The following is a 144179-nucleotide window of genomic DNA, read 5'->3' as shown; positions in this document are numbered from 1 at the left end:
TCTATGTTGCTTGCCTTAGCTTGTCACTCAAAATTGTCCCCAACCTAGTACTAACCGACATTTCCAAATTTATACCATTTTTCTTCATATACCAAGATTCAAAAATTCTAGTCAAACTGGACTACTCTTTAATCTTTCTCAGATAAGAGCTGACAATGCAGTTGACATTAATAATAATGCCTTTGTTTTCTGGCACGGTCTCTTCCTACCTGTTTCTGGAACATGCGGCATGTGACTGTTTCTGTGTTTCTGTCTTTCTCTGTGTATCTGTTATTGTCTGTCTCTTTTTCTATCTCTCTTTGTCTGTCTCTGTCCATATATCTGTCTTTCTCTGCCTGTGTCTCTCTGTTTCTCTATCTCTATCTCTTTCTGTCTCTGTCTCTCTGTCTCTGTTGCTCTGTCTCTTTCTCTGTCAATCTCTCTCCATTAGTTATGGTTGCTTCAAATAAATGCTGCCCAGATTATCCTAAGCCTCTTCTCCTTTCCATTTCTTTCCTTGATAGGTACCTAAACAGTGATCCTGAGAGGTAGACTGTTCAGGAACAATTCCTGGGTTCCTCGGTTGCTGTCCACTGTACTTTGGGAGGAACTGCTTTACATTTTCTATAATGCTTCTTGGAAAGACTACTTTCAAAAGGAGGAGAGATCTAACCCCTAGCCTGGCTTGTCAGAAGACACCTACCTTGAGGGAATTTAATGTGCATTGTGATGCTAAGGGGAAGGTGAAATGCTTATTAAGCAGCCTCACAAAATGTTTCATGTTTTAGTGTTTCATGTTTTGGGTATCAGCCTTCTGGGAAAGTATAATGCGAGTTATAAGTTGTTGCTTCATGTTTAAATCTTCCCCATTGTGCACCTTGATCCTTTTGTGTTCAAATATGTCTTTTGTGTGGAAGAAATAAATGTCTCTCCTATACCTGCTTTATGCTGCACATTTAGTAACTTTCTATTCTCTTGTAGGGAAAAATTAGGAATGAGCTCTATCTAAGCCACAAATGATTTCTCTCAGGATTACAGTGTAGGAGTCAAATGGGCCATCGTGCCAGCAAAAGAGCCTTTACCTCTCTTCAGAAGACATGGTCTCTAAGACATGAACTCTCCTGCTGTGCCCAACAGTCTGGGGGTACTCTTCCTACCTTCCTAAAGACTTTCCTTTCTCTACAACCGTACAGAGACCCAGGTTCATGCATAAGAGAGCCTCTCCTCTGAAGGAGATAGTTGTTTCCATTCTGTTGAAGGACTGAAAATTCTGTCAATGCTCCCTCTAAAGGTTGACTCCGTAGCACAGAGCCCTGTTTGCCCCACACTAGACATAACTCTGGCCGCTAGGAAAGTGTTAGCCTCTTGTAATCATTTGCTTTCTCTAATAGATTCTTTGAAATGAATCATCAACTAGGATTGAATATTTCAGAGGAAATAGGCCAATACTTAGCATAGTACCTGAAACCTAGTAGCACTTAATGAGTGCTAATGACTGACTGACTTTATTCTTGGATGCTGCACCCAGAATCCAGGTTTAAGAGTTTCAAGGCCTTGGTCTGATTGTTCTCTTACTCTTAAACTAAGCTACAAGGAAATCTAGCTTTCTTGCCTCCCTGATAGGTAAAGACCCAAAACACCAAGGCGAAGGAGGTGGAACAGTGAGGTGGATACTTATTAATCACCTCTTTTTAAATGTTAAGGTTAAATGTAGAGTTAGAGAAAATAAAATGTATTTACTCATAAAAATAAAGGCAGTTTTTACTCTGGATTCTGTCTCCCAACTACCTTATTTTAGGGGGGATCACATTTTAGTAAATTCATGCAGTGGCTATTTCTCTATAGGTTGTTATTGTTTGATTGTGTCCAACTCTATATGACCCTGTTTGGGGTTTTCTTGGCAAAGACACTGGAGTATCTCTAGTGTGTCCCCATTTTACAGGTGAAGAACTGAGGCAAATAAGGGTTAATTGGCTTGCCCAGGTCACATAGCTAGCAAGTGTCTGAAGCCAAATTTGAACTCAGATCTTTCAGACTCCAGGCCTGGTGCTCTATCTATTCCACCACCTAGATGCTTCTTCTTGTAAGGGTACCTTTATAGGGATGAGATGGGACCCAAGGAAATCTTCATAATAAACCTTCACTGGGGCTCTCTGCTTGCCATTTGGGTGAGTGGCAGTAGGCATTAGGACTCAGACGTTTGGGTTGACAGTGGCAACAACCTATACCTCTGTCTATGGTGATTGGGAAGTATGATGAATCCAGTGCACAAGGGAGATCTGGCTCTGAAGAGTGAGATCATTGGAACCGCTGCTTAGCTACTCCACAGAAAGACCTGAGTCACATGTGGCCTCAGAAACTTACTAGCTCTATGACCCTGGGCAAGTCACTTAATTCTTGTTTGCCTCAATTTCCTCATCTATAAAGTGGGGATAATAACAGCACCTACCTCCCAAGGTTGTTGTGAGGATCAGATGAGATAATAATTGTAGAGCACTTAGCACAGTGCCTGGCACAGAGTTAGCACTATATGCATGTTAGTTATTCATCGTCATCATCACCTTTGACCAAGGTCTACATTTACATTAGAGGATGAACACAAATTATTTTCAGAGTTATGAAGAAAGCCAAAAAATATGTTTCACTTCCACCCCACCTCTAGATGTTCTTTTCTCTGTTGAAACAATAATAACAGCATTCATAGAATACAGTCATTCAATTTATTGTGTCCCCACAGTTTATTGAATGTTGAAGAAAATGGTTAAAAAAAATAGACCAAGTACTCTTGATTGGAGCATCTGCCTACCTGTCTTTCACAAATCCTGGAAAGGGGACAAGGAAAGAGCACTTTAAGATTTTAAAAATACTTTCTTCACAACAATTTGAGCTACATAATACATGTAATTAATAGGTGTCCATTTTTGCAGATCAATCCATCAATATGCATTTGTGAAGTGTCTACTGTGTGCCAGGAGCTATCCCAAGCACTGTGCTAGGCATTGGGGACATAAGTATAAAGAAACACAAGCACAAAGAAAAATAGTCCTTCTCTGTGAGCTTGTATCCTATCAGGGGAAAGCCCAGATATACAAGACTATAATAAATACAAGATAATTAGATACAAGATATTTAGGAAGGGAGAGTGCTAGCAGTGGGAGAGTTTGGGGAATTGGGGAAAATGAAGTAAAAGATAGTGATTAGGCTCCCTCTTGAAGAAAGAGGGATTGTATGAGGTAGACATGAGGATAAAATGCTGGAGATATAGAAAAGGGGAAGTGCCCATAGTTATTTAAAGAGGGATTAGAAACCAGGAGTTCAGCCACTTTCCTAAATGGCCATGTGCCTCTTGGGTATTTGTTTCTCACAAAACAAGGATCAGACCCAAGAGGAATCTCTGAGACTCAGCACTAGAGTCACCCCAATCACTTGCTGATGACTTCTCCACATTTTTAACCCCCATTGTCCCATATGCTTCTGCCTCCTGCCCCACAGAGAGGGTGCACGTTTTTCCCTTGAGATTGGGAAAATGCCTAGATTCAAGGCTCAACCTTAGCTTCTCCTTTTCTCCTTTTGTGTTAGAACACAGATTAAAGGGTGATATTTCCCAGGGTTTCTGTATTTAAATGTTAGACCAAGGCAGATAAGGAGTTTCAGGGAGGCTGTTCACAAAAGAGTTAAGGCATCATGTGGCTAGGGCAAGAAAATCCAAGGAAGGGGTCCTGGGTCTAATTCAAGGCCAGCTTGTATTTGTCATATTTATCTGGTTCAGATAATTTCATGTGTTCAATAAAGTAGGAAATCAATTTGGTCAGCACAATAAACTTCTTCCAATACGTGGAAGCAGAGAAAGATGAAATAATGAGGTACAGAAAAGGGACAGAGATTGGGGGGGAACAGAGACAAAGAGGAGAGATGAGAAAAGAGAAATGAAGGAAAAGAAAGGGAAGAGAAGAAAAGAAAAAAGAAGAGAGGTAGAGAGAGAGAGGTAGAGACAATGATAGAAATGCAGAAAAGAAACAGAGTGGGGGTGGAGTCTATCCTAGGCCCTTTCTTCTACCCCCTACTTCAAGCTATAACAGCAAACACTTGAAGATGGGACAACTTTTAATATGGGGAGCAATCAATAACCCTAAGGGATTTCTTTTTCTTTTAAAAATAAATACCAATGATTACTTCCAACAAATGAAAAGCTGATAATGGGGTCTTCTACCTATGCAGAAGATTTTAGATTCTTCTTTATATTGTACATAAACACTTGCTAAATTAGTGCAACTGGATGCTATTTTAGTGAACTGGTGTAGCCTTAGATATTAGTGAATTCAGCTAGCAGCAGCTTCTGCTGCATACTTAAAGCAATGGTGAAGTCATTGCAGCTGCTTCAATATTCAAGTCCTGTGGAGCCAAGAAGAACTGGCAGTGAAATGATCTTTTAGTGCCTGGTGCATTTTAATACGTGTATGTTCTCGCCAAGTGTGCCAACATAAAGTGGATAGGCTGTCCATTTGATTTACTTTTCTTGTAGAAGGTATGTGGGAGGTTGCCCTTTGGTAAAGGCAGAACATTCTTTGAAGTAGATGTTAGGATTCTGAAGTAAGACCTCTAATATATTTTAGAGTAAATTTTAGAATTTCTAAATAAGATTTTTATTGTATGATTGACCCTTCCTACTCACTGCCCTTCCTCTCCTCCCCACCCCCAGCCATGGTACTATATCTCTGAAATGCTAACGAATATCCAAAGGAAAATAGGATTCAATATGCAGCTTTTCACTTGATACACTCTTGTGGAATAATAAAAACCTTTGGACGGCCCATTAATAATAATGACAGTTAACATTTACATAGTGCCTACTATATGCCAGGCTTTTAAGGACTTTACAAATATTACCTCATTTGATCCTCATAATAACCCTGGGAGGCAGATATCTTTATGATCTCCATTTTCCAGTGGAGGAAGCTGAGGTAGATAGACACTAAGGTAATGTGCCCAGGGTTGCACAGCTAAGTTTGTGAGGCAGGATTTGAACTTGGGTATGCCTGACTCCAGGTTCAATGCTCTATCCACTCTGTCACCTACATTACTTCAACATTCAACATATTAACTTATTTCATCCTCAAAAAAATTCATCGGATCACAGATTTAGTGCCAGAAGAAAATGTAGTGGCCAGTAGTCCAACTTCTTCATTTTATAAACAAGTAATCTTAGGGTCAGTGAAATTAAGTGACTTGGCCAAGAAGAAAGTGTGTGAGGTGGGATTTGAATCCAGGTTTTCCTGACTCCAAGTACAGCATCCTATTCACTATATAATGCCTCCTCAGCATTGGGTAGACAAAGCACTTATTATTATTTTCTGGTATATTAGCCACAGGATGCATCTGATACATAAAACGAATCCAGACTATTTTGAATTATCCAACTGAAAGGGAATAGGCCCTTAATTGTCATATGAATTACATTCTGAGGATACTATACCATGTGGTATTACAATGATAAAGAAATTGGAAATTATGACATAAGAATGTTTTTCCTGATGATACTAGTGGTACTGGTGATATTTGTCTTCAAATATTTGAAGGGCTGTCGTGCAGTAGAGAGATTAGATTTAAAAAAAGAAGAAGAAAAAAACTTCCCTAAGAACTAGAGATATACAAAAATGGAAGGATGATTTGCTTGGAGAAGTAGTGATTGCTACATCTCTAGAGGTCTTTAAGCAGACAGGATGACTTGTGATTGTTGGGCAGCACTATGGCTAGGGGGATAGGAGGCTAAGCTTTATTGCAGCTCCATGTGCTAATCTGTAGGGCTATTATAATAATAAAATTAGCTCACATTTACCTAGTCCTGTAGGACTGGCAAAGCCTCCCCTTAGTATGTAACTGGGACTTTTAAGGAGGAGGAGGAGGAGGAATAGTGATTGTTGCTGGTGAATAATTAGACTGGTCACAATTGTAACAGCTTCCATTGTTTGTCAAATATAATTCAGACAAAGATAAGCCTCCTGGGCTCAGAAAAAGGATGGCTTAATTATCTGGGTTCCCTGGAAATATTTTATGAGGAAGACAAATTTCCTTTTTTTTTTTTTTAATACTGATCCATGGTAAGGAAACCAGAGGAGCACTGGGTTAAGTCCACATTCTGTGGTATCTTGAATGTTGTGGTTAGAATGTATTTTCCTTAGTGGGTGGGGCTGTGGGTGGAGGGGAAAGTAGTTTTCTGTTTCATAGGAGTCTGTGATGATAAGGCCACTTTGAGATGGTCCAGGCTGACTGCATCTTTGATAATGAGATTGTCCAAGAGTTAGACACATTATCACTAAGGTATGTTTGAGAGACCCCATATATATGAAGTCATAGAGAAGATCCCCATATGGTTTGGAGTGGGTGGCCTCCAAGCTCCTATCCATTCCACTCTTTTCTTTTTTGGCAGTTGGGGTTAAGTGACTTGCCCAAGGTCACACAGCTAGTAAGTGTGAAGAGTTTGGTCTGAGGCCAGATTTGAACTCCGATCCTCCTGACTTCAGGGCTGGTGCTCTATCCACTAGCTACCCCACCATCTCATTCTTAAACCTTGATTCTATGACTCCACTTTGGTCTTTCCTAGATCTTCCTCCCCTATTCATACATTAGTGTCCAATGAGTTGGCCCATGGTAGAATCTAATCAGGCAGCTAGGTGGTGCAGTGGGATAGAGAGCCAAACCTAGAGTCAGGAGGACCTGAGTTCAAATACAGGCTCTGAAACTTACTAGCTGTGGGACCCTGGACATGTCACTTAACCCTATTTCACTCAGTTCCTTATATGTAAAATGAGCTGGAGAAGGAAATGGCAAATTACTCCATTATCTTTGCCAAGAAAACCCCAAATGGGGTTACAGTGGATCAGATGCAACTGAAAATGACAAGAATCTAAGGACATCGTGACTGAATCTGATGTTCAGACTATTCCTGGCAGACAGAAAATGGATAGTGGTTTTTCCGGGAAGGGTTCTGGGAGGGAGCTGGTTCAGGCATCTAAAAAATTCTGAACAGAGGTTCTCTTCCAGCTTTACATCAGATAATCTTATGTTTAGGAGACTGCCCCATATCCTCCATGAAAATCCCATTTTTTTCTCTCTACTTTCTACAAATTCTTCTCCTATCACTTTTTGTCTCTTGTCATTATCTGTTCCTCACCTCTTAGAGTTCTAAATTCATAATGCTCCAAGGACCTGCTCAGAAGAGAGGACCCTAAGATGTGGGGAAACCTTTTAAATTGCACTTTGAAATTTTTTCCCCTAATTAGTCTTATGGGAAGGAAATGTTTTTTCTCCAAATTCCTAGTTATTTTGGGAGAAAACCCCAGGAGAAAATTTTTGGTTACCCTTATTTTCACAGAAGCCTCTGGTATCTTCTATATGAATTCATCTTCCTGAGGAAAGGGAGATTAGAGAATCCCACTGGTTTCAGGAAGAGGTGAGTATGTGGCTAGATTTGTTTCTGGAATAGTACCAGGGACTTAAGAGGGCAAAGGGGAAGTCTTGGATTAAGGTTTTCTCTCCATGTGACTCAAACATCTAGCTACCAACCAGTAAATCCAGCAACTATTTATTGAGGTCCAATTAAGCATCCAGCATTGTGTTAGGCACGATGAAAAAAGCAGATATGTGTTTCAATGAACTTACAATGTGTCTTGAGAGACAAAGCACCTGATGGCTAATTCTTATGGTTTAAATTCAAATACTGAGTGGGCTCAAGGAAGGGAGAAATAAATGAGCTTGTCAGTGCTGAGTCTAAGTGGATAGCAGAAGGGAACAGACTGGGAATAAATGGGACTCAGAATAAACAGATGCACAACTATGGGGCAAACATTCCCACAAGGTGCCACAAGTGCATGCGTACTAAGATGTCTGTGCAGAACGATGGAGCATTGGGAGAATAATTTGCTACAGGAAATAAGTGGAGGTCAACAAAATGTTCTTTAATGTGTCAAGGACCATGTCCTGGCAAACTGGGAGAATATACCATAAGGCTAGCCTGGTGACAAGGAGAGGGAAAAGGAACTGGCAAGCTACCTAGTGTCAAGGAAATCTAGACTCAGATATCAGAGCCCCAGTTATAGGGACTGAGGTTTAAGGCAGAGGTCAAGTCCTTACGAGGAATGGGGAAAAAAATAATACAGGTCTCCGTTCCTCAGAGATCCAGGGTAAATGGTGGCAATAATAGGATAGGCACAAAGGCTCTGGGAAACAAGACAAAGATATGGATAAATGAAAAAGGCTTCCAAGATTGGATAAAAACAGTGGGGGCAGCAAGAGTAACTTAAAATAGAACCTTGTCTAGGGACCAAATTGTTCACAGGTCTGGAGTAAGGCTAAATCTACTGATGGGAGAGAGAGATGATTTCATCTTGAGGGGCAAGGGTTAAGAAATTAAGCCATGTAAGTTGTGCTACGGAATTATCAGCACAGCAGAGGACAGGGAGCCCCATGGCATGGGGATAGAAGGTTTCCTTGCAATGGTGACATATTCACTGTGTACATCAGATTGGGATTCTTATTTTTCCTTACCCTTCACTCCATCCAAAGCAGTATGAAACTGTTCTGCAAGGCAGATGGTATTCACCATTCCAGTGCCCAGTGACAGTGTCAGGAATGCCTTGGGATGGAGTCTCTGAGAAAAGATGTTGACTTGGAGCAGCTAGGTGGTGCAGTAGATAGAGCACCGGCCCTGGATTCAGGAGGACCTGAGTTCAAATCCGGCCTCAGATACATAACACTTATTAGCTGTGTGACCCTGGGCAAGTCACTTAACCCCATTGCCTAGGCCCCCCCCCCAAAAAACAAAGATGTTGTCTTTTGTAGCTTCTACTATGAGTTAGTCCCTTATTCACCTTTGTCAAATTGCTCACAGACTTGATGCATCCTATGGATCTGGGATTTCTGAGGAAAGGCATAGGGACAACACTGTCTCTCAAGTAAGGAAATGGCTCTGGTTGAACAAATTGAGGTGGAGAATTGATGGGCAAACATTTCCCCTGCTTGGCTTTGTAAGCACTGTAATTTATAACACCTGGCTTCTGTACAAATGGATATGATGGCTCAGGGCTAGGGTTACTGACTGTACTGATAATAAGGACTTTCAAATAAATAGGTCTTTATTCCCCCTGCAATGCAGAATCCTAGGTCCCTGAATATGTACTTCTATTGAGGGAGAAAAATGAGGGAGCAGCTAAGATCTGCTTGTCTTTTGCTGACACCTACTTGCTGTCCCCCATCACACACAGAGAGAGCGAGAGAGAGAAGAGAGAGAGAGAGAAGAGAGAGAGAGAGAGAGAGAGAGCAGAAGAGAGAGAGAGAGAGAGAAGAGAGAGCGAGAGAGAGAGAGAGAGAGAGAGAGAGAGAGAGAGAGAGAGAGTGAAAGAGAAAGAGAGAGAGAGAGAGACTGGGTTTTCCTGAAATAAGGAGAGTGGTTATTACTTGTTGTACATAGTTTGAGGAACCCTAAAACAAGAAAACAAGCACATTGTCATTCAGGAAGGTTATCAGAGCTCTCTAAGACTTGCTAAGAGGCAATGGATTATAGTGGAACACATGGGGGAAATGTAGTTCAAATACTTCTGGAATCGTGGGCAACAGCTTTTAACTCTCTCTAGACTTCAGTTTTATTATCTGTAAAGTAGGGAGTTGGGCTATAATCTAGCCCCTTGGTGATCTCTAAACTTCCTTCCAGCTCTAAATTCTAGGATTTATAAACATATACATTTCAGCAGTCCAAGCAGACTTAAGTAACATTATGTGGAGATGGTGGATTTCCATTCAGTCAACTGAGAGATTAGATTTAATAATAATAGTGACCATTTATTTAATATTTTAATGTTCACAAAGCACTTTACACATATTATCTCATTTGATAAATTTAGCTTCCCCTAATCCCCTCAAAACAGCCCACAATGTAGCAAAGAAATTTTTAAAACAGAAAATAAGAGAAACAAAGAAATCTTCACAGAACCAGCAAAGAACTAAAGAAATAAACAAATAAAAGTTTTTAATTAAAAAAGATTACTAAAAGGTAAGAGAATGTTGTGCAAAATGATTAAAAAGGAATAATTCTGCCAAATCTCTACATAATGTCCCACCCTGAACGGGTAGAGGGTGAGGTGAGGAAGAATGGAATTGCCACAACAACGTTGGGAGTGGTAGGAAGGTTTAATAAAGAATTGAAGAGATAAGGAAAGCAATTAGAGTCCTTAATGAAAAATCCAAAGGATAATTGATGAATTAGAATAGAAGTTGGAAAATCTTAGTCAAGTACTGGACATCTTGAAAAAGAATTTGAGGAACAACTTTTTTTTTTTAAATTAATAACACAGTAAGTTTTTTTTTTGTAAAATAAAAACTAGTAATTTCATTAGTGAAGGGAGTTCCCATGAGGAAACTCCATGCACCAATGAAGACCTGTAGTTTATTGCTTCTTGGGGGTACTGAGAGATTAAACTAGTGGTCCCATACGGTCAATATGTCAGTAATAGAGTCTTGATATTCCTGACTGACTATCCCATTAAGCCATGCTGCCTTTTGAAAGCAATAATTGCCAGAGCAAAATCAGAAGACAACAAAATTGGAAGAACATTAGAGGCAGCTGGTGGTACAGTGGGCAGGGCACTGGACTTGATAGTCAGGAGGACCAAAATTCAAATCTAGCTTCAGATGCTTAGTAGCTGTGTGACCCTGGGCAAATTATTTAATCTCTTTTTGCTTCATTTCCCTCAACTGTAATATGGACAATAGCAACAGTTATCTCACAGTGTTGTTATGAGGATCAAATGTGTTTTTTTCCTTAATAGTATTTTTTTCCAATTATATATAATTTTCAACTTCATTTCTGTAAAATTTTGAGTTCCAAATTTTTCTCCCTTTCCTCCTCCTAGAGATGGCAATCAATCTGATATAGGTTATACATATACAATCATGTTAAACATTGTTTCATATTACTCATGTTATGAAAGAAAAAATAAAACAAAAGGGAAAAACCATGAGAAAGAATAAAAAAAGGGAAAACAGTATGCTTTGATCTGCATTCAGACTCCACAGGTCTTTTTCTGGAGGTGGATAGAATTTGCCATCACAAGTGTTTTGGAATTGTCTTAGCTAGCTGTATTGCTGAGAAGAGCTAAGTCTATCATAGTTAATTATCATACAATGTCGCTGTTACTGTGTATAGTGTTCTCCTGGTTCTGCTCACTTCACTCAACATCAGTTCATGTAAGTTTTTCCAGGTTTATCTGAAATCTGCCTACTCATCATTTCTTATGGAACAATAATATTCCATTACATTCATATACCACAACCTGTTCAGTCATTCCCCAATTGATGGGCATCCCCTCAATTTCCAATTCTTTGCCACCACAAAAAGAGCTGCTATAAATATTTTTGTTCATGTGGTGTCCTCTCCTCTTTTTTATGATCTTTTTGGGATGCAGACCTAGTAGCAGTATTGCTAGATCGAAGGATATGCACGGTTTTATAGCCCTTTGGACATAGTTCTGAATTGCTTGCCAGAATGGTTGGATCATTTCACAACTCCACCAAAAATGCATCATTGTTCCAATTTTCCCACATCTTCTCCAACATTTATTGTGTTCCTTTTCTGTCATATTAGCCAATCTGATTGGTATGATGTGGTACCTCAGAATTATTTTGATTTACATTTCTCTAATAAATAGTGATTTAGAGCATAACTTTAATTCCTTCCTTTGAAAACTGCCTTTTCATATCCTTTGACCATTTATCAATTGGGGAATGACTTGTGTTCTTATAAATTTGACTCTATTTTTTGTATATTTTAGAAATGAGGCCTTTATCAGAAACATTGGCTCTAAAAATTGTTTCCAGCTTTCTGTTTTCCTTCTAATCTTTGTTGCATTGGTTTTGTTTGTACAAAACCTTTTTTTAAATTTAATGTAATTAAAATTACTCGTTTTGCATTTCACAATGTTCTCTATCTTTTGTTTGATCACAAATTCTTCTCTTTTCCATAGATCTGACAGATAAACTGTCCCTTGCTCTCCTAATTTGCTTATGGTATCATCCTTTATGTCTAACTCATGTACCCATTTTACCTTATCTTGGTATAGGGTGTGCAATGTTGGTCTATGCCTAATTTCTGCCATACTATTTTCCAGTTTTCTTAGCAGTTTTTGTCAAATAGTGAGATCTTATCACAGAAGCTGGAATCTTTGGGTTTATCAAACAGTAGATTACTAACCATAGTCATTTACTACATTTACTAGTGCCTTGTGTACTTAACCTATTCCACTGATCCACCACTGTATCATTTAGCTAGTACCAAATAGTTGTGATGATTGCCATTTTATAATATAGTTTTAGATCTGGTACAGTTAGGTCACCTTCCTTGGTATTTTTTTTTTCATTAACTCTCTAGATATTCTTGATCTTATTGTTCTTCAAGATGAATTTTATTTTTTTTCTAGCTCTATAAAATAATTTTTGGTAGTTTGATTGGTATGGCACTGAATAAGTAAATTATTTTAGGTAGAATTGTCATCTTTATGCTCAGCCTACCCATGAGCAATTGACATTTTTCTAATTGTTTAGATCTGACTTTATTTGTGTGATAAGCGTTTTGTAATTGTGTTCATATGGTTCCTGAGTTTGTCTTGGCAAGCAGACTGACAAATATATTATATTGTCTACAGTTATTTTAAATGGAATTTCTCTTTCTATCTCTTCTTGCTAAGATTTGCTGGTAATATATAAAAATGCTGATGATTTATATGGATTTATCCTGCAACTTTTCTAAAGTTGTTAGTGGTTTCAAGCAGTTTTTTAGTTGATTCTCTAGGATTCTCTAAGTATACCATCATAGGATCTGCAAAGAGTGATAGTTTTCTTTCCTCATTGTCTATTCTAATTCCTTCAATTTCTTTTTCTTCTCTTATTGCTAATGCTATAATATTGAATAATAGTGGTGATAATGGGCATCCTTGTTTGACTCCAGATCTTATTGGGAATGCTGCTAACTTATCCCCATTACATTTCATGCTTACTGATGGTTTTAGATAGATACTGCTTATAATTTTAAGGAAAACTCCATTTATTCTTATGCTCTCCTGTGTGTGTGTGTGTGTGTGTGTGTGTGTGTGTGTGTGTGTGTGTGTTTAAATAGGAATGGGTGCTGTATTTTATCAAAAGCCTTTTCTGTATCTATTGAGATAATCATATGAGTTCTGTTAGTTTTGTTATTGATATGGTCAATTATGCTGATAATTTTCTTCAAATTGAACCAGCCCTGCATTTCTGGTATAAATCTCACTGGCCATAGTGTATTATCTTAATGATAAATTGCTTTAATCTCTTTGCTAATATTTTATTTAAAATGTTTGCATTGATATTCATTAGGGAAATTCACCTATAATTTTCTTTCTCTGTTTTGACTCTTTCTGGTTTAGGTATCAGTACCTTGTCATAAAAGGTGTCATAAAAGGAATTTGGCAGGACTCTGACTGTTTTCCAAATAGTTTACATAGTATTGGAATTAATTGTTCTATAAATGTTTGGTAGAATTCACTTGTAAATCCATCTGGCCCTATGACATAACACTTGCAAAAATTATTTGCACAATGTCTGGCCCATAGTGAGTGCTATGTAAATGTTATTCCTTTCCCCTTTCCTTTTCAATATGTGAGGGCACACAACCATGGTGGTGGTTGTGTTCAGTAGAGACTTTTTTTCCAATTAGCTTTACACCAGCAGTTTAATTCCTCCGCTATTCATAGGGGATTTGTTTATATTTAGTATCATCAGTCATACTTTTTTTTTTCTCTCGGTAGTATTGTTTTGAAGAAGGGGATTAGGTTCCTAGGTTTAGCCTACCAGGTAAATGAATTTTGACTCTTATGAGTGGTCCCAGTAAGGCTGTTCTTTAGAAAATCCTGGCTGAGACAATGCAGAATAAAGGCCTATACAAACTATGGTGGAGCAATAAGAGGTGGGGGAAATGGGCATTCATTCCTCTTTCTACATGGTCAGGACATTCATTAACTGCCAAGAATCTTTCCTTTTCCCTGAATGAGTCAGCTAGTAAATGTAAGGGAGTGCCAGCCCAGAAGTACCAGATGCCAGATTCATCTTCCTAATGTACTGCTCAAATCACATCATTCCTCTGCTCAAAACTTTTTAATTTCTCCCCATTGCTAATGGAATGAAGTTCAAATACCTTACTTGGGCATTCATTAAATCTGATTCTTTTTCATTTTTTTTAAACTTTTAACTTAATCTGTAAGAAATAGGACATTATAATATACAACATTTGTTATTTTTAAAAGGATTATACAAGAAATTATGAACTTATGTTATATACAGTTTGGGTTTTTATTGTCATTTTAAAGTTTAAACATATCAAAGTAATAAACATTTCCTGTTTACGTCCCCTTCTAGATTATCTTATTTTTTGGTTTTCCTCTGTATATACTATTATATTCTATTAAATTTTTTTGTTTCTTTTCTGTGTCTCTGTCACTTCCCATTGTCATCTTCCTTTCCACTCCTGAATCCTCCCCTTCCAGCAAATAACTATAGTTAATCAAAACAAATCAGCAAACTAGCTGAGTATGAAAACATATGCTTCATTTTGCACCTCAAGTCCAGGAGTCAGCAAACTATGGTCCATTGGACATATCAGGTTCTGCTCTAATCTATCATCTTCCTTCTAGGAGACGAGAAGCATTATTGATTCATCATCGGTCTTCTGAAATTATAACTGGTTGCCATATTCAACGGAATTCTGAAGTCTTTCAACATTGTTTTCCTCTACATTGTTAGGGGTCATCATCTAAATTTTTCTCCTGATTCTGATCATTTCACTTTGTATTGGTTCATGCAAGTATTCCCAAATTTTCTGAATTCTCTATACTATAATTTGTTCAGTCATATCTTTGTCAATATGATGTGTATAAAGTGAAACCTCAGAGTTTTAATTTGAGTCTCTCTCATTAACAATTTGGAATATTCTTTCACATGATTCTTGACAGTTTGTATTCCTCCTTCGGAAAACTGCTTATTCACATCCTTATAGCTTTTGACAACTTATCTACTGAGGGAACAACTCTTTTTCCTATGTATTGGTTTCAATTTCCTACATTACATTGATATTAGACCTTTATCTGAAGCATTTGCTACACAGTTGTTCTGCAATTAATTGCTTCATTTTTAATTTTAGCTGCATTGATTTTGTTCATACAAAACAATTTCAATTTTATGTAGTTAAAATGGTCTATTTTAGCTTCAATTCTCTTACTTGTTTAGTTAAAAATTATTCTCATAGTCACAGTTAGGGAGAAGCTAGGTGGTACAGTGGATAGAACATTGGGGCTGGAGTCAGGAAGATCTGAGTTTAAATCTAGCCTTAGACACTAACTACCTATTCAAACCTGGGCAAGTCATTTATCCTTTGTTTGCTCCAGTTTTCTTATTTGTAAAATGGGTATAATAATAACTGCTTACTTCCCAGAGTTGTTGTAAATGTTAAGTGAGATAATAATTGTAAAGAACTTAGCATAGTACCTGGCATGTAATAAGTACTATACAAATGTTAGCTATTGCTGTTGTCGTTGCTGTTATGAAAGGTATCTCCTTCCATTCTCCTCTAAATTTATTTATAATAAGACTTTTCTACTTAGGTAATGAACCCATTCGGAATTTGCTTTTGTATATGGTGTACAGTACTCGCTTAAACCTAGTTTCTTTGAGACTTACTTTTTTTTAGTTCTGCCAGAAGTTTTTGTTGATTCACAATCTGATTCTAATCTATCTTTCAAGCTTTACAGCACTCCTTCTCATATAATAATAACAGTTCTTAGTGATTCATTATGAGTGCTTTAAAATTTTCAAATTACTGTCTTTACAAAAGTCTTATAAGGTAGGTATTGCAAGTATAATTACCCTCATTTTACAGATAAGGAAACTGAGACTTCAGGTGGTTGTGATTGATTGCTGGAATAAAATTAGAAATTGTTGAAGATAGGACTCAATTCCAGGTTTTCTTGACTCTATTCAGCACTTCAGGCTACTGACAAACTGGGCTACTTCCTCTTCCTGAACATATTCGTTCTTTGTACCCTTGTGTCTTTGCTCCTGCTGTTCCTTGCATATGGAGTACTCTCCCCTTCTTCATAGAAAGCTGAGCTCAAATGATATCCTCTCTGTAGAGCCTTTCCTGTTGTCTCTGGCCAGACATCATCTCTACTTTCTCTGGGCCTTCAGGGGACTTTGTTTTTAATTCTCTTTTTTCCCCCTTTATCATATTGCATTTTGCGTTATTGATATTTGCAACATTTCTTATCTCCTTTCAGCAGACTGTAATTATCTTCCTTGAGGTCAGGGATTATATTTAATTTATATGTGTACTTCCCCTTTCACCTATTTCAGTGCCTCACATATAGATGTCTTAATGACAGTTTGTTGAATGAAGGAAAGGAAGAAAGGAAGGAAAGAATGAAGAATGGTCACACTGGCTTCTAGCATTTTTCATTAGCTCTCAATAGTCAGCTCTGAGCTTCCAAAGCCATTGAGCCAGGAAGGTAAGTTACCAGGATAATATACCTGTCCTATGAATAACGTGAATAACACTTCCTCTTTTCATATATGTATGTGTGTATAAATATACACATATATGTATATATATGTGTTTATATGTGTATACACATACATACATATATGTGTATACATATACACACTTTTTTTCTCTTATTTTAAATTAAAAAAGGGCCAATATAGAAGATAGAAGTCAATGAGTAAAAGAAAAGGCAAGCAAGTCAGGAAGCCTGAATATTTTGTGTCACCCTGATAAATACAGCTGTTATTATGTACATTTATTTCAATGCTTGTTACCATTAGGGGAAGGTAATGGGTTATTGGGAAGTAGAGGAATGCTATATTTGGGGGCCTAATATAATAGAGAACATGAAACAATTGAACAATTATCTTATCAGAGAGTAAAAACTAGCAAGTATCTTATTCTCTAGATTGGAGTTCCAGAAATCTCCATGTCTCTTATTTTGCCTTCAAAGGTCATGTCACTAAGGCGATGGAGAATGAGAACCAAACGGTGGTTATTGAATTTCTCTTCACTGCATTCCCCCATTTCCAGGAGGGTGGTTTTCTTTTCTTCATCCTCCTGCTCTTCATTTACCTATTCATCATCATAGGTAACTCCATGGTCTTCATTGCTGTCTTTCTAGACTCTCGTCTTCACACACCCATGTACTTCTTCATTGGTGTCCTTGCTTTCTGGAGATTTGGTACACCACGACCACCATCCCAAAGATGCTCACCAACTTGATAAGTGAGCAGAAGACCATCTCCATTGCTGGTTGCCTCCTGCAGATGTATTTCTTCCATTCCATTGGTATCACTGAAGTTTACCTCTTGACCACCATGGCCATGGATAGATATCTGGCCATCTGCTATCCTCTCCGCTATCCAACCATCATGACTTCACAGCTTTACATTCGACTGACCTTGGGCTGCTGCTTCTTTGGCTTCTTTACTCCACTTCCTGAAATTGCTTGGATTTCCACACTGCCATTTTGTGGTCCAACTCAAATTAACAACATCTTCTGTGACTTTGACCCCGTACTGAACCTATCTTGTGTAGACACAGGCTCTATTGTGTTGATTAAGGTCGTGGATATTGTCCATGCCATAGAGATCATCTCAGCCATTTCACTGGTGACTTTGGCCTATATCCAGATCATTGGGGTGATTCTAAGAATCCGATCATCTGAGGGGCATCACAAGGCCTTCTCCACCTGTGCCTCCCATCTTGCTATTTTCTTGACCTTTTTTGGGAGTGTAGCCCTCATGTACCTGTGCTTCAATGCCAAGTATTCTTTTTTTTGGGACACTACCATTACTCTTATGTTTGCTGTGTTATCTCCTTTCTTCAACCCCATTATTTACAGTCTGAGAAACAAGGAGATTAAGGGGGCCATCAAAAAATTTCTGTGTCAGTCAAAGGTTTTCACATGCTCTTCCAGTTAACTGAAATGGGGTAGCTGCTAAAAAGTAGAAACTGGAAAGCTTTAAGTACTAAAAATGTGTGATTCCACTGTGTATATATATCCCCCTCCTGGCTTCCACGGCTTCCTTCAAGTCCCAATTAAAATCCCACCTTCTACAGGAAGCCTATCTGAATCCTTCTTAATTCTAGTGCTTTCCCTCTCTTGGTTGTTTCCTATTTATCCAGTATATAGCTGTGCATATTTGTTTGCTTGTCTCTCTTATCAGATTATGAGCTCCTTGAGGGCAGGGACTGCCTTTTGACTTTCTCTGTATCCCCAGTGCTTAGCACAGTGCCTGACACATAATAAGTCCTTAACAAAATTTTAATGAACGACTCATTACATATATATGATAAAGAATACTGCTTCTGTGTTTATTTTCTCTATTAATATATAGTAAATGGTGAGGTCAAGCTCTTTGTTTTTTTGTCAGTCTTTTAAATATGGCCAGAAATGAAGTAGAGGAATCAATAATCAGCATGACCAAAGCTGGATAGAAAGAATTGATAGTTTCTTGAATGTGTGCTCTTTTGAAGTCAGATTGAGATCTCTTCTTCTCTAAATATTTTCCTGAGGCTAGGGATCAGAAAGGTAAATGCCACATCCCTCAGATCCAGACAAGGCTTTGCAAAGCTCTATGCAATTTCTATCAGTAAATCTAGTTAGCTCTTATTTGTAGAGAATAGTGATATAGATAATTCAAAGTGGTAGATAATTTGATAAATATGTTTCTGTACTTATATTTGGAAAGAAATGCAAAATGCAGTTAATGTTCTGGGAATTTTATTTGTAAAAGTACCAGATGGATATCATCTTTTTATAATCAGGAAACATTTATTAAGCTTGTCATATGAGCCAGGTAGTATGTTTATGAGGCAGCCAAGATATAATGTAAAGAACACAGACCTAAGAATAAGAAAAACTGAGTTTTAATATAAACTTCACCATTTACTAGCTATATTGCCTTGGCAAGTCACTTAACCATTCTAGGACTCAGTTTCCTCATTTGTAACCTGGCAGAAGTAATAACTATACTACCTACCTCGCAAGGTTGTTTTTGAGAAAAGTACTTAGTAAATTATAAAGAACTAGAGAAATATGAGCTCTAATCAATACTGTTGCTATTTCATATTGAGATATTCATATTTTCATGTCAGCCAGAAAGTTTCTCTGGAAACCTGTAAAAATGGGGACAGCATCTGGGCAGATGCAGGATCAACCCCAAAGGTAATTGGGCGTTTTTTGTTTTTTTGTTTTTTTGGTGATTTTCCTAGTAATCGATACTTTTTGGATTTTTTGATGGAGTTGGGGTGCAGGAGTCAAAATAGCAAAGGACTACCACCCTGGAATGGCTATCTAATCCTTTGGCATGGGAATTTGCCTGCTTGTTCTGTGGCCCCAGAAGAAAGAATGCAATTATTGCTGATTTTGATAGGAAGACTAGACTGAATGAGATTTAGTCATTAACTAATACCTTCATCAGACAGGTTTTTAGAATCTTTTGAAAATGAGAATACTGAAGAAAGGAAGAATAAGATGTCACCAGAAAAGTAGCTGATAAAATGGTTGCTAAAATGGCAAAATCCGACAAAAGGCATAAAACTCTCACCATGAGCAAAGGTATGGCTGTTAAGGTTCCAGGTTAGGCAGATTTTTAGACTCTAATTTAAGAATATTTGCAGGAAAAGGAAGTCCAGGACCTCCTGTCAATTGATGAAGTATTTAAAAAGAGTACCATTTGCCAAGTATTGTTTCAGGGTCTGGAGATACAATCAAAAATGAAACAGTCCTTGCTCTCGATGGGTTTATATCTCTTAGGGAAGCAACATACATGTATGTATGTACATACAAATATACAGATGTACATAGCTGTAGTTATAGCTATATAATATATGATGTCCTGGTTTTTTTTTTTCAACTGGATTTTAGCAGTGTAGAGAAATTTCTCTCAGTAAGGAATTTCCTCTACCAATGTATATATTCCACTTTTCTTTCTTTCTTCCTTTCTTTCTTTCTTTTTCTTTCTTTCTTTCTTTCTTTCTTTCTTTCTTTCTTTCTTTCTTTCTTTCTTTCTTTCTTTCTTTCTTTCTTTCTTTCTTTCTTTCTTTCTTTCTTTCTTTTTTTGGAGGCAATATGGGTTAAGTGACTTGCCCAGGGTCACATAGCTAGTAAAGTCTGAGGCTGCATTTGAACTCAGGTCCTCCTGACTCCAGGGCCCATGGTCTATTACTGAGCCACCCAGATGTTCTTATAAACCATTTTTCTTAAAGTGTTGCCTAGAGCATTGAGTGGCTCAGATGTTTCCCCCAGGGTCACACAGTCAGTATGTGTTAGGGACAAGACTTGAACCCAGGCCACCACATTACCTTCAATGCAAAATATAAATTATAGGATAACTTTTTGTGGTAGAAGAATGCAGAAAATGCTGTCAGCTGGGGTAATCAGGAAAAACTTGATATAGAAGGTGGAAATTGAGCTGAGTTTTGAAGGAAACTAGAGATTTTCAGTGGTGGAAGTAAGGGGGGAGTATATTCCAGGCAGAAGGCAAAGTCAGTGCAAAGGCAAGAAACTGGGAGATGGAACATCCTGTAAGAGGAACAGAAAGAAATTTACTTGGATTGTAGAGTGTTAAGGGACTTATGCATTAAACCAGAAAAGTAGGTTGATGCCAGATTGCAAAAGGCTTTAAATGCCAAATAGAAAAGTTTGCATTTGACCCTAAGTCACTGAAGCATATTGATCAAAGGAGTGACATGGTCAGACTTGTGCTTTAAGAAAATTACTTTGAAGTCTGAGTCAAGGGTATATTTGAGAAGAGAAAGAGTTGAAGAGGCTGATGTCATGCCCAGGACTTGGCTCTGGTGCTGATGAGGTAGGGTGGAGAGGAGCTGGCTGGGAAGGCCTGATTAGCTTGCTGTGGGAAGCCCAGATCTGCTCAGAGCTGATAATGATACAAGACTATCCCTCCTGTTAAACTTTTCTCTTGGCCATGGGATGCTCTATACCCTCCACATTAATAGATAGGAAAATGTCAAAGGGGTAAGGAATTACATGGGGAACATGGACACTTTTCTTCTTTCTTCCCCCAAGCACACAAAAAGCTTGTATCTTCCTGGGTTCCAGATAAGAAACAGTGTCTTTCTTAGCATAGAATTTGACATAGGGAGTCCCTGTCATCTTAACTGGGTTGGGAGAAAGGACATGCCTTACGGCCCTGAGTTCTCTCCTGACTTTGCATGTGGCCATGGAGTCAAGTCAACAAGCATGTATTAAGTTCTTATTATGTGCCTAGCATTCCAGGCTTCAGTTTTATTTTGTTTTGTTTTCTTTTGTTTTATAATCCACAAGCATAGGAATTATTCTGCCTGCTTCAAGATCACTTCGAACATATATGAAAAAAAACCCTCATAAGTATTATGAGTTTGAGAAGAAGGGCAAAATAATATAGAACTTAATATCATTATAGACTCTCTGGCAACATTTATTTCACTAGTTTTCACTTCTAACAGGCAGGTCACTCCTCCAAATTGAGATGCCTTCCATTCCTTTTGCTGCCAAATTATGTGTCTCCTCTTCCCTTTTCAAAGCTCTAATTAAGGCAATCTATCTTCTGGAATGCCTTCCCTGACATACTTTACATAGCCTTGATTACTCCACTCTTCCTCCACCTGTCTTCTCCTGTATCTTCCAAATTCTTAGTAAATATTGTGCTTCAAACACCTTGATGGTCCATATGTGCTTCTCTGTGTCTGTTATATGTGTCATATTTTTAGTATGCATTTCTTTAGTCATCCCTGTTAGACTGGCAGCAACTCCACAGCTTGAAGGGGACTCTGTCTCTTCTTCAATCTATCTCTAGCCATACTGCCAGCACTGCATTGGACATTCATCCACTCCTTCCCTATCTGAGAATAGAAATCCATTCTCAGAACCACTTTGGACTTTGATGGGACAGCTTTAGTTTTATCTTGTTCAGTTGTAGGCCTCTACCTACACTCCCTAATCTCATTACAATTTCCAGACATCTTCAGCCACTTCAGCAAATGTCTGCCTCTGTCCTCCTTGCCTTATTTTCCAGTACATTCATTAATGAGGTTTTACCTCATTAAAATGTAAGTTCCTGGAGGGTAGGGACTATCTTGCTTGCGCTTAGCAGAGTGCCTGGCACATAAGAAGTAGTTAACAAATGTTTAGTCTCTCTGTCTGTCTGTCTATCTATCTATCTATCTATCTATCTATCTCTATATCTCTATATCTATCTCTTGTCTGTCTGTCTCTCAGTCTGTCTGCTCCTCTTGGACACTTATAATGCCTAATTATTACCTGTCTTTTGGAAAATGAAAATATTGGTGAAAAGGAAGTTGGGACCCTGAGTTCCTTAGTTTTCTTAAGTTTTTCTTTAAGGCTTTCTCAAAAAGGTACTCCTGGCTGATAATACTGACAATGAATGATTCTCCTTAGGGATCAAATAGGCTCTTTAACCAAAAAAGGCCTGGATAGTCAGGATGGAGCTGACAGATAGAACTGACTTCTCTAATATGAAATGCCACTTGGATCTGGTTGAGCCAGTTACAGCCCTGAACCTCCCCTGACTTTTTAGCCAATTCCTGATACTGCCCTATAGATTTCTGGGCATGATCTTAGGCTTTTTAAACTGATGAATTTTACTTCTTCTCCTTTACTCATCTTCAGTGTTTATTAAAGATATGAATCTGCTTTATGAACTCTCCCTAAAATGGCAAACAATAGTTTGGATGATAAGCATTCTTTATTCACTCTTTATTTTGAGTATCTTTAGAACTCAGCTTACCTATCTTATCTATCTCTCCATGCTACTCATGACCTAGTCTATAATGTTCATTTCTCATGACCTGCACTGGTAGCCATAAGACAATGTCACTTTAAATTAGAATCATTGCTTGGCATAAGAATGCAAATACAATTAACTAAAATGGCTGATAGATGGGAATAATAGAGAGGTTGTTATTGGCAGAAACAAATATGGATTTGGGCAAAAACAAAATTCATTTTATTCAACCAACATTATAAAATATATCTATTTCTACATATATATCCATATCCATATCTATTCATGCAATAGATTATAGAGTAAAAGAGAACCTTGAAAACTGTATTTCAACAAGGCATTTGCTATTAATATGTTAAAGTCATAGAAGATTCCTTAAAACATGTAACTATACAGATAACCTCAAGAACAAAACATGTAGTCAAGTATGTTTACCAAGAGTGTTTGCCCCTGCCATCAGAGAATGACCAACACTGAATCCAAATGGATAAGGGATTTCCTATAGATGATGAGATGCTATGGATGATCCTGTGACTGTTATTGTATTAATTGCATCAGTCTTTGTAACACTGTAGAGCCTTCCAAATAAGATCGCTTAAAATCATTCTGCATAACAATCCACACAGGAAACTCCAAGTGTATTAAACATGCTTGTCATTCTGGCTACTATATACATATACACATCATTGTATGGCTAGCCAATAGCGCTGGTTCATTGGTATGCATATCTTTGACAGACATTGCAGATGAATAATGACCTGGGTTCATGCTTGAGGAAGAATATGAGAATTAGATGGATTACATTTGGAAAATGGCACAATATATACAATGAAAGCAAGGCATTCCCTGAAAAAAAAATTAACATATTTTTAACACTGGTATTCTTCTGGAAGTGCTATAAGTAATGAAACTCCATAATCTCAGATGAATCAAAATTTTAGATGGTAAGCCTAATAAGGATACAGCACATGATCAATGAAATTAGTGATCCAAATAATAATATTGAAAAGCTATATAACAGAGAAGAAGTAGGCTGGTTAGGGAGCAAGGAAAAGGGATAATGAATGAATACAGCAAATGCTACCTTCATAACTGTATAATGTTAAGAAACTTTCAAGAAATTATCCAGTGCATTGGGTAGACCCTTTGTGGAATAATTAGGGGAGGACAGAGACTAGGGTCACATAAGATGGAAAGACATGATGTATTCCAATCTATACCACACTGACGACCCACAGATCCATTGACATTTCCACATATAAACATTCATGTGGTTATAGTTAGTGCAAAATGGTATCTACCTCTTGGAAAAAGATTCCTGGGTTTCTGTGAATGCTTTCTCTGTCCTCCCTTGGTAGGGTCTCCATAACTTCTTTCTATTTGCTTGTCTACAAGTACTAAATATTGTTTGGTGTTTAGCTGTTTATAGCATAAAAGGACCAGAAGGAGAAAGCTCAAAAGTCTTGGGTCTCTTCCATATTAAAGATACACTTTGAATCAAAGAAGAGGGGAAAGGGGAAAAAGTATCTACATAGATCCTACTATGTACCAGGCACTGTGGTAAGTACTTTTCACAAATATTATCTCATTGGATTCTCATAACAATCCTGTGAAGTAGTTACTACTGTTATTCCCATTTTATACACACCCACACACACACATACATCCTATTTCATATTCAGCCTACTATAGAGGAGGCTGCCTTTCCCAGCTATGCTTAGAATGCAATTAAAATGTAATCTCCTTGAGGGTAGGAAGTGTTTCACTTTTACCTTTTTATTCCCAGTACCAAGCACAGTATCAGACACACAGTGGGCACTCATTGATTTATTGGATCATCTCATATATATCCAGCAAGCCTAATTCACTAACAGCTTATATCTCTTCCCTTATTTTCTAGTGGCAGGGGCAGGGGGGGATGAGGGAGGAGGGGGGAAGAAAATTGTCTGATTAAAAGCAGTTCTCTAACCCTCTTTTTTTCATTTACCTTCCCTGGGTAAGGTCTCCTTCCAAATAGTCATCATTAGTAGACCTATCCATAATAGACTGTCAGCTGTCCGTAGCTTTATCACCTTCCCCACTCCCCAATCCCACCTTCCATGGCTGAGTACATAGGAGAAAAGGAAAGCACAAGACATTTCTAAGACCAGGACTTTACTTGGAAATTCAGACACTTTTCAGCTGTGTACAAATTGTGTACAAGCCTCAACTGTGTGGCAAAGATACTAGAGTGGTTCGCCATGTCCTTCTCCAGTTCATTTTACAAATGAAGAAACTGAGGCAAACATGATTAAGTGACTTACTCAGGATGACTTAGTTTAGTGAGTGTCTGAGGCTAGATTTGAACTCACAAAAGTAAGTCTTCCTGACTCCAGGCCCAGCACTCAATTCACTGAGCCACCTAGCTGCCCCCTTGGAAATTATCTGGAGAAATGAGAATCTTCATCAAGAAAAATAATTTTGGAAACTGAATACATCCAAACGAAGTTTCTAACACACAGGTCATCTGTTTCTCCTCCTTTCCCTTTTCCTCTTCCTGTTCCTCCTCCTCTTACCAGTTGTGATCTGAATCAGTAAAATGAGCATTGACTTTCAAATTAGGAGTCCTGGGTTCAATTTCCTTCCGGGATGGGCTTACTACTTGTGTGACCTTAGGCAAGTCACTTAACATCCTTAGGCCTTAGTTTCCTCACTCATAAAATCAGATGGCATGTGAGGTCCCTTCCAACTCTAGATCTATGATCCTGAATTGTACTCATATATGAAAGCACAAAGGGTAGACACCCTGCAATGATTCAGGACAGGACAATCAAGATGGTGAAGGGTACTGAGGTCATACTACATAGGGATCATTTGAAGGAACCCAGTATGTTTAGAAAAACTTATAGGGACATGATGCTGCCTTCAAATATCAAAGGACTATGACATTGATTGGTCCCAAAGGACAGAGGTAGGAGCAATGAGGAGGTTAAGAGGAAGAATCAGAAAAAGGTAAAGATAAGTTCAAAGTTAGGACAAGTTTACTGACATTTAAAAGTATTTCAAAGTAGACTGGGCTCTCTATCTCATAATCCTGAATCTATATTACTGGAAATCTTCAAGAAAAAGCATGTCTCTCAGTTGTATCCAACTCTTCATGACCCCCATTTGGGGTTTTCTTGCCAAAGATACAGGAGTGCCATTTCCTTCTCCAGCTCATTTACATATGAGGAAACTAAGGCAAACAGGTTAAGTGACTTGCCCAGAGTCACACAGCTATTAAGTGTCTGAGGCCAGATTTGAACTCGGGAAGATAAGTTTCCATGACTCCAGGCCTGGCACTTTATCTACTGTGCCACCTAGCAAAAACTAGGAAACCACTTGTCAGGGATATTGTAGAGAGAATTCCTGTTCTAGTAGGAGTGGACTAGATGAAAGGTTCTTAATCTGAGGTCCATGAACATTAAAAAAAATTTTATGTTGTGATTATTTCAATATAATTGGTTTCCTTTGCAGTCCTATGTATTTTATTCATGAATTTAAAAACATTTGTCTAAGAAAGGATCTGTAGTCTTCACCAGACTTCCAAAAGGAGCCACAGAACAAAATAATAAAAAATTTAAGAACCCCTACCCGAGATGAACTCTGAGCTCCCTTCCAACTCTGAGATTCTGTGTGTCTGTGAGCTTAGACAAAGAAACTGGAGGGATCTCCTTGTGATTCAGTGGTATGGTTCTCACCTTTCATTGTATCCCTTAGTTCTTAGCACAGTCCCTGGCACATAGTAGGCACTTACTAAGCACTTATTGACATATTGACTTTGTTCTTCTTTAAAAATAGAACAAAACAAAATCAGAAATATGCTCCTCAACTTATACCCAAGCCAATGTTTTCCAAACTGACTAATAGTCTGTTTTACCCTCTTCTGAAGACTGGGAGACACCTCAGGAACCTGCTGAGTCATGTAGCAACTGGAAAGAAGACTGAGCTGTTTCTGCCTGGTGCAGATAATGTGGATTTTTCATGGCAGGAGTAGGGCGGGCCGCAGCTCTCCATTTCCCGCCCACACCTCCAATAGCTAGTTGTATTAGATAGTCCCCAGCAAATCTTCCTTTCCTCTTGGAAGAGAATAGTTGGGGTTTGGTCTCCATTGGAACTAGTTGTTCAGGCAAAGAGAGAACTCTTACCAAGGGAGATCGTGAGTACAGAACTTCCCTTAGTACAAAATGCTATTAATGCAGCTTGTTCTTTCTATCTTATCCCTAACAAGGGCTTTCAGTGAAGGACATTGTGCTTTTTGTTGTTGTTGTTGTTGTTTTTCAGAAAACAGGAGAATTTTTATTTTTAATTTTTCCATATGGAACAATAGTTTTCATGAGGTGTTGTGTCTTTGAGTTCTGAGTAAAGTGGGAATTCAGAATAACCCTTGGTTCATTGTGTTGTTTGGGGACATATTACAATTTTTATCTGGGGTTTGAACTTTCAAGCAATAGATTCAAAGAATGAGCCCATTCTATGTATATACCAGCAGTAATCAGCAATACATTATAGGCAAAGGCATTAAGGGAAGGTTCAAAGACTTGGCTAAATAAGAACTCATTGCACCTGATTCCAAATGAATTGGGTGGGACTGATAGAGATGCTACTCTACACAGGAATGGCCTTCCCATAATACATAATATTTTCAAATGGGAGGTTTTGGTCATTATGTAGGGGAAAGAGATTGTCAGGACAAACTTCTTTGTACAGAGAGGAGATGGAATTTATAGTGCTGAAGATAACATAAAAGTTTATGAATTCACTTCTCAAATATTCAGTATTCATGAGAAACATATGATGGCTAGGCTGAAATTTACCTTGGTGTATTATCTATGAAAACAGAGATTATTAAACAAATTAATAGTGTGAACAAGTTACTCTATTCAATTCACCATTTCTTAAGAGTCAACTACCTGTATATGCTAGGCACTGCTGATACAAAGATGAAACATGGAATAATCTCTGATCTCAGAGAGCTTATAATTAAATAATTTTTGTATATCTCTATAATCAGAGACCATTTTGAAAAACTTTGAGTATATGTTTGTGCAATGTCAAACTCTTCTTAGCCATTAAAGCAAATCTAGAAGAAAACACTCTTCATAAATCAATTCCCATTTCTCCAAGTCTTTGAAAACAAGAGAATTATATTCCTTTAAAATATTCTGTAATTCAGACTTCTCACTAATCCAAAATAATTTAACAAAATTAGCAGACATTTACTTTAGTTATTAGTTAGCAGAACCAAGACTTCAAGAAAGTTGGTGGAGCAGATTTGGACTTTTCCCAAAGACCATTCCCCTGAGAAGCTCAATAGATCATGAGATCATAGGCTTCAGACCTGAAATGGATCTGAGAGATAATATAATCCAATTCTTTATTTTACATGGGAGGAGACTGAGGGCCACAGAGACTGTGACTTGTCCAAAGTTACACAGGGAACAAACAACAGAGCCAATAAAACTCTGGTTCCTTGACTCAAATCCAATGCTACTAGCTCATGTGGTAGCCAAAGTAGGGAGAAAGGGAGGCTTGTTTTAGTGGTGATGGTTGTGGATATGCTGTGGTTAGTTAAGGGCTATAATGATGTTACAAGCTAAAAAAAATTGTGGGGTATATAGAATGAGACATACATGGCCAATGAGTGAATTTATTTTGCTTGACTATACTTATCAACCATGGGGAGAAGGACAAGATGGGTGGTAATAGTGGTAGTAATGCAAAAAGAAAAAAAAGAGCATATTGAAATATTAAAAAATACACAGAAGAGAGAAAAGGGAAGTCCAGAAGGAGATATAGACATGCAAAGCAGTGTTGATAACTCTCATTTTAAGTTTAATATATGCTTTTTAAAAAGTGATATGTGATAAAGATGTATATCTTCTTATTTCCTCTATCTGTTCTTTTTTGTGTATTGCTCACATCTATTGATGTTTGTTTAGTTTATAATTTAAAAAAAAAAGAAACTAAAAAATATATATCTTGGCAGAGCATCGAGTAATGCAGACATTATGGGAAAGAGAGTAAAAATTTCTCAGCAAGCCATTGACAGAAGTTTTTAACCTTATAGATAATGGAGAGTGCTGGAATAAAAGTGCTGGAAACAGCTGAAGAGATCCAGGAAAGGCGACGAGAAGTGTTGAGTCGGTACCAACGTTTCAAAGAGCTTGTTGCTGAACGTGGTCAGAAACTTGAAGATTCCTACCACTATCAGGTTTTCCGGCGAGATGCAGATGACCTGGAGAAATGGATCTTGGAGAAAATTAAGATTGCTTCTGATGAGAACTACAGAGACCCAACTAATATACAGGTCACTTAGTAGACTCTATATAAATGTTTTTCCCCAGCACAGGCTTTGAATCTTAGGAAAGACAAAAATATATTTCTGTGGGATGGAATCAGGATCAGGGTCATAAAGAAAAAGGAAAGAGCCAGTGAAGTAGGAGCCTCAAGGAAATTGGGCTAGAAGGAAAGATGATATCTTGCTATGTTTACCAAGTTTTCAGATAAAATCCTAGAGAATTGAGACTGGAAGGAGGGAGTGATGTAAAAAGAGATAGGTTCATTTGGTCTAAATGATATGCAAAACTTTATGTGCCCACCCATTCAAAGTCCCTGTAATGTTAGGCTAGAGAGTTGAGTTTCTAAAGATTGAGTTTTCATGACAGCCCACATGATGTCACTGGGAGATGAGGTCTGAAGTAAAATACTGTGGAGGCAAAACTTAATGTCTCATTACTGCATCTATTGCAGGAAATCTTTGGTTACTCTCAGTATCCAATTTCCCAAAGAGCTAGTCTTGTACCATATGTAACCCAATAAGAGAATAGAGGAGAAAAGGCAGCTCAATAGAGAGATTAAAGTCAATGTAACAGTTGACCCAGGCATCATCATGGGGAAAGTAATAGGGAGAAGGTGGTCACTCTTCTGAAAGGAATGATAAATGTACTATGGAGGAATTGTGATAGGGGACAGAGAGCTAAGTGTGGTGGCCCCATTTTCAGCAACACTTAGTTATTCCTTTCCACTGCAGAGAAGAAACATTTAATTTATTTTATTCACTATTGTAGAAAGCAGTTGAGATCGTGGAGGTGTGGTGGTGGTGGTGGTGGAATTCCTTATTGGGGACGGTGCTTAGGTCTATGTAGGTAAGGGCAGGACCACTTATGCAAAATGATGCAGAGTAAAGAAAGAATTGATAATACACACTGACTATGACCATGTTTAAAAAAAATTCTGCATAGATGATGAAGAGACCAAAAAGGTATGCATGAATTATAATTATTTTGTTCTTCCATTGATGTTCTCATGCTCATTGGGGACAAGAGATGTTTCCTTTTTGGCAAACTATAAAAGGCTGGATGTCATGTCATCATATATTTAGAGCTTGGAGGGACCATAAGTCTATAGTTTTCTGTTAAAATTTAGTCCTTTTTTTATTTTATTTTTTTGATGGTGTTATCTTTATAATCAACATACACAGCCCCTTACCTTTGGTATCTGATTTTCTTAAAAATTTTGCCATAAACATTCTTCTCCTTCCTTTCATACTCTCCTACCTCTGGAGAACAATTAATTCTAAAATGTGGGTACCGTAGCCATATTCATTGGTTGTCAACTTACCTCAGAATGAAAGAAGGGACAAGGTGAACTCTGATGATTTCTAGAGGATCTTGGGAAGTGGGAGTGGGGTATGGAATTCCCTAACCATCTTCTCTGGCTTGTAAACTACAGGGGAAATACCAGAAACATCAATCCTTTGAAGCTGAGGTGCAAGCAAAATCTAGGGTGATTCCTGAGCTGGAAGAAATTAGGAGAGTTCGATTTGCTGAAGGACATTTCGCTCATGAGGACACCAAAGTGAGTGGAGTTCTAGAATCAATCAATTGGTCAACCAATTAAATGCCCCTTATGTTGCCAGACACTGTACCAGGTCTTGATAGAAAGTTAAACTACTCATTCTCAAGGAGCTTACATTCACTCTATTAGGGGAGACAACATGTGCATATAGTATTACATACAAATGAATGCAAGACAAATGCAAGATTGTTAAATATAAAAGTGTTAGGGTAGAGTGAGGGCATTAGAAGTTGGAGGGGGAACCTTTATGTAGAAAGTACTTGAATCTTATCTTGTTTAGCGAGGACCCTCCTGACCACTGCTTCACTGAATGGTGTCATCTATCTACCTATCTCTCTATCTATCTCTCTATCTATCTATCTATTTGCTAGTGAGCTATTTATTTAAGTACTCTATTATCATTATCTATATGTAGACATTCAAATGTAGAATGACAGCATGTAGAAGATTCTTGAATCTTTAAGTGCTTCTCTCTACATATGTAAATATATTTTACATATATTATGTGACTATATTATATATTGATATATTAATATTATATCATATATTCATAATATGTTCATATGATATGTTGATTATTATATCAATATATAACATGTTCATATCATATATACACACATACACATATATTGAATCACTCCCTTTAAGATTCAAGTACCTTTTACATGATATCATTTTATATACACACACATATATATATACATACACACATATACATATATTCAATATGCATGTATGTGTATACACACCTATACACATGTATATATAATCACTTCCTTCAAGATTCAATATATATGTATACACATATGCATATGCAAACATACACACATATGTGTATATACATATATATACATGTATATATATATATATATATATATATATATATATGTATGTATGTATATGCAAATACATATATATTTTTTCATGAAGCCATTCCAAAAGACATTATGTTCCACTGGAGATCATTGTATCCATCTCTTTCTTTTCCCAATCTCTGAATCTATGCAACCATTTATCATTCAGTGGTAACCCAATAGGGGATTCCATTTATGTGTAGGCAGGAAGTGAAGGTCCTTTAGATTTAAAAACATCGTCAATCCCTGCCCCCCCATCCCACCTCTCACTCCACTCCAAGGACGTTCTGATGAAGTGCAAGCTAAGGTAGGGCATAGGTTCCTGGTCTGCCATCTTCTTCCCTATAGCCTTTTCTGCTCTTCTGAGGCATGTCTAACAAAGGGCAGCTGGATGATGAGAGGACTAGAGACTATGCCATAGGATAATTGATTGAAGGAACTGATTATGTATAATCTAGAGAGAGGAAGACATGAGGCACATGAGCTTTAATCAAGGGCTTCATGGACTATACTTGGAAGAGAACCTTATGCTGCTTAATCCTAGAGGGTAGAACTAGGAGTAATGAGTAAAAATTTCCAAGAAGCCTATTTCCAGTCCCAAAAACAAGGAACATTTTTCCAGTAGAATATAAGCTTCTTGAGTGTAAGCATTTTTTTGTTTGTTTTGGAATTCTCAGCACTTGGTAAAGTTAAGTGCACATATCCTGTGCTTCATAAATGTTTGTTACGTTGACTATAAATACAATAGCTATACTAAGGAAGAAAAGGTTCCCTGTGAAGTAAATCCTTCTCTGGAGGTCTTCCAATGGAGGGTAGATAAACACTTGTTGGAAATGCTCTAGAGGATGGCCCTTCTTAGATGTGAGTTAGGTACAATGACCTCTGAGCTCCCTTCTAATTTTGAGCTCTTGGTTCTGTGATTGCTCTTTCTAGGCACATCTGGAAGAGTTGAAGAGACTGTGGGATTTGCTTTTGGAGCTGACGGGGGAGAAGGGTGCCCGGCTGTTGCAAGTCCTGAAGCTGCAGCAGTACTTGCAGGAGTGTGCTGATATCCTAGAGTGGATCAATGACAAGGTAAGAAACAGAGTGGCCTGTAGCTGGCCTATCACCTCAGTCTAGTAACAATTTAATGAAAGAGAATGGGGATAAGGGTAGAGTTAAAGTAGGGATGTTTTACTCCCTGTTAGTGATGAAGGAAGGAGAGGCCCAATCGAGAATGGGGATGGATGAGTCCTGTGGCAATTGGGATGGGGGAGGAGAAAAGGTTACCTCTGGATATATTGTATTCCAGAATAAAGCATGACATACACAAGATGAACTGAAAACAAGTGATATTGAATGATTTATCCCAAAGCATGAAGGAATAAATGAGAATCTATACAATTAATTATATTCATAGTGACATTGAAGTTAAAAAATACTTCAGAGATAATCTAATCTACCCCTTTCCCCACTCCCATTATATATATGCACAAAGTTAAGTACTAGAGAATCTAAGTGACTGTTTTCTCCCTTCCTATCACAATACTGGATGCCTCTCAAGAAACTTTATAATTATTCTAGAATATGTCCGATAAACATTTTCAGCTCCAATTTCATCCTTTCAGGACTCAGTGACTCATCTATCCTTTTAATGGATGCCTTTGCTGCTATGGTATTAGTGATACCTTGGAAATATGTGTGCCTTCTGGACACTTGAAGAATAGTCCTTCCTGGGTTGAATGAGCTCCCTCAAAACAGGCTATGCGAATTGTGATAGTTTTAGGTCACCAGGCAGTGTTTTCAAGGGTTCCTATGACTATTTTTCTCATTGGAAGCTGAGAGCAGGTGACTTCGTGGGCCATGAGGCAAATGCCATATGTGCCAAGAGGAATCCTATCCTACCATTTAATCTCGCCTGAGTGGATTTCCCTTGGCACTTCTTTTAATATTCTCTTTATTTAGTTTCTGCCCATGAGATATTTCTGGTGTCCAGACCCTGCTAGAGAATTTCTTGAATTGCTCTGTACCCCCACAGGAAGCCATTGTAACCTCAGCAGAACTGGGTGAAGACTGGGAGAGGGCCGAGATACTGCACAAGAAATTTGAGGAGTTCCAGGCTGATTTGACAGCCCGTGAAGGACGAGTGGCTTCAGTGAATGAGTTTGCTAACCAGTGTGCTCAGGTAACATGGGAACAGGAGATACAGTCCCAGGGGAAAGCACAGTGGCCATAGTGGGTAACAGGTGCTTGACAAACCATGATAGATGCAGCAGAGGGGTGAGTGTAACACATATAGGGAGAAAGAGGAGTGGTTTGTCTCCTGAGAAAAAAGCCCTAAGCACAGATGTTGACTGTCCTTTCTAGTCCCAGTGCTGTCCTCTGGAAGGATAGGGAGGGGTACCAATAGGTAAGAACAATCAATTTTTGCTTTTCCACACTCACAGAATCACATAGTACTGTGATGAAACAAGAAAGTCAGAGGAGACATTTCTGTTTGACTTTGGAATGAATTACAGATTTTTCTTTTCCCAAAGGAAAGAGATTTTCCTTCTATTTTTAAGGCTAATAGTAAAATGAGCATTCATATTAATGCTAAACACAGGCTGACTTTGGGAGAAACATCATATGGGTATTCTGGGTAACAGGAGGAAGGCAGACTAAACTATTAGTATGTAGCATAAGTGAATAAGTAACTCATCATTGATTATCCCCATAGAGATAACTAAGAGGCGACTATCTGGTGCTGTTCCATTACCTCATCTTATTTAGAGGATAATCCTGGACCATGAGGATCAGTCTGTCCATGTTGCTGATGGTCAGCGACTTTCCTGTAGTACTTGCTCTGTGGTATGGGGCCCAGGACAGGAGCCTATATGTCCTGATAACCCATTAAAACTTTTTTCTGTTCAGACGTAGTCATTGACCTTTCCCAATTTTCATCCTCCACTCCTTGAATTTTTCAAGTAGTATTTCCTAGTGGATAGAGAGCTGGACTTGGATTCACGTACCTCTGACAAACATTGGCTTTATAATCCTGGGAAGCCATTTAATGTCTCAGTGCTATGTGCAATTCTCTGAATGCAAGTCCTAGGTGCTGACCTGCATTGTTAAGGGGGTTTTCCTCACCTGGGAGATTCCTATGCCAATGAAATCACAGGTTTAGTTTCTATCCCTAACAAGAACAAAAACAAATCCCCTTTGTGTTAGACTTCATCTGCCTCCAGTAACCCCTAACTTCTATATTGTTTTGGTCCCCAAAGGAAGGTCACCCCCAACTGGACCTAATCAAGTCAAAGCGGGATGAAGTAAATACCAACTGGCAACGTCTTCAGGGGTTAGCTCTCCAGAGACGTGGCACTCTATCTGATGCTGCCGACTTGCAGCGTTTCAACAGGTACTGATATATTAACTCTGGGGCCTTTTAAGGCCACTGATGAAGTGTGACCTCTGGGGCTAGGAAATTTTATAATATATAGTTTATTCTTTCATATCAATTGTTTAATTGAGAGCATCTTGGTATGGTGGTGGCAAGTATAGTTGGAGGATGCAGGTGCTAAAGTGTTGGTGGTAGAAAGATTATTGAGGATGGGGAGGGATTTAGAGCTGAAGTCCTTATAGCCTCAAGAAGACACAGGGATGTCCTTAAGTGCGTGGCCCAAATAATGGCCCCTTAGCACTCCCTCTCTTTCTGTAAGGGAAGCATTTTCCACTTAGAAAGGATGAATTCCCATGTCAGAAAGTGTGTTCAGGGATGAGCCTCCAGGGGGTTAGTTATAACTGAAGTGATAGCATAAAAAAATGAACCTGAAAAGATTGCTTGCTGTATCATTCCTCTCCCTCCTCCCTTTTGAAAAAGAGCCGAGTGGTGAATCTCTCCTCCCTTCCTCCCTCCCCCCTGCAAAAATCCTAATGCTTGTTGGTGATCCAGAGTCAATGAACAGGACCCAGGGAAAGGAAGCCCTGAGGAAAGAGTAGGATACAAGTTTTGAACAGAGTAAATGGAGTGCTTCACATAACCCAGCCAGTGTTCATGGGGCTACCATATCCAAATCACTAAAACAGGAACCAGAAAAGGAGTTTAAGGCAATAGTCCAAAGACAGACCACCAAATCAGGAAGAACACTCTCTGAAGCAGTGCAGTTGATATTGGTGAAATGGTGCTTTAACTCATACAAACTTTGATTCACACAAATATTCATTTATACTCACCTTGGAGCTGGTTTATTGGTCATGAACACTGCACAGATGATCTGACCAACGCCCCGAAGTCTACTGCTCAGCATGGAGGCTAATGCCAGGGAGGGAAAGATCTTATCTTGGCAATCATGCCCTCTGCTGGTTGCCCTGTGGCTGTGATGCTGTTCCCCTAGTTCCCCAGAGTCCCTCCAAATTTGAAACTTATCTATGTGTCTGGTAGGGATGTTGCTGAAGCCATTCAGTGGATCAAGGAGAAGGAGCCTCTTCTTACCTCAGAAGACTTTGGCAAAGACCTGGTTAGCTCCGAAGCCCTGTTCCACAGCCACAAGGGCCTGGAAAGGAGCCTAGCTGTCATGGACGACAAGGTAAGCACCAGGAATAGCTGGCTTCTTAAATTGAGATGTTATCTTAATCATCCACCTTTCTCCAGAACCGACTGCAACTAAATCACCATGGATGGATGAAAAATTATCCTGTATATAAAAATGACAAACAAAAAATTCTCATCAGTTTGTGGTCCAGAAGCCCTTGCTTCTATCTAACAAAGACTCTTGCTGGTACAACTTTTCTGTTTCTTTTGGGCCTACCTATGACTTCCTTCTCCCCCAAAACACTGGAAATCCATTATTCAATCCCCTTCTAAGCTTTTCTTCAGGCTAAATGATGCTACCTTTCTCTTTCAGCTAGGTGAAGCAGAGGTGTTCTACAGCCCAGCCAAAAATTGCTTAATTTCTTAATAACTCCCCAATCGCAGCAATCACCAATGTCATCTCATGCTTAGCTCCTTAATCAGCAAAACAAAGCCACACATGTCATTCCCCTTTCATGTCTTTGTTCCTGAGTTTAGGTCCTTGGCCTTCTCCTTACAGTTTTCCCTCTCCACGTCTATGTCCAATTGGGGAATCCAAAATAAATCCCTAGACTACATGCAGGTGATTGCTATTGGGTCTTATGGAGTATGTGTTTACAGCCCCTCCACAGTAAATAAAAAGAAAACTGTCAATGACTGGGAAGTTGTCATTGCCCTGAGGCTTTGATTTGGAATACCCTCCCTCAGAAATTTCGTCTGGCAGAATCATTTAGTGGGAAGAGCACTGGATCTGCAGCCTGGGAAGCTGGGTTCAAATCCTAGCTTTGCCACTCACTATCTGTGTAGATTTGGGTAAGACACTTCTCTCTGGGCCTCAATTTCATGTCTGCAAAATAAGGGAGGTGGTATAAGATAAAAAGTTCTCAAAGGTCCCTTCTACTGTGCCTCTAAATCTTTGATAGCACATATTTGTTTTGTCGATTGAAGGGAAATAATCATCCATATCAATGAGTTCTAGGTAAGTACTGAAATTGGTTTTTCATCTTATAGGTGAAAGAGCTGTGTGCTAAGGCAGATAAACTACAGGTTTCCCATCCCTCAGATGCATCTCAGATCCAGGAGAAGAAAGAAGATCTATCCTCTAACTGGGAACGTATTCAGGCTCTAGCCACCAAAAGACATGCCAAGCTTCAGGCTTCATACTGGTAGGAAAAAATCCATCCCAGGGCCTCTTCACTTCCAGATCTGGGGAGGGGGTAGGGGTGGAGAGAGGCAAAGTGGTAAAAATTATAACAAGGATCTCTGATTTGCTATTTGAATGGAGGATGAGAGTATAAATCTCTGTAGGTTAACCCTCTGTAGATTTACAGAAGGTTAGGAAGATTAGTTTCTTTTGTCCTCAGTGGTTCTCTTCACTGAGCAGCATGTGTGTATGTGTGTGCATATATGTATGTGTGTGTGTGTATATATGTATATTGTATATATATATTTATGTATATGTATACTTACATATACACAACACACACATATATTGATTGTATATACACACATATATACACATGGATATGCAACATAGATATATAGATATAAAATATGAGATTGGGCTCTCCTAGTTGTAAGAATGCAAATTATAAATGTAGTACCTATGTATCTATATGAATGGATAGATCAATAGATATGTATAGGGATATATGTATATACATATGTACATGTGTTTTATACACACACACAACACACATACGCATACCCATAGATAATTAGATGCTTCTATAGATATAGCTACATATATAGGTCAGTTTTCATCCTTATAACTAGGATAGCATATGTTTTCTCATTTATAAAATGAGGGTATTGTACTCATTGACTTCTAAGCTTCCTTCCAGCCCTAAACCTATAAGCCAAGAGTCCATGAGGCCTCTTCTAGTTCTAGCTTTAAGATCCTATGGTTTATTCCATGCAGTTAAACAGTTTGCAAGTGTTCTGATTTACAACAGTGGCAATAATTCTGAAAGGTGGTACTTCTAATTATTTGTATCAACAGAAGATGACCAGTAAAGTTTATTTTGTTGCACAAAATTAATCTGAATGATTGTAATCCCTCATATTAATAAAGTACTTTTAATTTTGTAAAATGCTTTCAAAACGGGGTTTGCATTTTATCATCACAATAACCCTTATATTTGATAAGGCATACAGTTATATACTATCTACATTTAGATGTGGAAAGTGAGGCAGGTCAGTTTAAATGACTTTCATGGAGTCATAAAGCTAGTTAGAGGTAGAATGGGGACTAGAAGTCAGTTCTCCAATACTCTAAACTAATATAGAGAACACATATATAAAGTGAATAAATACAAAGTCAAGGGTTCCACAAGCAATTTGAGATCAACAGATAATTTGAAACAGATAAAATATAATTTATCTTTAGTTCTGGAAGGAATTTTGTATAGATTCACCTTCCTATATGTTTTCCTTAGGCTACAGTTCAAATGAGCCTCCATTACCTGAACAAAGGTCAAGCAAAGAATAAACACTTTTGAGCATTTTTGAGCAAGGGACTGTGTTCATTTCCGAGAAGTGAGGAGCAACTCAAGAGAGAGAAAGGACAAGAGGAAAAAACATACCTGAGTTAAAATATGTGTTGTCGACAAGTCACAAAGTACATAATCTACATATAGATTAAGATAAAGCTAATCAGATTTTTGCTTTTGACTTTTATATAACCTTGAGTAAGTCATTTTAACTTCCTAATTTTTTTTCCCGTATGAAAAATGCAATGAATCTTCACTGAGGAAATGTTTACTTTGAATTGAAGAAAGATCCAGTTCCTTGAGCTGTGATCCTCAGAGATAGAGAATATACTACATCATCTTTTAACCATTCATTTTAGTATTCGAAAACCCTCCAATCAGGAAGTCTGTACAGTTGCATTCCTTTTGTGGAAATTTAAACACATTGGGTATTTTTCCTTTTCCCAGGTGCCCTAATTAGCTGGGTAGATTGACTGTCTCTCTCCTCCCCTGCTCCTTTGCCCTTTCCTTATCTTAGGTACCAGCGCTTCTTGTCTGACTTTGATGAACTTACAGGCTGGATGGTAGAGAAAACGGCCCTTATTAATGCAGATGAGCTGCCAACAGATGTGGCAGGTGGGGAAGCCCTGTTAGACAGGCACCAGCAGCATAAGGTATGGCATCTGTTCCCCAGGACCTGTTCCTCTTCACATTTCATTTCTCAGAGGGACTTATGAGGGCCCCATGTCCAGCAAACTGCCTTAGCCCAAAACTAAATCAAAATCCTACATTTGAAGCCTTCTTCAACTGAAGCTGTATCTTATAGGCTGTAGGTATATGACATGTATGACATATGACATATAAGAAGAGGTCACAGTAGTAGACATTGGGGAAATACACACACACACACACACACACACACACACACACACACACACACACACATGGACAAAGGAGAAGTGCAGGCAAAGTATTTGAGGAACATCCAAGGAGGGAGGTATCACTCATCTAGAGGGACCAAGAAAGTTATCATGGAGAAGGACAATCAGTCAATAAACATTTATTAAAGCAAGTACAAAGTACAAGGCATTATGCTAAGCACTGGGACTACAAATGTAAAAAAAATGAAAATAAAATTAAAAAAAAACAGGAGGTAGTACCTGGATTGGGCCTTAAAATCAGAGATGAGGAGCAAGTGTATTCAAGGTATGGAGGGCAGTTTCCTGGATATATGGAGGTAGGAACCTGCAAAAGGACATCAAAGAATACCCAATGACAATCTGACTGGAATGTAGAGTGAAAGAAGGGATAGAAAGGGAAGCAAAATTAGAGCTAGATTGGGAGGAGGGTGAGGAGGATATAAATACTTGCTAAGGAGTCTATCCATGAGGAGGCCACTGAAGGCTTTTGAACAGGAAGATGATATTGTCAGACCTGCATAGAACTTGTAAGAGATCTCCACATTTGTAAGGCCCACAGCTACAGCTTTGTCCACTCCTATCTTACACTTAGTTTATGGCCAGGGACACACTGTCCACAACCTCAGCACTGCCTTTATGGAGAGAATGATGATTCAGACCTTTACTGTGAGTCATTTTCCTCCAGGAGACAATAAATTGAAGATGAGAACAATCTTTATTATTAGTTTCTGGATAACGTCAGATGTTGTGGTCAGCATCTATTATGACAAAACTTTATATGTGACCTCATAACAGCACAAATAGTGATTTTTTTAAAATTATAATAATGAGCTGCCCTAGGAGTCTGTGGTCACCCTGACCCTGGACTGGCCCTGAAAGCATTAGGGAATAGGGGTTTGTAATCACTGACTCTCCTCCTCTGGCATTCAAATTACTTCGTATAATGTCTCTGCCTCAGTTTGGGCAGACTGTTTAGAACTAATGTTTTGATAGGACAAGATCAGAGGTCAGCAAATGATGGCTCAAGGTCCAAATCCAACTCACCCTTTGCCTTCCTATGGCCTGTGAGCTTTAAAAATCAAAAAGCCATTCTTAACTAGCATGCCACACACAATCAAGATTTGGCCCATGGGCCATAGTTTGCCATCCTCTGGACTAGGAAAAAAAAAACAAAACAAGAGAGTGGGTCATGCAGTGAGGTCACATCTATTTAAAGATCTCTATCAACAAGATTCTATAGCTTCCTTTGACCACCAAAGTGAGTATTCCCCAATTTTCTATGGCAGAAAATCTGAATTCTTCTGACTTCAACTTAAGCACATTTTGTCTTGTAATCACAGCATGAAATTGATTCCTATGAAGATCGGTTTCAGTCAGCGGCAGAGACTGGCCAGTATCTGTTGGATGCTGACCACGAGGCCTCTGAAGAAGTTCATGAAAAGGTAATTTGGACATATTAATGACTAGTAATTTGCTTCCTTTTTACCCCCAGTAAAGTTCCAGAATATACTAAAAGCCTGTAGTGAGAGAGACTCCAGGAAAGCATTTAGATAAATCGTTCTTGGTGAGATTAAATTATTTCTAAGGTCTCCTTAAGCTTCAAAATTCTCTGATGTACCAGACTTAACCCAACCTATAGCAGATATGATTATGCCTGTTACCAAATACCTCCAGCAACAGATTTTCCACATTCATTCTCTATCTTACTTGTCAGTTTAGTGTTCTAGAATCATCTTTAATAAGCAGTGCTTAGATCTTCTGTATGAAACTTGAAAGAGCTTAGAGAGCCCAGCACCCTCCTTCTTTAGATGAGGACCCTAAGAGGTAAATTACCAAAGGTCTTTTAAGTGGCACTAGGTAGAACTGGGGCAAGAATACAAGTGCTAACAAACACATTGTAAGATGACTGATTTTGATAGACTTAGTTCTTCTCAGCAATGTAAGGATCTAAGACACTCCAAAAGATTCACGATGGAAAATGCTATCCACATCCAGAGAAAGAACTATGGAGTCTGAATACAGATGGAAGCATATGATTTGGTCGCCTTTTCTTTTATTGTTTTCTTTTGTGTTTCTTGTGGTTCCTCCCATTTGTTCTAATTCTTCTTTACATCATGATTAATGTGAAAATATGCTTAATATGAATGTGTAATTAGAGCCTACACCAGATTGCATGCTGTCTTGGAGAGGGGTGAGGAGATTGAGGGAGAGAAAATTTAAAACTCAAAATCTTATGGAAGTGAATGTTGAAAACTAAAAATAAATAATTAATGTTAAAAAGAGAATCCAAGTGCTTTGATTCCAAATGTTCTGATTTCCATTATCTCATGCTGTGCCTGGCTTTCTGATCTTGTCACTCAGTCTGGGGATCCATCTTATTTTGAAGCTTATAGCCCAATACCAACTACTGCAGAAATGTGATTCCTACTGGGACTGCAAACTAGGGGAACTCATTTGGTTTACTCAGTGAGAGAAAGTTGCTGAGTGAATTAGCTTGGACAGAGCAGTAATAATAATATCCAGCATTTACATAGTGCTTTAAGGTTTATGAAGCACCTACATATGTTATTTCTTTTGATCCTCACAACAGCTCTGTGAGGTAGGTGCCATTATTATCCCCATTTCACAGATGGGGTAGCTGAATCTGAGGGAAGTAAAGTGGAGCGAAGATCATAGAGCTTGTGATGTGGTCCTTCCAATTCCTAGACTTCAGGCTCTTTTCATGACACCAGGCTGCTCTCACCACCAAGAAACAGTTGAGGAATCCTAGATCTAACTCAACAAGCCCCTTCCCCCAATTAACCTGACCTGTTCTCCCTCTTCCCCAAAGATGACTTCTCTTGACAATGATCATGCTGCACTCTTGGAGTTATGGGAGAAACGTCATCACCAGTATGAGCAGTGCCTGGACCTGCACCTTTTCTACCGAGACAGCGAGCAAGTAGACAGTTGGATGAGCAGACAAGAGGTAAGGAGGAAGCACAGTCAGACTATCCCACCCTAGACAGTAGTGGGGAGAAGGTCCAAAGCTGTCCACTTGGGGGCCACAGTCCATTGTGGTGTCAGAATAGAGACAATGAAAAAGGCACAAAACATAAAGATAGTAAGCAGGCACAAATGAATACAATGCTGAAATAGACAGGGATGGACAGGGCATTAAAAGAGCAAACAGAGTCAAGGAGAGAAGACTTCACAGAGCAGGGGGTGTCCTGTGGTAGACATGAAAGGGAGGGAAGTATGTAGATTAGTCAAGGGGATTGAGGTAGAAGGGCCTTATAAACTTTGGAAATGCCACCTGCTTTAAAGGTAGGAAGGCCCTTCTGATTTGTTTCTGTTTATTCACTTGGGAGCCTGACTCCAATCTGGATATCACAGGCTTCTATTGGTATCCTCTCCACAGGCGTTCTTGGAGAATGAGGACTTGGGGAATTCCCTGGGTAGTGTGGAAGCCCTTCTTCAGAAGCATGATGACTTTGAGGAAGCCTTTGATGCCCAGGAGGAAAAGATTACGGTAAGTCCTGGGCCTTGGGTTTAGACAATGAGCTTGATGTGGGTGGAGGCCTTCTCTTCCATCTTGCTGTTTCCAGTCAGGATTACTCTTATACTGTCACAAAACTGTTACAGATATTTTTCTTTTTTGTGGGGGGGGAGTGGGGATGTTCTGGAAGAGATGATCTCATGCTGTCTGTTTTTAACCCTTTCTAGTTTCTAACAGCCCTCACTAACAAGAAGGTTTTCCTGACATCTAGTCTAAATCCTTTCTGCTGTAATGCACCAATTCTCCTTTTCTTGACTTCAGTAAAGACAGAAAGCAATGCTCCCCAATCTTCTATTTAACCATTCCCCGTGTATTTGAATCATGAAACAATCAGCCTTGCACTTTCTCTTTTCTAGTCTAAATAATTCTTTAAAAGAATCTTCAGAATCGTATCTGGATTCCCAAGTTGTGTCTATTTATTTACTCATCTGTGCATATTTTTCTCTAGTAGAATGTAAGCTCTTTGAAGGCAAGACTGTGCTTGTATCCCCAGTGTTTAGCACAACTTCCAGCACATACTAGACACAAAAAAAGTTTATTGAATTACATTGAATTGAATTATTTTATAGTATTTTACCCCTGTTTCTCCTCTGCCCCCTACCCAAGTTTTCCCTATTCCACTTAAGCTGTGGAACCCAGCCCTGGCATTAAGATTCCAATCAAAGTTTATCCAGATCATAACAAGAGATTCATGGTTTTAGCTTACTGTTTATCTTTTGGTTCTTACTCAAACACAAGTTTAGGTTTCTGTTTCATGAGCAGTCCTCTTCAATTCTTATCTGCCATACTTGCTTCTCAGTTACCCTCATAAGACCATACATAGTCTGTTCCCCACTAACAATAATGTGATAATACATTAATACTGCAAAAACAATAGGTAACATTTATATAGTACTTACTATGCTCCATGGACTATGCTAAGTGCCTTACAATTCTTTCCATATTTGGATTTCGCAACTCTAGGAGGTAGATGCTATTATTATCCCTATTTTACAGATGAAGAAACTGAGGTAAAAGGGTTAAATGACTTGTCCAGGGTCACACAGCTACAAAGTGTCTGATGCCAAATTTGATCTCAGGTCTTCATTACTCCAGACCTGGTGTTCTATTTACTGTGCCAGAGGGTCTCATCCATTCCTACTCCTGGTAAAAAGAAGAAATAGGATTGTCAAGTTTTCTCTGCCTAATTTCTAACCATTCCTCTCAAGGACATTATGGATAATGTCACCTACTTCTAGAATGTCCAATCCTTGAAAAGTTTCTTTGCAAAGCAAGTTGATTGTTTTTAATAACTGCACAAACTGTGTCCACTGTCCTCATGGTAACCAAAGAGAAATCACACTCTCTCTCTCTCTCTCTCTCTCTCTCTCTCTCTCTCTCTCTCTCTCTCTCTCTCTCTCTCTCTCTCTCTCTCTTTACTAGACACTGGATAAGACAGCAACCAAACTGATTGACAACGACCATTATGATTCGGAGAACATCGCTAAGATCAGGGATGGGGTATGTCTGTGTATTCCATAGCCATGAGTGGGGTATCTATCAATTTGGTTTCAGGGACTTGGATATGTGGTGAGTTCTGGGTTGGTGGGTGCTGCTGGTGTTTTTGCATAGCCCTTGTGGTTTTACTTATGGCAACGTTGTCTGTGGTTCTTTTGTAGCTTCTGGCACGGCGAGATGCCCTGCGTGACCGGGCTGCTGCCCGACGGAGGCAGCTGAAAGATGCCCTACTTCTGCAGCAACTCTACCAAGACTCTGATGACCTGAAGAACTGGATCAATAAGAAGAAAAAGTTGGCGGATGATGAGGATTACAAGGTGGGCAGACAGTCAAATTTCAGATATCTTCAATAAGTTAGTGTTTTTCCTGACCCTCCCATCGCTCATCCATAGTAGAGTTTGGAAAATCATATTTCTGTCTGTTTCCTGGATGTGTTCTTAGATCTGTGTCTTCTGTCATGTCTTTTTGGTCACTTTGAGCCTCCCATGTTAGGAGAATGATGTATGTATTGCTAACATGAGAGGCTGGAAGCTGGGACCCACAAACAGGCCAGCTCTCGTCTACAGTTACATATTTGGAGTTGCAAGAGCCCATCTTGTCAACCCATACATTTTACAGATCAGAAAACTGAAGTCTATGGGGGAGAAATGATTTATCTCTCTTGATTTCTTCTCATCCTTTGATCTCTTTGATGCTGTACTCTAATTATCTTACTCCTACCTCTAACATCTCATTCTTGGTCTCTTCACAGATTCCTCATTCTCTTGCCTCTTAAAATGCAGACATTTCCCAAGGCTCCATCCTTGGCTTTCTTTTTTCTCTTGAACATGCCCTCAGTTACCACTTCTAAATGGATGACTCTGAAATCTGTCCCTCCAGATTAACTCTCTCCCCAAAGCTCCTGTCCTTCATCTTTAATTGCATGCATGGAGATGTTTACATCTCTGCCTGGAGTTTCTATTGATATCTCAAACTTCACATGTCCAAAACTAAATTTCTCTGTTTCTGCTTTCTTTTCATTTTAATTTTTATTGACATATTTTGTTTCTATGTAATTTTCATTTCTACGCATACTCTACACCAGGGCTTCTTAAAATTTTTCCATTGGCAACCTCTTTTCACACTTTGGCAGCATTTGTTGGTGTCACATGGCCTGAGGGCATTCACAGTACAAAGTGTATGCTCTTTCTGTTCAGAACCAAGGTTGCAGTGAAGTTGTGCAGTGCAACATGGGTAAGCACTGCCAGAAACACCTCCGATTCATTACGTGTTTGATTTTTAATTAATTTTTGGTCATTGTGCTTTCACAAACCTTTTACCGTTGCCAAATTTTTCATGATCCCATATGAGGTCATGACCCGCAGTTTAAGAAGAGTTTACATCAGTACCCCATCCCCACCCTGAATGCCCATACATAACAAGGAAAGGGGAAAAGATAAGTTAACAAAATGAACCAACATATATTCAAGTTTGACAGTCTATACTACAACATCCCACACTTAGAGTTCACAGTTTTGCCAAGAATGAAGAGAAGTCGATTTTCACATATCTTCTTTGGTACCAAGAGTGGTCGTTATAGTTGCACCATGCTCAGCTATTTCCTAGCTTTCTGGTATTATTTTCATTTATATCTGTAGTTATTATGCATATTGCTTTCCTGATGGTGCTGACTTTACTTTGCATCCATTCGTAAAAGTCTTTCCATGGTTCTCTGTATTCTTCACATTCATAATTTCTTATGGTGTAGAGATATTTCATTACATTCACGTATCACAATTTGTTTAGCCATTCAATCAATGAGCACAACCCCTTTACTTTTGTTGGTGGCACCGTCATCCTCCTGGCCACTGAGACTGAATAACTCAGTTGTCTTTGACTCATGTCTCACTCACATCCCCCAACCAATCATCTGCCAAGTCCTGTTGACTCTCATCTACCCATCCTGATAAAACTGCTCTGTTTCAGGCTGTCATCAACCAGCTCCTTGTTTATTGTGACAACCACACTAACTAGTCTTCCTGCCTCTTCTCCTATGATCTTTCCAGTGTATTCCTCTGTTGGTGGGATACTACCTCTATATTTGTGTGTTCATAAATATTTTAAGTGTAGAGGGAAGAGAAAATATTGTGCAGTTCAGGTGGAGAACCTGTGGCCTTGAGGCCACATGTGGCCCTCTAGTTCCTCAAGTTGCACTTTGACTGAATCCAAAATTCACAGAACAAATCCCTTGAATAAAAGGATCTGTTCTATAAAACTTGGACTCAGTCAAAAGGCCATACCCAAGGACCTATAAGGCCACATGTGGCCTCAAGACCTCAGGTTTCCCACCTCTACATGAACAAATAGTCAGTTACAATAACCCTCCATTTCTTTGTTAATATGGCTAGGCTTTTCAAGAGTGATATCCTCCAAATTCTAAATTCTCTGTTTTGCCTCCAGAACCCTCACTTCCTCCTCTTACACAGCATTTCATTTCTATCTCCCTCCTTCCCCCAGGATTCGCAGAACCTAAAGAGCAGAGTTCAAAAGCAGCAAGTGTTTGCAGAGGAGCTGATGGCTAATGAGATGCGCCTCAACAGTCTGAAGAAAACTGGCCAGGAGATGATTGATGATAACCACTATGCCTCTGACAATGTGGCTGCCCGCATTAGTGAGGTCACTGCCCTCTGGAAGGAGCTCCTGGAAATCACAGAACAAAAAGGTCAGAAAAAAGGACTTCTTAAGACAGGCTAATTTTGTTTTTGACCATGGTCCTGACCAGGGCCTTTCTACCTCCATTATTGCAAATATGAATGTCCCTCTTATTACCTGATGAAGTCTAGTCTAAAGAAGATTTCCCATTCTCCTTTAGTTCTTCTTTCCAGTGGCTACCTTGCAGTCAGCAAGTCCTTGTTACAGCTTGAATTTTCTGAGCCTTCTTGAGATGACCAGGTCCCATTGCTCAAAAGGCTAGCATAGGGAGCATATATGTACTGTGATAATTCATTGTCAACTCCACCAGAGAAACCCTAAGTAGAACTGTCTTCATAACAAGAAGACTAAGAGAATAACCCTTACTTCTGGGGTCACATTTCTTTCATATAGCCAACTTATCTAAGGACATTACAAAATGACCAGCACCCTCCATACCCCAGCCCCCATGCTATTCACTACTCTATGGAGCAAAATGATTCAATTCTCATATCTAGGACTTGATTTTTTTTTTTTGGTGAGGCAATTGGTGTTAAGTAACTTGCCCAGAGTCACATAGCAAATGAGTATTATGTGTCTGAGGTCATATTTGAACTTAGGTCTTCCTGACTCCAAGGCCAGTGCTCTATCCACTGCACCACCTAGCTGCCCCTAGGACTTGATTTTTTAAGGAAGCTAGGTCATGTAATGGATGGAATTTGTGCCTGAGAATTAGGGAGATATAAGTTCAAATTCTGCGTCAGACATTGAGTAGCTCTATGACTCTGGACAAATCACTTAGTTTCTCTCAACCTCAGTTCCTTCATTTTTAAAATGGGGATAATAATCACGCTTTTATCATAGAACTGTTGTGGTAATCAAATGGGATAACATATTGAAGTGCTTTACAAACCTTAAAGCTCAATGTAAATGCTAATTTATTATTAAATATCAGTATTTTTTTTCTTTTTACTTAAATATTTCCACTTATGAATCTTGTGGAAAAATACAATGCCACCGCTCCCCAACTCTACTCTCATCCCCCCTGGAATAATAATGGAGTCATACAAACCTAGGAAAAGAAAAATCTGGCCAAGGGCCGGCACAAGTCCTGATACTATAAACTCCAGTCATCTTTGCTGTCTAATATGCATCCACCCTTCTGCTATGCCAGCCCATTTTCTCTTATTTGTGCCTCTCTGGAGTTTTCCTATTCTTCAAGAGACTATTCAGCTCTCCACCTTTTCTCTTAACTTTTTTTTCCGGTTTAAATGATCAATAAATCAATCCACAAGAATTTTAGTGCTGGCTAAGTGCCTAATATGGTACTATCTACTTTCTCATGATGAGGTATGTACTTCTTCTGTTCATTAGACTGGGCAAATTTCCATAATGCTAAGCTATTAAGTGGACTTTTAAAGATTGGCATTATCCCAAGTGACGTCACACAAGGCAAGGTTAGGGGTAGGACTTGAAGGTTGATTGTTGCTTCTTCCCTCCTGTAACCTAGGCAAGGACAGTCCTCTAGGAAAATATACTAATGTACACTGAGCATAGTCTCACACTATCATCCGCCTCCCTTCATTGGTGTCTTTTCATTCACTCAGCTGTCCAGTTGTTAACAATCAACAACATTCAACAAATGTGCTTTTACTAGCAGTCAGTCCATCTCCTATGCTGAATGCCTTCTAGGTATGGGCAGACACTGGTTTGGGACATTGAAATGAAGTCAGGATAAGTGAGAGAGATAGGGGAAGGGCATCATTTTGGCCAGTATGTGTCAGTCAAGTTTTAATGAACCCAAGTCTTTGTGTAACTGTCTTTGATGTGTTTCTCTGGTGTCATCAGTACCTAGGTGTCCACACGTTAGCTGTTTCTACAACTCTAGAAACAAATAACTAATGTCACATCTGCTATGCTGCTTCCTCAACGTCCCACAGATGCAAGCAGACTATGACCTCTGGGTATCCTTTCTAGCAGAAAGAACTTTCCAGAGCACTACAGAGACATTCACACCATTGTTAGGAAATCAGAACTTCTTCAAAGCCAAAATCTGGATGGTGTAGTCAGTCAGTCAACCAACATTTATTAAACACTTATTATGTGCTTGTGTTAGCGCACTATGCTAAGCACTGAGGATTCAAAGAAAGGAAAACACTATTCCATGTTCTCAAGGAGCTCACAATAGGGGTACATGGCAGAGATGTTCAAATAAACACTATGTTGTTTCAGAATAGTAGTGGGCTCATTTCAAAATCACCAGCAACATCCTAATGTTGACTCCTCTGTAAAATAACCCTGCAACCATCATTACTTCCACAGAGTAGGATGACATTATTGGCTGTCACGTTTAGCATACTTGTGTGTTACTTCCTATGCTAACCTGGACAGCTGTCACCAGTCTCTGCCTGCTTCACTGCTAACAAACAATTGAGAAAGACACAGAAGAATGAGTTCCATAGCTGAAGCTAGTTTGGTTGCAATAGGAGCTATAAATGTTGTTAAGAATACAGCTGGAGGAGAGAATGGCATCCTAAGGATCTTGTCATAAGTCATGGGATATAGACCTTAGAGGTCACTTGGTCCAACTCCCTTCTTCTGTAGGTGAGAAACCTGGGAGAAGACTTCCAGGAAGGCAGTGGTGTGGGACAGACTTTAGAAGAAAGGGTGGGACAAATGCAAAAGAGGAGAAATTATTACTTTCAGGGTTAAGACTAGGAGACCAAAGGCTATTGGCCAAAGACAAAACAGGGAGAAAAATGGGAATGCTACAGGTCCTGATATCAAGTTAGGGTGTGAGTACATTTAACAGCCAGTTGGTGATACTGTAGCCTTTGGGAGGAGACTGAGGACACTTGCTAGCCAGGCTTCCAAGCCTGGGAGTGAAGCCAGCACTATCAGTTACAACTCCTGCAGGACACAAAAGGACTTACCTACTATCATCAGAGCCCTCTCCAACTTCCCTGTGTCCCTTGGGCTTTGAGGGAATGGAGTTCAAGCTTGGCATAATGAAGACTCACCATGAAAGGAAGTGAACAAGCATTTATGAAGCACCTATTTTTTGCCAGTTACTGTGAGAAGCACTTTATAAACATTATCTTCTGTGATCCTCACAACAACTCTAGGAGGTGGGTGCCATTGTGATCCACATTTTATCATTGAGAAAACTGAGGCAGAGGTTGAGTGACTTGCCCAGGGTCACATAACTGGTGAGTGTGTGAGGTGGGATTTAAATTCAGGTCTTCCTGACTCCAGGCGCAGCAATCTATCCTTTCCGCTACAATAAGGTGAGTCTTTTCCTGGGCCTGAGCCTCATGTCTCCCCACAGGAGCCCAGCTGCATGAAGCCAACAAGCAGCTACAGTTTGAACAGAATGTGGAAGACTTGGCACGCTGGCTGGAGGAAGTGGATGGCCAGGTTGCCTCTGAGGATTATGGGAAAGGCCTGGCTGATGTCCAGAATCTCCTTAGGAAACATGGACTCTTAGAGAACGACGTGGATGCTCATCAGGTACCTAAACTCTTTAGCTATTGGGGTCTATTGAGGGCGGAGGCTACAGGCCATTTTTGGCTCTTTTTTATCTCCAGCACTTAGCACAGTGCCCAACACTTAGTAGGTGCTTAAATAATGTTTATTGACTGAATGCTGGGCGCTCAATAAAAAGTAAGGACATTAATGCAAAGGGTAGAAGTCAAAAGTCAATAGTTCTCCTTTTGATCTGAACAACATCTAGAAACAGAATATTTATCCTAGGATATCTCAGGGTAAGAAAAAGAGTATGTATGAGGGGCACCCAAATGTATTGGCAAGAGCACACACAAGACTCCCTCCAGAAAACTTGGTTTCTGTTCCTGTTTTTGCCACTTAACTGGCTGTGTCGCCTTGGGCAAATGAATGAACCTCTCTGAACCTCATTTTCTTTACCATTATGCAAATAACATAATCCACAGGACTGTTGTGAGTAAAGTTCTCTATAATCCTTAAAGTGTTATAGAAATATGAGCTATATTTATTATGTGATAGACAGGACATAGGTATAGGCTACAGACCTAAAGATAGAGGGATGAGGACCTATAAATAATAGGTGGAAAAACTTCTAGATATCACAGCAGGACAGTACAGGGAGAGATCCAGGATGGAATAGCCATATAAGGTAATTCTGAGTAGGCTTCCAGTAGGTACAGAAAGAAATCTTTGGATAATGGAAGGGTTTTGGGTGGTGGGAGGGGGAAGGTAGTGAAGGAGGCCATCAAGAACCTATAAATAGCCCAGGTGAAGACTCTGAGATGGAAAGACTGAAACTAGGTGCAGAATTTCCTGACTTGGGAGTAGAATACAAGCCAAAGTGTCCCATTTTAAAATCATCAGAATGGGAGGCATTTGGTGGAGAACCTTTAAAATAGACATTGAGAAGTATATATTCATTAATAGTAACTGGGATGGACAATTACATATTATAAAATTTGCAAAGTGCTTTCCGTACACTCTCTCCTTTGAGCCATACAACAACCCTGTGAAGAAGAAACTTTTTAAGTGAGGTGACTGAGGTGTAGAGAGGTAATACAGTTACTGTTACAGGCAGGATTTGACCCCAGGTTTTCCTGACTCCAAGTTGAGTTTTCTATCAATGACACCATGTTGCCTCCAATAAATGATTAATTGGGAGTCACTATTAAACTCCGAGCAGAGAAGAGGGTTGAAATCAACATGTCAGCAGTGCCTTGCCCTCAAGAGAAGGATAGATGGGAGAACAGGTTGAACTATACAGCTATATAAGGAGTTTGGATAATGACCTGCTGGACACATATGTCCATTAATTGCTTATGTTTAACACCCTCTAGACAACTCTCTAAGACTATAAGTGGTAGAGAAAGTTAAGTTGTTGCTGTTCAATCGTTTTTCAGTCCTGTCGGACTCTTCATGACCCCATTTGGGGTTTTCTTGACAAAGTTACTGCAGTGATTTGCCATTTTGTTCTCCAGCTCATCTTGCAATTGCTGGAGGGAGTTCCCTCACCTGGGAGCTCCCCATACTGATAAAATCTAGGGCAGTGGTGTTAAATCCAGATGGAAATGGATCTTTGGTGCTATTGACTTAGAAAACCACAAATTGGCATTATCTTCGTTGTATAGTATTTAATTTGTTTTGTTAAAATTTCTCAGTTACATTTTAATCTCATTTATACCAATCAACATGATATCCTTGATAGAGTACTCAACTTGGAGTCTGGAAAACTTGTGGTCAAATACTGCATGTGACACTAACTGTATTACCTCTCAATTTGGGGCAATACTCTGGAGTTTTGGGGAATGCTTGTACCTATGCCTTAGGGGTAAACAAAGCATTTTGGAGTTTAGAAGGCTTAAAATGTTCATTACCTCCTTTGCTCCTCTGGATTGAGGTAGATAAAATTTTAGTAGGGGGGTTATTATGTGCATTTTATAGATGAGAAGTTGGACGCAAAGAGTTTAAGCATAGTCATATAGCTACATATACTAATAAGTGTCAGAGATTGGACTTGAACCCAAGTTTCTTCTGATACCAAGTTCATCTTTCTTTCCACTGTATGATGATAACTTTGTTTTTATTTCCATGTACCCATACCCTGTGGTTTTCCATTCTTCCTTTGCGTTTGTGTTTAGAAGGCCACTAGAATTAATTGGATTTCTAATTCTTACCAACTTAGCTGTTGAACAAGCCAGTTTACATTAGTTTCCTCCTTTGTAAAATTCCCAGGTGAGAGAATATGATTTCTAGGTTTGTTTTCACCCTAGCTTTCCATAAATTTTTGAATTTGGGGTGGAACAGAGAGAAAAACCTTAGTAGGATTCCCTAGAACTAATTGACAGAAACACTGCCTTGTTTAACGTAGAAGTGCTGATCCTCCTTGGGTCCATCTCCACCGACTGTGGTGAAGAAGTAATTGCATATTCTTTTTTCACTACTAGGACCAAGTAGATACAATCACAGACCTGGCTACCTATTTTGAAGAGGTGGGGCATCCTAATGCTGGAGAAATGAAATCAAGGCAGGAGTCACTGGTGTCACATTATGAGACTCTGAAGGAACCACTGGCCAGAAGGAAGAAGAAGCTCATTGACCTTCTGCTACTGCAACAGATCTGCCGGGACACAGAGGATGAGGAGGCTTGGATCCAAGAGACAGAGCCTTCTGCAGCCTCCACTTACCTTGGTTAGTACACACTGAGCTGGAGGCTCTTAGGATTTCCTCACTACAGGAGGAAGCTAATGATATCTTTGTCATTCATTAGCTATGAGGTGGGTATTTGGCAGTAGGGGAAAAGGCTAGAAGGAAGGGCTTCTCAAGTTTGGGAATGCCACATGCAAAGGAATAAAAGCAGATATGAACAAATTGGACATAAGAAATGACAAAGAACGTCTTAGCTCCTACCTATCAACTTTATGGGAATTTGTTTATTTCTCTTGAGAAATGTTGTCTAGTCTAAATGAGGGCTACTTCCAGGGTTTGGCAGCTTCCACAACCTGGCCAATTTCTTGTGTTCTCAGGACACTGGGACAAATTTGCATGGTCTCAGGACACTACTGCTGTTCCCTTTTCGTATATATGTCTAGATAAAGATAGAGATAAAGATATATAGATAGATATGGACGTTGATAGATTGTAGATAGACAGCTATATATACAAACCACATATACACACTATATATATACATATATGTGTGTATGTGTACATGTGTGTGTGTGTGTATATATATATATATATATATATATATATATATATATATATATATATATATATATATATATATATATATATATATATATATATAGAGAGAGAGAGAGAGAGAGAGAGAGAGAGAGAGAGAGAGAGAGAAAATTACATGCCAATGATTACTGAGAAGGAGGGTAGGTTGAAGTGTAGTGATTCCAGATCTTGAAATCAGGAGACTTAGTTTTGACTCCCATTTACACGCTGTATGTCTCTATATAAGTCACTTCATGTGTTTAGACCTCAGTTTCCTAATATATTAAATGTGGATTATACACATTAGCTATAAGTATCATGGGGGTAAAATGTGGGTTTAAGTCCTAAGACACTGAAGGATTAGGGTGATTAGAATTATGCAGGGTTATTTCTGGAGAAATAAGCCTTGCAGGGTAGGAGGGCTTGTATGGAGAAAAACAAGCAGGAAATCTTGACTGAGAGGAGTAGCACAAGATTGGAGCAGCATAAGAAAGGGTAAAACTGGGTAGGAGTTAACCTGGACATTTTACTTAGTTGGGGCAGAAAGTCTAAACCAAGAGGGTCACAAGAAATGAGAGGCATATGTACGGGACTAAGAAGGAGTTAGTGGAAGCACTTTGAGAAGTGATCTTTTCCTCAGGCTGATAGAGAGGATGAGGGATAAATGCTCCCTTCCCTTTTATGAAGTAATTAATGTAAGTCCTGGAGGTGTAAGAGGAAAGAGTCTAAGTGAAGTTGGATGGTGTCCCTTCAGATGGATGGGGCAGTTCCCAGGATACCTAGCCTCTGGGCAGAGGTTCTTTGAGATGTTAAAGAGTTTATGGGGTTCTGGATCAAGTCCATTTGATCTTCTTTCTTTCCCCCACTAGATGTAAGGACTTGAAGACTTGTGAATTGGGAGTCTAAGAACCATTTTTTCTCTTTCTAGGAAAGGACCTAATTGCTTCTCAGAACCTGTTGAACAGGCACCAAGTCATCCTGGCTGATATTGCCAGTCATGAACCCCGAATTCGTATCATCACAGAAAAAGGAAATAAAATGGTGGAGAAAGGTACGGTGATGAAGGCTAGACACAATCTCACTTAGCCAGGGCCCTCTGGGCTAACTTGGCACCTCAGAGTTAGGAGGAACCTTAGAAGTTATTGAGTTAATCTCTTGTCCTAATATCTGCCACTAGGTGGTATGGTAGATAGAGCTCTGGGCCTCAAGTCAAGAAGACCTGAGTCAAATCCAGCCTCAGACACTTACCAGCTTTATGACTGTGGGCAAGTCATTCAAGCTCTGTATGTCTCAGTTTCCTCAATTCTAAACTGGGGATCATAATAGCACCTACCTCCCAAAGTTGTGAGGATAAAATGAGATAATATTATGAAGCTCTTAGTACAATGCCTCCACCTAGTAGGTACTTAAAAAATGCTTATCTTCTTCCTTTCCCCCTCCAATGTAAGAATCTCTTCTACTGTATCCACAACATAGGATCATCCAACCTCTACTTAAGTATTTCTCTCAGTGGAGAGTTCATTCTGTTGTCATACAACAGTAATTATTTAAAAGGTTTTTTTTCCCCTTTCATTAGCTTAAATTGATCTCATATTTTCTATTTATGGCCCAAAATATAAAGAAGTGATCTCAGAGATCATTTGGGTTTACCTAGAGCCTAGCCTCTTTGTAAGTTCTGCCCTTTAGAGTAAGGAACAGGAGAGAATAACTCTCTTCCCTTATTCATCTGACTCATATACCTTCATATTTTTGAAGCCAGCTATTTAATCTCCCTCTTATTCTCTAGATGAAACATCCCTTTTCATTGGAGTTTCTCAAGATATAGATTTTGGATTCATTAACTGTCCTGGTCATCCTCCTCTGAACTTTCTCTAATTTGTCAGTGTCCTTCTAAAAGTGCCTGGCCCAGAATTGTACACGATATTCCATATGTGGTCTGACTAATGCACATTAGAGCAGTTATTTCTATCCGTGACTGAGTCAGTAGGCCATGCCTGTTCACTTGCCTATTTCCAAAAGATCAGGTTCTCCCAAAGACTTTTGAGAAGATGCCTAGTCATCCTACCCTGGTAAGATGATTTATGATGACTCCTGTAGTTTTCTCATTCTTCATACTTGAGGGCCCTTCTAGAATCTATGAGGCTCACTCATGCTTAGCTATCCTCGAGCCTTATGGCAAGAACCCTTTCAACACTACCTCCATCCTACAACTCCAGTGACTACTTATGCCACTTTGTGTTTATACAATAGATGATCTCCTTACAGTTTTTTTTTAATTCACTCTTGAATATACTTTAGGACTATCTGTATAGGTGGGAAGGGAATCATTAAACATTCCCTGTACCCTGCTCTACAGGGCACTTTGCTGCAGATGATGTAGCCTCTAGGGTCAAGAGTCTGAATGAGAACATGGAGTTCCTTCAGGCCCGGGCTGCCCAGCGACAGCGTGACCTGGAGGACAATGTACAGTTCCAACAGTACCTTGCAGATCTACATGAAGCAGAGGCCTGGATGCATGAGAAGGAGCCCATTGTGGACAACACAAACTACGGGGCAGATGAGGAAGCTGCTGGGGTAGGTTAGAACAGAGAACCCAGGGAACTCAAACTAGATGGAACAATCTCCTCATGTGGGTCATTTAGTGCTTAAGTGCCCTAAGGAATCCAAGGCATAGGTAATAGAAAGAGCAGTAGATGTGGACTACAAAGTCATGTGCTCATGTTTTAGTTCTGTTATATCTACACATATGACTTTTGGCTAGTTGCTTGCCTTCTGTAGGCAAGGCTAACTCTAGGCAGAGCTGGTAGCAACTGGTTTTACAACTGGCTCTCAGAAAATATAATGTATGCAGGTACATTTTGAGATTTAATCTGAGTTATTGACATTTCCTCTGTCACTTAAGCCCAGACAACCAACAAAACAATAAATGGAAACCTGATTTATAGCATTTGCTGATTTCCAAGGTGCAAATTGTCACCCTGAAAATTTAACAATATATTCTATAAACTGTTTCCAGCTGGCTCCAGCATACCCCTGAATCTAGGTCTCAGTTTTCTCATCTGGAAATCAAGGGCTTAGATTATGTGATTTCCTAAAGTTCTTCAAAACTGTAACATCCAATGATTCTTTGAGATCTGAGAAGAATCTAGTTTGGTTTTACATATTTGGGAATACCTTGGAATTAATAGGATCATTTTGGTGGTCCCCTAAAATTGACATACTCTTCTAAAAGGTTCTTGCTTTCATCCAAAGCCTGCTGAAATAACTTGATTGGGAGCATTTCAGACAGAAGATCTAAAAAGCCCTGAGTTTCAGGATGATTTTTTTTGTTGGTTTGCATATTTTTCGTTTGAGTGGCAGCATGGTGTAAAGATTAGGGCACTAGATTTGGTGTCAGGAAGATCTGGGTTCAAATCCTGTCTTAGCTATTTATTAGCTAGGTGGTGCTGGGCAAATGACTCAAGGTGTCTGACTCAGTTTCTTCATCCATAAATTGAGGGGATTGGACTTAATAGCCTCTGAGACCCTTTCCAGCTCTCTAAATCTACGATGCCATAAGAAAATTTCCTTAAGTGTCTTTAAGAGCTGGGGGCAGCTAAGGAGCAGTGGATAGAACATTGGCCTTGGAGTCAAGAGGATCTGAATGCAAATCCAGCCTGACCTTGGGCAAGTCACTTAATCCTGATTTCCTACTCCCCTTCCTTAAAAAAAATCCTGGTCCCATGCTAAAGTCCCCAGGTTATTTCTTTTATTTTTTTTTGGGGGGGGGATCAGGCAATCAGGGTTAAGTAACTTGCCTAGGGTCACACTGCTAGAGTCCTCCTGACTCCAGAGTCAGTGCTCTATCCAGTACTCCACCTAGCATTTTTATGAAGTCCTTATATTCATTTGAATATATTCAAAACTGAAGAAAATATGTTGAAACTGTAATTTACTACTCTGAATCATGTACTGAGGATTATGATGAAGTTAGGATCAAAAATAATGTTTCTAAAATGCCTCAGTAGCAATGGGGAGAATGTGTCTAGGGGGTTATCAAACTGGGTTAAAACATGTAGCCCAAAAAGGAATCAGCCAAGCCTTAGAATTAAAAAAGACAGGTTTGCAACCAGAAGGGGCATTTGAGGCCTTTTAATTCAACTCCCTCATTTTACAGATGAGAAAACTAAGGTTGAAAGAAACTAAGTGATTTGCCTAGAATCATATGACCAGGAAAGAACAGGGTTAGGATTGGAACCCAGGTGCTCTGACTCCAAATCTAGCATTCTTTTCATTGTATCACGCTATCTCATCTTGAATTTGAACTGTGCTTTCTTAAAACCTGAAATACTTACTTACCTGCGTGATCCTGGGCAAGTCACTTAACCGTGTCAGCCTCAGTTTCCTCCTCTATAAAATGAGCTGTGGAAGGAAATGGCAAACCACTCCATATCTTTGCCAAGGAAATCCCAGACGGGGTTGCAGAGAGTTGGACACAACTGAAACAACTGAACAGCAACAAAAAAAGTAAACTATTTAAGTATAAGTTATATACAAGTAAAGCTATACTAGCTTTAAATAAATAGCTTTAAAAGTTTTTGAAGCACGTTACATACATTATTTCATTTGGTCCTTACAACAAATCTGTGAGGTAGGTGCTAATGCTGTCGTTGAGTCATTTCAGTTACGTTTGACTTGTGAGATCCATGGGGTTTTCTCGGCAAAGACAATGGAGTGGTTTGCCATTTCCTCCTCCAGTGGCAAACAGAGTGACTTGCCCAAGGTCATATGGCTAGGAAGTATCTGAAGTCAGACTTGAACTCAGGTCTCCCTGACTCCAGTCCCAGTGCTCTATCCCCTGCATCACTTAGCTGCCCCTAGATGCTATTATTATCATCCCCTTTTATAGATGAGGAAACTAAGGCTAAGGAAATTATTTGCCCAGTCTCATAACTAGTAAGGGTCTGAGAGATGATTTGAGCTTAGGTCATTTTAAGTCCAGAACTCACTCAAATATACCACCTATCTCTGCTCCTATCATAGAATCGTAGATGCAGCTATGGAACAGATCCTGATAGTCATTGAATCCAGCCACCTTTTTTTATAGATGAAGAAATGGAGGCCAAGAGATGTTAACAATGTCTTGTGAATGACAAGGTCACTTAGGCAGTTAGTGACAGAACCAGAATTCCAACCCAGATCCTGGGACTCTAGGTTGTGTTCTCTTCCCACAACATGAGCTAAACAGTGACTTCTCAAAGTCCTTGCTGTTTAAGGATTATTTTGATAATGGGCTGTTTCTTTCCCTTAGGATGGCAGTAGTGGAGAGGTAGGGTTAAAGGTAGGGCACCTGCAGTTGCTCCACATGTCTTCCAAGTAAATGCATAAAACTCTCCTGTAAGACACTGGTCAACTTCAAGAATAGCCTCAGCTCTTGTTCCATTAGCCAATTCCAGCCTACATTTGTGTTCCATAGATCCACGAGGGGCCTAAACTTTGGGAAGATTTAGACATGCTTCATCCTTCATTAGCAGAATTCAGGGATGGAATCAGTGCTGGCCAGGCCCTCCTTCACCTTTCTTGTCTGCTCATTCTCACATTGCTGCAGAGGCTGTGGCCTCTAGATCATTATAAACTCCCAAAGCTTCTTTGTTATGAATTCCCAACTGGGCTTGGGAACCCCAGCACCTCACTTTTTCTGCAGAGACAATAAGCAAAGTCAAATCTCAGATGAATCCAATGTTTTGTCAGGGCTAGCTAGACACTGAATCATAAGATCATGACTTAGGGATGGCAGAGATCTTAAAAAATTCCGAGTTTCATTCAAGGATCAGCTCATTCACTACCATCTCTAGGAAGGCTTTTCTGATTACTCTTGTTAGTTGAAAAGGTTATTAAACTCTTTTTGCACCATGGACCCCTTTGGAAATCTGGTGAAGTCTAGGAAGTCTTTTTTTCAGAATGATATTTTTGGTGGGTAGCTAGGTGGCTCAGTGGATAGAGCACCAGCTCCGAAGTAAGGAGGATATGAGTTCAAATACAACCTCGGACACTTGATACTCATTAGCTGTGTGACCCTGAACAAGTCACTTAACCCTGATTGCCTCACCAAAAAACAACAAAACAATATTTTTGAAATAAAATATGGGCTTGCAAAGGAAACCCATTATATTGAAACACTGCTATCAAAATGTTAAAAAAAAAAAAAGCAAGGTCGTGGGATCATTGGTTAGAAATCCATGCTTAGCTGTTAATGCTCTCTCCTTCTTCAGGATGGAGACAGTGTGATGTACTGGGGAAAGGGCAGAACTTTGAGCCAGAAAGACTTGGGGTCAAGTCCTGTGTGTCAGAGACAGAACTTAGATAAGTCACTTCCCCTCTCAGTTTCTGAAGCAATTCTCTAGGTCTATAGAGCATAAAAGAGATGTGGCTTTCCATTGTTAGAGAAAGTAGACTCATCTACATGGTCCCTATGTCAAAACAGTTATAAGTCCAGTCCCTATGTTTATAAAGTTAGATATTGTATACCTCCGCAATAGAGATCAGAGACTGTTTTGTGTTTGTCTTTATACCCCTAGTACCTTACACAATGGGTAGAGCAGTAGATAGAACTCTGAGACTGGAGTCAGGAAGATTCATCTTCCTGAATTCATTTCTGGACTCAGACACTTACTAGCTGTTTGACTCTGGGCAAGTCATTTAACCCTGTCTGTCACAGTTTCCTCATCTATGAAATGAACTGGAGAAGGAAATGGCAAACCACTACAGTATCTTTGCCAAGAAAACCCCAAAAGGAGTTGCAAAGAATTTGAAACAACTGACTAACACTTAAAACAATTCCTTGTATGCAGATGTTTAATACATGCCTGTTGGAATGGATTGAATTGAACTTAACCCAATGACCTTTTATATGTGAAGAAACTACATCCCAGAGAGAGGAGCCCTGGAAAGGTCACACTTTGGCAGTCCTGCTCTCCCTCCTTCCCTCTACCTTCACCTCTCCTCTGGCCCCTGAACACCTTGTTTTCCTCTCTTGCAGCCCCTGGACCCCCTCTGACAACTTTCCTTTGTTTCTAGGCTCTTCTGAAGAAGCATGAAGCCTTCCTGGTAGATCTTAATGCCTTTGGAACTAGCATGCAGGCTCTGAGGGAGCAGGCAGAAGCATGCCGGGTAAGTGGGAGGTGAGGGATGATAGGGACCTGCTGTCCTCCCAATGAGCGAAATGGTTCTATTGACCACTGTCCCATTTGTCACTAGCAACAGAGCACCTGGTACCAAATGTCATTGGAACTCCTCCACCAAGATGGGGGCCAAGGGGAAAGAATGTGCTCTGCCTTCAAATATTCAAAGAGCTGCCACACGGAGGAGGAATTATATTGGCTCTATAATACTCAGTCCCAGAGGACAGAACCAAGACAAGCGTACAGAAATTGCATGGGCAGATTTAGACCCAATAACATAAAGACAACACTTCTTAAAATCGACTTTCCCCAAGTGGAATGGGCTTCCTCTGAAAACATTCAGGTTCTACATTGAGAAGCCTCCCAATGTAGGCTGCATATAACCTTTGCTAGGGATATTGCAGATCAGATCTAGTTCAGATGCAAGTTGGACTAGCTGGTTTCTGGGGTTCTTTTGAACTCTGAGCTTCTGTATTTCATTCAGTAGCTCCTGCTTTGTTCAGGGGTAGAAAACAATACAGTCCCTGACTTCAGGGAGCCCAGCCTAAGGGGAGAGATGGGAACTCAAAGGAAATAGCTATAAAAAAAAACCGACTGAGAGACAAACAAGCCAAGATGAGTCAAGCAGCACTGACTGAGCTAGCATTATGTGCCCATCTCTGTGCTCTGGGCCATGGAGTTTGCATAGAAATAAGTCTAAATGAATACCCTGTGGACCATAAAAAGATGCATTGAGAAGATACAATAATTGTATGATTGCTGCAAGTAGAGTGAGGCAGGGAAGTTTGGGAAAAGGTTTGTCTTGAAGAGAATTTTTAAGAAGGGTAGGGACATGGTTGTTTCAGAGGCCAGTCTCTGTTCCCATTGCATTCTGAATGCCTAAATGCCTGGTAAAAGTAGGAAATAGAAAAAAAATCTCTTGCCGTGAGAAAAAGATGATATGTGTAAGAGATAAATAAAAGATAATCTTTTACAATGCTTACCTTATCTTCTCAAGTTTTTTTTATCTTAGATCTGAACCACCTCTCCTTCTTCAGACAATCCATGCCCCATTCTCCCTCCATCACAAAGCTGAGAACCCAGAGTTCTTGAACATGCTAATTTAAAAGTCAAGGGGGATAGAGATGACCAGGAGGTAGAGATGAGGTCTTTTCTATTCATACTGTCATCACCAAAAAGCTATTAGAAATGAAGGATTCCAGTCACCATGACTTTTGGAATTTTCTATTGACCTCCATGTTGGTAACAACTGGCTGAAAATTTAATCTTACTCTGCAAATAAAATAAAAGTCTAATCCTACTTTGCAGATAAATATGACTATTTGATCTATGTCAAGAAGAGAGAAATTTATTGATGACCTCACTTTTACATTACATTTGCTATTGGTATGGAGATGAGGGGATTGGATTTTGATGAGACAAACTGAATTGTAAATAAAAGAATTGCCCATAAGGCTGGCTAGGTCTGTGTGGTACAGGCACATTAGAATATAAGCTGTTAGGAGAAGTAATTGTTTCTTTCTTGTCTTTGTATGCTGACTTCTTTATATCTAACACAGAATTTTGCCTGTAATGGCACTTTATAAGTGTTGTTGATTTGAAGCACTTCCATCTTTTGACAAACTTCTTTGGCTTTGGGTCACATTTAGCAACAAGCTGCACCTGTGGAAGGGGCTGCTCAGGAAGAGCGGGTCATAGCTTTATATGACTTCCAGGCCAGGAGCTCCAGAGAAGTCACGATGAAGAAAGATGATGTATTAACTCTCCTCAGCTCCATCAACAAGGTGATGTGCTTGCCCCTCATCTCTTCTAGTCTCAGATCTAAGAGTCCCTCAGTCACCAGTTATCTGGTGAATCATGTAGCCCCCATTTCTCTCCTTCTCTTTTCCAATCCCTTTACCCCTTTGTTTTCTTCCGCGTTTCTGTTTTTCTGTGGTGCCCTATTGGATAGTAGGGAGTAATAGATGATTGCTTACAGGTTTTACATTTTGTTCCAATTCTTCATCTCCCCCAGTCTGATATCCTTTGAAGAAATGAGTCTTGAAATGATACACGGACTTTTATCTTGTATTTTCTTTCAAGAGGCTCTTAGAGTATTGTAATGGTTGAAGAGTTGGTGTTAAAAACAGGATGACACAGATTTGGGTCCCACTACTGACACATATTGGTTGTATGACCCTAGTCAGGTCACTTAATCTTTCAATGCTCTAGGCCAGTGGTATCAAACTCAAAGAAAAATGGTTCCCTGTGACCCACATTGACTTAGAAAACCACAAATTAGCACTATCTACCTTGTGTTTTTATTTGTTTTGTTAAACATTTTCCAATTATATTGTAATTGGTTCATACTTAGACAACTCTCTTAGACTCTAAATTGTTAACCTGCATTAGCAGAAGGAGCTCCCTTGTTCCTTCCTCCCCACCCCCACCACCCTATTACCTTATACCAATGAAATGCTTTCCCAGTCACTATTCCTATTTATTCTTGAAGAGTTTTCATAACTGATATTCATTCATCTTCACAAATCTCTAGGAAGGAAGGAGGAACAGAAGGGTCTGGGATTTACTAAGAAGACAGTGGTAGGAAGAACATTGGAGTTAGAGCCAGGACACCTGGGTTCACATCCTGCCTTTCATACTTGCTGTGTGACTCTTGATGTCTCCCTTAACCTTTCTGAGCTTCAGTTCTCTCATCCATAAAATGGGGATGGTAAAACTCGTTCTCCCTACTTTGTGATTATTATGAGGAAAGCATCTTGTGTTATATAAATTTGAGCCATTGGTCCTTAGCTGAATTTAAATGGTTAGTATGGGTCCCATGAACCTAGAAAGAGACCTAGGTTTAAAATTAAAAGACCTAGGTTCTCCTTTCAACTCTGCCTCTAATTATTTAAGTGGCCAAATGATTTTCTTTTTCTACCAAACAAAGGAGATGATGTTGTTGACCATACAGATATTTTATGCGTATAAAAACATACATTTTACAACACTTTCTTCAAGTAAACAGATTAATTTACCAACCAAAAGTTAAATTTCTGGGCCTCAGGGTAGGACCTTTCCAGAGAGCATTCACACAAGTGTAAAGATACAGTAACCGACATTTTCTTAGGATACTGGGAAAATGAAAAGCAGCTGGCTAATGACCTTTTCCTTTGCCTCTCATCCTAGTTGCATCATTGGTCTCATAAGTCTTAGGCATCAGGAAGTCTAGCCCAATGTCCTATCTCATGGAATTTGACCTTCCTTCCACCAGCAGGTCTGCCCCATTTTGTGGAAGACTCCCCCTAGGATCTGACAACAGATTTGTCTTATTCCTATGACATTTAATCCCAGCTCAGGGTAGTTTCCAGGTACCTAAGCCACATATGGACTTTTAGAAATGGTGTTGACAAACTAGACTGCACTTGAATCACCAGCATGAAAATAGACATCAAACCATGCAATAAGAGGATTTGTTGAAGGGACTAAGGTTGTTGAACCTAGAGAAGGTAAAATTCAGGGGATACATGATAGCTGTCTTCAAGTATCTAAAGGGCTCTCACACAAAATTGGCATTAAACTTGTCCTTGGCCTCAAAGGGAAGAACTAGGAACCATGTGCATATGTTGCAGAATCAGAAGGGCTCAATATAAAAGGGAAAAAAGCATAAGAATTCGAGCTATACAAAAGTGGAATAGGTGGCTTCCCAAGACAGTGATTTTTCCATTGCTGGAGGTCTTCAAGTGGATGCTTGAAGACCACTTGTCAATGCTGTGGACAAGATTACTACTCAAGTGGAAATGTAAACATTCCCTTTAAACTCAGAAATTCTATCATTCCATTGTATTCCATCCAACTTCCCTCTTGAACTCTTTGAAAAAATTAGAAAAAAAAGTAGACAAATGCTCAACTGTATTCTACTTACCCTGGCTAATAGATTCTGCCTGTCTCTGGAGACTGGGATGCTCTCCAACCGTGTCCCATTTGGTCACTTTTGTTAACAGCTATGTGTGGGATTTTGTTATTCTTCCAGGACTGGTGGAAGGTAGAAGCTGATGATCAGCAGGGCTTTGTCCCAGCTGTGTATGTTAGGAGATTGGCCCGGGATGAGCTCCCCCGGGCTGAGCGGCGGCGCCGAGAGGAGCCAAGTGACATTGCCCAGCGCCAGGAACAAATTGAAAACCAGTAAGACTTCAGGGATTGGGACGAAGGATCAGAAAGTGGGCAGAGATGGCTCCATACCTGTACCTAATATGCCTATCCTGGATATGTTCAAGGAGCAATATTCTGCCCTGGGCCTTATTTCTAACAATGAACTAAAACAAACAAACAAAACCCCATTTACTGACTATTTATTATGTGCCAAACATTGTGTTAAGTGGGGGGGGAGATACAATTTAAAAGGCAAGCCAGGTCCTGCTCTCAAGGGTGCTTCCAGGTGGTCCAGGGGTCTTTGGTGTACAACACAAGACAAAGTTGACATCTGCAGCAGCCATTTATTCTCTCTGTTTTTTCTCCTTTCTCTCATTCCCTCTTTGTCTTCTTTCACTTTTCCCTTCTCTATCTTTCTCAACTCACCTTTCCCTCTCTTTTTCTTTGATTCTTCTTAACTCTCTCACCACCCTTTCTGTTTGTTTATTTATCTGTTCCCCTTCCCCAGGTACAATTCCCTCCTGGAGCGGGCAGAAGAACGTCGGCGCCGCCTCCTACAGAGATACAAGGAGTTCTTGCTAGCCTATGAGGCAGGAGACATGCTGGACTGGATCCAAGAGAAGAAAGCAGAGAACACTGGGGTAGAATTGGAAGATGTCCATGAGCTGCAGAAAAAGTTCGATGACTTCCAGACGGTGAGAAGAGACCAATTTTTATACCTTGCAACCTTCCCCAGGCTTCCCATTGTCTCCCTCTGACCCCTCCCTCAACACACACACACCATTTCTTCTCTACAAAAAGGACTTTAATTAATTTGATAGGCATTGTCAACACCAAGAATAGATAGATCATTAGTTCATTCTGATTGCTTTAAGGCTACCTCTCTCTCTCTCTCTCTCTCTCCCTCCTCTCTCTCTCTCTCTCTCTCTCTCTCTCTCTCTCTCTCTCTCTGTCTTTGTCTCTGTCTCTCTGTGTCTCACTGTGTCTCTCTGTCTCTGTCTCTGTCTCTCCCTCTCTGTCTCCATCTCTGTCTCTCCCTCTCTGTCTCTTTCTCTCTCTCTCTCTCTCTCTCTCTCTCTCTCTCTCTCTCTCTCTCTCTCTCTCTCCCTCTCCCATGTTTAATCTATTCTCAATCCTTCAGATTCTACCTTTGTCCCATCTCTTCCATATGCCCTCTTTTCTCCTCTGACACTGCTACTACCCTGGTCCAGGACCTCAATCACTTCACCTCTGGACTACTGCAATAACCTTTGAGCTGTTCTTCCTGCTCCAAGTCTCTCCATTCCTGTCTAATCTCCACTCAGCTATTAAATTTACCTTCCTTAAGTGAGGGTTTGGTCATGTCATGCCCTAATTCAATAAAGTCTGGTGACTCCACTCCCTGTTATCTCCTGGTTCAAAGAGAAACTCCTCTGTTTAACTTTTAAAGGCCCTCATAACCTGGCCCCTTCCCACTTTTTCCATTCTTCTTACATCTTATTCTCCTTCATGTACAGCATGTAACACTGGTTTCCCTGCTGTTCCTCAAACAAGACATTCCATTTCCTAATTCTGCTTATTTTTACTGGATGTGTCCCAAGCCTGGAATTCTCTCTCTTTCTTCATCTCCGTCTTCTGGCTTCTCTGGCTTTCTTCAAACATCATTGAAAATTATGCCTTTTGCAAGAAGCTATTTCTAGTCCCTATAATATGAGTGCTTTCCTTCTCCAATTAACTCCAATTTGTCATGTTTCTATCTAGTTAGGAAATATTTGTGTTTTTTTTGCTGTCTCTCCCTATTAGATTGTGAGCCCTTGAGAGCAGGGACTTGCCTGACACTTAGTAGGCACTTAACACATGCTTGTTGACTTGGCCACAAAACACTTTTTGTAGTTCTAGTAATTCAAGTTCCTGAAATTCTGTTGGAACTTTTCTGTAGCCTCTTAGGTGGTCCTTATCCCCAGTTTGAGAAGCAACATTGTAGGTAATCATTCTAAGTCTGAGCTGAGGGAGAAAGAGGGAAGTCTGAGTTCCTGATAAGACCTAAAGGTAGTCTCTAAGCCCCTAATAGCTTGTGCTTCCTTGTGATTCACATCCCTTCAACTTCTTCTACTATCTTTCCTCTAGATGAGTCGACAAGCGGGCAGATCTTTGGGAAGGAACAAAGCTGAAAACAGCACCATACCTCTTCTCCTTGGGTAACTTCATACCCTCATTCTTTGTTTTCTTCCAGGACCTGAAGTCCAATGAACCTCGACTAAGGGACATTAACAAGGTGGCTGATGATCTTCGTTTGGAAGACCTTTTGACTCCACAAGGAGCTGAAATCCAGCAGGTGAATAATGTCACTCTCCTCTTACTGATCCTCCCCCTTCTCTGCTCTTTTTCCTGTTCCATCAAGACTAGGCTCTTTTGTACCCTTATTTCTCCCCATCTCACTCATTTTCATTGTACAGAGGACAATCAAGGGAATGGGGAAAGTGGTGGGCCCAGCTTGGAGCTAGGGTAGCACTGACTGGTGGCTAGGTGTCATTAGCTTTGATGGTGATTGGAATAATAGTGGGCAGGACTGGGAGTCATTTCAGGATAAGTAAGATGAAGCCCAACCCATTTTTGACTTCTCCATTGTTAAACTGAATTTACTAAAGCAGATTCTCAAACAAGTGTTTTTCTTAAGCATCCACCCTGCCAAAGACCCCATAGTTAGAGGCCTTGCATTCAAGGAGTCCATAGCCTGATTGATCATTTTGAACATGTTGAATGTATATACATGACATGGTTTAAGAACACTCACTAAAGAAGGCAGACATAGAAGGTGCAAATATAGTCCATAAATCTAAAGTAAGAGTGATCCGAATGGGATGATGTTAATCAAAGCAGGCTTGGTGGAAAAGGTACTTTTTTGTTCCAGGTTTTGAAAGAGAAAGGATGATGAAGGAGGGAAAGTTAAAAAGAAAACTAATTCAACTGGATCTGTGTTTAGAATAAAACCAAAAAGTTATTATTTGATTCTCTGGCTGAGTACCTGAGCTGTTATAAAGCTGTGGAAGACAACCTCTCCGTGTTTGTAGGGAGAATAGAGAAAAACCTACATATTTTCTCCAGGGAATATTCACTTATTTCCTGTGCTTTACCTTTGTAGAGAGATTCAGAATTTTTCTTAGGGTAAAATATTGAACTCTACCTACCACCAATAATATTTTCCCATGCATTTTTCAGAGATTTATAGCTGAATGCCTTGAATACAGGGTCAGCAAATTCCCCCAGAATTTTAGCTTAGCCCTGCAATCAAATGATGTCTAGGAGGTATTAGAAGAGACTTCTCTATCTTCCATGGTCATAAAATATTTCTACATAACAAAAGGGAGAATCAAACACAGAGATTTTTCAAGGAGTCTGATTCTGGAAGAGAAAACCATGAGAATAGTGGTAATCAGACCCTCTTCTTCCATCTCTGCACCCCCACACAGAAGCATACACCAAACTCTATTCATTCTCCAGCTCCATTTTCGCGGGATTGAATTGAAATGTAGTTTGTCTTCCCTTTCTTAGGAGTTAAATACCCGCTGGGACTCCCTGCAGAGGCTTGCAGAGGAGCAGCGCCTGCTGCTGGGCAGTGCCCATGCTGTCCAAATGTTCCACAGGTAAGGACTCCATTTTTTAATCCTGAAGGTAATCCTGGAGGTAGCCTTGACTGGGGACTCCCAAAGGAAACTACTCATAAGACAGTAGTTATCCCTTCCTTAGCATTATTTTCTCACCTAGTAACATCACTTTCTCAACTATTTTTCTCTCTGTGATCTGTTAGTCTCAGGAAAAAGGAAAAAATGCAGAGGGAAAGTTGAAAACCAAATGTCTATTTCAGGAAACTGCCAGCAGAGGGTACCAGATACCACACTGGCTTTGCTGCTGTCTTCAAGGGGAAATGGGGGGGAAATCACTTTATTTTAAGGGCTCTTACAGTGATTTCAGACACTGGATTCATTTGCTTTCATTTATTCTTGATTCCATAGCACCACAGGAGGAGAAGCACAGGGGTGTGGTCAGTGTGTCCACACAACTAGTACTTTGGGTCTGCAATACTCAGCTGGCACTTAGCACACACTGACTTCACTGTTAATTAGCATATACTTAATCTATCTATCTATCTATCTATCTATCTATCTATCTATCTCTATAATCTGTTGTCATGGAACTGTCTGTGCATATATATGTATATATGTGTGTACATATATGTATATCTATCATCTATCTAATCTGTTGTCATGGATCTGTCTGCGCATATATATGTATATACATGTGCGTATATATACACATATGTATATCTCCATCTCTATCTATCTATCCATTATTGCTGAATGGACTGCAAGCCTCTCAGGGGTAGGGGACTATATCTCTTGTGTTTTTGTATCTTTTGTGCCTAACACAGTGCCCTATAAATAGAAGACAACTAATAAATGCTTATTAAAGACAGTGGTGGTGGCATCCAAGAAGACACTTTGGGAGATGACAAGAGAGGAGAGAATTATAAAATCAGAATGTTAAAGCAGAAAGCAGAAATTATCTAATCAAATGTCCTTACTTTAAAAACAATAATAACAGCTAATAATAATAGCAACACTGGAAATTATAATAAGAAGGAGAAGGAAGAGAGGGAAAGAAGCATTTATTAAGCACCAGTACTGTGTGCAGCACTGTGCTAAGTGCTTGAAAAAGATCTCATTTGATTAATAACAATTAATAAGACAAATATAATACTTTGTGGCTTACAAAGCACTGTGTATACACTATCATCTCATATACTCCTTACAACCTTATGAGCACTGTTATTTTCATATTGCAGATGAAAAAATTGAGGCTCAAGGTGGTTAAGTGATTTGCCCAAGACCATAGCTAGTTAGTGGCAGAATCAAGAATAGAACCAAACTCTGAATTACTGTTCTGTGTTTGTTTCCTGGGAGAGAAGCACTTGGGAAGGCTCAGTGTGCTACAGGGGAAGGAACATTGGTCATGTAGCTAGAAGATCCAGGTTTAAATTTCAGCTCTGCCACTTACTACCTGTGTGACCTGGGGCAAGCCTCAGTTTCCTCATCTGTACAGTAAGAAGATTGACCAAGATGACCTCTAAGGTTTCTTCCAGTTTTAAATCTGAGGTCCCAGGAGACAGGCAGAAGCTTTCCAAATGAGAGTTTACATTTCGTACAATAAGCAGCGGCAGAGGGAGGGGCATTAATTATGCATTTCTGCTCAGGGTAGGTTAGCTCTTTGTAGTGCCATAGCATAAACCTGAACTTTGCTAGGCTTTTGCTTGCTCTCCTTTCTGAGCTCTTCATTCTCCCATTCCCCAGAGATGCAGAAGATACCAAAGAACGCATTGAGAAGAAGAGTCAGGCCCTGAAGGCTGCAGACCCTGGCTCAGATCTGTTCAGTGTTCAGGCACTTCAGCGTCGCCATGATGCTTTTGAGAGGGACCTGGAACCTCTTGGAGAAAAAGTAAGCCAAGTCATATTCTCACTTCAAGCCCTGCTTTTTTTTTTTTTTGGCTTCTCCCTGGCTCAGGCTCCTATCTAAAGCTCTTCCACTCATTTCTAATGTTTTCATTCTCATGTTTCTTTTCTTCTCATTTTCGTCCTTCTCTTCCCTTTTCCCCTAAGATAAAGTGATCCCCAAAGGAAATTACCCCTCGTTTTCCTAATCTTAAACCATATTTAAGAAAGGATTCAGGGGCAGCAAGGTGGTGCAGTGGATAGAGCACTGGCCCTGGAGTCCAGAGGACCTGAGCTCAAATCTGGTCTCAGACCAGACACTTGACACTTACTAGCTGTGTGACCCTGGGCAAGTCACTTAACCCCAATTGCCTCACCAAAAAAAAAAAAAAGAAAGGATTCATACAGGTCAATAACTAGTACCCTGTACTTGAGTGATCTAGAACTTCCCTCTCCCACCATTTCCCTATGCACAATTTAGACCCTAGGGATTCTAGAGCCAGTCTCCCTAATGTCTCTCCAACTTCAAGCTGACCTAGAATGACAGAAACCTCTCGGAAGTCAAGCCCTGTCTAGGGCTTATTTTAAGTGCCTGAAGTGGATCTGGGCAGCAAAATGGTACAGTGGATAGAGCACTGGGCTTGTGATCAGGAAGACTTATCTTTGTGAGTTCAAACCCAGCCTCAGAGACTTACCAGCTGTGTGATCCTAGGCAAGTCACTTAACCCTGTTTGTCTCAGCTTCCTCATCGTAAAATGAGCTAGAGAAGGAAATGGTAAACTACTCCAGTATCTTTGCCAAGAAAACTCCGAATGTCTAATGAAGAGTTAGACACAACTGAAACTACTGAACAACGCAGCAATAATAAAAAGGTAGCCAAGTGATTAAAGATATAACCAAGAGGTACTGGTTGCACAGCCTGACATTACTGTATCATAACAGAGACAAAAAACAACTATTGAACGATAGTAATAGGTTACTATTACTATTACTGAAACAACAGCTAGATGACACATTAGACAGAGTGCTGAACTTGGAGTTAGTTCAAATCCAACCTCAGACACTTATTAGCTGTGTGACCCTGAACAAGTCATTTAATGTCTATCTGCCTCAGTTTTCTCAACTGTGAGATAGGGATCATAATAGCACCTACATCCCAGGGTTATTGTGAGTCTCAAATGAGGTAGTATCTATAAAGTGCTTAGTACAAAGTTTTGCAAAATATAGTAAGCATTTAGCAAATGCTTCTTCTCACCCTCCCCAATAATAATACCAACCAGAACGCTTACTGCCTATATCTATGAGCATGATATTTAGGTTTATAAGTAAGTGATCATTGGTAGTTTTGGAGAGAGGTTTCAACTGAATGATGAAGTAGGAAGCCAAAATTGCAAAGGGTTTAGAAGAGAATGCAAGAAAAAAATGTGGAGATGCCCACAGTAGATGCCTATAGTGCTATATATTTGCCGTTGTTCAATTATTTTCAGTCATTTCTGACTATTGGTGACCCCATTTGGGGTTTTCTTGGCAAAAATACTGGAGTGGTTTGCCATATCCTTCTCCAGCTCGTTTTACACATGAGGGAACTGAGGCAAATAGGGTTAAGTGACTTGCCTAGGATCATGCAACTAGTAAGTGTCTGTGACTAGATTTGAACTCAGGTCTTTCTGACTCTAGGCCCAGTGCTCTATCTGCTGTACCACCTACCTGCCCTAGTGCTGCTGGTACAGTATCTTCGATTTCAGCTTCCCAATAGTACTAAGAGTTATTGTTATTTCCACTTTACATATGGAAAACCTGAAGTTCAGAGAAGTTAAATGACTTGTCCATGGTTATACTACTAGCTGGAAGTAGAATTCAGGTTTTCTGAATATAAAGCAACTTTGGACACGTCACTTAATTGCTTTCTTACCTTTAAAATGGGGATAATGATCATGGAATATTAAGGGTTGCAAGGGGATTCTTCTCCATCCTTACACAGGTTATTCGATCCTCTCCAACATCCCCATCTAGTGGTTGTCTGTCTTTGCATGCGTACCTCAAACAACTGTTTTCCCTCTGTCTTTATTTCACAAGGTGATTTCATTTGCTCCCATGGATTCATTTATCATCCCTATGCAGGGGTATTTACCCCTACTTTCAACACAAGTGGTCCATTCCACTTTTGGAAGGCTCTAATTATCAGAAAGCTTTTGCCTTATTTCAAACTTAACCATCCCTTCCTTTAACTGCCATGACTGGTCCTAGTTCTGCTCTCCAGGAGCAAGCAAAACAAGGCTAAGTTATATTCCACATGACAGTCTTGCACATACTTGAAGAGAGCTGTCATTTTCCCCATATGTCTCCTCTTCTCAAAGAAATACAGACTCTAAGTTAGGAGGAATCCTTTTTAAAAAATCTTATTGATGTTTTCAGTTTCTTACATCACCCTGGAGACATATAAGATGAATCCCATTTATCCCTCCCCCTCCCCTTCCTTGAGAGCTAACCCATATGACAAATAGTATTTTTTAAGAGAGAGAAAAAAAAGTCAGCACAACTGATCAATACATTGAGAAAGACTGCAAACATGTGCAATGTATAACACTCATAGACCTCCCACCTCCACGAAGGGGTAGGTTGGGGGTGTAGAAGGAATTTTAGTAATTGTCTAGTCCAACTGGTACCTGACCAAGAATCCCTTGCATGACACCTGCAATAATTAATTATGCAGCTTTTTGCTTGAATACCTCCAGTGAGGTGCAATACACTGCTTACCCCCTAAGGCAGCCCATATAACTTTTAGACAGTTTTAGTGGTTAGGAAGCCAGAATATGCCTTCCATCTTCCACCCTTCCCTCTTGCCTTTGAGCTCTGGGGACAAACAGAACAAATCTAAACCATCTCCCACATGACATTCCTCTTGCCACTAGACTCCATCAACTTCCCTGCTCACAAGAACACTTTTGTACTTGTCTTGAGATTTCTATTTTTAGTAATTTTATTTTTAATTTATGGAATACAACAAGCATTTCCATAACAGTATAATTAAAAAAAAAGATGATTGCACACAAAAATGCAAATCTATTATGTATAACTTGTTATTCCTTTTAAATGTATAATAAAGTTATCATGTAAATTTTTTTGTTTCCTTTTTTTTTTCTTCCTGAAACTTTCTACCCTCAGGCCAACTTCCTCTACAAAATATCAGTCTATTGGATCTTTCTTATCCTTCCTCTGAACTCTTTAAATTTGCTGTCTCCAAATCTAGAGTATTTACCATCCCACACCTCCTTTTCCATCATAAATTCTATGAAATCACAGACTCTTGCTGCTGCCAAGGTTTCCATTATTTCTACCTCAGCAACTCTGAACTGAAATTGTTGGTCAGAACCAGGTCCAGAAGGACAGCTATCTTTGGTGCTTCCCTCAACTTTTGAAGGATGAAATTATCATTAATGCATGTCACAGATTTTTCACTGCTTAGTTTTTGGCAGTGAGAGAGAGAAAGCTATAGCAATTGTCAAGATAATTAAAGTCTTCTGGGGCTCCTTCCAAGATAGATTTGGAATATGTTTCCTGAACTGCTATTCTAATTCTTCCTTCTGCATAAGTGGTTTGTAGTATATATTCCTATGACTAAATAATTTCTGTTTTTCTCTTCCTTGATTTTTATGCATTTTTATTATCCCCCCTTTAAATTCCTAGATTCCTCACATAAGCATGACATATTCTCTTAATAATCAGTGTTATTCTATTACCTCTTTTATATATTATGTTCCTTCTGAATGGTATGGAATTGACCCTGACTTCTCAAATGCTATTCTAGTAGATTGTAAACTCTTTCAGGACCTTCCAAGCTGGAAGGACTTGAAATATAAGTCCAGTGATAGGCTATCTGTCTATTATTGCCTGAGCATCTAGTAGTTTTTCAAGAGACTTGTCATAAGGTGCCTGGCTGTAGACATAATGCTTTTTGTTTTCTTTTTTGGCCATAGCAAGCCAGAAGACTACATTGTAGAAGGATTACAATTTACCAGAGTGGACATGCTAACACTGACATAATTATATACTCTTATAGTATATGAAAGAGGTTCCATTTGAGCAAGGTTTACTCTTGCAAAACCATATTCTAGTTGTGGCTGCCCTTTCTATCTCTACCAATTTAATAACTAGGTGTCACAGTGGATAGAACACTAGATATGGAGTCAGGGTGACCTTAGTTCAAATCTGGCCTCATACATATACTAGCTATAATACCCTGGGCAAGTCACTTAACCTCTGTTTACCTCAATTTCCTCATCTATAAAATAAAGATAGTAATAGCACCCACCTCAGAGGGTTGTTATGAGGATCAAATGAGATGTGTTGATCAAATATTTGTAAAATGTGTTGTAAACCTTAAAGTGCCATATAAATGCTAGTTATTATTAATTATATAAAAAGATAACATGTGAAAGTACTTTGAATATAATGTGCTATGCAAATATAACAGTTATTACTGCTATTTTAATTAATTTGAAAATGATTTTTTCATATTTACCTCACTGGCATTTCTCATGAAAGCCACGGGAATGCGAGGATAGTGTACTCAATCTGTAGAACTGGATGGGTGTGTTCACAAGAGCACCTGACGGCTGGACCTAAGTAACATGCTAACTGCTTGCTATAGTAGGACATGATCTCCTAGATGAGTGGCTTTTGATGAGCAGGGTTCTGGCACTTTCCTAGGTGACTACTTTAGGAGAAACAGCAGAGAGGCTCATTGAGTCCCACCCAGATGCCACTGATGACTTGCGGCGGCAGCGGACCGAACTTGAAGGGGCCTGGGATAACTTGCTTCGGCACACAGAAGAAAGAAAGGATGATTTGAGTGAGGCACAGAAGCTCTACTTATTCCTCAATCAAGCCAGGTGAGGGGCAGAGCTACTTGTCTGGAGCAGGGAAGGGGGGGGTGACCATTACACATGGATGACCAATATGGATGGAATATTGTTCCTGCCCAGGGCACTTCTCTGATCTGTGACAACGCTGAGGTCTAAAGGGATTGCCATTACTTAGAAAGGGTACCAAAAATAAATGCAGGTTACTTGTCAAAATATCAAGTGATTGGGTCTAGAAGAAAGAACCCACAAGCAGAAATTAAGAGACCCAGTTTCAAATCCCAACTCTGAGTCACCTACCTCTCTGAGACTCTGACCAGGTAGACTTACTAGATGGCCTCTAAGGTGCCTTCTGGCTTTAAATCCATGATCCTATGATTTTAGGAGGGGTTGGACTCCACAAAAATATTAATTTTATTATGTCTAGTTTACAAATGGAGGAACTAAAGCCCAGCAAAGTCAAGGAACTTGCCAAAGTTCCTATGAGTAATACACATAAATCTAGATTTGACACCTATGTCTTTTAGTGCCAAATTTCATACCCTTTCCATGACATTCCAAAGCCACTCAGTCATACTACCTAGATTACTGAGTTGCTATGAGGAAAGTTAATTGGGAATCTTAAAGAGCTATTAAAATGTGACGTGTTATGAGAGGAGTTATAAGGAGAGTAAGAAACAGGTTTCACAATTGGCTTCTGAAGATCTAATGGTCTTTTCTCATTCATTGCCCTTCTTGATCTCTCTGCAGCATTTGACACTGTGGAATGCCCAGGTCTCCTGGATCCTTAATTCCTTCTGGGTTTTCAAGAACCTCTCGGTTCTCTTCCTAATTGGCCATCACTACTTCTACTCCTTCTCAGTCTCCTTTGCTAGACCATTATTCACAACACGCCCCCTAATTAGAGACATACCCCCCCCCAGGCTCTACCTTGGGCCATCTTCTGTCACTTGTATCAAGAATGGACAGGTCTCTTCCCATTTCACTTTATGGATACAAATGTTTGTTTCCATAGGGAAATACTGTCATGGATCAGTGGCATCCGTGGCCCTGTGTCATCAGCAGAATTGGCTGAAGACCTTACAGGAACTGAAATCTTACTAGAGAGACACCAGGTAGGGCCATATCCATCAGTGATATTTTCCTTTGATGTGTCTGTTTTGGTTCTGGCTGGGCTCATCTTCTGATGTAAATGGTTTCTTCCTCCCAACTGGTAGGAACACTATGATGAGATGAAGGCTGAGGATCCTGCTTTCCAGGCCCTGGAAGACTTTGGTATAGACCTTCTGAGCAGTGGGCACCGGGCTGGCCCTGAGATAGAAGGGAAGCTACAATATGTGAAACTTGAGAGAGATGATCTGGAGAAATCTTGGGAGCGAAGAAAGAAGATGCTTGATCAATGTCTGGATTTCCAGGTATAGCCAATTTCACTGGGTCTTGGCTTTGATTCATCACACATATACAATCGATATTCGCTGTCATATCTTCCTAGAACACTGGCCTTCCTCTGCTGTTTATGATGATTCAGCTCTTGTTTATCCCTTTTGTGAGTTGATAATTCCTCTTAACCTCAGGTTTGACCCCCTCTTCCTCAAACTATAGACAAAAGAGCCAAACAAGAAGAGGATTAAATTGGCTAGAGAGTAGGGTGACGATGTACTCAAGTATGTTGAATTATGATTTCCACTATATTCTAAAAGGAAGGAAGGACAGAAGGAAAGAAGGAAGAAAGGAAGGAAGGGCTTATTAAGTTCTTAGCATGTGCCAGGCACTGTGCTAAGTGCTAGAGATTCAAATACAAGCTAAAAGAAAAAAGAAATTCCCTGCCCTCAAGGAGCTTACCTTCTACTAAGAAAGACAATATATGAAAGGGAGCTGAAAAGTATAGAGGGTAGAAGTTCAGAAACCAGGAATAGCACCAGGAGGGAATGAAGGCCAGCCTAGAACATTCCCCCCAAAATGGAATAAGAACTCCAATAGGAACTTATAGCTGGGAGAAGGGGTGTTCCAGGTTAAGAATCTGCAGGGGTGGATGGATGTTCTAGGATAACAAGGTCCCAGGCACTGAGGGAAGCTCTAGGATGGAGGGAGGAAAGAAGGAAGATAGAAAAGTGGAATGAGAGAATTAAGACTGGAAAGATAGCTAGGCTGTGAAGAGCTTTAAATTCTAGAATGAGAAGTTTGTTTTCCTTGATGTTAATCCTATTTCTTCATGAAGCACATCAGGAACTGTGATGTTGACTTCTGAATGGGATGACTCCACTGTCGTTGTTGGCGAAAAGACTGTGTTATAGAAATATTAACAGATTTTTTCCCTTTTGATACCCACAGCTATTCCAGGGAGACTGTGATCAAGCAGAGAGCTGGATGGTGGCCCGAGAGAGTTCCCTGAGGACAGAGGACAAAAGCTCCCTAGATAGTCTGGAGGCCTTGATGAAGAAGCGTGATGATTTAGATAAGGCAATCAATGCCCAGGTATACAGACCAAACTGTTTCTCTATATCTTGACCCTCTGGGTGCCTTTGGCTATGCCTGCATGAAGGTTTAGCCTACAGTAGTAGAATTTGGGAAGCTAGAATGAGACCAGAGCATGTCTCCTAAACAATCTGTTTAACAGCTAGGAACAAGAAAATGCAGAGACAGAGGCAGCTAGAGTCACATTCGTGATTGTCTGAGAGGTGGCACAGTATGGTAGAGTGATAACTAGACATGGAATCAAGACAACTGACTTTTGAATCCCAGTTCCATGACTGATTTACTTGGACATCTTGCTCAAGTGACTCAGGCTCTTTGAATCTCATTGTACTCATTTGTAAAATTAGATGGACTTATTTCTAAGTTCCCTTCAATCTCTAAATCCTATGATCTTCTCCAAACCTCAGTTTCCCTATCTGTAAATGAGGAAATGAACACTTGTACTACCTATCTCTCTAGTTTGTTGTGAGGAAATCTTAATATTAATATTCTCTAAATATTAAAGAAGGAAAGAAGCATTTGTTAAAGGCCTACTATGGACCAAGCACAGTGCTAAGTGCTATACAAATATCCTCTCATTTGATCCTCACAACAACCCTAGGAGATAGGTGTTGTTATAATCCCCATTTTACAGAAGAAAAGGAGGCAGGAGGAAGAGGTTAAGTGACTTGCTCAGGGTCATACAGCTAGTAAGTGTCCAAAACCAGATTTAAACTCAGGTCCTCCTAAATCCAGGCCCAGAGCTCTATCCACTGCAACCACATAGTGGCCTCTTACTAAGTGGCTGCAGTGGATAGAGGTCTGGGCCTAGATTAAAAAGCATTAAAAGCAAGGAAATGGACAATATTCATATTCATTTGATATAGGGTACTTAGGGATCTCACTGAGGCTTGAATTTGGAAGTCACATTGCCTCTTGAATTAAAGGATAAGTGTTTCCAGCTTCCCTAGTTATGTAGGTGCTGGCCAACTCAGATCCCCATTCAGATTAGGGTTTGGAGTATAACTAAGTCATAGTTAGAATAGATTTCATGAATTCTTAAAATTATGCAGTTCCTCTAAATTTTCTTCGCATATCTAGAACATAAAGATGCATAGGGAAACTCACAACTTAAGTAAACCTTTAGTTAAGCAAAAAAACAAATCTATCATTTATCACTATCAGTATGTTTTATATGTTATATATGTATGTTATAGCTAGGTAAACTATATGTTATATAACACATAAGTTCACACATGTTAAATATCTGTATGTTATGTATTATAATATGTCTATGCATTATATCTGTATCATGTATACATATATCTGCACACTCATATATACCTATTTGTGAAATTAGGATGTTCATGTGTATCACATATGTATATGTGTCTATGTGTGTAAAATCTATTATCTAAAAATTTGGGAAATTAGGGTGTATGTGTATATGAACAAATGTATATGTGTATCTGTATGAATTTATATCATGTATGAATATCCCAGTTTCCCAAACAAATGAATTTTTATAAAATTATTCACCTTATAGAAGAGATCATCCTGGAATTCTAGGATTCCGTTAAATCACAAGCTCCTCTGGCTCATTTTAAATATGATCATTTTTAAAAAATGATTTACATACATCTCTTCAAGAATGCACACAGGCTGCAGATTTATGGATCGTTGCTTGTAAATTTTTCATATTATTCAGTAAAAATCATGAATGCCAACTGTGTAAGAGAGTTATTAAACGGTCTGCAAATGGGAGGAAAAAAATGCTTTTTGAAACCTGAACCAGAGCCAGATGGGGCAGGGGAAAAAAATGAAGAAGGAAGGAAGGAAGAAAAGGTATAGGGTTGTTTTTGTGTCTACCCAGTGCATTCTGAAAACTAATGAATTAATAAAGAAGCATTAATAAGTGCTTTCTAGATGTTAAGCCCTGTGCATACAAAAAGGAATACAATAAGGAAATGCAAAATAACAATGCAAAATGAACAGCTAGACAGTCCCTGCCTTCAAGGAGCATACATTCTAATGGGGCCTTCAGCTCATATAGAAAAGTTCAGTTGTAGGATTAATGGCAAAGCCCAGTGCTACTTCAGCATCATCAACAGAGCAGACAGAAAGGACCTGTTCCCTTTTCCCAAGATATAAACAAGCAGGATGGTCTAGGAAGGAGGGCTTGGTTTCCCATTTAAGGCTTGGGGATGGGGTGGAGTATCTATGCCATACAAATCAATTTCCTTTCTGTGACTCTGTAACTATAGTGTTTGATCCCTATCTATAGTGCTAGATGAAGAAACTGAGCCTTAGAAATACAAAGTCAAATGACCATAGTCACATGACTATTGCAATCATAGCTGGGATTTGACCCAGGTACCCTGACTCCCAACTCAACCTTCTTTCCCTCTCACCATGTTGCCTCTTACTTTTCCTTTGTCCAGGAAGAAAAGATCAATGCCTTGAAAAGTTTTGCAGAACGACTGATAGATGACGACCACTATGCGAAGGAAGAGATTGCTGACCGGCTCCGAAGACTGCTGGACAGGTGAGGCATCACCAGTCATTTCCTTCTATGATAGGTGGTTTTTGGTGGCCAATGGTTTCTCTCTCCAAGATTGTTTTCTAGGTGGGGTCAGATGGATAGCCAGTCAATCAACAAGCATTTATTAAGCATCGATTTTGTTCCAAGTATTGTGCTAGAGATAAAAAAGATGAACATCTTTAAAAAGCCCTGCCCTTAAGACCTTGGTTTGGGGAGGTAATTAGCATCCTTACTTGCTTTTTAATCCATAGTAAACTCTGGTACAACTCATTGGCCTAACTATGAAAGAGTCCAAAACTACCCTCTGCCCTAGGAATGTTTTCACCTGAGACAAGAATGGTTGAGGTGCAGGGCATATATTGGCGAAACATTGGCCCTGGGAACAGTGCAAATATGAATGTGATCTAGGAAAAGGAATGGTTTTATTTTTGTCCTCATGGGGATTCAGGAGAATATAAGAATTTATGAGAGGGGGCCTGGGATGGATATGGAGGCATTAAGCTGGGGAAAGTTGTTTTGTGATGGTTTAGGCCTATACTGGACCTCAAGGTAAGGTAAGAAATGTGTGTCTCACCTCTCCCTGGATGTAGGTGCCCTGTGGCAAAACCCCTTTCACTTTCCCCTAGTGAATATCTCCACATCCACTATTTCATAGAAAAATTGACTTTAGAGCTAACAGAGATTTTAAAGCATCTGCTCTCAGCCCTTGTTTTACAGAAAAGGAAATTGAGACCCAAAGAGGATGAATGACTTACCCAAGCAATGTCACAGTGATCTAACTAGGCCTCACATACCCACATTTCAAGTCTAGCTTTGCTCCCCTCTGGGTGACTGTGTGTGGTTTGTCTTTCATTCTCGAACATGACCATGACTTCAGGGAGATGATGATATGACTTGTAATTGAAATGGATTTGAATGAGAGAGGACTGTGTAAGAGAAGCTGGAAGGAGGAGTAGAAATGAAGGAAACACAGACTTCAGAAATGCTGAGCAGCAGCAGCCTGAATGTCATCTGGGGTGTGTGTGTGTGTGTGTGTGTGTGTGTGTGTGTGTGTGTGTGTGTGTATGTGTGTGTGAGTGAGAGAGAGAGAGAGAGAGAGAGAGAGAGAGAGAGAGAGAGAGAGCAGATGGAACATCTTAGAATCCTAGACCTACATGAAGCAATATCCCTAGAACTTGAGACCAGGTTGGGCACCACTGATTCTGAGAATTCTATTCAATTCCACATAAATTTCCTGAGTTCTTTTTTCTCATAGCACTTTGTGCTAGGTACTGAAGCACAGACAAAAATGAGTGCAACGCAGCCCCAGCCTTCAAATGCCATGTGATCTTGCAGGCAGAATGAGGCACAAACATGAGGAGCCAGCATACAAAGAGAAGTGGGAAAGTGCAGAAAGCAGCACTGTGCCATGAATGGGAAGAGTACTTAATTCTGAGTCCAAGGACCTTTGTTGGAATCTCTGTTCAATATTTACTAACTATGTGACCTTGAACTTACCTCTCTGGACCTCAGTTTCCTACACAATGAAGAGATCAAAATAGGTGAACTCTGAGGTCCTTTATAGCCTTAAATCCCTGCCCTTGTGATCTACCAGGAGGGAGAGATCACCTCTGGCTAAGGACTAAAGCCTGAGAGGAGAAAAGAGCTCCCAGACAGTCATAGGGATATTTTAAATGAGATATGCAAAAGAGGAGGCTTACTTTGAGAGATGAGTGGGAGAAAGAGGTGGGTTCTGGGAATAAACTACTGCTCCCATCTCTGTCATTTTCATTACCAAGAAGCCTTTAATAAATGCCAAGTCATGCATGATGCTGGTCTTGCCTATGAGACTTTCCACAAATAGTCAATCAGTCAATAAAATTTTAAGTGCTTACTATATGCCAGGCACTGTGCTAGGTACTGGGGCACTGTATATTGATCAAACTAATAATTGTACATAATGAGCTTCACAGTTACAACCTCTTCATTTGTTGGCATTTATTGGAGGGGGTCTCATTTTTAAAAAAATCATTCATAGAATTCTGTGTTTGCTGCTGTTTGTCCTTTACAAGTTGGAATGGAGCCATGAAGATAATTTAGACCCAACACCAGAAACTGCACTTAGAAGATGTTCAATAATTGTTTGCTGAATTAATAGATGTTAGTCATTAGTTAGTTGTTTGAAGAAATTGTTGTAGTCTAACTTCACATATAATTCAGGATTCCCTTTTATAATGGTAATCCAGCCTCTGTAATGACCAATTGTATAACATGCATACAGGAAGAATATTAAGACCAATAACTCAATAAAAATAAATTTAATATTCCAAGGCTAAGAGCACTTTAGAGTGAAACATGGGGGCATTGGGTTGAACTGTCATCCTGAACAAAGAGAGTGTGATGGTAAAAGGACCATGGCTTTCTCATAGCAGGCCAGTAGAACTTTTATTAAAGCAACATAGATAGTATATATATATATACACATATATATATATGTATATATATATATATATACACATATATATACATATATATATATACATATATATATATGTATATATATATATATATACACATATACATATACATATATAGTCACAGCGTATCACCTTTAAGAAAGTAGTCTGTCAGGGGCAGCTAGGTGGTGCAGTGGATAGAGCACCGGCCCTGGATTCAGGAGGACCTGAGTTCAATCTGACCTCAGACACATAACTCTTACTAGCTGTGTGAAACTTACTAGCTGTGTGACCCTGGGCAAGTCACTTAACCCCATGCCCTAACCCAAAACAAACATACAAAAAAAAAAAGAAAGTAGTCTCTCCTTTCTCTCCATCTTGAAGGTGTCTTATGTATTCCACAGGAACAATGGCTAGCTCCTGTTAGGATTAGCCTTATAGGTGTGCTAATCTAAATTTCCAGATAAGAGATGGTGTTTTATTGTCCTGGAAGTAAGGACAGAAGTGGTGAGGGCTAAGGGAAATATCACTTCTCATTTTACCTGAAATGGCCAAATTCTGAGATGAAGGTACTTGAGTCGATAGAGGGAAGATACTAGCCCTCTCTCCCAAAAGGTTTGCAATCAAGGGCAACTGCTTTCCTATGATTAATTTGGAGAAGATTAGTAGAAGAGGTAGTCATTGGGGAACAATCTGAATAACACTAGATAGAATTTATATAGCATTTTAAAGTTTGCAAACAGCTTTACAAATGTTATTTCAGTATTCTCGCAATAACCCTGCAATGTAGATGCTATTATCTTTATTTTACAGATGAGGAAACTGAGGAACAGAGAGACTATGCAACCTATCGAGGATCACACAGTGATCTAAAGTGTCAGAGGCAGGATTCAAACTCAGGTTGTCATGACCCAAAGTCTAGCATTCTGTGTATTGCACCATCTAGCTGATAGTTTGTTTTTAAGGTCAAGGAGGATATTTTAGGACTATGCCCAAAATGGAAATAAGGAAGTGGATGAAAGAATGAAAGGGCTTTGAACAGGTATGTTTGAAACATACAAGAAAGGAAAGGCCCAAATTGGAACATAAATAGAAGTGAGGGCAAGAGGGGAACCAGGGTTCCCTAGGGAAGGATTTTGAGGTAGAAGAGTGACCTTGGTTGGCCTCCTACATCAGGTGGAATGCTCTCAAAGGACAGATGATTGCAGATAGAGCCAAGCTTGGGGATTATGCAGACCTAAAACAGTTCTACCGTGACATTGAAGATCTGGAAGACTGGATCAGTGAGATGCTGCCCACAGCTTGTGATGAGTCCTACAAAGATCCCACTAATATCCAGGTTGGTTCATGGTGGTTAGTTAAATTTCTGGGCATGGGGCCATTTCCTAAATGTAATCTATTAATCATTCAGCCATTCCTTGAATACTGAACAACCTAGATAAGAATAAAAGGAGGAGAATTGAGAGATCCAGAGGAAGAGGCACACTGGCCTTGCTCTCTGGTATTACTCAGTCTAAGTAATGAAGGGTTTCTATACCCAAGAGAGGCCACCAACCCCTAGAAATCCTTCACGTGGATGATTTGCCTAGGGGGCCTTTCCCAATGAATGTGGAGAATCCCTTATACCCTCCTTTTCCAGGTAGGTTGCTAATACTGTTGCCTCTGTCTTGTCTCCAGAGAAAGTACTTGAAGCATCAGACATTTGAAAATGAAGTCTATGGCCGGACTGACCAAGTTGAAAGTATCATCAATCTAGGGAACTCCCTTATTGATCGGGAAGCATGTGATGGCCAGGAGGAAGATGTGAAGGTATAGGGGTAATGCCCTCAGGTCATGGCAGGGGGCTGGGTGTAGGGAATTTATGCATTCCTAAGAAGGCAGATGGTCTAAAATTCCTTCCTATTTCTAGGAATGATTTAGTTAGCATTCCTATCTATTGCATGTAGGAGACCTGAGGCTCTGAGGCTTTTTCATCATAGAATCACACACCTTTTGTCCCTTTCCCCACAACAATATTTGAGATTTCCATAATCAACTTGATCTCACATTTGTAAAACTAGACTGCCATTACAACCATCTATGCTGAGCATGCTCTGTGTTCAAAGGACCAGTTCAGAACTCCTCCTCAACACCCTTTTCTATTTTCCTAGTCAATTTGACTCCTAGTGTTAGAACCAGTAGCCTAAAAAGAGAAAGGAATATCTCTCTCCTTCCCAGTTACTCCCTCCACCCCCATCGTTCTCTCAGACTCTCCAAGGGTCTGGTTCCCACATAACATCAAGGACCATATACATATATACATACATACATATAGATAGACAGATAGATAGAGATAGATGTATAGATATATAGATATCTACATCTCTATAAACACATATACACACATACACATGCATGCATGCAGACAAAACACAATCTACATATACATGCATGTATCTGTATCTCTACAGCTGTATACAGATATACATGTATGTGTACATATGCACATATGTAATATACATGTATACATATACGCATATATATCTGTGGCAGGAAAGACTGTCTAAGCTGAATGAACACTGGAACTACCTGCTGGAGAAAACCAAAGACAAAGGGCAGAAGCTGAATGAGGCAAGCAGACAGCAGAGATTCAACACTGGCATCCGGGACTTTGAATTCTGGCTCTCTGAGGTAATTAGTCTGGAGACAGGAGGTGGGGAGAAAGTTGTGGGGGAAGGAGATAGTCTAGGTAGGAAGATGGGGAGAGGTTAGAGTTTTGTAATGAGACAGTACTGGGATCTTCCCAAGAATTAGGAGATCGAGATATGAACTGAGCGCCCACTATAATTATGAATTTTGGCAGCGTTGTTGGGAGATCATGCAGCAGACAATCAAGAAAAGAAATGAAGCAGGGCCAGGTCCAGCCAAGACTGAGGCTAAGAGAAAGAAAGCATAGTGAGAAATAAAGGGGCTTCAGCTGGGCGTGAGATTTGGGGACCCAGGAGAGAAGAGATTTTAGAACAACTCAGAGTCTAAACGTTTCCCCTAAATCCCACCGCAACTCCACATACAGAATGGAGTTCTGTAGTTGGATTATTGATTTCTACACTCTTGTTAGCCTTTCCGTTATTCCACAGTGTAGATAAAACACACACTGTTCAAAATAAGATGCTGAGAGGAACCTTAGACATCAACTTGTCCAGCCCTATCATTTTAAAGATGAAGCTCAAAGTGGCTGGCTAAGTAATTTTTCCTTTCCCGAATTCCAAGTCTATAGCAAACCTAACTTTTAACTTTTTAAAATCATCTTGTTTTATCCCATAATTCTTCAAAGCCCTCATCTGGTCTAGATCAAATGAGATAATATGTTAAGTGCTTTGCAGACCATAAGTGCTAGGTAAACACTAGTTATTATTATTGTTGTTGTTGTTGTTGTTGTTGTTGTTAGTAGTAGTAGTAGTAGTCTCATCTATCTCCTTCTTATCCTTCATGGTCTACCCTCCCCCAGCAAATGGCTTTTGGGAACCCCTTTACTTCTGTTCTTATTCTGGCATTGATGTTTATCTGAAAGACTGGGAAGCACAAGAAAGCAGGAAGAGTACTTAGAGTAACAAGGAGGCCAGTGCACATGTTACTATTAGTTTATTAGCCCCTCCAAACAACTGTTTGACTTAAACTCTTCATGATTTTCTTGGATTTTCCCAGCATCCTCTTGACAGGTACAAACTTTCTATTACAAAAATATCGTGAGTGTTTTTTCTTCTTTTCATTATATTAGTGATCACTGGATTGAGAAGATAGTGCCTAAGGTAGACATGAGGCCACAGATTCCTTGTCAGGATGAATGGTCAGAGGGTGGTCAATCTCCTTGAAGAGTGTTATAACTAAATGACAGCTTTTCCCTTCACTGCTACATCCATTCATCCATCTATCCATCTACCCATCTAGCTATCCATCCATCTATCTATCTATCTATCTATCTATCTATCTATCTATCTATCTATCCTATCTACCTATCTATCTATTCTATTTATCTGTCTATTCTATCTACCTATCTGTTCTATCTGTCTATTCCATCTACCTATCTATTCCATCTATTCTATCTACCTATCTATTCTGTCTATTCTAACTGTCTGTTCCATCTGTCTATTCTATCTACTATCTATTCTATCTATTCTATCGATCTGTCTGTCTGTCTACTTATCTATCTATCTATTCTATTCTATCTACTTATTCATTTGTTCATTTATTTATTTATTTATTTAAGGCAGAGACCCTGCTGGCAATGAAAGACCAAGCCAGGGACTTGGCTTCAGCAGCCAACTTACTTAAGAAGCATCAACTGCTGGAAACAGAGATGTCAACTCGTGAGGTAAGTGGCTGCTGAAATTCCTCCTCCTCATCCAGAATGGATGTGTTTCTGACTTTTTCCCTAATCAGGCAGTGTCATAGAAAGTCCTTTATCTTGGCCAATGAGCAAACTGCTTACCCGGCCCTAAACACTAAAGCTACAAAACTTTAAAAATGTAGTAAAGTGGAAAGGGCTTTGGATTTGGAATTTTTTTTAAAAAAAGCTCTTAAATCTTGCTTCCTTAGGAAACCATTGTCACATTACCATTGTGTGATCATAGGCAAATGTATGGGCCATTATTGGTTGCATGCTCATAAACAAGTCACAGGATGATAGAGTTATGAGTGGAAGGGAGTTTAAAGGCCAATAAGTCCAAATTCCTTATTTTGCAGATGATGAAATTGAGACACAGAGAGGGTAAGTGACTTGCTCAAGATCATAGAACTAGAAAGTGTCCGAGGAGGGACATGGGTTCTTCCTAATTCCAAGTCATGCACACTCCATCTCTCTGATCCTCACTTTCTTCACCTGTAAGGTGAACAATAATACTTGCATTACCCATGCACATGTCTCTTGTATTCTCTTCTTGAAGGAAAATATAAATATCTAGTTGGCACAGTTCCAAGACCCTGTCATTTCTGAACTGCAACAGGGAGTGCCCGGGGTAGCATGAGGACATCTCTATTTGGACTATGAGAATGTGTGAACATATCTATCAGTGTTATATATAGGAACAATAACAAAAATAATAATAATAATAGTTACTATAATTATAATTCAGTTTCAAGTGCTTTGAGGTTTGCAAAGTACTTTCTTCTTTTTTTATTATTTTGTTTTATTTTATTTTTTTAAATTTTTTTAAATTTATTTTTTCCATATGCTTTTGAGTTGAAAATTTTTTTTCTCCCTTTTTCTCCTCCCCCCACCCTCCCCAAGATGGCGCACAATCTGACATAGGCTTTACATTTACATACCCATTAAACATATTTTCACATTAGTGAAGTTGTAAGTAAAAATTAAAACCAATAGGAGGAACCATCAGAAAGATGAAACAAAACTCAACTGAAGCAAAGTACTTTCTTCTTAACAATCATGTGAGGTTTGCATTAGAAGTGATATTACCTGAATTGAAATCTAGCTTCAGACACTGGTTGACTGACTGTGAAACTCCTTGAGAATAGAAAAAATTTTTTTTTGCCTTTCTTTTTATCCTCAGCGCCTAACACAATGCTTGGCATATAGTAGGCCCTTAATAAGTACTTGTTGACTGATGGACTTAACCTTTCTGTGTCTTAGTTTTCTCATCTGTTAAATGGAAATAATAATAGCACCCAAATCCCAGGGTTGCTGTGTGGAACAAATTAGATAATATATTAAGTGTTTTATAATTCTTAAAAATTCTATATAAATGCTACCTGTTGTTATTGCCTCAGTTTTACCTATGTGAAAATCATGGCTCTGAGGGGTTCAATAATGCACATAAATACAATTGCTAAATAGTTTCTATGTATTGGAGGGGTTGGCCACCTCTTCCCAGTGGGGCTATTAAATCTGCAGGAGATCAGAGGTGATGGAATTGGTTGTAGTTCATGTAATTTAAATATTCAGACCCTAGAAAGTGCCCCTGTATTTTTTATTGTTGATGATTGTTTAGACTTTAAAATGATATGTTTAGTTTATGAAATGAAAAACATTTTTATAACATAGTATGACAAAAAATACGATTGCATATGAAACTGCAAATCTACCACATATAACTTGCTCTTCCCTTCAAATATACAACAAAACATCATGTAAACTTTTTAGGGCCCAACTTCAAAAATACCATTAGCTGTGTATGATTTTCAAGAAATGATTGGATCGAATATTTTGAGTGCTTACTATATGCTGAGGATTTTGCTGGTTGTGGCGGAGGGCTACACAAAAGATACTAAATGTTGGAACAATCTCTCACCTTTAAGAGATTACAGTCTAGTTGAGGGAGAGAGAACACTTGAAAGAATTAGATACTAGTGAAAAATAGGGTTAAGTAGCAAATTGCATGGTATACATCAGTCTTCTACTTATATTATACCTTTCTTCCCATCAATTCTTCTCCAACTTGAACTGAAGAGGTTATAGGAGTGAAAAATATTAAAAAGTCTTTGTCCGGCAAAGCTGACATATTGGAGACTGGGGGGCGAGGGCATGGGAGAACTATCTATAGTGCTGCATCTGCTCATGGCACCCACTCTGGATTTACAGGACTTTCTTAAGGACTTAAATGAGTTGGCTACTCATCTTATTGACAGTGGAGCTTTCAATGCTGATGAGATCAAGGAGAAACTGGATAGTGTCAATAACCGATTCCTGAATGTTCAGAATCTGGCCGCTGCACATCACAAAAAGCTCAAGGAGGCCCATGCCCTTTTCCAATTCTTCCAGGACCTGGATGATGAAGAATCCTGGATCAAGTATGTCCTGACATCTTTGACTAGCTTGTCTGTCCTCAAACCCAGGAGTTCTTGACCTTTCTTTGTGCCTTGAGGCCCTGTGGCAATCTGATGAAAAAACATACACACACACACACACACGCAAACATATATACATGCATACATGCACATAACATACATATATATACATATACATTAACACATGACAAGTATATAATATATGTTATACATAGCTGTACACATAATATATCCATGATATATAATATATAAAAATATGTGCATATGTATACATTTGTACATATATGTACACATTATATACCTGTAAAATTTTACATATGATATAATATATACATGCATAGATTATACACACATACACATATACAAGTATGCAAATATGTAATACATGGAAATTCTGTCTTCCTTTCTTATATATGAATATAAAATACACATTTTTGCATATATATGTATTTATGTATCTGCACACATACACATTTACATGCACACCTATATATACATACATGTATGTGTGTGCTTTTCAGTGTCCAACTTGTGACCCCATTAAAGATTTTCTTGGCTAAGTTGCTGGAGTGGTTTGTCATTTTCTTCTCCAGCCCATTTTATAGATAAAGAACTGAGGCAAATAGGGTTCACTGATTTGCCTAGGGTCACACAGCTAGTCTCTGAGGCTCGATTTGAACTCAGGAAGAGAAGTCTTCCTCACTCCAGGCCCAGCAATCTATCCACTATGCCTCCTAGCTGCCCCATATATATACATGTATACACATATACACATATGAATACATTTGTACACATATGTGCACAAATAAGTTTCTAATCCCTACCACTGATTGCCATGTTAGGATATCTTGTAAGAAGGAATTTTCTCCTTCCTAGATGATATTGCTTACCCAGGGTCACTTATTTTACATATCATAGTTCAGGCCAATCTATTTTGTTCTCCATGTCTCACTCTGTTCATCTCTCCTCTTTTTTACTATCTCCCTTTATCTCTCTGTATCTGTTTCTGTCTCTCTCTGTCTCTTCATCCTGTTCTCTATGTGTCTAACTGTTTCTCTGTGCCTATCTGTCTCTCTCTCTCTGTCTCTGTCTGTCTGTCTGTCTCTCTGTCTATCTCTCTGTCTGTCTGTCTCTCTTCCTCCCCACCCCACCCCCAACCCTCACCAGCCTCATAATAATAACTAAAAAAAAAAATACCTTGTCAGGATTTCCAGGCTGTTTAAAAAGTAAGTGACAGGTATACTCGTAATTGGAAGAGAAGGGAAACAGGGATGGGCAAGAGAAAGGAGGTTAATAGGGAAGGTGATTAGCAAAACTTTGAACACCCTAAGGGGCAGTGGGGAAACTAGTAAATGGAATAAAACTGTTGACAGAAGTCTGAAAAGGTCGTTTTCAGAGTTGCTCCAACTGACAGCAAACAACTGGTCAGTACTTGCAACCCAAATGTCCTTCATTTCCCAGAACTCTCCCCTCACCCTCTTTCCTTTGAGAACCAGGATTCTGCTATAACATGAAATGTCTCAGGTCTGGGTTTCTGTCTTGGACCTCAGGGAAAAGCTGCTGAGAGTGAGCTCCAAGGACTATGGACGGGACCTTCCTGGGGTGCAGAACCTACAGAGAAAACATAAACGCCTGGAGGGGGAGCTGGATGCCCATGAACCAGCCATCCAGGTAGGACAAGGGGTGTTCAAGAAAATGTTTTACATTCATTTCTCTGAGGGAAAATGCAGGCATGACATAGTTTTAATTTTAATCTGCATTATTAAAATTTTCTCCATCACTTCCTTAAATTCAGACAATCATCAAAACACTAAAGCAATCCTTGATTAATAACATTTACCCATTTCCAAAGTCTTAATGCTCACACTGAAAAATATAACAATTGGCTATCTTGAGTTGGCTCCAGAATATCCCTGGGAGGGTTGTCTTTCTCGGATCACTGTCTTATTTAATTATTGATTCCTTAACCTTAACAATAACAATGCATTTGCTATATTTAGGATAGAGCTGAGAGGCACCAGGAAAAACTGCCTGTACATGGCCAAAGAGGGCAGGAGGTGATTCTTTTTGCTCCATTATAAGATGTTAGTGAATGATTTGCAGAATCACCTACATAATGTGATCACCATAGATGTTGCTGATGACTTCACCTTTTCCCAGCATTCCTCTAAAAACTGAGGAGCATATGAGGGAAAGGGAAGTCTGTAAACGGGTAATGGGGGCCTATGGCTGAGATAGGAAATGACTCAAAAGTCATGGGATGGTGGGCAGATAATTCTAGAACTGCCTCAACATGGGATAAGGTGGTTTATTTTATAGGGAGTATTGGAAACTGCAGAAAAACTTGGAGACAGTGATGCTGTGGGGCGGGAGGAGATCCAGGAGAGGCTGGCTCAGCTGGTGCAGCACTGGAATGAGCTGAAGAGTTGGCCAAGATTCGGTAAGTACCAGATGTTGTACTGAATCCTTTCCAGGAGCTGGAGGATAAGGGCATAGGATGGTAGCAATGATTGGCATATCCTTTGAGGCTCCATCTTGAGGCCTTTGTACCATATAGGGAGCTCAAATGGACATCTGTTTGGCTCTCCCTGTGCCTGTCTGTCAATCTCTGCCTCTACTTTTGTCTCTGTCTCTCTGTTTCTCTATGCTCCTCACTCCTCACTCCACCTCAAGCCACCAACCCCTAGTCTACAGGAACATTTAAGAGGCCCTTGTGTCCCCACACGTTCCTCCAGTCACACAGGGAATGATGAGCAACCGGTGCCTATCAGGATAAACAAATACCCATGGTTTCCTTCCTTTGGGTAGAGTTTCCAAGGAGGAGTGGATTATAAGGGTAGTGGAGAAGAAGCACCTTGGGACTTGGTAGTGCCCAGTACTATCACTGAGTATGATTCAGACATTGAGCTCACCACTTGCTTGGCCTCAGCAATAGTAGGGAAAATCCAGAAGTGTCTTCAGAGCACAATATGTTACGGGATCATAGGAATTTAGATTTGCAAGTGACTCTAGTCCAGGGGTGGGGAATCTGCAGCCTTGAGGCTGCATGTGGCCTTCTAGGTCCTCAAGTGGGGCCCTTTGATGGAATCCAAACTTCACAGAACATATCTCCTTAATAAAAAGATTTGTTCTGTAAAACTTGGACTCAGTGGAAAGACCACACCCAAGGATGTAGAAGGCTACATGTGGCCTGGAGGATATAGGTTCCCTACACCTGCATCTAGCCTAACTTGCTCACCTCCTCATTTTAAGGATAAAGTGCAGTGACTTGTGACCTGGTCACACAGGTAATAAGAAGCTGAGCAGGGATTTGAACTCAGGATCTCTGACTCCAAATAAAGCACTCATTCTGCATCATACTGCCTTCTAGTCCACCTCCTTTATTTTATAAAAGAGGAAACCAAGGTCCCAGAGAGTCCTAATGAATTGTCTAAAGACAGGCAGCTAGTAAGTGAAGGATTTTGCTGTTGGTTGAGTCATTTCAGGCATGTCTGACTCTCTGTGACCCCATTTGGGGTGTCTTGGCAAAGATACAGGAGTGGTATACCATTTACTCCTCCAGCTCATTTTACAGATGAGGAAACTGAGGTAAACAAGCTTAAGTGACTTACCCAAGGTCACACAATAAGTGTCTGAGGCCAGATTTAAACTCAGGTCCTCCTGACTCCAATGTCAGTGCTTTATCCACTGTGCCACCTAGCTGCCCCAGTAAGTGACAGAGCTGACATTCAAAACTATGTCCAAACTAGTGCTCTTTGTATCATATCACACCACTTAACCCTCTACTCAATCATGGATTTTATGGAACTGTCACTATGGTCATCTGCCACTAACAGTGGGGCAGGATATGTTGTTTACCTCACAGGCCCCAGAGGTACCCAACTACTTTCAAACTCCCAAATCCTGAAGCCAAACCAAGAGATAAACACAAGATCTAGAAATCTCCTGACTTCTTTGATTGGCCTGTGGCATCCTGTCTAGTGCTATGAAGAAGCTACCTTGTCAAGTATGGCTTACCTTGTGGTCTCCCATCCTACTCCCCAGTCCTTGAGGGACCCCATCTGATTCTTGTTTTTACCCTAAAACTCCTACAGAGGGCTCCGCCTAGATGAGTCCCAGCAGTATCTGCAGTTCATGGAGAATGCTGAAGAAGAGGAAGCATGGATCAATGAGAAGACAGCTCTTGTTGCCCAAGGGGATATAGGAGACATATTACCTGCCACACAGGTGAGGAGTGGGTCAAATGGATCTCATTTTCTCCTAGTTGCCTGTTGTGTTTATAGAGTGTGCTTCATCTTAGATGCTATGCCAGGGGTAGGGAATCTTCAGCCTTGAAGCCACATGTGGCCTTCTAGGTCCTTGGGTGCAGCCTTTTGACTAAATCCAAGTTTTATGGTCCAAATTTTATTAAGGGGATCTGTTCTGTGAAGTTTGGATTCAGTCAAAGGGCCTCACTTGAGGACCTAGAGGGTCACATGTGGCCTTGAGGCTGCAGGTTCCCCACTCATGTTAACTATGCTATCATCTATGCTATCTTATTACTTCTCTCAAATGGTTGGACAGAAGGGACAGAAAGGTATCTGTGCCTGGGGAAAACAGAATGAGCCTCAAAAATCAATCATCTTGAGGGTGGAGCCAAGATGGCAGAGTGAAAGCAGTGACTTGCTTGAGCTCTCCCCCAAATCCCTCCAAATACTCATAAAAAATGGCTCTAAACAAATTCTGAAGCAGCAGAACCCACAAAAAGACAGAGTGAAACAAATTTCCAGCCCAAGACAACCTGGATGATTGATCAGAAATGTGTATCGCCCCGGGCTGGGAGTACAGCACAGCTCAGCGTGGGCATGCAGGCACAGCAAACCTGGAGCAGGCCTCAGAGGACTGAATCGCGGGCAGCTGTGGAGGTTTCCAGACTCCTCAATCCACAAATGCCAAAGATAACTTAGAAGGTCAGTGGGAAAAGTCTGTTTCTGAGGTGCTGAGACAGGAAGGCGGGGTCTCAGCTCCATTCCCCAAGAGTGTGGCCCTGGAGGGGGGCAGCTGTTTCCTGAGCTTCTGCCCCACAGACTGAGGGGGAATCCAGTGGCTGATCAGAGAGGGACTGCAGGGATCTCTTTGCCAGTGCTGAGGCAGGAATCTCTTGCTTTGCCCATGTGTGGATCTGGGTCACAGTTCTGGGAGGCAGTGCTGGGGTGAGGAGGAGTGCTGGCATGGTGGAGCTTGTAGTGGCTGTGGAGAGGAACCCCTCCTCACAGTTACGGGACAGAAAGGAATACTTGTGGTCACAGGCCAGGAAAGGAGTAAACACCTTGCCCCTTATCATACCACCTTGGAAGAACTGAAAATTTACAGGTCCCTACAAGTATCTCTGAAAACAGCTGCACAACCCCTGAAGCTTGGGACAGTACACTCTCCACATTGGAAGCAGACTCTTACCTTAACAAAGAGTTTAAAACTCAAGTAATTGGCTGGGATCATGAGCAAGCAGCACAAAAAGAGTCAGACTATATTATCTTACTTTGGTGAAAAAGAAGATCAAAATATACAACCAGAAGAAGACAACAAAATCAAAGCTCCTACATCCAAAGCCTCCAAGAAAAATATGAATCAGTCCCAGGCCTTGGAAGAGCTCAAAAGGGATTTTGAGAAGCAAGTAAGGGAAGTAGAGGAAAAACTGGGAAGAGAAATGAGAGTGATGCAAGAAAATCATGAAAAACAAGTCAACAGCTTGCTAAAGGAGACCCAAAAAAATACTGAAGAAAATAACACCTTAAAAATAGCCTAACCCAAATGGCAAAAGAGGTCCAAAAAGCCAAAGAGGAGAAAAATGCCCTAAAAAGAAAAATTGGCCAGATGGAAAAGTAAGTCCAAAAGATTACTGAAGAAAATACTTCCTTAAAAATTAGGATAGAGCAATTGGAAGATAGTGACTTTATGAGAAATCAAGACACTGTAAAACAAATCCAAAAGAATGAAAAATTAAAAAACAATGTGAAATATCTCATTGGAAAAACAACTGACCTGGAAAATAGATCCAGGAGAGAGAATTTAAAAATTGTTGGACTATCTGAAAGCCATGATCAAAAAAAGAGCCTAGACATCATGTTTCAAGAAATTATCAAGGAAAACTGCCTGATATTTTAGAACCAGAGGGCAAAATAGGAATTGAAAGAATCCACAGATCTCCTCCTGAAAGAGATCCAAATTCCAGAGTTCCCAGGTCAAGGAGAAAATATTACAAGCTGCCAGAAGGAAACAATTCAAGTACTGTGGAAACACAATCAGGATAACACAAGATTCAGCAGCTTCTACATTAAAGGACCACAGGGCATGGAATATAATATTCCGAGGGCAAAGGAGATAGGATTACAACCAAGAATCACCTACCCAGCAAAACTGAGTATAATCCTTCAGGGGAAAAAATGGTCATTCAGTGAAATAGAGGACTTTCAAGCATTCCTGATGAAAAGACCAGAGCTAAACAGAAAATTTGACTTTCAAATACAGGACTCCAGTGGAACATGAAGAGGTAAACAGGAAAGAGAAATCATAAGAGACTTATTAAGATTGAACTGTTTACATTCCTGCATGGAAAGATGATATTTGTAACTCATGAGAACTTTGTCAGTATTAGGGTAGTTGAAGGAAAAAAATTGTATGTATGTATAGATAGATAGATAGATAGAGGGCACAGGGTGAGTTGAAGATTAAGGGGTCATATCTGGAGAATAAAATTAAGGGATGAGAGAGGATTACTCAGAGAGAGAAAGGGAGAGGTAGAATGGGGTAAATTATCTCACAAAAAAAACAGAAAAGAAAAGTCTCTCACAGTGGAGGGGAAACAGGGGAAGGTGAGAGGGAATGAGTGAATCTTATTCTCATAGGATTTGGCTTAAGGAGGGAATAACATACACATTCAATTGGGTATGGAAATCTGTCTTACCCTACAGGAAAATAGGGGGAGAAGGGGACAAGAGAGCAGGGGGTGATAGAGAGGAGGGCAGATTGGGAAAGGGGGTAATCAGAAGTAAATACTTCTGAGGAGGGACAGGGTCAAAAGAAAGAATAGAATAGATGGAAGGGCAGGATAGGATTAAGGGAAATAGAGTTAGTTTTTCACAACATGTCTACTAAGGAAGTGTTTTGCATAACTGCATATGTACAACCTATATTGAGTTGCTTGCCTTTTCAATAAGGGTGGGTGGGGAGGGAGGAAGGGAGAAAATTTGGAACTCAAAGTTTTAAAAACACATGTTTTAAAAAATTGTATTTTCACATGCTACTGGGAAATAAGAAATACAGGAAATGGGGATACAGAAGTCTATCCTGCTCTACAGGAAAATAGAAGGAGAAGGGGATAAGAGAAAGGATGGGGGAGAGATAGAAGAGAAGGCAGACCAGGGGAAGGGGTATTCAGAATGAATGCCATCTTAGGGTGGGGGGAGGGGTGAGAAATTTGGAACCCAAAAACTTTTGGAAGTGAAAAAAATAAAAACAAAATCAAATTCTAAAAAAAAAAAATCAATCATCTTACAGATGAGAAAACTGAGGCCTTGAGGAGAGAAATGACTTAGTCATGATTTCACACTTAGTAAATGGAAAAGCCTGGACCAGAACCCAGGTCTTCTGACTTCTAGTCCTGAGTTTTTCCCACTGAACAATGCTGCCATCTTAGGTGGGAAGATATGGATTATTCATCCCTTTTCACAGAGGGGAGAGATACTGATACTCTGAGGGTCCAAAGGAATTTCTCTAACTCTCACAAGTGAGAGTGGAAAAGAATTGAAATCTCAACTTTATTTTTGGGGTTCTGTGCAAGGAAGGGAAAATATTAGGGAATCTAGAAAGCTCAGCTCTATTAAAACTACAAAGGGCTCTTCTCATAAGACAAGCTTTCTTTAGAAGCAGAAAGAAAACTCTACCCAAACTCAGAACTCCCACTATCTTGAAGGAAACTTCCCACTATGTAGGACCATTGTGTTAGCACCTGTTAAGGAGATAGTATTTCTGCCAATGGAATTTCTAAGATTTCTCTTTCCAGGGATTGGAAACCTCCTATTTGATTGATACAGATTTGGGCTCCTCCAGAAGGCCATATATGGGTCATGTTCCCACAGTCCTAGGGGTAACCTGCACTTTTGGTGATTTCCAAGTACAGATAGGAAAGCCCATAGATGATAGCACTCAATACAATCATGTATTATTCTATGTTCAAAAAGTTATTAAAATAGTCAAGTATGCCAATGTATTTATCTCTCATTATTCAATATAAACAGATTAAAAACCCCTTACATTTATGTGGCACTTTCCTCATACCACCCTTAAGACAGGTTAAAAAAAAAACAATTATCCCCAAAAACAGACTCTGAGAGGTTATTGCACGCCCATACTCACACAGCTAATAAATGTCTGAGACAGTCTTTATCATCTAGGTCATGCTGCCTCTCACAATTTAGGGCAAGATAAAAAAAAATGACAACACTGAGATACAGTCAAGTACTTTCTCAGAAATGCTCAATTATTGGGTCAATGATTACTATTCTCTTAAGGTTGAGTAAAATGATAAGCCTTAAATTTTATCTTTGAGTCAGAAACTTTCGAGGTCACACATATGACAACTATTTTTGCTTCAGAATTCTGAGGTTTCAGAGCATCTTGGTATCAAAAATCATTCCAGTTCTCTCCCCCACACACATTTCAAGGGCATCATTTAATTACTTGCTTAGCACTTATCAACAAGAAGGCATTGATTTGCCATTTGAGTAGAAAATAAACTCCCTGAGGTCAGGGACTGTTTTATTTTTATCTTTCCATCTACATGTCCTGATCCAGGGCCATGCTCATTGTTGGCACTTAGTAAATATTTATTGATTTAAAAAAAAAAAACAATCCTAATTTGCACTTCAGCTGATTCAAGGACTCAATATATCTTTGTACCTCATTTCATGAAGGAAAAATTGGCTTTCTGTATCCTGGATCCTTTACTTCATGTGAATTTGCTAAAACTCAGAGAGATTATGACCATTGCTCATATTTCCATTGTAAATCCTGTGACTATCCTTTTCCACTTATAATGTAATTTTCTTCATCTTTGGTCTTATCCTCCTCAGCATAACATAGTTCGAAGTCCAGAGTTGGTATAGCATTATTTATTTACATCTATGAGTACATAGTTTAAACTTCTTTATTAACTTTTTCAAGCTTCCATCCCGCTGTAAATTTGCTTCTCCCTTAGAAGCAACAAACTCTTTTTCCTCAAAATATGGCAATAATAAGCCCACTTAAAATATTTAAACAGAACCAAACTAAGTTTAAACAGAAATATGCCTGAACTATTTACAGAGTTTTGTCATTCTTCAGTCTTATCTGACTTTTCATGACACCATTTGGGCTTTTCTTGGCAAAGATACTAGACTGGTTGCATTTCCTTCTCCACCTCATTTTATGTGCAAGGAAACTGAGGCAAACAGGGGTAAGTGACTTGCCAGGGTCACACAGCTAAGTGTCTTGAGCTCAGATTTGCATTCAGGAAGATGAGTCTTCCTGACTCAGGCCAGGCACTCTGTGCACTATGGTGCCACCTAGCTGCCAATGTTTATAGAATTAGCACCAGGTAGAGTGAAAAGATACTTGGATAGTGAATCAAGAGACCTGGGTCTCCTCCCAGCCTTGTCACTAATTCATTTTGTGACTCTGAGCAAGTCATTCCACTTCTTCCTCAGTTTCTTCTTCTGTAAAATAAATACTTTTGTCACAGAGTTAGGCAAACGACAGTCCAAGTTCCAAACCCACCCTGCTGCCTCTTTTGGCAGATCTCTGAGCTAAGAATGGTCTTTTCATTTTTAATTAAAATAAAACTTTATTTAAATCATAAAAATTCTTAACTCATAGGCTGTATGGGCTTGAATCTGCCAGCCTTTGGACCAGAGGATTATGACATTTCCTCTCAGTTTAACCTTCTATTATTCTCTGATTATTCTGGAAAGATTTGGGCTTCATTTAAATGAAAAACACCACAGGATGGTGGATAGAGCATTGTATTTGGAATCAGGAAAACCTGACTCCAAATTCTATCTCAGGGACTTATCTGTGTTAACTGGGCAAGACACTGAAACTTTTCTGTGCCTCATTTTTCTCATTTTTAAAATGAGAAGTTGTAATCAATGGATTCTAAGATCCATCCCAGGCCTAAATCTATGAGCCGCTTGTCTTAATACATACAATCAATTGCACCAGGCCTTGGAAATTAAAAAAGGAAGTGTTAGGAATTTTGCAAGAAGCTTGGGTCAGTTTGAAGTGTTATAATCTAAGGAACCCAGATTCTGCTGCTTTATAGTATTATTATTGTTCAGTCATTTCAGTCGTGACCTCATTTGGGGTTTTCTTGGCAAAGGTGCTAGAGTGGTTTGCTATTTCCTTCTCCAGCTCATTTTACAAATGAGGAAACTGAGGCAAACAAGGTTAAGTTACTTACCCAGCGTCGGACAGCTAATGTGTCTGAGACCAGATTTAAACTGAGGACGATGGGTCTTCCTGACTTCAGACTCAACACTCTATCCATTGAACCACCTAGCAGCCCTTATTATTCTTCATAAATCAACCCAAACTGGTTTTGAACCAGGTAGCTTGATATAATAATGGTGATTATCCTACCTTTAAGATTTTGGTTAGAAATTTAAAAGAGTAAATCATTTAACAAACATAATGGAGTCTATCTAACAGTAACCAAATCAGTCCTTTGATGATTGCTTGAGAACACTACACCTCTAAAGTCCAAACCAGCTCCCAAAGTTGAACAATTAAAGATTAAAGAGTTTTATCTAGATAAGCCAAACTGACAGGAGTTGAGATTCTTGGGGTACTATTTTGAAGTATAAATGAGAAAAAGCATTACTCTTAGTGGAAGTTCAAGCATCTCTCTCCAGCCCTGGATCAATATGTTGTATATTGAGAAGTCAGTAACGTGTCTGGTATTCTGAGAGGCAGCTAAAGCTAAGAGAGCCATGATAATTTAAAGGGAGGGGGAGGAGCCTCCCCTGATAACACTGGCTGAAAGGGAAGTAACATCCAAATTAGTGACCCTGGTAGTTGTAAGCAAGATGGATTGTAAAGGAGAGAGAAGAGAGGCAAGGAAACACAGAGGTCTATTAGGATCTGGAAAATGCTCACTGCCAGGGTCCCTCAAACTCTGATTCAGGGCAACTCAAGAGAATAAGAAAGGTTCAGAAGGTGTTAACATACTACTATTGATAATAATAATAGCTAATATTTTATAGCACCTACAATGTGCCAGTCATGGTGTGCCAAATGCTTTATAAATATTACCTTATTTGATCCTCCTAACGACTCTGGCAGGTCAGTGCTACTGTTATCCACATTTTATAATCTGAAGAAAATGAGACAGAAGAGGTCAAATGACTTGCCCAAGAGCAAACAGGTAGTAAGCATCTCAGGCTAGATTTGAATTCAGGTCTTTCAGACTCCAGGCCCAGAGCTCTATCCATTGCACCTTATGGAACTGTCGCTGACTCTGTGATCTAGTAGAATCATTGACATCCCTCATCATTTCAAAACATATCCCAATGATTAGAATTTCTTAGAGACACGCAACACAAGGGAATATAATAAATGTAGACAAGCAAGGTACACAACCAGGGTAACCAGACTCTCTAGAGTCATATTGCCTTACCACAAAGAGTTCTGCACTGAGCATCTTGAACAGCCTTCTTCCCACACAACCAGATTTACAATAACAGGAATAGGGATTATAGCATTTGGAGGTGGAAAGGACTTTAGAGATCATCTCAATGAACGCTTCATTTACAGAACTCCACAGAAAATAAGGAACTTCACCAAGGTCACACAGGTAGTAAATGGCAGCAGTGAGATTCAAACCTGGGTCTTCTGACTTCAGTTCCAGAGTTCTTTCTACTTTTGTATTGTCTTTCAGTATAGAAACATGTTCTTGAAGTCCTGTACTGTTGCTATGTTTATATGAGGCTTAGTAGCAGCTGTAAAAGGGACTAAGGTTGGTGCCCTCCCTGTGTTTCTTGGCAGCATCTGCCACTTTCCTGCTGTCACAGCTCAACTCTTTTGCCTCCCTGATTGTGCTAAAATAACCCTGGCAAGGGGTGTGCAGGCTCATAAAACAATTATCACAGGGAGATTGGGAAAGAAGTTCCTTTTTCAAAAAAGAGTCAACAGCTTGGAAAGATAGGAGCAGATTATATTCAAAGACTTGGAGCCTGGGTAACTGGGAGAATAGTGGTATCATGACAAGAATAAGGACAGATGTGATGGGGACTCAGTTTGTGGGAGAAGATTTGTTTTGATTTTTTTAAATCAAAATTTAAAAATACTGATTGTTTTATTATGTTTTTTTTAATTAGTAAATATTTATTTTCTCTCCCTACCACCTTTTCCCCATTGGAAGTAAGACAGAGAGAGAGAGAGAGAGAGAGAGAGAGAGAGAGAGAGAGAGAGAGAGAAACATCTTTTAAAAACTATGCACTTTGGTCATGTCCCAAAATTCGTGGCTTATTCTGCCTATTTAGACTCTCAGCTTTCTGTCTGATGATTTTTAACTGACTTGTCTGTGATCTTCCCATACAGAGCTTACTTAAGAAGCATGAGGCTTTGGAGAATGACTTTGCAAACCACGAGACTCGAGTACAGGAAGTATGCACTGAAGGAGAAGACCTTCTGAGCAAGGTAAGCAGAGGATCATGGCTTAACTTTTTCTTTTATTTGAAAATAGTGACTAGAAGTCTATTTTAGGCAATAGGAAAGAGAAAGAAACCATTGCTCTAGCCATTCTCTCGACTGTCCCCAATGCCTGGAACACTCTCCCCCAACTACTGACCTCCCTAGTTTCCTTTAACTCCTAACTAAAATCCCACCTTCTGAAGGCAGTCTTCTCCAACTCCTCTTAATTCTGGTGCCTTCAATTATTTCTAATTTGTGTTATATATAGCTTACCTTGTATAGTCTTTTTTTGCATGTTGCCTCCCCTCCCCTTAGATTTTAAGTACCTTGAGGCAGGCACTGTCCTTTTAGCCTCTTTCTGTATCCCCAGTGCTGAGCACAGTGTCTGGGATATAGTAAGCACTTAATAAATGTTTATTGATCATCTTGCTTTCCTGCCTTCTATATTGGTAATATTATGGAATAGCCAAAGTTTTGTGTAATCAACTCAATTATCACATTATATCTTGTATCCCACTTATTTATATTTCTGTTAAATAACTTTCCTATGTACCCATCCACCATTCATATGATTCTCAAACCAAACACCTCTCCTTGGCCATGCCTTCCCTATATGTGTTGTTTCTCTCTATTAGAATATAAGTTCCTTAAAGTTAGGGACTGTTTTTCTTATCTCTCTTTTGTATTTTCATCCACACCCATCCCCTTAGGATAGTGCTTGACATATATTAATCACTTAAAATGATTTTTTTTCATTCATTCATTCATTCATTCATTCATTCATTCATTCATATGACTTGCCCCCAACAGATTATAATTTCCACGAAGGCAGGGGCAATATAGTTTTTCTCCATTGTATCACCAGCATCTGACAGAGCTCATCACATATAGTAGGCACTTAATAAAACTGTTGAATGGAATCACCTATCTTAGAGCTGCAAGCTATCTTGAAGGTTAACTAGTCCAATCTTCTCATTTTCTAAATGAGGAAACTGAGGCCATGAGTAAGCAGGTAACTGACCCAGGGTCAGCAAATAGCATGTGGTAGTTCCACAATTCAAACTCAAATCCTCTGACTCTTGATATAATGCTTTTAACTATATCACAGCTTCCTGATTATCATTCCACAAACTCTTAGTAATTATTTACTATTACTGAGCCTAATTGTGCTAGTTGTATTTCACCTCTCTCAGTATCCTCCTCTGTAAAATGGAGGTGCTAAACTAGATGATGTCTGTGTGTGTGGTTTTTTTTAAGTTCTAAATCCTATGATCTTATGATTCTATGGCTGCTTGTGCAGAAGGGAAAGGAAAAGGATAACTGGGCAGTTCACCAATACTAACAAACTGCTCCTGGTGGTTTTATAGATAATAGAACCAAATGGGTCGCTTCAGTGGCCTAGAAGTCAATTATTAAATTCGTCCATAGTCATGCAGATAGATTCAGAGAGCTGGAAGGGAGACAGGAAAAACTGCCTCATAATTAGATAAATTCAGGAGTGAATTCTGCCTCAGGAGGCTGTTGGATATTCTGCCTCCATGGTTGGACTTCCCATCATCAGTGGAGGCAGAATGACCATTAGTAAAGATTATAAAGGGGATTCCTGCACAGGTGCAAGTCACTTTCAATGTCCTCTTAGTCCTCTTTGACCTCTGACATTCCCATCTAATCTCTCTCTCTCACACACACACTCACACAAACACACACACACACAAACACCTAACATACACACACACACACAAACACACCTCCCTCCCAGGTCAAAAAGATAATCATATTTGAACTGTATGTGAAGCTTTCCAAGTTCTTAGCCTTGGACTGTGTAGTTGTCAGTTCTAAGAAATTAACACTTGTTGATTGATTGCTACCTCTCCTTCTTTTCTATCCCCCTGAGGTAGGAGGACACACAGCAGAAAGAGAAAATTAAGGCCAAGATCAATGGACTGAATTCAAAGATCCCTGCTCTAGCCAAGGCAATCGCAGCTTGGAAGGCCCAATTGGAAGAGGATGCTGCTTTCCAATTGTTTAACTGGAAGGCTGACACAGTGGAGTCCTGGATAGGTATGTTTTGAATGAGCTCAGTATCCCCCCACACTGAGGAGCTGATGGTCAGGCTGATCTGGACTTGGGATCTTTGTGCATTTTCACATTATCCTTTCAGAGTCTTTTTATGAACTGGCAGGTTTGGAAGACCACAGTACTGGGGACAAGCACATTCTTTTTGATATCAGAGATCTTGATTCTGACATCATGGATGCCACCATTGAGCAGCAAAGTCAAAGAATAGCTTTCAGCCTCTATTCACCTCCACTCAGAAAAGTGGCTATAATTCAAGTTTGATTTTTTAAAAATTTCTGTTTATTTTATTTTTAATTTATGGAATAAAACAAGCATTTCCATAACAAGGTATAAGATAAAACATGATTACACATGAAACTGCAAATCTATTTTGTAGAATTTGCTATTCCTTTTAAATGTATAATGAAGTTTGATTTTTGTATGATTCGCATGTACCTTACATTCAGGGATGTGCTGGTAAATGTTTAACAATCACCTGTCTGAAAAAAAAATTTAGTACACATTACACTTTTAAGTTTAATCTGCATTATTAACATTTTCTCCATCACTTTCTTAAGTCTAGGCAATCACAGCACAATAAATTAGGACCTGATTTGTAACATTTGCCTATTTCCAAGATGTAAATACACTGAAAATTTAACATCTGGTACTTATGAGCTAATTGGAGTTGCTTCTAGCACATTCTTCTTGCGCATCTTATTTTTTGAATGTGGAAATAGTCATTGTTGTACTTATCTTTTGTCCTTTTACACGTGGTGTGTAAAAACAAAAACAAAACAGAAAATCACACTGAATTTGGCCTAGGTTTGAATCACAACTCTGACAATTATTATTCATGTTACTTTGAACAATTGATTTAACCTCTCAATTTCTTTATCCATAAAATTAGAGGATTGGGCTAGAAGACTTCCAAAGTCTTTTTAAACACTTAATCTTGTTATCTTGTGATTGTAAAATCTCATCCCTACTGTCTCCACCTTGGCGGGGCTGGGGGGGGAGGGGAGGAATAACTTTAAAAGGTATTATACATCTCAATGACTCATAACTCTTAGAGTTAGGAATATGGTATGTAGTTGCTTTAAAGAAATTTGCTCCTACTCCCATCATTCTCCAGCCCCTTCTCATAAATTGTAATTACGCTCATGAGTGCAACCTATGCTTTTCAGCTGAAAAAGAGGTCACTCTGAAAATCAATGGAAATGGAGGGGACCTTGCTGCTTACCGTATGCTCCTCACCAGGCAGGTAAGAATGGGAGCTGCCTCTTGCCAGAAAGTTAGCCAGTAGAGAAGGAGGAAGTCTGTGCACTGAGGGACCTGAGAAAGGAGAGGAACCCTTGTCCTCCTACATTATTTCATGCTGGCTTTAATTATTTTGACTGTTCTATTGTCAACTCTTACCAAGTAGGGATTTTTATATGCCGAGCTCCTAGGGTTCTGTTAGCACAATTCTTATTTTGAGATACACGTTCCAAAATCCTCCATCTGTTTGGTGTCCAAGATAGAGATAGTGTGTGATATAGTAGACAGACCCAGGGTGCTGGGCTGAAGAGAATCAGGAAACCTGAGTCTGTGTCCTGGTCCTGTATTCTGTCACCATCTGTAAAATGATGGTGTTTGTGAACCCTAAGGTCTGTTCTGCTTCTGCATTTTATTAGTCTCTCTCTTAGGTCCTGAGGAAGTTAAAACATTTGGTTAAGACCCTGCTCCCTGTTTTAATGGGAATTCTATTCTCAAATGTCATGTTCAATCACCAAGTATTTATTAAAGAAATACTCTATGCAGAGTACTGTGCTGCACTGAAGAGACCTACAAAATTAAAATAAGATTCTTCTCTCTGGTTTAAGAGAGCTTATATCATTGTAGTGGGATGACTGAGTGAATGATTTAATGAACAAACCTAGGCTTCCACTCCTTTTTGTGACACTAGACATAATCCTGGTTGAGTGTGGTGTAGTAGAGAGTATATAAGGTTTGGAGTTAGAGGACTGGGGCTAAAATTCTTGCTCTGATATTTGCCCCCAAGACTCATTTCTCTCAACCTTTGTTTTCTTTGTAAATAAAATGAAAATATTGGGTTAGATAGCTTCTAACTCTAAATGTCTAATACTTTTAACTTATGGTTCCTCAATCACCTATGTAGGACTTATCTTGACCATCATGTTGACCCTCACACACCACTTACTCAAGCTGTGCTTCAAATCTGGTAGATTGCCAGCTGTAGAGTCTCTCTTGGTCTCCACATGGACAGCCCCAGCTTACTCCTCTCTATTGCTCTATTGCCCTGCTGTAGGATACACTGGAGGATGGACTGAAAAGCTTTGAGCAGGAGCGGCTATCAGAAATAACAGACTTAAAAGATCAGCTGGTAGCAGGGGAGCACAGCAGGGCAAGCACCATTGAGGATCGGCATGCTGCCCTTCTCAAACGCTGGAACCAGCTACTGGAGGCTGCTGCAACCCGAAGGGCAAAGCTGCTGGAGGAGCAGCTGCCCCTTCAGAAGGTAACCCCAAAGGGGAGAGACTAGTAGCATCTGGACTAGCAATGAACCAGCGTAAATATCAGATGCAGTTCTTGCAACAGGAGGGATTCTCACTCAAATCAAACAGTCAATCACCATGTCATTATTAAGGGCTTATATAAGGAGACAAGTGGGTGTGGTCAGTTCCTTTCCCCATCCCAAATATAATGAAGCTAAGTATATTATGGTGAGGCCACATCCAATGGAGTTTCTGCGTGTATACTACCAGTCACTCAGTCCCTCACTCAAGCCCATGGAAAACACCACTAATCCTGGGTTTGGCTTGCTCATTCTAACCTAGCCTTACATGAGGAGATCTAAGTTCCCAGTGACAGACCACCACTCTGTGGTCTCGGGTCTGAGGCACAACCCTATTGAAGGGAGATACACATCCCCTATTTGTCTTGCTGGCTCTTGAGCCCCCATCCAATGTGTTCTCTGTCTACACATCCAGCCACTCACAAGGCAACACATCCACAGTGTGTAACATTGACACAACCATCCATTCATAATAATGACATTCTAGATCTTAAATATCGCCATTTACTTAACAATAAGGAAAAGTAAATAATGTATAATAATACCTATAATAATGAAATTTCTAGATAGCAATAAATTAGAGCAAATATATAATAGAATGTGATCACAATATACATATAAACCCAGATCACACTCCTCCATCAATGCATTCAATAGCTAGCAAGGAATAGGCATAGAGGTAGAGGAATTGGGCAGGAAAACACATGAAGGAGAAGGAAAACATATGTGCGTAGGGTAACTCTCAACTCTAGACTTCAGTTGTCAATGTTATTGGTTCCTTAAGGAACATCTGCACCACATGAAACTGCTTTTTCTGCATAATGCATGATCATTGATCTTCACTATGCTTTTGCAGCTGGGATTCTCTTCTCTAACACATATAGTATTGTAATATATTATATAATAAATGATAGCTAATATTTACATAGCACTTACTGTGTGCTGGGCACTGTGTTAAGCATTTTTCAATTGTGATCTCATTTGATCTCACAACAACCCTGGGATATAGGCGCTAATTATCCTCATTTTTCAGATGAGGAAACTGAGGCAAACAGAGGTTAAGTGAATTGCCCAGGGTTTACACAGCTAGTAAATATCTGAGGTCAAATTTGAACCAAATTTGACACCAGACCCAATGCTATTATTACTCATTGTGTTTCCTAGCTGCCTCCAACATAACATTTCCAGGTTTTTTCAATTAACCAAAACTATATTCAGAAAGTGTTAGCTATTGATGTGTATAGCAGTTATTTTATTTTTAATATTTTATTTTTCCCAATGACATGTAAAGACAATTTTTAACATTCATTTTTTTTTAAATTTTGAGTTCCAAATTCTCTCCATTGCTAACCCCCTCCATTCCTCCCAGAAGGTAAGCAGTTTGAAATGTTATACAAGTGCAATTGTGCAAAACATGTTTACACATTAGTTATGTTGTGAAAGAAGACATAGACCCACACTCACCCCAAATTTTTTTATGTGAAAAAATACAGAAAATAAAAAATAGTATCCTTCTATTTGAATTGAAACTCCATCAGTTCTTTCTCTGGATGTGGAGATAGCATTTTACATCATGAGTCCTTTGGAATTGTCTTGAATCATAGCATTAACAGCAATTCTTTTAAAGCCCAGATACCTGCTAAGTTCATCAAACTTGGTGTCTCTGAGCTATACTGTCCAGTTCAGTCAATTATTTGCTCATTGGAGTTTTGCGCTGTCCAATCAGAATAGAGCAATATAGCTCCATTTCATAGCAACCCAATTCAGATTCACATTTGAATCTAATACAGAAGCTGAAAAGTCCTCCTGCTCTTCCTTCCCAAGCCACCGGCGGCTGCAGCAGAGAATAGCTTATGAATAGCTTCACCTTTCTCCAGCTCCAGGGGATGCTGAAAAGCAGTACCTGTTACAGGAGCTTTAAGCCAACGACATCAGTCTCTCTAACCCAATCAGGAAGCACTTAGCTGAAGCCTTCTCTAAACTGACTGCTTCTCAAATTGAGCAGTTTTTCTGGTCCCTTGAATGTCTTCAATTCCTCTTCTCCTCAGGTTCCTTTCCCTCTCCTTCTGTTGATGCTACTATCCCTGTCCTTGTATTCAATGTCTTAAACAAGAGCCTTCTGAACCTCATTGGCTTGTGGTTTAATTAAAAAGTCCCAGCTCCTCAAATTTCCCCAACCAAATTCACAGTTCTTTGTTAAAACTACTGAAGTCACCCAATGTTTCTACAATTTCTCATTTCTTTTTGGGTTTACCTTCTTTTGTCATAAAACATATAAATGCAAATTAACTGAGGTACCTATCATGCCTGGATTCTGAAGCCTCTAACAAAGTAGTCTATTTCTTTGATGTCCTAGACATTGTGTTTCTCACAGTCACATATTTCTAGTTTTTAATGAATAAAAGATGCTTAATCTTTATCCTTATAACATTATACTCTTCCCACAGAATTGAAACCTCATTCTACATTGTTAGCAAAGGAATCCAAGGCCTCAAATTTACATATTGGTCATTTTCAAAACTGCCGAAATGCTGTCTGGAACCCATTTCTTCACAGGAACATTTTAGAAGGGCAAATTCAAACAAGTTCTTCATCTATGTGTATTATGTATCAAAAGTTTTATTCATAACAGCAATTGTAGCAAAATAGTGATATCTTATGTTCTTTCACTATGAATATAAATCTCTTCCTTTATATATTTTTTCTACTTTTCATCATTGATATGTTTCATAAAGAGATAGCATACATACTTCATGCTTACCATGTGCTACAAATGTAGCATTAAGTGCTGGGGATACAAAGAAAGGGGGGAGGCCTCCTGCTCTCAAGGATAAATACAGACAGTTCTCTTAACTCGGTCCCCAGACCTCCCCTCTGCCCCTCTCATAGCCCCGCCCACTCCAAGACTCTGCAGGGCCAGCAGCTGGAGAGGCTTCAGTGCCTGGCGCTGAGGACCCCTGGCCCCCTTTGCTTCTGTGGCTGCTGGCAGCTGCCCCTGCCACCTGCCCTCTGGGAGTTAAATTTGCATAATGCCAATTTATGTAAAGCAAGAGCTGTCTGCAAATATGAAATGTATACAAACACATGCAAACATTTTTATCTATCTATCTGTACGTATATATTATAAATGGCAGGTAATTACAGTAAGAAGGCACTAGCAGTGAGGAAGACTGAGAAAAGCTTCATGCTGAAGGTCAAATTGGAACTGAGTCTTAAAGGAAAGCAAGAGGTAGAGCTAAGGAGAGAGAGAGAGAGTGCCAGGTATGGAAGATAGTCAGTGGCTGGGGGGTTCTTCTCAAAAGGAAATTCTGGGGAGAACTCACCAGTCGGAGAAAGGGGGTGCAAGGGCAGAAGGAGATGGAAGACAAGAGCGAAGTTGGACTATTTAGAAAATTCTTCTATATACTGACCCAAAGTCTGGTTCCCTGTGCTATCTACCTAACATTCATTGTCTTGCCCCTGTAAGCTATACAGGCTAAGAGAACTCTTCTTTTGTTTTAGAGCAACAATCATCATGTCTCTGGCAAATGTATCTTTCTCTAGAAAATGAGTGAATGGATAATAAAGAAGTGTTCTCTCTCTGTGTCTCTGTCTCTCTCTCTCTCTCTCTCTGTCTCTGTCTCTCTCTGTCTCTCTCTCTGTCTCTCTCTCTCTCTCTCTCTCTCTCTCTCTCTCTTTCTCTTTCTCTCTCTTTCTCTTCCCCCCCCCGGCAGGCTGAGGACTTGTTCCTGGAGTTTGCCCAGAAAGCTTCAGCTTTCAACAACTGGTGTGAGAATGCAGAGGAGGACCTCTCTGAACCTGTGCACTGTGTCTCCTTAGAAGAGATCCAGCAGCTTCAGAAGGACCATGAGGCTTTTGTGGCCTCCCTCCCAGGAGCTCGAGCTGACTTTGACCACTTAGTGGAATTGGATCAGCAAATTAAAGCCTTGAACATGCCCTCCAGCCCATACACCTGGTTAACTGTGGAGGTTCTAGAAGGCATCTGGTTGAACCTGCCCAACATCATAAAGGTATCATGGGTCTAGTCCTAGGGGCAACAAACTATAGTCAAAAGAGCATTGGACTTGGAATCAGAAGAAATGCCTTTGTTTCCTAACTCTGACATTTATTTCGTACATGGCTTTGGGCAAACATTTTTAGGCTCTATAGGTTTTAGTTCCCGTATTTATGAAATGAGGAAGTTAGACTAGACGATCTCTAAGATTCTTCTGAGCTCTGAATTGCCTGACCTTTTTTATTACACAAACCATCCCTATGTCACAGACAAGCAGAGACATCCATCACTTAGGGCTCTGGGTAGATGGGCACTAACTGAGGAAGGTAGCTGGTACATACACAAAGAGTTTTGGTGCCAATCTGTGTTTAAAAATAAAGATGAGGTTCTCATACACATAATCATGCCCAAAGGCCCCTTTCCTCACCTCCTTCATCCCTTCCCCAACACATACACAGCATTATCAAGAGTAAGAGGTGGAACTGTCCCTCACCTCTAAATAATAATAATAATAATAATAATAATAATAAGAAGAAGAAGAAGAAGAAGAAGAAGAAGAAGAAGAAGAAGAAGAATTTATCTAACACTTTAAGCTTTACAAAGTACTTTATAAGTATCATCTCATTTATCCTAAAAAAGAATCCTGGGAGGTAGATGGTATTATCATCTTTTATTTTATGGAGAAGGAAACTGAGGCAGAGAAAGGTCAAGTGGTTTATCCAAGGTTACATAGCTAGTAAATATCTGAGGCTGGATATGAACTCAAATCTTCCTGACTCCAGGCTGAGCACTAGGTCCACTGCCTCATAAGCTACCCTTCTGTGACTTCTTTTGCCTTGAAGGCTACCCTGATGTTTATTTTGACCAGATTTCCTTTGGTCTCCTTGACCAGAGTTCTCTCAGGACTGTGAACATCCTGCTTCATTGTTTCATCCTGATGATGTTGACCTTGGTTTCTCAAAGGCTGTGGAATGCAAGATTTGGCAAGCCCTACCAAACAGGAAAAGCTTTAATTAGGGGCTGGTGATAGACTATGAGTCTGTCATATGAGATTCAACTAGCTTAATTTAGAGAGGTTCATCACCACAAAGATGGCAGCCAGATGATGAATTTGGGGTATTAGAGCGAATTACGAATATGATTTACTCAAAGGTGGATGGATGCAATCAGCATTAGTGGAGTGAATATTCCTATTGATGAAGTCATAAGTCATTGAAACTAAGCATAAGAATGCTGGGGACTGGGAAGGGAATACACAGAAAGATTTATGCCATGCTTCATTTCCAATAGCAATAACCCCGGCTAAGGGAGCACAGCCCTGCTGGGGAAGGCCTGCACTGGTAGCAACATCCAGAGGGCCATCAGGCAGTTCTAGGAAGTAACCTCAGTGCTTTCTCAGGATAGGGGAGAGGAAGACAAAAACAACCTAATTCAAATGACACTGTTAATGGGCTTGGCATCAAGGATGTCAACTATTTATTGCATCCACTTGTTTTTGGCTTAAGAGTCAAGGGCAGGAGACAATATAGGGAACTTTGGAGGAGAAACAAAGGGAGAAGCAAGGGCTGAAAGAGCTAGAATTATGCATTCTAGAAAAGAGGAGCCTGAGGTGTAAATTAATTATGGTTCTCTAGTATTGGGAATATTTTTAAACAAAGATACTCACCTCTAAGGATGCTGTGTGTGTGTGTGTGTGTGTGTGTGTGTGTGTGTATGATCAGTCTTAAATTATGGCATGAGAGATGAAGGTTAGACATTGGAAAGACTCATAATCTGATAGTTATAGCTCCTCAACCATAGAATAAGAAAGTTGGGGGAGGGTGTGCACATAGTCACACATCACAGTTGTTCTTAAAATTTTTTGTGTCATGCCATCATCATCATGATTGTCATCTTCGTCATCATCATCATTCAGCATTTATTATCAAGTGTCTTCTATATACCAGGAACTGTACTAAGAGCTGGGCATACAAAGAAAGGCAAAAATTCAGTCCTTGCCTAGAAGGAGCTCACATTTTAAGGGAGGGAGACAACATGTAAACAACTATACACATATGAGATAGATCTGGGTGAATGGGATATAATCTCAGAGAAAAAGCACTATTAGTGGGGTAAAGATTGCCCAAAATATGGGCAAAGAAGGAGAGCATTCCAAGCACAGGGGACATGGGACATGGATCTGGTGGCAGTCTGGTGAAGGCTATGATCCCTTTTTAAAATAATATTTTCAAGTGTATAAAATAAAATGCATAGGATTACAAAGGAAACCAATTATATATAGAAATATATATATATATATATATATATACATATATATATATATGTATATATATATATATATATATATATATTTAAAATGTGCAAATCCCAAGTTAAGAATTTCTGTTCTAGAGCAAGTATCTTCTCTCCAAACTGACTCATTTAAAAGGAGCTGGAGTTTAGGAATGAATTTCAATCTATAACAAAAATACTCAGGGCATCCTGGATCATCTTTGAGCTGACTTGAAGCTTCAGGATGGCCTCAAAGGTCCCCTTGGCTGACACACTCACTCTTAGCCTTTCATTCAGTAGATAGGGATGTTTGAGGGTCATATTAAGAAACAGCAGTAGCTTCTGTACTTAGGTTGCTATCAGGTGGATAAAGTGGAACACACACACACACACACACACACACACACGCATACAGGGTCTACAAAAGCATATTTTTAACTATTGATTATATGCATGTGGATTATTCAATCTGAAACTGGTCTAGGGCAAATTCTGTTTTCTCTTTTGCTCAGGCTGCCCTTGAACTATATCCCTTCCCAGCATCATCTGTTGATTTGGCCCAAGCAATAAAAACTCTGTTTAATCATAGTTTTTAAAATGCAGGTTACTTCTGCTAAAGGTTTTATATAGAATTCCAAAGGCAAATAAAAATGAAATCATAAAATGACAGTACTAGGCAGGACCATCAATATCATCAATTTAATTTTAGGCAGTTAGGTGGCTCCATGGATATAGGGCATGGGAGTTGGGGCCAGGAAGACTTGAGTTCAAATCCTGCCTCTGACACTTAGTATTAATCTCTATTAGCCTTGATTTCCTCATCTCTAAAGTTAGAATGATTACAGTAGCTACTTCATAGAAATGTTGTGAAGATCAAATGAGTTAACATATGTAAAGTGCTTTGCAAACCTTGAAGCGCTTTATAAATTTTACCTATTAATATTAATTTTATAAGTGAGAAGAGGTAGGCCCATACAGGGGTAGTGATTTGTCCAAGATAACACAGCTAAGCCAAGATTAGAATCCAAGTGTCCCTCCTACTCATCCCAAATTGGGAGACTTTATTCTCTTCAGATTACCCATTATTGGGAATTATTGCCTTTGCCATTGCCTTTTGCGTGGATAACTTAGAACTGACTATTTACAAAAATGCCTTCATCAGATATTATATTGGTTATTTGGAGAATGAGGTGTTGGGACAGAAGACTTCCTGGAGATAATTTTGAACAGCAACATCCATTCAATAAATTCAATAAAAAACCATTGAGGCACTATTATGTATAAAGCAACATAGCATAGTAGAAAGAAAATTAACTTCAGGGACAGGTAGGTATGGGTTCATTTCCACCCTCTGGCACATGCTGCCTATATAGCCCTGGGCAAATCTCTTAATGTCTCAGTGCTCTGAAACTAGCACATATTATATGTCAATCACTGTTCTAAGAGCTTAATAAATATCTCATTTGATTCCCACAATTCTGGGAGGTGGGTGCTATTATTATACCCATTTTACAGTGGAGGAAACTGAGGCAGATGAAAGTTGAGTGACTTGCCCAGGGTCACACAACTAGTAAATGTCTGAGGCCAGATTTGAATTTAGGTCTCCCAGACTCCAGATCCACTATCCACTATGCTACCCAGCAGCCTCTAGGTAACTTTTTATAATTATAGATTATAAGGAAGATAACTGACCTCCATTGGTAGAAGGAGTTTCTTATTTCGGATTTTCTTGTATCAATGAAATCCCAAGTCCAGTACCTATACCTACACTATTATGTGCAAGGCCTTATGTTAGATAATGGATCTTATTGTCGTTGTTGCTGTTATTCAATCCTTTCAGTTGTGTCCAACATTTTGAGACCCCATTTGGGGCTTTCTTGACAAGTGATTTGCCATTTCCTTCTCTAGCTCATTTTACAGATGAGGCAAGTGAGACAGATGGGCTTCAATGACTTGCCCAGGGTCACATAGCTAATAAGCTTCTGAGGCCAGATTTGAACTGAGGAAGATGAGTCTTCCTAACTCCACATCTGGTACTCTATCCAGTGCACCATGGCTATACAAAGCTATGTAAGATGTAATCCCCACCTGACTTTAATGTGCTTACAATCAAGTAGGAACTATGATAATATATAAACATGTATGATGAAATAAATGTAATACAAACAACCTTTTGATAAGTACTAATAACTTATATTTATACTGGCCTTTCATATTTACAATGATAGTTATCTCCATTTTAGAGATGAGAAAACTGAGTACCATAGATGTAAAATAGCTTGCCTCAGGTCACATAGGTAATAAGATATAGATCAAAGTCTCAAACCCAAGTCTTCTGTCTTCAAATTCAATGTTCTTTCCAATATATTCCAGTAGGACAAGCAAGGTGCAGTTGGAGCTCAGGCACAATCACTTCTTTTTGGAGTAATAAGGGAAGGCTCTATGACCACTGAGTTAAGGCATGGATGGTATTTTGATAGGCCAAGGTTAGGGGTGGCTTGTTACAGTAAGGTGACGTAGGAGAGAGAGGTGAGGGGTAAGGGTAGACAGGCAGAAGCACATGAGACTGCTTAGGTGACAGTTTCTAGCTGGGAAGAAGAAAATGAGATGCTACTGGGGATATAGATGTGTGACTTACCAATCCAAGCAAGGGCTTCCAAAGAATTTTTACCTTAGTCTGTGGCTTGGGATCATAGGAACGAGAGGAAGAATTGCAAAAAGAGGAAGAAAGACAACTGAAGAATCGTGAGCTGTGCCAAGAGTTTGAACAAGATGCCAGTGTATTCTCCCAATGGATCCAGGAAACCAGGTCTGCTGTCCCAACTGGGTCCCTCAACTTCCACTGGGGAGGGATTCATTAGACACTAAAAACTGGAGCCTAGAGTCTATTTTTCCTGAATAGGAGATCCCATGGGAAACCATACCACACTTCCAGATGGACATCAGTGGCCCCACTCTTCTCTCTCTCTCCCCTCCCTATGGGCATTGATTTGGTTTTTGAGAAGAACTGAGAAAGAGACCAAACATGGGGAAAAGTTCAAAGTAGTTTGGGGCCTACAATGTATCACTGTCTCAGCTTTCACTGCTGTTACTGTGGCATCCCACAGAGACCTACCTGCCTAGGCATTATCATGAAATTATACCTCCCTCATTCTCTCATTACTCATACCTTATTACAAATTGTCTTGGTCCCAGGTAGCTGTTAGAGAGGGACATGTCTGATGAGTTTATTTACAATAAAGTGTGAATGTTTGGTGGTGGCTTGTCATAGAATTGGGGAGGGGGAAAGATTTTTAGAGATCATCCAGTTGAACACTTTCATTTGACGGATGAGAAAATTAGAGTCTACACAGATTACTTATCTAAGGCTTCTTATGTCACCCTACTAGGTGACATTTTTTTCCTTTTGTGGAAAAGATGGGAGTTGGAGATGGCAATATCTTAAGCCCAAAGAACTAATTTTTAATAGTGTAGTTGTTTTTGTTTTTGTTTTTTTAATTGTGGCAGGAGACAGCTTAGAACAGTGTCCCTATCCCCACTCTCAGGCAAGCTTCATGGTATCATGGAGTTCCTGCTCAGCCTATACCATAAAGCAATGCCTAGCTCCAAGGATAGAATCAAGTACTTCAGGAAAACACAAAATAAACTGGTCTCATCCATCCTGGGCCAAGAAGAAATGAGACAATAGTCTGAAGGAAATCAGAAAGTGAGGCTCATGGAAATCAAATGGCAGGCATAAAGGAAATTGATCAACCATAGCCTCTCCCTTTTTTCACTTTCCTCTTGGGTGTTCTGTGGGGAGTCTGGTAGGTTCTGTTAAAGGCAGAGTATGATGTTTTTTGAATTTGTTGAGATGTGAGCTGTCAGTGTTCATGGGCAGAGAAGAACAGGTAGGCTTGATCAAAGGGTGGGGATGGGGAGGCAGATGGGTGGGGTTGATACACAACTGGCATTCTGATTGACTTTTGATGCCAGAGATTTGAGGGCTAAGATCTTGGTTAATGGACAGACTCTTCAAATCAACGAATCAGAACCACAACTTGAAAATATTGAAAACTCAGGCAAATAGGATGCCTTTGTCTTGAGTAACTTGACCTGACTTTTTTTTTCTTTCTTTTTTTTTTTCTTCTGGCTCCTGTTCCTGGAACTGCCTGTTCAGGGCTTATTTCCTAGATGGGTTAGTATTGAACTTTATATTTAATGTGGGCAAGGAGATGGAAGGATTAAAATGGTAAGTAAGGTAGTCAGCCTATCAGCAGTCTCATGGTGTCCAGGCATTCTAGTCCTCATCCTTGATGAAGCCAGTGGGCTGCAGGCTATAGTAAGTACCAATATTAATGATAGCTTACATTTCTATGTAAACTATCATTAATATTGATACTTACTCAATATTGATTATTGTATTTGATGTTTATGATATTCTTGTGTGATAGACAAAGGAGAATCATTATCCTCACTTTCTAACCTCTCTAGGACCAAGGCAACCATCCACAGGCATTTCCTCATCTGTAAAATTAGGGAGATAAAGTAAATGACTTCTAAAGCCCTTTCCAATTCTGATCCTACTACTGTTAAAAAAAGAGTTTCTGCTTATCAGGAGAGGGAGTTTCTACACTAGAAGTCCCTCACATTAATTAAATTATAAGTTGAGATTAAGAAAAAAGTTTGCCTATGGTCACATAGCCAGAACAATCCAGAAGCAGGATTTGAATCCATTTCTTTCTGAATCAAGGTTTGTCCTCTACCCACAACATCATACTGTCTCATTTTATGGATGAAGACATGAAGGTCAAAGAAACTAAGTCCACTTAATTAAGTGGCAGAGCCAGAACTTTGCACTCCAAGTCCAGGGCTTTCTCCATATTGACCTAGTTTCTGCCCTCTGGGAAGTCACAGATGAATAAAGACAGATAGGCATGTAACATCATAACAGTCAACTTATAAAATCCTTCACCATCACCATGGTAAAGTAATGGAACTGCTCTGATCCCCAGCTTTCTCCACTTACCTTCTAGTGGAACTCTAGATTTAAAGACAGAGATCTTTTATTCTAGTTCCATTTCCACCATCAAGTGTTTGACCTTGGGCAAGATGTTTGACTTCTTTGAGGCTAGATGTCCTCATCTTCGAAATGTGAATTATGGCATTATTCTTTGTGCTTAGATTGTATAGAGCAAATATTAAAGTGACTGAAGAGTGCCTACTGGCTAGACTATATTCATTTGTAAGCCCAGCCCACAGAGCTAATCTATCAGTAGACAGATCCGGGAGACAGGCTGCAGATAGACAATGAACTGAGACTGGGATTGAATATAGAAGGAAGACAATGGATTGGATAGAATGTGAGAAACAGTAGTGCTTTCAGTGACTTTGAACTCCTCCCTGAAACAAAATCCCAATTGCAGACAAGGATATTCTTGTGGTATGGCTGTCTGGCTATAATCAGGGAATACAAAGGTGCTGGGGAATAGAAACTGCAGGTCGCCCAAAGGGTAATGGAGAGATGCATGGTGAGTGTAAATAGGCTGCAGCATGTTACAAATGATGAATTGCATCCACAAAAGTGGTGTAGAAAAATCATCAAAGAAATATTATCACCAGAAAAAGAGGTGGACTGGTCAAAGAATAAGAGGTGGGCAGCCCATATGCTGTATTAGTAGCCATGTAACTTCAAAGCATCTAGAAAGAGACACCTACCAGCCCCCTGGAGAGTCCACGGAAGATTTATAGGAGGGCATGTATAAAATGGATTGAGAAGGCATTCCAGGGAGTACCTACCTTAATGAGATCACAGATCCATTCAAGTATTGTGTTAGTTAAGATCCTGTATGAAAAGCATTTTGTCATTCTAAACTCTTATGCAAATTTGAGCTATTGTTATAATCCCAGGCACACCCTTCAGGTTGGATGAAAAATCAATCAATCAACAAGCATTTGTTTGTTACACACTTGCTGTGTGGCAGGCACTGTGATAAGCCCTTAGAATATAAAGAAAAAGCAATAGTAGTCCCTGCTTTGAAGGGGTTTATATTTTAAGGGGGGAGACAACATATGCATAAATGGGTACATCAAAGATAAATTGTGTTAGTCCTTTATTTTTGAAGAGGACCAATGACATCGTGGGTGATGATGACTTGTGTATAAATTAGATTTAAGTGAGGCAGAGTTGCACAAAGTCTTTAGCCTCACTCTTGATGACTCACTTGAAGCAAAAAGTAGCTTTATAAAAAAAAAAGGCACCAGCTGCTAGAGGCTACTGAAAAGGCCTCTTTTGGTGGTGTTTGAAAAGATTCTAAGAATTGGAAGCTAGGAGGCAGAGCATTCCAGGCATTGGGTGCAACTGATTTAAAGGCACAGTGATAGAAGCTAGGGTGTTAAGTGTAAGGGAAACAAGTAGGCTGGACTGCATGTAGTTTGAGAAGGAGAATGTGTTGAAAGCTTAGAAAGATAGTAAGGAAACAGATTATAAAGAGCTATAAGTGCCAATCAATCAATCAATCAGCATTTATCAAGGAAAACTACTATGTGCTAGGCATTGAGGTAGGCATTAAGGGTACAAATATAAAGAATGAAATGGTCTCTATGATGCCCAATTTGAGTTCTGTGACCTTCATTCCTACCCTGGGCATTCAATGTAACCTGTTAGGATCAAAATAAAAACAGCAGTTGGAAAGAGTGGGCACAGACTGATTTGGAATTGTGGGAGCCCCATCCTAGGCTGAGCAAGCTCAGGAAAAATCATCCTTCTTATTAATCCAGGGAAGCTTCTTAGGAAATGAAAATTTCAGGGATAATTGGAACATGGGGAAGATGTAAGGTAGGAGAACATTTTACATGCGTGGCATAACTCAGGAAACAATGCGGGGCAGAAGAGGAGACACAAAAATGAAGAGGCTTTGAGCAGGTAAAACTCCACAGGCATCGTCAATCTCTATAATTTGTTACATTTTCCTCTGCTTTTCTGACTAGATCATTGCTCAAGGAAACTGGAACCCTGGAATCCCAGCTGGAAGCTAATAAAGTAAGTGCCTATAGTGCCTGTGGCTGCCTGCATCACAGAGAGCAAGAAAGCCCTGCTTAGAGGGGGGGGCTGGTGCCTTCAACAAGTTTATTCAAACATCACATAGCAGAAAAATTACTTATTCTATTTGGACCCAGAAGGACAACTTAGGAGCTTCCAGTGGGTAAAAAGGCCAATTTGGGCTTTATGCCAAGTAATTCAAACCAAAATCAAAATGCCAAAAACTGCTCTCTAACAATTAGAGCTGCCCCAAAGTGGGATGAGCCACCTCAGGGGGTGGTAGGTTCTCTCTTGTAGATTTTCAGGCAGAGACTGGATGACTGCTTGTGAAATATGTGATAGTAGGGATTGTATTTGACTATAGGTTTGGCTAAAATAGTAGTAAGACTAAAGATTTTTAAAATTTGAGTCATTTTCTTTTTAACTAGCTGGTTGAGTCTATAATTCTAATTCTTTCTCTTGCCTCCTTTTTATGAGGCTTCCAAGCAATCTGAAGAGAGTTGGACTACATGACTTCAAGATCTCTTCTAACTCTCAAATTCTGTGATTCTCTGATCTAGTCAGTTCAATGGAAAGAATTGGTCAAAACATTTATGTCACGTCATATAGCTCAAAAAATGGTGGCATGTGACCCAATGGAAGTTTTCCATCTTTCAACTGGTTGCTGTGGTGACACATAGCATAGTTATAATCCTCAATTATGATGAATCTATGATCTTGTTCATGTGGGTTCTTCTTTTGTGATGCTGATTTCAATCCTCCCCAGCCTTCTCATCTTGTATAATTCTTTTCCATGTTTTTCCCCTAGAATCCTCCCGTCCAACATGCTCAAGGCCTCCCTTGGTTTCTTTTAATATCTCAGTCAGTCAATAAGCATTTATTAAGCATCTACTATGTTTTAGGAATTATGCTAAGCCCTGAACACACAAAAGAGGGAAAAGTCCTCCTCAAAGAGCTCACAATCTAATGGGGGAGACAACAAGCAAACAAATATATGCAAGCAAGCTATATAAAGGATAAATAAGAAATGCTCAGTAGAGGGAAGGCACTAGAATTAAGAGGAGTTGGGAAAGGCTGAGGCAACTGGGCTTGGAATCAGGAAGATACATCTTCCTTACATCAAATCTAGCCTCAGACACTTACTAGATTATTCGACCCTGAGCAAGTCACTTAACCCCCTTTGCCTCAGTTTCTCATCTGCACAATGAGCTGGAAAAGGAAATGGCAGGCCACTCCAGTATCTTTGCTAAGGAAGTCCCAAATGGGATCGAGATGGGTCAGACATGACTGAAACGACTAAAGAGGTGGCAAAAATGGGAAAGGTTTCCTGTAGAAGGCAAGATTTTAGTTGAGACTTGAAAGAAGTTAGGAATGCCAGGGGGTGGAGATGAGAAGGAAAGAGCATTCCAATCATGAGTGACACCTAAGGGAAATTCCCAGAGCCAAGAGACTGAGTGTCTTGTTTATGGAACAGCAAATAGCTCAAGGGATACAAGTGTGATACCTGGATCAATGTGGAGGTCTCACAACTCTATTATTCAATTAATCATTGAAAAGAGGAACTGAATCTGAGAGATTATCTAGTTCAACCACCTCCTTTTACAGAGAAGGAAACTGAGGCCCTAAGAGGGGCCCTTAAGACGGACTTTCCCAATGTTCCAAAGTAGCCGCATCCAGAATTTGACTCTCAGTTTTTCTGTCCCTGAGTGCAGTGCTATTTTCACTATACTGTGATATATATATGTATGTATGTATGTATATATATATATATTATATATACACACACACACACACATACACACACACACACACACACACACACACACACACACACATATATATATAAATGTTTAATCTCGTATTGTTTCCTCATAAAACCTAGGACTATCTTCATCTCATTGTCAGTCAATGTATGTCCAGAAAATGAGGACCAATTTCAACATTAGCTAGAGCTATGTTATAGTGTTGTCAAATTCTGGGCCCCCATTTTTTCCCTCTTCTTTCCCTTTTTTGATCACTAGATCTTCAGAGGAAAAGGCCTCCCACTGTGATATTACGAAGAGTATTTATGTGGTTATTCTGATAGATATAGATACAAAGATACAGTTATAATATGTCTTGTTAGCAATATAGATATAGGCAAACATAGATAGTTTTTTTCCCTCCATAATCAGAATTCAGAAAGAGAAATGATTATAAAATATCATAAAATGCATCCCCAAACCAAAGTGGAATGCCTTGGGGATAATTTGACATTTTGGATTATTTGTGCCAAAGTTTCTTTCCATTAGTTAGAATAACTATCTCTATAAAAATAAATGAGAGTGAACTCCCTGGTGGGAATATTCTAAAATTCGAGGTTGGGGGAGGGAATAGCATTGACCTCACATCCTTTCGACTTTATGGTGTGACATACCAGGGGCTTTCCTAGCCTGCTCTAAGGAGGTTATTCTAGTCTGTTTGGGTGGTAGAGTAATATAATAAATAATGCATGATAATGGAGAGAAAAACTAGCCAGGATAGATCAAAATGCCATATAGTGCCCACATGTTTTGATGGAGGAAGCTGGGCATGAAGAACAGTCCTGACTGTGATGGGGAGTTCCAAGAACTTGCTGGGTGGTTGAGAAGATTTTCTGAGAGTTGAGACAGTATCTATGGGGCAGTTATCTTGAAACTGACAGAATACACATCGTGGATGTCCTCTATCATTTTTCCCCTTAGTTTATAGCTGTATGCTCTTTTTCAATTTTCATGGAAAAAATGGAGATCCTAGATAATTGAGGACCATCAATCAACTGAAACGTGCTAGAATCCCATCTGCCTCTTATCCCTCAATTCATGATGTAGATAACTGTCAGAATGAGAGTTAGAAGGGACCTCTACATTCATCTAGTCTGGTCCTTACTGAAGCATGAGTTTCCCCTACCACATTTCTTATAAATGGTCATTCAGTTTCTAGGAGGGGAAGTTCATTGCAGTCCATTCAATTCCCATAGTTCTATTTGTTGAGAGCCTTTCCTTAAAGAAAGTCAAACCAACCTGTGGGCAATTTCCACCTCTAATTCTCAATTCTTCCCTCTGGGTTCAAATTAAAGAAAGTAAATTTCAATTCAATTCAATAAACATTTATGAAGCACCACTATGTACCAGGTATTGTCTCCAGTGGCAGCCCCTCAAATACTTGATTATTGGGAGTTTTGTGCATTCTAAATATTCTCTTTTCCAGCCTAAATAGCTCCAGCATGTCTGACCAATCCTGAGGTGTCATTCTCCAATTCTCCCACTACCCTGGCCACTGTCTTCTGGATGGTCAGTTAATTGATACACGCTAGCTTGCCTGTGTCCTTCCAAATACATAACATTCAGAACTGGTATTGCTGATATAGTCTGACTAGGGAGAGTATACTATGATACCACCTCCTTTGTCCTGGACACTATCCTTCTCTTCCTACAGCTTAAGGTCACAAGAGCTTTTTTCCTCCTTGTTTTTGTTTGTTTGTTTTAAGCAGCCACATATTAACATTGCTTCATATTAAGTTTACTGTTACCTAAGATCCTGATTTTTTTTAACATGGAATATAAAAATTGTCTTCCTCTTAAACTTGTGAGATAAAATTGTTTTCAAATATAACTGCAGGAATTTATATTCATTCTTATTTTGTTAAAACTTTTAGACCTTCAAGAAACTCCAGAGTACTCTCTTTCCTTCACTGGGCAGCTAGGTGGCCCAGCAGATGGAGCTCCATGTCTGGAGTCAGGAAGACCTGAGCTCAATTCAGTCTCATACACTCAATAGCTGTGTGACTCTGGGCAAGTCACTTACTCCCTATTTGCTTCAGTTTCTTATCAGTAAAGCTGGAGAAAGAAATGGCAAACCGCTCCAGTATCTTTCCCAAGAAAACCCCAAATGGGGTCATGAAGAGTTGGACACAACTAAAAATGACTGAACAAAAACCTATACTATTAGAAAGTTGCCTGGAGCGTTGAGAGGCTGAGTGATCTGCCCAGATTCATATAAAAGCAGGATTTGAACCAAGTTCTTCCTGGCTTCAAGGTATGCACTATGTCCATCACCCCAGGCTTCTGAGCAGAACAGGACTAAGGCACTCCAGCAGATACATCCCTCTGGGTTGCTGTCACTCCATTGATCAACCTTAATCTTTCTCCATTCTTCTTCCTCTCCAGCGGAAGCAAAAGGAAATTCAGGTGATGAAACGTCAATTGAGCAAGATTGAGGACCTGGGGGATACTATGGAGGATGCTCTGATCCTGGACATCAAATACAGCACCATTGGCTTAGCCCAGCAGTGGGACCAGCTCCACCAACTGGGAATGAGGATGCAGCACAATCTCGAGCAGCAGATCCAAGCCAAGTACTGTGGGCCCATGGGAAATCTAGGAATCCACCAAACTTTAACTAGGACTGAATGAAGGGATGAGAGCTCCAGAGGGTCTAATGAGAGACTGGGGGCAAAAACACAGTGGATGAGAGAGGACAGGGAGATTACCACATAGGGTAGGGAGTAAAGACTTGGACTCAGAAGCTAATGGTACTACCCTTTCAATGTAATTATTTTTTGGTGAGCACTTTATGATGACCTGTATATCCTGTCATAATAATAATAATAATAATATCTGACATGTAAATAGCACTTTAAAGTTTTCAAAAATTACATATTGTCTCACAGCCTCATAATAACATGAGCTATGTTCGATGAGTATCAGTATCCCCATTTTACACATGAGGAAACTGAGCCTTACAGAAGTTAAATAACTTGTCCATGGCCCTATCTCTAATATGTGTGGGATGTGGGATTCAATCCCAGAACTTCCTGATTTCAAGTCTAACATTCAGTCTAATATGATACCCTTCAAAATGCTTTACACATTTTATACACTCATAGTGTTTCTTTTCAAATGTAACTCAGCGATTTGGGACGGTATTTCATCCTGGCCCGAAACTTCTCCCAAATTCATTATGTTACTAGCTTTTGTTTCCTTATGCTCAAGTGTAAGGCCTCTCTGACTCACCTTCTTGAGGCCAAAATGGGTCCCAAGCCCTATAAGAGCTTCTCCTTTCTACACATACCCAATAATCATATAGTAAACATTTAATAAATGCTTGTTGACTGATTCACTCTCCCACTCCCCAGCAAAGCTGAAATGTAATCAGTCAGAAACACCAGCATCAGGAAATTTCCAGAACTAGGAGAGTGAGAAACAGCAGTGAGAGACTGGCTTAAATGGCCTCTCTGGCCCCTTCTATCTCTAAGATTCTCTAATTTCTGCCATCTATGGGTGTGGTTACTCTACCAGGTAGTAACCTCTTTACAATCTCAGTATCCCTGAACACTGGTTTTTCCACTACATAGTTATAAATAGTCACCAGCTGTGAATGCCACAAGGCACTGATAACTTTCCCAATTTTTGTTTCATGGCCCACAGACCATTCTTATCATTGCTTAGGGAATCCATTTCAATCTCAAGTGAGATTATATTAGCAGATGGTGGTACTGTCTCTTTCAGTGGGAGATGGTAGAGCTGGGAGGCATATATGAGAAAGTGCTTTGTACGTGATGTTATGATTATTCCTTGCAGGGACATGATTGGTGTGAGTGAAGAGACACTCAAGGAATTTAGCACAACTTATCAGTAAGTATGAGACCAGGAGTGTGTTGGCAAATATTTAACAAGTAGACTCTCTAGTAAAACATAAATGTACACATGACACACTTTCAAGTTGAATCTGTTCCATTTACATTGTCGTTATCACTTTCTAAAGTCTAGACAATTAGCAAAATGATAAATCAAGCCGTGATTTCTGACATATAAAAGCTTGTGCATTAGAATGAACTCTCTGTGAGGGCAGGAACTTTTTTTTGCTTTTATTTTATTTGAAGCACCAGCCCTTGGCACAGTGCCTGGCACTTAGTAAGTGCTTAATAAGTGACTGTTGATTGACTGACCAAGTAACACTGATCCATGAAGAACTATGAGCACTTGACATTTTCTTATCCAGACACTTTGATGAGACTTTGACTGGACGGCTGAGCCACAAAGAATTCCGGTCCTGCCTCAGAGGCCTCAATTACTACTTGCCCATGGTGGAGGAAGGGGAACCTGAGCCCAAGTTTGAAAAGTTCCTGGATGCTGTGGATCCTGGAAGGTAAGAAGTATGACAAGGATGGAAATGAAGGCAGCAATTGCAAGTCAGGAGTAAGAAGGTTCTCAGAAAAGGTGCAAGAGCAGATTCTTTACTTACTCACTGGGCTTCTTCTGTAAGTAGGTAAGATGAAGGAAAGTGTTAACATGTTTTGAGATCCTCAGTTTGCTCTGAGTCCCCTGATCCAGCCAGGGTATCAGAGATGCATTCCACAGTCCTAAAATTAATCACCATAACAGAAATGGACATGGAAGAGGTGATAGTGCAACTAAGAGGAAGAAGAAATTGTGATGGACAATGGCAGGAGAGAGGGAGAATGTGAAAAATGCAGTCATCTCTTTTTTTTACTGTAATATGTTATGGAAATGCTTGTTTTATTCCATAAATTAAAAATAAAATAATTTTAAGAAGAAAGAAAAATGGAGTGACAAGTGGGAGGATTTGCAGAAGGAGGCAAAGTCAATACCAGCTGTAAGACTATTAAGTCAGCCATAATTATTAAATATGACTTTGGCAATTAGCTCTATCCCATTCTTAAAGTGGAGTGGAGGAAGGGGAATAGATAATTCTGTTATGTCTATGCTTGCTCTGGCCCTCTACAAGAATGGAGTCAGAAGCAGAATTAGAAACATGAGGAAGGTGGGGAGATTTCCAGGGGGTGACACTCAGGGAACCACAGCAGTGGCAAAGGAAGATCTGTCCTAAGTTCATGATGGGAGAGAGATATGTTACAGATTTAGTGAATGAGATTAAAGATGGAGATGCAGGTCTGCTGGAAGGGACCTGAGAAGATCATCTGACATCCTCATCTTACAGATGGTCACACATACAGATGGTCAGCAGGCTCCAAGGGAGCAAACAGAATTGAAAGTCAAGGGCCAAGGTTAAGGTCGCAACTCTCAAAACATAAAGATAGCTTTCATCCTTTATCTTTGTGGCCAACTTTTCTCTCCACTACTCATGAGAACTTAGACAAAAGTTCTTCAATCCATGTTCTTTTTTAACTTGAATGTGAATTTTTCCTCCTAAGAAAGGACATAGATACTCAACTATTTCCTTCCCATCCCTCTCCCCCAGGAAGGGCTACATCTCACTGGAAGAATATACCTCATTCCTGATTGACAGGGAATCAGAAAACATTAAGTCCAGCGAGGAAATTGAGAATGGCTTCCAGGCCCTGGCTGAGGGAAAAGCTTACATCACAAAGGACGACCTGAAACAGGTCAGACTCTGCAACCCATCCCTTGTTCTCCATTCCTACACCCACCTTCCTCACACACCATCTGAATGGAGGCCTCAACTGTCTCTGGCTTGAGTGACTAGTTTTACTTACTTCTTGCTCTCTGGTTTCTTCTACCAGTTCATCCTACACATGGCTGCTAGGATACCTTGGGTAATGTACCCAAAAAGCATTGGATTTGAAGGGAACATATCTAGATCTGCCACTTTACCACCTATGTGACCTTGGGCAAATCACTTACTTCTCTGAATCTCAGTTTCCTCCTTCATAAAATGAGGAGGTTGGACAACTCTAAGGTCTCTTCCATTTTATTTTCCTATGAACCAATATCCAATTGTGTGCCTCTCCCACACAAGAACACAAAGTAGCTCTCTTTTGACTGCCATATCAAATTTGAACCTTTCCACATTTTCTTTACAGATTCACCCCTAATTGAACCCCATTATCCTTATTAATTAATTATACTAATCTTTATGACCAGTGTAAGAGTTCTTGTATACTCTCAAAAGATCTGAACCCTTCTGCATTTACTTCAAAGACCACCACTACCACCCCCACAAATTGAACTCCATTACCCTTATTATTTTATTTTACTAGTCGTTGTGACCAATATTAATTATATTGTGTACTCTCTTTATATATTATTGTGTACTCTCAAAACATCTGAACACTTCTGTATTTGTTTTAAAGATTCCTCTCCCCTAACTGGACTCCATTACCTTTATTGTATTAATTAATTGTACTAATCTTTGTGATCAGTAATATCTGTGATCAGTTTATATACTCTCTAAAGATTTAGTTAGAAGGTTTCTCCACTATCACCTGGGCTCCCCATTTTGCAAATGAGGAAACTGAGACTCAAGGAAGACAAAAATGATTTGCCTGAGGTCCTACTTGCCCAAGTTCACAGTAAGTAGCAGAGCCAGGGAGCCAGAATTTAGACTAAAGTCTTCCAACTCCATATCCAATCCTCCTGCTCTGCCACCATGCTGCAAGGTCAACCAACTTCCCACACCCTGAACTTGACTTGCATCTGAGCTTTTCAATAGGCCAGTCCCATTCTCTGGGAAATTTTGCCCCTTCTTCTTCCTGGTTATACTCTAAATCTTCTTCTGTTTTTGTTTGGATTTTTTTGGTGAGGATCAACCCAATTTCTAGATACTGAATTGGGTCAGTGATCTCCAGATGAACCAGTGTGGTCATAGTCCTGATCCCTATGTTGTTTAAATGTTTCTTTATGAGTATTCCTTAGTCATTTCTGCACAGATTCTAAATGCTTTTTTTCCTCTATGCTCTCTCATATTCCCTCCTCTAACAAGAGTCCTAGGCTGAAATGATGTCCAGAAGGATAAAAAGAATGATTAGATGAAAAAGCATGTGTCTTTATTATGATTCAAACACAGTGGGAAGCCCTGAGTATACAAATTAAAAAATGAGATAGTCCCTAGACTCATGGAGCTCATATTCTAATTAGGGAGACAACAAATATTAAATAGTTCAACTACAGAATAGATGAGAAGACCCTGAATTCCTACAGGTACGGTAGTGGGGTGGATAACAAGGCCTAGGAGTCCTTAGGGTACATAATGATGAAAATCAGATGGGAGTGCATGGAGGTTGGAAGGTATAGAAACAAATCTGATGGTAAGGCCCAAGGGACTTTAGAATAAAAAAGCAGGGGAGAGGGTTGGCCTTGGAAGTCCTGTATCTTACCAGTAGGATCGTTGTTGGTGACTCTCTGCTTGTATAAGTGATTTGAACAACCATGTATGTCCTGAAGTTAGAGATCCCTATACATACTTCATTGGAAATGTGGGTGGTAGACCTGAGGGTCTGTGTGGAATGACAGTTCTTGACTTTTTCCCATAAGGGTGAGGTTCAGCATTCATTCAGGAAAAGTAAAGGAGTAGGGACATTGGCAGGAAGATTAGAGAAGAAAGGCACCCACAAAACTTGTTCTACCAGGGTCTTAAGTGGGGCAGAGGAGGAGAGAGAATGGATGAGAATGGAGGAAGTCATGGTTTTTTTTCCCTCAGGTTGCTCCTTATCTGACTGGGGAGACACAGAAGTAGTAACAGACACTGAAGAAACAAATGTAAAGGAATAGTCTACTATACAGTATTCTATGTACATGAAAGTTGATGGGATAGGGAATAATGCAGTGGCCACTCACTTGGGGTTTTATCAAGAAAGGTTTCTTAGACAAGGTGAGCTCTAGGATTTTCAAGGCCATCTTAATTAATTTATATGTATAGAGTTGGTGGGAGAGGTTAGTAAAGGGGGAAATAGAGCTATCTACCACATCTGTTGCCCCTTCCATCACTGGGTTTGGACATTGAAGTAACCATATTTCCCTGGGTTGCCTATCACCATAGCATTCTGTCTTCCAGGCCCTCACTCCAGAGCAGGTACAATTCTGTGCCTCACGAATGCAGCCCTATACAGACCCTCGTGGCCGTACTGCTGGCTATGACTACATTGGATTCACGAATTCATACTTTGGTAATTGATGAGAAGATCCTGGTGTGGCTAGGGAAAGAAGAGGATGATCAAAGAGTGTATTTTATATCCCATCAAGAACCTGGATATTTCCAAGAACTCCAGGTTCAGGTGTAGTTTGAACCACCACGGAAAAAAAAGGTGGGGGGAGGGGATGGGGAGGATGTGTGGATTGGTAAAGCTAAGCTCTCCCTTTGTAATAGGATGACCTGAATTAAAGTCCTACTGATCCAATCTGGAGTTTTATGTTTTCTATAATGAATACATTCATGGCTAAGTACAAATTGTTCTTTATTCTCCCTAGTGGAGAAGTTGGTATAGATAATCAACAAATAATTTCCATTTAATACTGCAACACATTTTTGTTTTTACCTTTGGCATATCATTATAGTGTGCCCTAGAAGAGCCTGGTGAAGACTGATAAAACTAAAGGACTACATCTTTAAAACCAGATTCCTCCAGAAGGTGGAGACATCTCCAGTGACACCATGAGATGATTAAGGACACCTACTCAGTAGTGTGTGAGAAGGTCCCTTGAACCCTTGATATCTCACTGAGGATAACTGATTGAGTCAAGGCAATTATAAATTGGAATCACATCCTTGGGTTTGGGCCTATAAAATAGAACCAGCCAATGTGCCAAAGATGAGAGATCCTGAGAGAACTAGGTATGAGCAAAAATCAGACTAGACTAGGGTCTTTGGCAGAAGGTAAGCCTGCCTCACCAAATTGTCTACCCCCAAGGCAACCATTTGATCCCAGATATATGTAAACAGCTAAGGGAAACTGTGAAAAAATAGGTACTCCTGGTTTTAGCCTCTAAGAAAGGAGAGGAGAAATTCTACTTAAATCCCTGGATCTAGCCTCCTAGGCAAGGAGAAGGCTCTATCTTGAACAGCACTCAGTTTCTTGATCTAATGTTCTGGAAATAATTGGATTTCCACTCAAGTTCCCAAACCAAGCCTTCAGGAGAGAAGAATAACAAGAATGACACAGACATGAGGAGCAAACTTGGGACCTTGGCCTCCACTAGTGACCTCCAATGGAAATGGAGTTGAATCTCTGGCAACTCCAAATGCAAAATCCCCTTTAATGGAACCCATAAATCTTAAGATAACACTCTGATAGACTATATCTGTCCTTCATGGAAGGTGATACCACAAGTAGAAGACTTGGCTTGATTACTTACTGCCTATTGATAGGTGTGTGTGTGTGTGTGTGTGTGTGTGTGTGTGCTTCTTTCTTTGGGGCTGAGGGATTCCTGGTACAATGCAATAATATAATAAATATTTATTAAATACCTACTATGTGCTATACTACGTGTTGGGGATACAAATAAGAAAAAAGAAAGTTCCTGACCTCAAGAAACTTACAGTCTAATGGGGAGGAGATAACAGAAAAGGAAGCTGAAAAGAAGAGGAGGACAGGAAGGAAGCTGCTTTGATAAGTAAGCCTTTTTTTTTTCATTTGGACTAAAGTCATCTTTATAGGCCTGAGTCCAAGAGATCAAGACAAATCTACAAAAGTCATCACTCAAGTCATCCTCAATAACTTGTCAATGGGTCACTAGTCCAAGGGTAATCCCAACACCCCATCAAGGAGATGTCCTTGATGTCATATCAGCATGTGAAGTAGGAAAAAAAAATGCTGAACATGGTGTCAGAAAACTGAGGCAGTCCTGGATCTATGACTTACTTCTGAATGACTTTGGATAAGTTACTTATCCCTTTAAGCCTCATTTTCCTCATCTGTAAAATGAGGGAGTTAGATGACTAGGTGCTCCCTAAGGTCCCTTACAGCCTTCAGTCTATGATTCTAGGATATTGACACAAAGTCACATCCTTACCTTCCAAAGGGAGATGCCTTCAGAGACAAAGCATATCATTTCATTGCACCAGTCCTGGTCATATCCTCCATGTCATTCTACTGTGTTACTGAAGTCCCTCGTAAATTACAAAGTTCTTCCATGTGTGATCTCATTTGATCATCCCAACAATCATGGGAGTAGGCAGACAGGTATTACTTTCTCCATTTTCCAGAGATAATGAAAAAGTATTTTTTAAAAAAAAGCAAAGTGATTTACTGATGCTCACACAGCTAGTAAACTGTGGAGCCAGGACTCAAACCCAGGCCTTCTGCTTCCAAGTCTACACTACACATTGCAAACAAAATATTGGACCTACAGATTGATATCCTAATGCTGAGGCTTTCCCTCTGGCTTTCTGCTAAATGTTTCCATGATCCTTGTTTCAGAGTGAGATTGGGTGGCATTGCCTTTCAGAATGATGCAAAACCCTGATCTAAGAATCTGTATCTCTCTGTCTCTCAGTCTCCATTTGTCTTTCTGTCTCACACTCTCTTCTGTTTCTCTACCTCTGCCTTTTGCTCTCCTTCTCTGCTTTTCTCTTTTCACCTTTTTCTCTTATATACACAGGTACCACAAATGAACATATTAGCACAAAATCATAGATTTAGAGCTGGAAAAGACCTTAGATGTCATCAAATCTAATACCCTTATTTTACTGATGAGGAAAGTGAGGTAAGGGGTAATTGAATGAATCGCCATGAGTCATACAGTAAGTTTCAAAGGTAAGATTTGATCCTAGGTCTTCCTGACTCCAATCTTGCTGAATCTAGTACAATCTCCACTGTACCACATGTTTTTGTCGTTCAGTTGTTTAGCCATTTGTGACTCTTTGTGATCCTGTGTCCATGGGGTTTTCTAGACAAAGGTACTGGAGTGGTTTGCCATTTCCTTCTCTAGTTATATGCAAGCAGAGGTTAAGTGACTTGCCCAGCATCACCCAGCTAATTAGTGTCTTAGGCTAGATTTGAACTCTGGTCTTTCTGACTCCAGACCCAGTGCTCTATCCATGGTGCCACCTATCTGCCCCATATCTATCCCATAAAAAGTGAGAGAATTAGACCTTCTAGTCTAAGCCCCAGTTTTATAGGTGAGGCAATGGACTTAGATAAGTACAATTAAAAATTTTATTTAAATGAGAGGATTCTGAAAAGATGATGGAGTAAGTCAAAAAATTCCAAACACTCAAGATCCCCCCCCCCCACAAAAGAAATGAAACAGTGCCTCAGAGTGAACATAGGGTGGTAAAAATAAGTAAGAGTAGGGGCAGAACAAGAGTCTTCCTGGGACAATCAAAGAAAATCTAAAGAAAAATCCCAAGGTTTGATTCCTGTTAAAAGTAAACACTCCCAGGCTAAGTCCTATGTCTCAACAAACGGCTAAGCCCTGGTATTACCTGAGTTGAGAGGATGCCTCAACCCAGCCATAGCAACTTTTACCCCTGGGACAGTAGAGGGGAGTTGAGCTTCTAAGTGGGGGAAGATCAAGGGAATATCATCCGAAAAGGAATGCCAGACACAACTGTGCTGCAGAGATGCAGCTGGGGGAGAAAGAACCAGCACACACCTGGTGAGTGCAGAAGCAGTGGAGCAGAGACACCACTGGTTGTGGGCACTTACAGGAGGCTGGAGGTCTTGGTGTCAGTTCCAGGCCAAAGAGGAAAACTGAAGGAGGATATGAGGCCAGAGGCATCATCCCCATACCCCAGGACTAGATATGATTACAAAAACTAAGCTACTACAAATTTTAAAGAGTACACAGCCAAAGGAGAAAGAATCTAACAATAGAGAGTTACTATGGAAATAAATAAAACCAAGGTTAATCTTCAGAGGAAAATCCTGAAGTGAAGAAACCATCTTCTACCCCAAAAAGTAATGTCAAATGGTCACCTAACCAAAAAGAATTAATAGAAGAATTTTTAAAAAGGCTTCAAAAATCAAATTCAAGAGACTGAGGAAAAACCAAAAAAAAGAATACAAGAAACACAAGATTATGAAAAAAAAAAGTCAACATATTAGAAAAAGAGATTTAGAATCTTAAGAAAATGACTCCTTGAAAATCAGAAGTGGGCAAGGGGAAGCCAGAAAAGTTACAAGAGATCAAGAAATAATAAAACAAAATATAAAGAATGAAAAAAATAGAAGAGAATGTGAAACATCTCATAAGAAAAACAACTGATCTTGAGAACAGATCAAGAATAGAAATCATAAGAATAATTGGACTACCTGAATGCTGTGATAAAAAAAAAATCTCAACACAATAACACAATAAATAATTAAAGAAAATTGTCCTAAAGCATTAGAACAAGAGGAGAAAGTAGGAATAGGGAAAAATTCACCAATCACCACCTGAAAGAGATCCTGAAAGAGATCCTATTAGGAAAACCCACAAGAATATTATAGTCAAATTTTGAAACCTCCAACTCAAGAATAAAATATTATAAGCAACAAGAAAAAAGTAATTTAAACTTGGTGGTGCCACAATTAGAATCACACAACAACTAGCAGCAGTGACCCTGAAAGACAACAGGTCTTGGAACACTGTATATTGAAGAGCAAAAGAACTGGGGTTCTTGCCAAAAATATCGTACGCAGCAAAGCTAAGCATAATCCTGAATAAAAAAAAATGGACATTTAATGAACTGTCAGACTTTCAGGACTTTATTTAAAAAAAACTGAATAGACGATGTGACATATAATAAACAAGAGAAATATAAGGTACATACCAAAAACTAGTTACAACAGACTCAATAAGGACAGACTGTTTACCTTTCACGTATGTAAAGTGTAAAACATATGTCTAAGATTGTTATTAGTAATTGGGTAGTTCATAAGAAAGATTGATATAGACCTGCGTATGATATGACTTTAAAAAGTAAAACTGTTTAGAAACAACTAAAAAGGGTAATTATCTTATACAAATGAGGTACAAGGGGAAGAACCAATACAGAGGAATTAGACAAAGGAGGAGGGCTTTTAGTTCTGGAAACCTACTTTCATCGGGAATGGATTCAAGAAGGAATAATACATATAAATCTAAGAGTATAAAAGCCTTCTAAATTCAGAAAGTAATAAAATGCTAAAGGGATACTGAAGGAAGAGAGGATAAGGGAGGGATATCTAGAAGGGAGGGAGAGGGAACAAGCTAAAGGGAGGCATAGAAGGGTGTTTAGATTAATGAGAATGGGAGAGTAAAGGAGGGATCTTGGGAGGATAGGGGAGGAATCTTTAGAGAGGAGGGTGAAGGAATAGGTCAAAGAGTGATATAAAGGGGGTTTAGATCCATGGGAATGGGAGGAAAAGGTAGGGATCCTGGGGGTGGGGGTTAGGTCAAGTAATAGGAGAGCAAGGTAGCAGGTAGAAGTAAAGTAGGAGTCAGGAGGAGTAGGAAATAAGAGATACACACAAACATAAAAACAGAGATCAGGAGAAGATTTTGTTAGGGAAAGTATATGTATATATATATATATATATATATATATATATATATATATATATATATATATATGTATGTATGTGTCTATATATATATGTGTATATACATATCTATATCTATATATAAATATATCCATGCTTAATTGTAGTCTTCTGGTGGGGGGAGGAAGGGGAAAAAAGAACAAATAATGTATTTAATTCTAAAATAAAAAATGGAAAAAAATAAAACTTCATTTAAAAAATGCTTCAATAAGTGTCTTGAAACCCAGATTGAGGAGGTAGCTAGAGGAGTATTGGGAACTAAGCACTTCCAGGGTAGCAATCTTCCCTTCCAAGAATCAACTCAGTGACAGTGAGTGGGTATTCATCATAGGAATGGGGCTGAAAGTGAAAAGGTATTGGAAAGCAGATGAGTGGAGTTGGATAGAGAGATTATTATCTCCTATACACCTCAGCATGACACATGAAACAGGAGTAGAATCCACAGAGAATCAAATTATCAGAGTAGAGCTAGAAAGCACCTTAGAGATTATTTTATCCTTTCCCCTCATTTCATGTATAAGGAAATGGAAGTCCAGAGAGGTAATATGTGGCTGAAACTGAAAATTAAAGTGAATAATAATAACCAAGACGTATTTTATGCTTTATGATTTTCAAAGCACTATACATACATCTCTCATTTAATCCTCACAACTCTGCCTTGGGTGCTACAGTCATTATCATCTCCATTCTACATGTGAGGAAACAGAGTTCAAAGTTTAAGTAATTTGCCCCTGGTCAACCAGTTGGTTAGTGTCAGAGCTAGAATTTTATCATAGGCAATGACTATATAGGCAGCTTGCCTTTTTTCCATTCCAGGTCATGGGATCATCCATTTAGAATAGGAAAGGACTTTCTTAGAAATCATTTATTCTGATCCTTCATTTTATAAAGAGGAAACTATAGCCCAGAGAGTTAAGCAATTTGCCCAAGGTCACACAGGTGGTGGATGGTAGTGCCCAGACTCAAATCCAGGTGTTCTGACTCCAGATCTAATGTTCTTTCTTCTGCAGCACACTGCCTCCAAACAGACTCCAAGAGTTTAGAAAGACAGTCAGGGGAGGAATCCATTCTCCTTTAGAGTGAGTGGGAAGCAAAACAGTGATTGCCTGAGTCCCAGACAATTCAATGGCTTATATCTTGAAGATGTGCCCAGCCTTAGGAGAAAATGATCTTGCTCGGGCTTTCCATAATAATAGCTTACAATTCTCTATCATTTTAATGTTTACAAAGCTTTTTCTCACATCACCCCTGTGCAAGTATTTTTATCACCATTTTACAGATGAGGAAAGTGAGAACACAGAAGTTAGATACCCATGGCCACATAGAAATCAATTCTCATTACTGGGATTCAGATTCATTAATTCCATTCAACAAACATTTTAAAATACTTAGAATGTACACAGCTTTGGGGGTACAAAGAAGAATAAAAACAGTGCCTGCCTTAAAGAAGCTTACATTCTACTCCATCTTTGGCCTTCTGTCTACTACATTAGGCTGCCTTCCTTGCCCTCATCTTTTCCCCAGAAGTTTCCCCTGGAGGGCATTCTTAAAGGCAGCCTGCACAGCCCGGTTCCTCAGGCTATAAACAATGGGGTTGAGGAGTGGGGTCACTACAGTATAGGTGACTGCAATGAGTTGATCATGCTCCAGGGAATAGCTAGCCTTGGGCCGAAGGTACATGAAAGAAGCACAGCCATAATGCACAATAACCACAGTGAGGTGGGATGCACAGGTGGAGAAGGCCTTTTGTTTCCCCTTTGCTGAGGGTATTCTCAGAATGGTCACTAAGATGTTGGCATAGGAGATGGTTATGAGTACAAAAGAGACCAGGAGGACCAGAAGGCTGAGGATAAGGATCCCCAGCTCACTCATGCCAGTGTCTCCACAGGCCAGGCTCAGCACTGGGGGGGTGTCACAGAAGAAGTGGTGTATTTCATGGGAGCCACAGAATGGGAGGCGGAAGATAACCAGTGTCATCCCCATCCCTATGAGATAACCACTAAGGAAAGACGTGCCAACTAGTTGGGTGCAGAGAGTGGGGTGCATACGGCTAGCATAGTGGAGCGGGGCACAGATGGCCACATACCTGTCAAAGCCCATCACTGCCAGGAGGAAGCAATTAGTGCAGGCCCAGGAGGCAGAGAAGTCCATCTGGATAGCACAACCCATGTAGGAAATGGCCTGGCTCCCAACTGCCAGATTTGAAAGCATCTTGGGGATGATCCCCAGAGTGTAACAGGTTTCAGAGAAGGAGAGGACAGAGAGGAAAAGGTACATGGGGGTGTGAAGGTGACTGTCCAGCCAGATAATGACAATGATGAAGACATTGCTGATCAGGGTGATGAGGTAGAGGAAGAAGAAAATGACAAAGAGAAGGAACTGCAGTTTCCCAAAGCTGGAGAAGCCCAAGAAGACAAAGTCCCTCCAAGTGGTTTCATTGCACAGTCCCATGCTGAGCTCAAGGAAGATCAGGCTTTGCTCAGAGTGCATATGACTCTGTACACTGTAAGGGATACCTACCTTCAATGAAGCTAGGGCTCACTGTGAGAGGAAATTGGGGAGTCTTTCTTCCCACAGCCTGCAGAGTCCTAGGGATGAAGACCTGGCTCTAAAACATTAGCCAAAACTTAGGGTACTATTTTTTTATGTAAAACAAATAAGCATATAGCTGTACTCAAAACTTATTTACACAAATGCAGAGACACACACAAATGGGCTTATGCCATACACCTAGAATCATAGCTTGTTTAGGAATAAAAATTTTCTTAGAATCACCTAACCCAACTCCTTCATTTGCAGAAGAGAAAACAGATCCAGACAGTGACTTACCCAAGGTCATAAAGGTATTTGGAAAAAGAAACAGGACTCCTCGTTCCAATTTAATAACAACAACAACAACAATATCCTTTGTACCCTTCTGCTTCTCTAGACACCCACAGACTCAATACAAGAGACCATTCATCATCACAGCCAAAATACATTGCAATGCCATAGAGTTTGCTACTTTTGGAGCCTCTTTCTTTTATTCTCTTTGGGAGGAATGAGGGAATAAGGGGAGGGGGAGATGCCGAGATCACTATCCCCCTTGCTTCCTGTTACAAAGAGAATACCTGAAGGCTCTGAGGGGGCTCCAGGGCCCAAATTGGCTGAGAGTGTAGACCTGCTGACTCCCCAAATCAGTACCCCAGTAATCAGACTCTGCTGCCTCTAGAATAAGCATTTTCCATGCTGTGTCAAAAGCCAGTAAGACACAGTGGAAAGATCACTGAATTTGGAGACAGATAACCTGGATTAGAAACCTCATTGTTTTAGTATTTGTGTAACCTTAAGCACCTCTCTAGGCTTGGGTTTTTTATTTATAAAATGATGTGGCTGGGCCAGATCATCTGTAAGGTCTCTCTCAAGCTGAGATTCTATGACACTGGTGTTCCATATGATAGGATGGGGAGCTCATGAAAACACCGTTATGCTTTTCATAGTACCCTCCAAAAACACCAAATATGAAATTATGTATGGATAAACAAAATTGAGCAGTATTTTTACTACAAAAATAGATTCAATTTCTTCTGTTTTGCTCTGAAATTTTCCTAACCCCACCCCTTACTCCAATAAATATGCCATGTATCCAGTTTTCCCAGACCAAAATTTCTAGTTCTATCAGTGTACTTCAAGCCCCAAAGTGTTCCAAGGTCAAATTAGTTTGGGAAACACTGCTCTAAAGAGTTTGCCATGGTTTCCATTAGAGCTAGTCTGGGGGAGGCCTCTCTGCTTACCTGCAGGAGCCTGACCTCCCATTTTCTGCTCATTCCAACACCTCCTTGGCTTTGACCACCACTACTACTAGGTGTAGAAGGTGCACCTGGGGCATAATCCCATAAATTCTTGTTCTTGGGGGCCTAAGCTACATTTCCATATGTTAGCAAAATCTCCTCATACATCTCTAGACCCACTTGGAGCTTATATCAGTTGCCACCCAAACATATATGTTCTCTGAGGACTCCCCAGATCCCCTAATGGGGATTTAGAAGCTTGCTGATCATCAGGGAATATCCTACAGGGGAAGGAGGATTGCACAAAAGGTGAACAAAGAAATAGGAATTGACTAGTTCTGGCTCAGACGTACTCAGTAAGAGATCTCCTAGGCTCTGCTTAAAGACCCCCTTCAAAGAAAAATCCACAAACTCTTGAATAAGCCCATTCCCTTTTCTTAAAAAATACCTCTAACTGCTTAGAAATATTTTTGCTGCCATAAAACCAATATGGTAAACTTCTACCATTGCTTACTTGGTCTGATAGACCAAAGGTTCAGGAGTAGCAAGGCTAATCCCTCTTGCACATTACAGCCCTTCAATGTTTAAATGTAACTATCATGTTCCCTCTAAGTTATCTCTTCTTGCTCCAATTGATTTACAAATGTCTTAGACTCAATGTCCTTCACTCAAGGTACTCCTTTCCCCCACCCTTGTCTTCTCTATAGTTGCATGGCCTGTCTTCTTTGTCAGTCCACCTGGTCACTTTCCCTCATTTGGTCAGTTTGTCAAACTCTACTGTCATAAAACAGGAAGTTTTACAAGATCAATTAGAGATATAATGTGTTCTCTCTCAGTCCCACGAATGCTGTACCTCCATGGATACTCTTTGTTTTACTTATGCCATACACCTAGAATCATAGCTTGTTTAGGAATAAAAATTTTCTTAGAATCACCTAACCCAACTCCAAGAACATATTTCTATTGCTTTCCACTCCCTTTTTTTTTGCCTTGGCAATGGGTTTAAGTGACTTGCCCAGGGTCACACGGATAGTAAATGTTATATGTCCAAGGCTAGATTTGAACTCAGGTCCTCCTGAATCCAGGGCCAGTGCTCTATCCACTGTACCACCTAGCTGCCCTTACTTTCCACTCCTAAAATGCACTCATCTCTGACAAGGAGAGATTGTACATGCATATTTGTTCTTTAGTTGTAATTATTGCATATCTTATATCATCAGCATTTCTTTTTAATATATGAGTATATATAATGATAGCTAGCATTTATATAGTGCTTCCTATGTCCCGGACACTGTGCTGAGAGCTTTATAATTATTATATCATCTGATCCTCACAACCATACTGGGAGGTAGATACTATTATTATCCTCATTTTATAGATGAGGAAACTAAGTCAAATAGGGTTTCAGAGACTTGCCTAGGGTCACACAGTAAGTGTCTGAGACTGAATTTGAGCTCAGATCTTCCTGACTCCAGGCCCAGTACTCTATCCACTGTACCACCAGCCATTATTATATATTATACATAAATATAGTTATATAATATAATATAATTATTATAATATATTATGCATTCTATAGTATATATAACACAAATATGCCATATTATATTGCAAATAACGTATAATAAAATAGTGGGTATTATATATATGTAGATATAAATATACATATATATATATATATATATATATATATATATATATATATGTATTTTCGGACTATTTCACAGTATCCCAGGGAGCAATAGGGGTCATAAAAATCATGGGATCACAGATTTAAAACAGGAAGAAATCTTCTAGGCTGTTTAGTCCAAGCCCTTTTTACAGATGAGGAATGAAAGCAAAAGGATTCAAGGGATCATACATTCTAAAACTACAAATGAACCTTAAAGACCACCCAGTCTCATGCCTTTATTTTTAATTAATATTTTATTTTTTCTGACTGCATACAAAAACAATTTTAGCATTCATCTTTTACAATGAATTATTTCCCTCCCCCCTCATTAAGAAGGCAAGAAATTTGATATAGGTATGTGTGTGTGTGTGTATATACATATATGTATGTGTGTGTGTGTATGCAGTCATGCAAAACATATTTCTATATTAGCTACAAAAAAAAATACAAAATAAAGAAAGTAAAAAACTAGTATGCCTGGATCTGCATTCATACTCCATCAGTTCTTTCTCTGGAAGTATATAGCATTCTTTCATAAGTCCTTTGGAAATGTCTTAGATCTTTATATTGCTGAGAATAGCTAAGTCATTCATAGTTGATCATCATAGCACAATATTTCTGTTACCATGTAAAATGTTCTCCTGGTTCTGCTTACTTCACTTTGCATCAGTTCAGTTAAACCTTTCCAAATTTTTCTGAAAGCATCCTGCTCATCATTTCTCATTGCACAATAATATTCCATCTCAATCACATGCTAGAACTTGTTTAGCCATTCCCCAATTGAAGGACATCCCCTCATTTTCCAATTCTTTGCCACCAAAAAATAAGAGCTATTATAAATATTTTTGTACTTTTGTACATCCATGTATTTTTCCTTTTTTAAAAAATCTCTTTGGGATACAGACCTGGTAGTGGTATTGTTTAGTCAAAGGGTATTGCTAACAGTTTTATAGCCCTTTGAGCATAGTTCCAAGTTGCTCTCCAGAATGGTTGGATCAGTTCACAACTCCACCAACAATGCATTAGTGTCCCAATTTTCCCACCTCCCCTCCAACATTTATCGTATTCCTTTTCTATCATATTAGCCAATCTAATAGTTGTGAGGTGGTACCTCAGAATTGTTTTAATTTGCATTTATAGAATTTTCTCATATGGCTATAGACAGCTTTAATAACTTCATAGGAAAACTGTTCATATTTTATCAATTGGACAATGTCTCTTCTTCCCATAAATTTGACTCATTTCTCTATATATTTGAGATATGAGGACTTTATCAGAGAAACTTGTTTCAAAACCATATCCCAAGAAAGATATAAAAAAAAAGGAAAAGACCTATATGTATAAAAATATTTACAGCAGCTCTTTTCTTGCAGAAAAGCATTAGAAATTATGGGGTTGCCCATCAATTGGGGAATGACTGGACAAACTGTAGTATGTGATTGTGATGGAATACTGTTGTGCTATAAAAAATGATAAGCTAAATGTTCTCAGAAAAACCTGGAAAGACTTACATAAACTGATGCAGAGTGAAACAAATGAGGAGAACTAGGAGAAAATTGTACAGAATAACAGCAATATTTTAAGATGATCAACTGTGAATGACTTAGCTGTTCTCAGCAATACAATGATCCAAGAAAACTTTGGAGGCCTTATGTTGGAAAATGTCATCCATCTGCAGAGAAAGAACTAATGGAGTCTGAATACAAATCAAAGCATACATTTTTTCTTTTTATTGTATCTTTCTTTTTTTAAAAAATTTTGGTCTACCTTTTTTTGTTCTTGTTTTTGTTTTTTTTTGTTTTTTACAACATGACTAAAATAGAAATATGTTTTGCATGACTACACATGTATAACCTGAATAAAATTGTTTGTCTTCTCAGTGAGGGAGGTGGAGAGACAGGGGGGAAATTTAGAATGCAATTTTAAAAACAAATGCTGAAAATTGGTTTTACATGTAATTGGGGGAAATAATATACTAAATTTAAAAAAAAAACCCAAAAGGGGAAAAATGTGCATTTCTCTAATCAATAGCGATTTAGAACATTTTTATATGACCAAAGATAGCTTTGATTTCTTTGTCTGAAAACTGCCTTTTCATATCCTTTGATCATTTATCAATTGTGGGATGACTTGTATTCTTAGAAATTTGACTTGGTTCTCTATTTATTTGAGAAATGAGACCTTTATCACAGAAACTTGCTGTGAAAAAAATACCCATTTTTCTGCTTTCCTTCTAATCTTGACTGCATTGGTTTTGTTTGTGAGGAACCTTTTTAATTTAATGTAATCAAAATTATTAATTTTACATTCTGTGATCCTCTATATCTCTTGTTGGATCAAAAATTCTTCCCTTATCCATAGATCTGACAGGTCAACTATTCCATCATACCCTATTTTGCTTGCAATGTTATACTTTATGTCTAAATCATGTACCTATTTTGATCTTATCTTTGTACACAGTGTGAGATATTGGTCTGTACCTAGTTTTTGCTAAGCTATTTTCCAAATTTCCTAAGAGTTTTTTTTTTCCAAATAGTGAGTTGTTGTTCCTAAATCTTGGATTTGGGGTTTATCAAATATTAAGATTACTATGGTCATTACCTAATATGTATGGTGAACCCAATCCATTCCACTGATCCACCACTCTGTCTCTTAGCTGGTGCCAGATTATTTTGATGATTACTGCTTTGTAATACAATTTGAGATCTGATACAGCTAAGCCACCTTCCTTCATTTTTTTTCCCATTAATTCCCTTGATATTCTTGACCTTTTTTTCTTCTTGATTAATTTTGTTATTTTTCTTGGGTCTATAAAATCACTTTTGGTGATTTATTTGGTATGACATTGAATGAGTAAATCAATTTAGGTAGAATTGTCATTTTTGTTATATTGGCTCATCCCACCCATGAGCAATTAGTATTTTTCCAATTCTTCAGATTTAACTTTATTTGCATAAAAAGTGTTTTGTAATAGCATTCATATAGTTCCTAGGTTTATCTTGGTAGGCAGATGTCCAGATAGTTTATATTATCTACAGCTATTTTATTTTATTTTATTTTTTTAGGCAATTGGGGTTCAGTGACTTGCCCAGCATCACACAGCTAGTAGTAAG

The 144179-nt window shown here is 39.5% G+C and overlaps 3 protein-coding genes across 3 annotated transcripts; 2 read left to right on the top strand and 1 right to left on the bottom strand.

The window, feature by feature from the left end:
- Positions 1-16389: 16389 nt before the first annotated feature.
- LOC110201854 (olfactory receptor 6K6-like) lies at positions 16390-18389 on the top strand. The gene is given in 3 exon segments (XM_020977727.2): positions 16390-16553; positions 17043-17255; positions 17258-18389. Coding segments are annotated over 2 exon segments (954 nt in total). The 5' UTR covers positions 16390-16553; positions 17043-17059; the 3' UTR covers positions 18016-18389.
- An 8519-nt stretch (positions 18390-26908) lies between these two features.
- On the top strand, positions 26909-130518 carry SPTA1 (spectrin alpha, erythrocytic 1). The gene is given in 53 exon segments (XM_078156189.1): positions 26909-27019; positions 28931-29170; positions 30595-30720; positions 32508-32648; positions 33592-33738; positions 34817-34950; positions 35974-36118; positions 37114-37268; positions 39112-39247; positions 40834-40935; positions 42324-42461; positions 42894-43004; positions 44454-44531; positions 44690-44845; positions 47025-47229; positions 50527-50708; positions 53147-53390; positions 54853-54975; positions 56281-56498; positions 60981-61073; positions 62734-62868; positions 65097-65248; positions 65724-65910; positions 67428-67529; positions 68747-68838; positions 70543-70687; positions 75391-75572; positions 76558-76657; positions 76760-76957; positions 77874-78017; positions 80438-80541; positions 84150-84312; positions 84651-84782; positions 85506-85643; positions 87220-87324; positions 89548-89756; positions 91304-91424; positions 92073-92197; positions 93848-93980; positions 102366-102464; positions 104357-104519; positions 105704-105780; positions 106828-107037; positions 110808-111104; positions 116056-116168; positions 117519-117536; positions 120329-120380; positions 124568-124755; positions 125981-126034; positions 126402-126548; positions 127623-127767; positions 130176-130237; positions 130239-130518. Coding segments are annotated over 52 exon segments (7326 nt in total). The 5' UTR covers positions 26909-27019; positions 28931-28933; the 3' UTR covers positions 130402-130518.
- Positions 130519-137133: 6615 nt separating this feature from the next.
- OR10Z1 (olfactory receptor family 10 subfamily Z member 1) lies at positions 137134-138075 on the bottom strand. The gene has a single exon (XM_020977724.1). The coding sequence runs from the start codon at positions 138073-138075 to the stop codon at positions 137134-137136; it is 942 nt and encodes a 313-aa protein (XP_020833383.1).
- Positions 138076-144179: the final 6104 nt, after the last annotated feature.

This window comes from Phascolarctos cinereus, unplaced genomic scaffold (genome assembly GCF_003287225.1).
Source record: "Phascolarctos cinereus isolate Bilbo 61053 unplaced genomic scaffold, phaCin_HiC Scaffold_5;HRSCAF=322, whole genome shotgun sequence".
NCBI classification, from domain to species: Eukaryota; Metazoa; Chordata; class Mammalia; order Diprotodontia; family Phascolarctidae; genus Phascolarctos; species Phascolarctos cinereus.
This window is presented reverse-complemented; position numbering and strand designations above follow the sequence as displayed.

Excerpts from the sequence above, each read along its gene's own strand:
- OR10Z1 (XM_020977724.1), bottom strand. The coding sequence starts at position 138,075 with ATGGGACTGTGCAATGAAACCACTTGGAGGGACTTTGTCTTCTTGGGC.